Source organism: Lytechinus variegatus, chromosome 2, assembly GCF_018143015.1.
Source record: "Lytechinus variegatus isolate NC3 chromosome 2, Lvar_3.0, whole genome shotgun sequence".
Taxonomy (NCBI): Eukaryota; Metazoa; Echinodermata; class Echinoidea; order Temnopleuroida; family Toxopneustidae; genus Lytechinus; species Lytechinus variegatus.
Window position 1 is genome coordinate 33776219 of NC_054741.1, and position 122291 is coordinate 33898509.

The 122291-nt window shown below is 36.7% G+C and overlaps 5 protein-coding genes across 6 annotated transcripts; 2 read left to right on the plus strand and 3 right to left on the minus strand.

Moving 5' to 3' along the window:
* Nucleotides 1-1239: 1239 nt before the first annotated feature.
* Nucleotides 1240-20729, plus strand: LOC121407913 (paired box protein Pax-2a-like). The gene is made up of 6 exons (XM_041599156.1): nt 1240-1734; nt 6704-6869; nt 7873-8111; nt 8570-8836; nt 11714-11832; nt 18113-20729. The coding sequence occupies exons 1-6, from the start codon at nt 1722-1724 to the stop codon at nt 18611-18613; spliced, it is 1305 nt and encodes a 434-aa protein (XP_041455090.1). The 5' UTR covers nt 1240-1721; the 3' UTR covers nt 18614-20729.
* A 7402-nt stretch (nt 20730-28131) lies between these two features.
* On the plus strand, nt 28132-56749 carry LOC121407914 (probable tubulin polyglutamylase TTLL9). 2 transcript variants are annotated; one of them, XM_041599158.1, is made up of 13 exons: nt 28132-28255; nt 39116-39162; nt 39559-39642; nt 41374-41485; nt 42852-42971; nt 43855-43989; nt 44841-44981; nt 46042-46129; nt 47163-47284; nt 47679-47812; nt 49640-49753; nt 50309-50433; nt 56368-56749. In XM_041599158.1, exons 1-13 carry the CDS (start codon nt 28238-28240, stop codon nt 56436-56438), a joined length of 1311 nt encoding a protein of 436 aa, XP_041455092.1. In that variant the 5' UTR covers nt 28132-28237; the 3' UTR covers nt 56439-56749. The 2 variants fall into 2 exon arrangements, with proteins under 2 accessions (XP_041455092.1, XP_041455091.1); XM_041599157.1 differs by lacking the exon at nt 41374-41485 and adding an exon at nt 42312-42426.
* A 2834-nt stretch (nt 56750-59583) lies between these two features.
* LOC121407916 (gamma-tubulin complex component 2-like) lies at nt 59584-88156 on the minus strand. Its single transcript, XM_041599159.1, has 19 exons — nt 88108-88156; nt 85377-85468; nt 84686-84853; nt 83523-83685; nt 82458-82554; nt 79929-80098; nt 79031-79261; nt 77587-77786; nt 76899-77013; nt 75986-76160; nt 72132-72282; nt 70895-71074; nt 70089-70162; nt 69033-69139; nt 68328-68398; nt 67659-67833; nt 65299-65442; nt 61027-61149; nt 59584-60324 (listed from the first exon to the last, which is right to left on the minus strand). The coding sequence occupies exons 2-19, from the start codon at nt 85427-85429 to the stop codon at nt 60046-60048; spliced, it is 2676 nt and encodes an 891-aa protein (XP_041455093.1). The 5' UTR covers nt 85430-85468; nt 88108-88156; the 3' UTR covers nt 59584-60045.
* Nucleotides 88157-91793: 3637 nt separating this feature from the next.
* Nucleotides 91794-101349, minus strand: LOC121407917 (pre-mRNA-splicing factor SPF27-like). The gene is made up of 6 exons (XM_041599160.1): nt 101184-101349; nt 97411-97574; nt 96884-97045; nt 95311-95404; nt 93683-93720; nt 91794-92574 (listed from the first exon to the last, which is right to left on the minus strand). The coding sequence occupies exons 1-6, from the start codon at nt 101256-101258 to the stop codon at nt 92361-92363; spliced, it is 747 nt and encodes a 248-aa protein (XP_041455094.1). The 5' UTR covers nt 101259-101349; the 3' UTR covers nt 91794-92360.
* Nucleotides 101350-105816: 4467 nt separating this feature from the next.
* On the minus strand, nt 105817-120747 carry LOC121407918 (plasmanylethanolamine desaturase-like). The gene is made up of 4 exons (XM_041599162.1): nt 120572-120747; nt 109026-109145; nt 107480-107571; nt 105817-106948 (listed from the first exon to the last, which is right to left on the minus strand). The coding sequence occupies exons 1-4, from the start codon at nt 120729-120731 to the stop codon at nt 106469-106471; spliced, it is 852 nt and encodes a 283-aa protein (XP_041455096.1). The 5' UTR covers nt 120732-120747; the 3' UTR covers nt 105817-106468.
* Nucleotides 120748-122291: the final 1544 nt, after the last annotated feature.

The following is a 122291-nucleotide window of genomic DNA, read 5'->3' on the forward strand; positions in this document are numbered from 1 at the left end:
TTAATATATTATGATAGTGCTATCATGGTAGATTAACCAAATCATGTTTTCAAATACCTAGCATTTATTGTATCATTCATTATATAAATTATTTTTTTTAATCTTTTCTCAGGACAGTGACTTTTCAATATATAATTCCAAAAGTAGATAATTCCAAGAATATTCATAAAAATAGTAAAATTCTGTTATTTTCATCAAAATTTGCAATGATGGTGTAAACTTGTATCCACACCAGGTACCTAACGATTGAATGCATAATTTTACATAAAGTAGCAAAAACAATTAATTTAAAATAACCATAAAGTTGATTTAGCTCCTTCTGAAATAAAAATCAAATTTGCAATCAATTTTCATCGAGCAACTGCGATTTGGTGCATTTGATTCCCACGGCTAAGATACATAATATGAAACCATCATCTCATCCCGTAAACAGAACTGCCATACTGTCTAGAGAACATCATTGATTTCCAAATCAGATCATGACATATTTAGAGAAGACAAATTATTGGAAGGGGAAAAAAGAAAAAGAAGTGGGAGGGAGAGTAGAAGGTTCAAATATATATGACTTAATGTCAAACATAATTTTGTACGAACTTGACTAGATCCACTGATAGATCACGAATAAATACTTTGTAGGCCCTAATGCTATTTTATTATTTGAAATGTTATTTAGTCTTTTATAATATCATCTCGTTTCAAATAGTTAAGTAGTGATTTTTGTTTTACAAACTCATAATGATACTAATGAACAGTGATTGTGATATGATAATGGCGATGATAATGATGATGATGATAATGAAGGTTAAGACGAAAATTATGACAAATACGAATAGAGTAACAATGACAATAATATAAGGAAATGCTTGATAATGATGTCCGCCATGATTCTCAGTAATTCAAAATGGCGCCTTAATTCCAAGAGATAAAATATGTCACACTTCAAACGTCAAGCGAGGTTGGGAGGAGATGATAAGAAATCATCAGATGCCCTTCATTTGCTTTCGATTATAAGACTTGTTTTGTTTAGGACCTTGTTTGTTATACATTCAAAGAACAACCTCGCTTCATTTAAAACAAAATATCGACCATCGAGGGTGAGGTGCGAAGTTAGTAACAGTCGGTGAGGAGGTATAACGTCCTTAGAAAAGATGGCGCGTTGGTTGCCAGGAGAACCCTGGCTGCTGATGGTGGATCACTCCGAGGGGCGGAGTCCAGGTCTAAAAGGCCACAAACGTTTCGGGGCTCTCGTGCTGACCGCCGGATTAGACACGCTTGAACTGGTCGGCCAGCGGACCGACATCTAAGTGTTTCACGCCTCAGATGACCGTTATGACGCAGGCAGCAGCGGTGGACGAAGGACACGGGTGGACTAGGAACTCAACTGGATCGAGTCATGTCAAAAGCACGGTTCTGGAACAAAGAATCGAGTGTTGAAGGGAGAATCATTTTTGCTGCTTAGTGCAGGGTACCGGAGGACACTCCGAAGACTTCCAGAACAGATCACACACCAACATCATCCTTTTGTTGATTACAAGCATCTAGCTCGCTTGCAATATAAATAGCTAGAATACGTCAATTCAGGAAGCTGATGCTTGGAAAAGTCATTACTGAAGATTTCTGGGATACGTTTATTTTTCAAACAAAATATAATTCCTACCTGCTTCAGATCAGGAAACTCAGATTTGATTGGTTGCTCGCCTCAGTTAGATGCAAAGACCAAAATGACGCATAAAGGTAAGGTCCAATTAAAACATCATATTATTGCAATTTTGTTTATGTTATTTTCTGTATATTTGCTTACAATTTATTCTAGAATAGTTGGACAAAAAATATTTTTTTAATGCAGCAATTTGTTCAAACATTCTATTCTCTTATAATCATCTTACCAACTTGAATTATGTTTCAGTATCTGTCGGGGAAATTAGGATAGCTCCCAAATACAGGTTAAAAATTTAACTCTAATTTCAATAAATCTTTTTGCTCAAGTATTACACAATTATAAGTGCTTCTTTTAGAATAAAAATATAGGCCTCAATACCATTCACGGCAGTAACAAAAAACAGACAGACATATTCTTAACAGTAATGCACTCATGAAAATTTTGAGCAATTACAGATTGTGGGTCAGGTTCTGGATATATGTAGAAGCTCACCACGACAAGACTGCAGCTTTCATGAAAAAGAATTCGAACTTGATATTTCTTTGTTCAGGGTGATATATGTCGACTAAAATGATATTGGTAAAAACGCAAGTGAAATTCATATATGATTTATGAAATATTTTATTCATAGAATATATATCTTGATAATACCCTGTCTTTATAAAATCATTATCCACAGAACCCCGTAATGTGGGTCTCTACCACGCTGGCGCCGCAACAGAATTGCTTCTCGAATCACTCGCTGGAATTTTAGACATGTCCTCATCCCAGAATTAGCATATATTCAATAAAAGGGAGTAAAGTGGTCGAGTGAATTTTAATGGATATACACGATTATCCCTTATCGCTGACGGGGTGAATAATTAGAATTAGTATCAAAGAAACATTCCACGGTACATGGTTAGTGTTCTCCTTTGTCAAATGCCATAAACCAGTTCGTAGTTGGCTCAAGGATACAAATGATCCCTAATATTATTGTCTACAGATATGCTAAAACACGGATTAAATTTATTTGTGCAGTTATACCCTCTTCACACTTGCCACAAACACCGCTAAATTACCGTTCCGAGACTGTGGCGGTGTTGCCTTTAGTGTGAATTCTCGGACCCGCAATAAACTACCCCGGGATAACCTCGCCTCGCAATAACTTTTCAACAAACTATCGCTTGGCAAGCAGCGGCACAGCCCAGCAATTGTCGCGGTATTCCTTCCAGGTGTGAAGGCACACCGCCACAACACCGGGATAAACCACTTGTGATATGTTTACTATAATGTAGGGGCGTCGTGGTCTAGTGGTTATCAATCTCGTCTTTCAATCTGAAGGACGTGGGTTCGTTTCCCCGCAAGTATTTCCGTTATATCATAGTCGGGTCACTCATGGTGTCACAAGCCTACACGTGTTTCGTTACGGAGGTACTAAAAATCACTTGGCTGCAGTGTAAATGGGTACATGAAATTTATCCCGGAACTGTGCCGGGATAACTTTTCAAATGTGAATGCATTTACATCGGTGTTGCCGTCCCGTGACAGCACCGGGATAAAATTTTAAAACCAGTGTGAGAGGAGTATTCGATCAGGAAATCTAAAATTACCAAATTGTCAATCATGGAGAGCTTTTGATTCACTTGTGCCTCTTGGAAAGTCTGTCATGGCATGCACCATAAATGAAAACGACTGCCCTCATCATGCTCATAGGGCATTCCAATTTATGCATTCACCTACGATCACCTATAGAGATCACCTAGAGGCGAGCTATTGTCAACTTTTTTTAACAATAATGCGGCTCGAAGTATGGAAGCCCATTTGGAATGATAATGGGTGTTGCTATGCCAGCAAAAAACTCTATATCTATATATTACATGTCAGTGGGTTCTACATTCCAGTGCAAATGACGATGATCTTTATTTGCACATGCTCTGGTTGCTTCAAGGCATTAAAAAACCGTTCCGCCATTTTTTTTTAAATCTCAAATTAGTTTCAATAACAGAAATAAACGAATGAGACGGAACAAATAAACAGTGGACAATTACAGTAAATAAATCAGTCGGTCAATAAGGGAAATCACGGGTGCATTATATGTTAAGGGGATAGACCAGTTTTTTTTTTCTCAATCCAAAGTGAATTGTGTGATGTACCAGGGAGATAGTTTTTACAGCAAAGAAGTTTGCATCTCACATTTACATGGTTCTGTATAAGTCATGCCGTTGCTCTCGTGCTGCCACAAACGTTGTAGCATTTCATTTCATTCCAGTGTTCGATGTAACTTTGTTTTGATATATTCTATGCACAAAATGTTTCCTCAAATTGAATTAATCGTTGTGAATACACCAGGAAACAAAAAACGCAGTTTTGATGGGAACGCATTCATCGTGATTGATAATCGTATTAAAAATAGCAAGCAGGTTGCCATTTGCTATAGGGGTAAGCACGATACCCACCCCCTCCCAGAATTCGCGCTTCAACTATACCCCACAAGCGAAACATTATCCCTCCTTATACGTTATTCGACTAACATTGCCGCACAGGACATGCCAATATGTTTTATGATATTCAGGGGCCGAGGGGGTTTTGAACAGCCCCCCCCCCCCGTCCACTTTTTTTTCAGTAAACGTATACGAAAAAGTAGAAATTATCATCTTGTTTTGATATAACTGTCCAGTCTCTCCCCACTTTCAAAACATTCAAATCAACCCTGCTGTAAGCAAAATTCTGCTTTTGGTTTAGTTAAAAGGCAAAGAGATAGAAACGAAAATCAGTCAACTACTGTAGGTTTTCTATGCACAAGTTTAAAAGGCATCAGACGTGTTAGAAACAAACAATTGGATATGGGGATACCAAAAGAAAAAGGGTTTGGTCCTTAATTCACATGAATTCATGTTTCTATACTCGTCTATTCGTGTAGCAGTTTTGGGAATATACAATTATATACAATAATTTTTACATTTTAAGCAGTGATATTCGCATTGTAATTATTTTTATACACTTTTTTTTTTGCTTACTTAAAATTGAAGTAAGAGTGTCAAAAAATGAAAGATCTGGGGAGCGTTTCATGAGAGGACTTGTCGGACATTTTAATCCGACAGTGACCATAGTAACAGTGCCTCTTAGCCAATCAGAATCAAGGAAAGTTGTCAGATCTGACAAATTGTCGGACAAAAATGTTGATGAAACACTCCCCTGTTCACTTCTCTCAATTTTCCTGACTTCAAGTCTAATTTGTTGGGAGAAATAAGAACTCGTCTACTCAATTATGAAGCAGCTAACAAACAAAAGCGGGTTGATAAGCAAAGGGCTCTAGCTAGCTCTTGTTCCTATAATATACAAATCCTACTGAGGCGCAATTCAGAACTCATTTAAAATCAAATCAGTAATTTCATGGCAAATATTTATTTCTTGATATGATATTTTGTCCGTGACTTTTTTTCTCACAACCCTTCTTATTCATTGTCAAATCTTTAGGCAGCATATTTACCATTTAATCAGTATTGAAATTGCTAATTTTATTCGGCTTTAGCCAATGCTAATTTTAAGTGGGTTTTTGTTGTGAGGCCATCCTGTTATGATCCTTTTATGATTATGATAATCATGTTTTTCTCGTTAGTTATTTACCATCAGCGTAATTCCAAGAAGACAGGGAATATCGAACTATAAACATGATAAAGTCCTCAATTAAGTTCTGAAAATTACAAAAGCACTCAATTTTTAAAAGGATTACAATGACCAATGCGCTGTAATATTTGTTGTGCAGTTTGTTTTGCAGAGAGGGATTTCCCCCTATTAATAGTCCGAATCTACTGATGATAGGTTTACCTCATATACATGTACATGTCCAATCATGTGGCACATGATTGTTTACGTGGTGTCCAGTGTTTATCATTGAGAAAGTTCCGGGTGAAACACATGTTTAGCAAGTGTATACATACATATATATGACAAACTATTTCCTTTTTTTATTACTTGTTATCAAGAGTTGCCGTTTGTAAACATGAAAAAATATAGAAATCGAATTATTTACATTAAGCAAGAAATCATTTGGTGTTGTTAACAAAAGGTAATTCTTGACATTGAGATTATAATATAAAAGAAAAAGCGGCTGGTCATGTCGGCACACACTGGCCAAAAACGTCTACGTGTGAGTGCCCCTGTAAGCTCGCCAATAGGTCACTGATACACATGCGTTGGATTTGAGGCCGCCTTCGCGCCTGAAAATTTTGGCGCTGATACACAACCGCCGATAGTGGACTGAAGGCCTCTCTAGATAAAGCCGGCCTCACGTCGCCATTTTCCATTTTATGTGTAAGGATCTCGGTGACCAATAGGAAAGTTTTCTATCATGCTGATGGTTGCAAGATTAATAACATTAGGTAATAGTAAGAGTAATTGTTTCAATTTCATTGGGTTTTTTCTTCATATTATTTTGCACAGCCTCATCGTACAACGGGTCAGCACTAGCAGCTGTATCGCGCTTTTATAGTGAAACATTAAAACGAAAAAAAACATATTGTGGCTTAAAATTATAATATATTTTAAACACGTTTCTCAAACAGCTTACAACTATCTTCTTAAATAGTTGGAAAATATTATGTACAAGCTTGTGGTCAAGTACCTGTCATTTACATGGTAGGAATAACTTAACTAATATACTACTTGAGTGTCTTGGAAGTCTGCCAGACAACCTAAACAACAGAGGGTCGACGCCTGACCCATGTGGGACACCAATAGGCAGATCGAGAACATTTGAGACTGCCCCGAGACTGTTACCTTTCTCATCATAACGTCTTCTCCGTAGGCGATATTATGGATAGAATTTAATACATTCGAGAGCCTGGCCGTTGATCTTGAGATTATTTTGAAATGTTTTGACAAATTATGAGTGATCTATCGTCACAAAGACACTGATCACATGGAGTAGTTGGCAAGATAGTATTCTCACTATTCATGCACATCAGTAAATCATTTTTGTGTACACGCTTATGTTTTCACATCGTAGATGAATAAGAAATATTGATCATTTATCTCCAATCTGTCTGTCGATTTTTCCAGGTCAAGGTGGTATCAATCAACTTGGGGGCGTGTTTGCCAATGGTCGACCCCTCCCCATCCACATACGTCACCGCATTTTGGAACTGGCTCATCTTGGACTCCGCCCATGTGATATCTCGAGACAGCTACTCGTATCCCATGGTTGCGTCAGTAAGATACTGAGCAGGTGAGAGACTATTCGCTTGGAAGCAATAAGATAGTAATTTAAGTGTGACGCAAGGGAGAAGGTGGCGGTGTGTGGGGGGTGGAGGGGCGTATGGTCTAAAGAAGGCGTTATGTTATGTTTTCATCGAATAATAGAGGTATTTTAGTCCAACGATTTCAAACTCTAATTTTTTTCTCCCTTTTTCATGTTTTGGTTACCATTCCCCCGTTTTCTCTGATTTGTATAACTACACGTCTCTCTTTTTTAAAACTATATATACATGCACTTTTTTAAAACAAAATCACTGGGGCCACCTGCCCCTGTGGAGGGGTTCTAATCAGAACGATCAAGTCACATTTTGTTTTCTTGTATATTATTTTTACTGTATTAATTCTTATCCAGCTACGTTGAAATTGGGCCGATGAGAGCATATAACCAAGGAAATTGCAGTGCACAAGCTTTTTACGAGACAACTTGTAAGCTAATAAGAGACGACAAGCATCCAATGTAACCCCTCATTAATTTATTTTACACATGTGTGTTATTACTCTAGATCACGGAAAATTTAAGAAATTTTCATTTCTTGGATGATTTGTTACAAAAATTCGTGCGAGCTCAACAAAATGAAACTGTTCACTCCTGTCCCATCACAATTCAAATCCAATGTTTTGTTGCATAAAATGATACATGCATTAAAAAACAATTCAACCAATTTCAAAGCCACCTGTATATCCTTTAATTAAATAGAAAAAAAATATCTGCGAAAATTTTGACCCTGAAATTTCGGTATTATTACATGCTGGAGAAGTGGATTTTTTTTTTATTGTGCCTGACAATGACTTTCTTGCAAGATTGAAATTATCAGATTTTGTCTTCCATTGATGAACCATCAAGCTTGATAAGTAAGTATCACAATAGTTTTGTAAAACGAATTAATAAAACAAATACAATGTCTTCAAACATGATTATTTTCTACAAGTTTATTAAAGTTTTGTATATGTTTGTTTTGGTGTATTTTCATCAGGTTTGCTGAAACGGGATCAATCTTACCGGGAGCCATTGGCGGGAGCAAACCCCGTGTGTCCACTCCCGCTGTGGTGACACGCATCGCACAGTACAAGCAGGAGAACTCCTCCATGTTTGCCTGGGAGATCCGGGAGCGATTGCTCCTGGATGGAATCTGCAGCAAGGAGACACTGCCCAGTGTGAGCTCCATCAACAGGATCCTCCGAAACTGCTCCTCCGAACCCGAAGACAGAAAAGGTGAGAGAAGTGACGTCATCTATATCTGGTTTCTTCTCCTCTTCATTTAAAAATTTACCTGCATAATCAATCTCTAACGGTAATTTGTTCTAGTGTTTTGTCGAGTCTGTCGACATAATGACATCGTTCCTCTGCAAACCAAAATAGATAGGCCTAATTCAAATTAAGAATGGCACATAGTAATCACAACTTGTAATTAAAAAATATCATGTACTAGTGACTGAATTGAGTAGAATTTCTTGGGATGAAGCACACGGCATGCTTTTAACAATCAATAAATCACAAAAGAATGAGAAAAATATAGTTTACCCAATTCGAATTATCATCATGAATTAACATATATTCGGAAAGACGAAAGTATGTCAAGGTAGAAACTGCAATTGACACAAACCACTTGACTTAAGATGAGCCACATCAGACATTTAATATCCTAATCAACTCTTTCTTTTGCCTGGCAGAGAATTTGAACGAAGATCCATTGCTTCACACCAAAGATTCGGATTGCCTTCACCTACCAAGCAGCCTGTCCCCCACATCACCGAGACGGTTTCCCGATGACAGGAGGTCCTTGTCGACGTCACCGACCGACGTCTCGTCCATGACGCCTTCATCGCGACGATCGTCCTTTGCCGTCGACGACATTTTAGGGCTTCGAGATCCCCAGCCGACAAAGAGATCAAGAATTGAAATCGTCAGGAACGACAAGGGTAATCCTGACGAGCCAGGTGAGGAAATGGCTTCTGAGAATATTTCAGTTTATTTTATTTCCATCTATTTATTATTATTATTTGTTTATTTAGTTATTTATTTTTGGAAGGGAGGGGGGTACATGCGGTTTGCTACCGCACAATACCAGAATGCAGAGGGTCATTTCGCAAATTCTTTTGCCGAAATGTTTTCCTTTTAATTCCCACCTCATCGAACTACCCCCCACAAAAAAAACATTACCTTGATACAAACATTTCTGACAGTAAAGATTGACTATGTATCATTTCATTTCATCCAATTATTAGCACCCCATGAATCATATTGTGGCTTTCTATTTCTACCGTCCTACATATGATATTGTATGGAAGATGTAGAGTTCTTTAAAAGAAAAAATAGAGTCACTACTAACCAACCAACCAGCAAAAGGGGATTTTACTTTATCTAATCCATTTTATTTTATGCCATCGGTTGTCTTATGATTGTCTATATCATTTTCAGTTTTTGATAAATCATTTTCAGCTATTGATTTATTCTTATGATGACACGATACAAGAAGGATTAGGATATTTTCAATATCTTTGGGTGGCCTTACTCGAAAATACTTCTTTGCTTTGTCACTCTGAAAGGCTGTAAAACATTCCATCATGGGATAATGTACACTTATCAACACGATCCATAATCATATTATTAAGTCGGTAGATGAAAGTCCAAATGGGTAATTGCATTTTGATAGAACTGCACACGTATTTGCGTACATGAATCGAACATAATCGATAAAGCGTTAGCCTGCCAACAAATAAATATGGGACATTCAAAATGAGATCGCCGATTCAAAGACAACATTTTGCCCACCGCTTGGACATAATCCTCCCTGGGTCCGAACTCGGGATCCATTATGAAATCGTCACCTTTTTCCCGAGCAATGGGTGGCAATCAACAAACATTGACCGATGATGTCGATACTTCATAAAGATACCGCTAATTAAGGCCTAAATCTGCCAGAATCCAATATTTCACCAGACACTATCCCGCAGGGCAGCCGTCTGTGTAATTCGAACATACTATTTTATGATCGATACGACATGATTATAGGTCACTTTGAAACGATTAGAAGGACCAATAGCTTGTATTTATGAAAGAGGCGGATTATGACTCGACTTGTGATATAGTGATGCAGCATAGCTTGCTATGTGTAATTCCGCATTTACCTTTTACTTTTAAAGAAAAAAAAGTAAGTCCATCATTAGGACCGTATTTTGAATTATGTTTAAAAGTTCTCTAGAAATAATTTTAAAAAGCTATAGAAAACAAGAAATTTTCTGGCCCGTTGGCGACGACCACTCGCGTAAAAATGAAATGCATGAAAATGCTAACATTACAGGCCCACTTCCTATTTGTGAGTCCTGTCTTCTTTATCGTAAAACTGAATTAAAATGTTCTAAATGCATTCTTAAACAGGTTGAATATGCCATTTTGTCTAATTTTTCTGTAGTCCCCCCCCCCTCATTCAGTCCACGACAGGCAAATTTCCTTGTAACATACTTTTCAAGCAACCAGAAGCCCTCGCCCTCACGTTAAGTCTAGAACCATGCCCAAATTTATTGATAACACAAGTTCTCCAAGACCTCTTCATTGGATGCTTTTAGTCTAGCATGCATTTCATGAGGAAATGAGATTATGATTTGTATAAAATATCAAAAAGAAATAGTTGGCAAAAAGAAGCTGCTGTAAACTGCTTATCTAAAAAAAAGAGCCAATGGAGTAAATAAGAGAGTCAAAAGGGGCCTAAGCTTTCGACCCTAGCAGAATCTTCTTCGGAGGCAAAATGACCAAAAAGATTGTAAGAATGATCTCTGGCTCAGTCAGCCCGGATAATTTATAATGATGTATTATACTTCATTTAGGAGTGCCATTGTCTCTTTCAAAAGTCAACATCTATCGCATCTATCATTAAGGTATTATGATGGAGAGTATTGCTTATCCAAATGAGATGGGTTGGAATATCGATATTGAAGAAGCCTGTAAAATCATGTAATCGAAAGGGAAAACTCAATTAGGCAAAGAACGAAATCGTTATAAATAATCTTCGGAAGTCGTTACGACTTATTCAATGACTTTATACTGTAAATGGGATTGAGGTGCATTAAAAGTCCCATTAAACCCTGGGTGTAATTGTGCCCGTTGTTTATTTGCATGAATAAATGTTTCGTTGCGCCAATGCCGCGTGATATCTGGCGATCGATCGCAATCAATCGGTTAAAAGGCCTTCCATGACGGCACTCACTTTGTGTTGTATCGATTGCAGGCAAAATTAGTATCTGCGTAATATTTACCTTTTTTCGTTTGGCAAGCCGACAAAGGAAAATTAGAAAAAAAAGCTATATACATTTTCGTATTTATGAGTTGTCTATATCCCCCTTCAAATCGTGAAACCGACATATCATTCCTGTCAGGAAATGAATTCGATTTTACGAGATAAGCGTATAGAAGGCGGGGAAATGGGCTGGCGGTCTTACATTTGTTGTTGTCGATGTTGTAGTTATTAGAGGTAATTACTTCTGTGACGGCGTGCATACAAACGGTCACAGTGGACGGTCACGTATCGACCCTATGCCACAGAAAAATGAAACGCTTTTATGACGGCATTTCATACCGAAGAATGGATCTAACAAACCGATTTTCTTCGAGGTCGTTTTTTTCCTTCACTGGGCGAACATCTATAGCCTATTATCTCCTTATCATATCGGTTTGTAATCGCTGCTTTGGATAACATCATCATTGGCAGAATTCCGAACAGAAGAAGTTTTGTTTCGATGTCCTTGGAAATTAATCCAAGTCGATACGCTTTTATAATCCTTTCATTTGTTCTTTCATCGTAATTTTTTATTCCTCAGATCAAAAGAAGGCCCGACGGGAGTCGGGAGATGTTGGAGATTGCGATGTTAAGAAATCTGTAGAGCGCCCTCCATCAGACATTCCTCTTCCCCAAGCAGAAAAATGGCTCGACAATAAGGTAACTCTTCATAAAAGGGGCAGCTTTTATATAATCCCATTCGGGAACTTCTTCAGTTCTTGACATATACAAAATAAAATACATGTAGCAAATGAAATATCATCTCTTTACAAATACAAATGTAGATACTCTTAACACTATACATTTTCTGTTCTTTTTTTTGGGAAGCACTTACATAATATATCAAATATTCTCCATATTTCTTTAACTAGCTTCTTATTCTTTTTTTTTTTGCTGAATAGTTTCAGGGAAGTACCTACTTCTATACTTGACAGTCAGTTATAGTTTTCCTCCACGTAGTTCCAGCGTACTGCAGTACATCATTATTTTAATTCACCCCCAGTGCCTTATCAATTTAAGGATTAACATAAGTTTAAGGCATCACGAAATTTGTCTTCCTCTTTAAAGCACCGCATTTAAGAGCTTTTGAAAATAAACATCACTCTAATTTATCCCAAACATGAAACTTTGATATAGAAGAGATTATATCGATTTTGTTGTATTTTGTTCAGCTAAATGATAATGGTTTTAAATTATGCCCGTAAATGATTTCGTCCTCGCCGTCTCTCTCCCTCTGAAAGACCACAGGTGGTTATTCATAGATTAACTCTGTATGTGCAAAGCTTATGATTACTTTTGATCACATGAACTACCATTGCATGAATTCAAGAAAAGTCGATAGTCATATTAACGAATTGCGATGATTATCTTATTATCGCTTAGTCAAAAAAGCGTGTCTTTAAAACACCAAGGACGGCCGTAACATGGGTCAAAAGAAGAACATAATTGGGCAATATAGCCCTACTGAGAGAAAGGATAGTTTATAATCTAACACTTTTCAGGTGATTCATTGATCTCGAATTGTGTGGTCTCTTTTTTTTACCGGGCTGCAAAAATCGAACATAAGAAGTTAATAGCTTTTCAAATCATTTCATGACTTTATCATAGTGAAGAAGACTAGTGAGGACAAGGTTATCTATAATTTGTCAAGTTTAGACACTTTTAAACTTATTTAATATATTTTCTCAATCATAAAGGTATCTAGGACATATTTCAGTTATAATTAGGGATGAATAGGTAGTTCGGTTTGTACGTGAATCTTGATCTTGTTTTTATCTTGCGAAATTAAAAAAATCGATTTTTATCCTGTTTATCATGAAAGTAAATCCCTAAATGTAGTTTAGCAACTACCAGAAAAATATGAAAGTCTTTAAGAAGTCAATCGTTCAAAAAACCATGTTGTTTTGCGATGAAAAAAATCGGCCCTACATCTTTCAAACAGTTCTAAACTTTGAAAATGTTGATAAAATTATTCTTTAAAAAAATCAGGGAAATTAATTGAAGTATGTTTTGTACGTTGCAAGTGTCATTGGAGATGTTTTCTTCAGCAAGCCAACAAGGTATGATTCGGCAGTACGACCATTAAAGATATGGATTTGGGTATTAATTCGCTGAGCTGGCGATACATTTCGCGGTTTTAAGAAAGACTGTTATTATTGTCCAAGTATAGAAGAGTGGTTACACCGCAAAATGACGAATCAAATTAAGCAACGATCACGTTAGAATTTTTTTGGAATCACGAGCGAAAATGAAAAGAAGTTATTCTAAAAAATAAGTTAGAAGCTCTGTGCGGTAAATATATGATACAACTGAGAAATGAGAGTAATGTCAAGAAATGAAATGGAGGCCTATACGATCGAATTTCTTCTTTTTTCGAAAGTGTTGGATTATTGGATAACATTGCAGCTAAAACCGCTGTATGGTGTAAGAGGAATAAAAAAAGGCAAAAAGGGAGTTTTTATGGAAACGCAAAAAAAAAATGCAGTTCGTTCACAAAACAAGACAAGGTATTTTTTCATAGACGCTCCAAGACCCCCCCCCCCCCCGACACACACATTCACACACCTCAATATTGTATTTTTCAACATTTAAGCCTTTACACACACGCACGCACGGACGGACTCACAAATAATATTTCAATATATGAACTATTCCACACATGGTTGAGGTGATGTTCAAACTCATTTCACTTGCACACCTCTACACACACACTCCCTCGCTCACACACACGCCCGCACACACATCTTCACTCTCCAAACCCTTTCCAATGATATTCTGTGTGTCATTCAAAATATATAAGCAAACAAAGTGACAAATGGCGTAGTTTTAAATTTTTGCAATTGCATACACCAGCTACACACCGTCCAATACCATAACACCCACCCTATCACACACAAGACCACGCACTCACTCATTTTTTTTCCTTTCATTTAATTTATTCATTTTCCGTTTCCAACAAAATGATATACATTCATCACAAACAAATCATAAACAAATTCCAAATATATATTCAAAAATATTGTAATGAATGAAATAAATAATAAGTTTAAACAATAATGAAATTAAAAATGGGAAAGAGGGTGTTAAAAAGCTGGGCTTGTCTAGTGCATTCCAATCATACATTAGTTAAACAAGGAGATCTAGACCAGCTATTGTCTAAAATATTCCCAACAAGCTCCCATTTATGTACACCTGCAACATGTTGAGAAAATCATACGTTATACTTTGTCAAAGCGGGGAATGTGATTATGAACGCAAACAAGCCTATTAAAGGCGAAAACATTGGTAAACATCACCAATATTTACCAAAACTACATAAAGTTCAAACAATATATTTTTGCATATTTAACAAAATCAACCTATACAGTTCTTTATACCCAACTAGCTTAATTGAGTTGCTTAAAGAGTGAGCTACACATCTCCATTTTCATTTATTACTAATGTCACATTTCACAACATAATATATGACATGTCTTTCACGGTGTTTGACAATATTCAAGCAAAAAGATCATTAATGGGTTTCCAGGCTTTCCCATCTCTTTTAAAAAGAGATTTAATTGATTTTTCAAACTTTCGTATCATAAGATGAAATCAATGACTGGAGTGTTCGTGACATGGATTAAGAAACACCTCTTCGTGTTCTTGAGTTTTAAAGTGGGGTGTTATTTGATGACCACTCCATCTTTGCCTTGTCCACTTCACTAAAAAAAGGTCACGCCACTCAGGATTTGTAATGAGCAGGATAATTATACACATTTGCCACTCTCGACCCAGGTGTAGTAAATTTATACTGTCATGAAACACATAAGTACTATTTTAGTCTCTCCTAAACTAACATTGCGAATTAATCAGAGTTCATACATACACACACACATACGTACATAATGTGAATGTATTTATATTTTATTTGTTCTCTTTATCTTATGCCATTACCTTGGGTAAGTTATCGACATCCTCGCTATCAAAGCAGCCGCTAACAATTTGAGGAACAATGACTGTGTGAAACCATGCGCACCCAGCCGTTCGTCAAATCTTCTGGATAAAAGATGCCCAAATCAATAAGGAATCGTCCTACTTAAGAACTATTCTCCAACTCTATACTGATATCAAGGCTGCTTGGATAATTGAATAAACGGGTTGTCGTCATCTATTTTCAATTTGTAGAAAACAGAATAAGGTTACTTCATGAAGAAACAAGTCCAAAGGATTGACGATACTGAGATAGAACCGCGCTAGCAACGAAAATCTGCCCACGTAAACATTATTGTTTACCAGCAACCTTCTCTTGCTATTAAAAAGAGGGGTTTTCCCCTTTATTTTGACACATTGATTAAAAAGACTTACAAAAAAGACAATCGTCTTTGTTAATGGACTTTTTACTATTATAGTATTACGTTCGTAATGAGGAAAATAATTATCTTTCGAAGAACGGCAAGCAGCTTGGGGTTATATCTGTACCCAGGGACGCTATCGTTCCCTCCGAAATTGTCTTCCATGCGTCAGATAAATCCAAAACAAAGTTTGGTCAGTCAAAGACTACGCCTCATAAATATTACAGTACATAAAAACTAATTTATTTGTAACGCCTCTGGCAAATCAGCAGCTCAATCTCACGGTTGCGGATTTAATTCCCAGTATGTATTTTTTAAATAACAAATTTTCCTCCCATTTTAATTGAGGCAAGGCTTAGAAAAGAATAAAAGTACAAGACATGTATCCTACACTGTTACAAAACCCTGATCTTATAGGGGTAAAAAAGAAGATTTTGCAGAAAGCAATAACAGAATCATTCTGTAAAATCATAAAACAGGAACTTTTCTGCAATTTAACAGAAAATGTCTGTCTAAAAAGGGGAATATGGTGCTTTATTTAAAGAAATTTGTAAGGTTCCATACACCAAATACCAATTTCCTGTAATTTTACATGATATAATGTAGAATTGCGCAATCTGGTAAGATTACAGGTGTTCTCGAGACTCTGCTGCAGGAACTTCTTTTATTAATTTTAAGGATAAATTTTTCAACAGTGTAATTGAAAAAAGTTTGAAGGAAAAGGTTCGCTATCTGGATCCTTTTCCCTAAACGCGCCAACGTTTTGCACTGTTTTGAATGAGACTATGGGACATGACCACAAACAATCGTCCTCCAACGGATGATCAATACGCAACAATTACCCAATCGATACCATTGGTCCTCTCGATAGTACTTCAGTCACGCCATTCGATCGAGTTGTCATTCTTCCCATTACACCTGCACGCCTATTAGGGCGATACCAGGTGTTTACGATTGGTGTAATCGAGAACCAATAGTCTTTTCAAACAATCGTTTGTCGCATTCCCCGGCATCGCCGCACCCTATTACTTGTTGACTAAAAAAGTAATACACACTCATAAGTAGAATCAGAATTAGTAATATTTACATACAGAATGACAGCTGGATTAAGGAAAGAAGACGTGGGTACAGTTGTAAACCCACTGAATAAAATTATGTCTGTTCCTGCTGGGAAACTTGCGTTGTTTGTATTTTGACATGCACAGGCACAGATAAATCAATACATGAAACAAACGATGTGAATGATTGCGAGAGGGTTCTATGATTCAATGAGCAATTTTCCGTCGCTCAAATTCTCCTTTTGTTGGATTTGCAGATCGACGAGAACGTCTGTTTTAATGAGACAAAGTGAAAAGTGGTCTCTCTCCAAAAACTTTCGAAATTGATTTTTTTTCCCTTTACGATACGATACACAAATAAATCCCACCGTGTTAGAAGAATCCACATATTCATGTCTTTCCATGCTTTAAACTGTCACACAACGACTTTGTGACATCACTGTTTGCAGAATGATATCGAAAGTGCCAAAGATGTCCTTACCGCGCATTCTTTATCATGTTTATTGATTTTGCTTATGACTTCATCTTACGTTGCATTTTCTATCAGCCTGAAGAGACTACTGTACAATTTCTTGCTTTGTATTTCTATTTTCAACAGTACTAACAGTTCTCTCATCTGCTCATAGATACTGCAAATATTGGGAATCGATCACATTCTTTTAGAACATCACCTTTTTATCATTGTTTTTCTCTCTCTCTTGTCATTAATATTGACACATCTTGTTAATATTTCATTTTGCCATTGTTGAAACTCATCAGTATTTTATTGATTTCCAGTATCTTTGAAGTTTGATGTATAATTTGTATAATTATATGAGATATGGATTTATTGTATAATTCATAATCGTATTTTAAATAATTTGTAAAACTTGTTAATGGAATGTGTATTTGGATTTGAGAGAATACAATAAAAACATCCTTAAGACAAAAAATAAAACAAATTGCAATTGATAAGCCGAAGGGAACATCTATCAACTCCCTCTATGGTCCCTGAATAACAGTTTCGTCACTGCCCTGTCTAAGGCTCACGGGTTAGAAGTCCACTCCAGGGGAGCGTTTCATCAATATTTTCATCCGACAAGTTGTCAGATCTGACATCTTTCCATGATTTTGATTGGCTGAGAGGCACTTTTCCTATGGTAACTGTCGGATAAAACGCCCGACAAGTCCTTTCATGAAACGCCCCCAGGACCCCGTTGCATAAAAGTTTATACCAATGTAACTCTGCCATCGAATGGTAACTACCATGGTAACGATGCTCAATAGTCAGTCATAATAGAGGATTCCTTGATAGTTATCACTAGATGGCAAAGTTACCATTATGGTAACTTTTTTGCAAAAAAAATGTCCGCATTGTGCTACACTAAACAAGGTGCAGTAAACAGCAATGGGGATAGGCCTATAAGATTAAGTGCCATTGTGTCTGCTCAGCTACTAGTATATGATGTATGATATCTTCTCTTCATTCTATTTCTTTTAAATTTTATAGAATGTGTATTCTCATTCTTTACCATTAAGAAAATGCTTGCTTTTTCATTATTTCATTTACAGGCACTGAAATTATTACAGCAGCATTCTGGAGCCGACGGGTCCAAAGCAGTGGTGGAATTACCTCCTTCGACGACATTTCTTCCAACCCGACTTCCATCCATTCCCCCTCATCATCCACTGGCGAACACCAACCTCCCTCTGGCACGATGGGCGTTACCGTTCCTTACTCTCCGAGGAGGGCAACACTTCCCACAGCACCAAAGACCGGCCCTACCGTTTCACCCCGCTACCATACCCCACCACCCCCATCACCATCCCCAACCCACGATACAGCCTCCGCACATCATACCACACCAATCTTTCGTGCCTCATCCCGGCATTCCGCATCCTGCCATGGTGCACCCGAGATTCGCTCTTCCGATCATGGATCCAGACGAACACGATGTTCCCGCGGGAAAAAGGAGCGCTCTCAAACCCGCCATTATCGGGAACGACATCAAGCCCCGCATCATGCCGTTCTGCATTCCCGCCGCTGTTCCAAGTAAACTGATATCATCATAATGAAATGCATGCTTTCCAGCATATATAATGACTATTACGATAACCTATTTCGAGACTATTGTGCTTTACGATCAATCAAAGTTGTACATAATGATGACAATATGCTGATTTTTTTTTTCCAAAGCGAATTGACAATCGTATCTCAGTAATGACATTCATCTACGTTTTGTTTTCAGTCACGCTAACGAGGGAAGTCTGAAACTTCTCAAGATTCTCCCCTTCTCATAAACCTTTACAATAATGTAATATGATATATCTGATAACCACAACTATTAGGTTTCTGAAGCAATAATGGTTGAAGTTTTTTTGTCATTGAATCAATTTCATCAGCAATACTGTAAATATCATGTTCATCACACATTTTCCATATGTTGTGTTCTACAGAAGTCGAAGAATTGCAAAAGTCACAGTATTATGGCTTAAGGGAGAATGCAATTTTTTTGGATAAAGATTTCTTTACAAGATTTCTTAACACTTTTTTTCTCAAAATAGACAAGATTGGTTGTGGATTGTATTATTTTACCTCAATAGCCACAAGACAACGCATAAATTATGTTCGCCTCTGAACTGCATATGACAACCTACATGTCTGCCTTAATTGTGATTCTGTTATAGTAGTTGTCGTGACCAGTTCTAATTTTGAAATTTCATATTTGATTGAAATCCGGATTCAATGCATTACTATCAGCAGAAGATATGAACACATTTTAGTCACCGGAAATGATTATAACGTAGTAATCACTCGTATGAGGGAGGAAGCACGTATAGGCCTACCTAAATAGCCTATAGGTGAATCTGAGCTCAGCGATTCTTATCGCAATTCCCTTTTCCCCAAAAATATATTGAATTAAAAGGATTTTACATTGTTTTGTTTTCTTTAAGAACCCTATTCTTCTGATTTTTTTTTCAGAATTGATTGGGGAAATAAATCCACAGGTTAGCTGCAGGCACGATTATAGCTGCAGCATAGTTTCAGTTGTCTATGGCTAATGCGAAATTTGACACAATCACTGGGATGTGATGTAGATTCTTAACGTTGATAGATTAAGACAATGAGATTTTACACTGCAAACATGGCAAAATACTGGTGTTATTTTACACCAGCTCGGTATCCATATCGGAAAACAACAAAAGAAGTCTTGGAACAGGACTACTTCGGCTTTAGGCCAACGCCAAATAGGCTTTTAAATAATACTAATCATCGTTAGATCAACACCGGTATGAATCTTAACTGGTGTTGTTTCACCACTTCCCTGGTGTTTTCCGATATAGATACCTGACTGGTTTTAAGTTAACACCGGAGTTTTGCAGCGTATAAGGGTTTCGGTGTCTGATACAAAGAAACTAATATATTCTATTACGTTTAACCAATGATTTTAATAATGGCCACCATATCGGATGGTATCTTTACCTATATTTTTTTGTAGTACAAAATGTGTACCAAAAAAATCGGCTGCGATGCAGGACATACAATTTTAATGAAGGTATGTCCGTCCTTGTCCTACTTAGCAAATGGTCATATTATGCTAACAGTCAGCCAATAGTCTATATCTAGGAATGCACTGAAATTGTCAGTATTGCCAATTTTTATGAAACTGTGCCCGGTTAAGCTGATGTGGTACCACGCCAGTGCCTTAAAGGCTCTGTATGAGTCAAAATACGAAAAAAAGGAAACATAATTATAATTCAAACGTGTGGGAAACTGATGTGCAGTCACAACACGTAAACCCATTATGTCCGGGATTATGCTTCAGCTTCGCTTTCTGTTGCACAATCTTCAATTAACAGACTGGAGCATTATCGGTGACTTACAGTTTCATGTGAATGTTCATTCATTTAATCCGAATGTTATCGTGTAAAATAATGTTGAAGCTTAACGTGTTCAGATATACTGATGTCGAATCCTTTAAGTGCACTTATAATTTATTAGGGTTTTCCTTAATCCTCTGCAATTCCAATGAATTGCAAATGTTTGTATTTCAGTTATGAAAGAAGTTAGCCGACATGTAGGCGTTATCATGTGTGTTAGGACTATGTTATGTTCTATAATAATGCAATATTGGTATACAAAATGTTTGTACATACAAATATATAGTGTAATAAATTTGAAGATATCGCAAATCTCTGTTTTCGTGCTTAGTTCTTACATGTCTTTTGTTTTGTCGTGGTGCTTGGTTTCTATTATGGTCAAGTTTAAATTCATGTCCAATTTAAATCCTGGAACGGTACGTTGGTGTTTCTTTTCACTGCCTAATTTTACTTATTTTATATAAAGCAACAATAAACCTTTTCTTTTAGCAATGATTAGTAAGTATCATGTACATTTTTAACTAGACCACTCCAACACAGCTTGCTTGATCTTCAGTGGCTTTCCAATGAACTTTCAAGGGTCTCCGTCCTGTAGAATGGGGTTTATAACCGACGACCAGCAAGTCAACAAGACTTAGGGCCCATTGGCATGCCAGGTCCTGGAGACCACTTTTGGTATGAATTTGAAAAATCGATGATCTCTACATAATGTTATTAATGCCATTAAAATGTGCGCCATTAAGCGGGTACCGACAAATCACACCAGTTTTGCTTGGTAGGGAAACGAATTTGAATAACATGCACCGAAAAATGTGAATAAGATAATTAAGGGGGTCCATTTCTAGCAAATGGTGATGGATTTTAATAACCTGAGTGAAAATGAAATAAATGACGCTGAAAATTTCATTAGAATGTAAAATGAGAAAGGTAATTATCTTGAGATTCTCTTGAAATGAGAGAGTTGATGATGCAGTTAACTTGTGAAATCACTAATTATTTATTTTGTAATCTGGGGCCTGTTTCTCAACACCGTCATAAGTCTAACTATTTTACTAAATCGGAGATCGGATTGAATATTAATTTTTATGACACCTCCGAACCTGTTACAACTTTTTTTTTCTCAGTGACGTAGTGATATCACGTGGGTAAACTATGGCATGCAAAAGTGCCTCGAGTTCTGAAAGTTGTAATATTACGTAATCAATTGTAGAATTTGAAATAACATCGAAAAGCAAGTGTGATAGACCATTCAATGATAATTGTAATGCACAGAAACAATAAAAAAATTTAATTAAACGCCACAAAAACATTCATTTTGAAAAAAGTAAAATAACTGAATCAATAAAGATTCTACCACGTCAGGCCATCCATAACTGGAGTCGTATTTGTTGTTTTCAGACCCCTATTATCATTCGGATAATTATTTCTCTAGTTTATGCATAGAATTTGTCAAATAGGATGTTTCCGTATCTAAAGATTTGAACAATTTATGTTAAACTATATTTTGATGATGTTTGGACTCATAAGAAACCGTACGAATTATCGCCATTCTACAAGACCCCATTACGGTTTACTTTCGTAAACTATCAAAATGTGATATCCTGGGGGTACTCATCTCTACGTCCACATGTGATTTTTTAGTCATGAAACAAATTATTCATGATTTTATTTTATCAGCAATTGAATGCTCTAGCTAGTCCTCATGGTTTAAATTTGTATCATGCATAATTTACCTCTGCTATTATTTTCAAAACATGTATTTCCAAATTCATCACGATATTTGCAATTTTATCATAATTTTTCTTTTTGAATATAATTTTGTGACTAAGGATACGTCTCGTCTGCTCTTTTTACCGATAGTATCGATATCAAGGGATTCTAATTAGGAAACATTTCGTAAAACGAGTTTAGTAAGATTGGAACTAACTCCGTAGTTGGTGGATATTGAGAGACCATGGAGACGGGCCTTAGTTTGTTGTATCAACATGAGTTTCAATTTTTGCAGATTAGACAATGATGAGACTCTCCAAATCACGAAAGGTTAGTGTGTTACATCAATGAAAATTAATAAACATGTTCAGGAAGAACAAAACTTTTGTTTCACATGTCAGGTTTATCATGAGGAAAAATTGAAATATTTCATAGTTCATGATACAGGGGCGGCGATCCTGGGGGGCTGGGGGCACAGTGCCCCCCACTTTTTGAAGCACTGAAAAGGTGCGCTTTTTTACGTAGGCCTCACGAACGTATACTGTGCCCTTTCACCTGAGGAGGACCCGTTTTAGGTGTTACAAATAGCCCTTTCTCGTACGAGGAGGGACCTGAGAACGACTCGTTTTATGCCGTTTAGCAAGTTCCCCTTTGCCTTCTTATGTGCCCTTTCTCGTATCAGTCACCCTTTTTACCTTAAAAGTGTCCCTTATGAACTTGTTCTATGTTTTTTTTTGCTTGTTATTTTTTTTTTCTGGGACGAAGTCTCCTTAATTTTTTTTAAACCTTTTTTTCATCTTTTTTTTGCTTGTCAGATATTTTCTAGTGACGAATTATTTTTTGGTTGAAAACCTTTTTTTTGCTCGTCAAAATTTTCCTCGGTAAAATGCACCCCCCCCGCCCTTTAGGAAAATCCTGGATCCGCCGGCCGCCCCTGATTACATCCTACTCCGGATCCTACTGTTAAATCGTATCATTAATTGGGCCAAATCATTCAATTTTTTAGGATACCTTGTCAAATTTTTTGGGGCATTTTTTAAAGTAATGTTTTATTTCTCTCTAAATAAAAAAAAACATACAGTATAGTACAATCAACAAAACATTTACATTTTTCATATAAAAAGTAATACGTCATTGATAATTGTTTAAACATAATGAACATGCAACATAATTTAACTGAAGGTCTGAGAGAAGTTTAATCTGTCTTCAAAACACCTCCTCCCCCCGTCATCTAAAGCACCAGCACAAACAAATCATAATCGGACACACACCGCACACCACCCCAACACCCGCACCCCCCCCCCCGTTCACACACACACACACACCCTCGGAAGTACACAGCCCATTGTACTATTATCGATCCATGATATCCGTGCCTGCCTCGTCACTTTAGTGAAAATTTCCCATTTTCTGAGATGGTGCACTATTTCCCCTCTTATTGAGTCTGCTAGTTTTCCCTTTTCCGCATGTTCTTTTTCTATACGTTTTTGTTTCATTTCTTGAGGTAAGGGGGCTTATTTTTATTCCTACTAGCTATTAACAAACATCATGTTTGATTAACAATATTATATGATTAACCAGCTGTTCCTTACCTACATTAGGTATCTTTATACTAACGTGAATTCCTTCCCAATTTATATTTTTAATATCAATTAAGTTTAAAAGAACACCACAGTTTTTCCATAGATCTCTTATTTTTTCGCACTTGAAAAATAAATGTTCATAAGTTTCTTCATTTTCATCACAGAAAGTACGGCATTGCTCGTACTAAATTTAAATACATATACAAATATTTTTTAGTGTATATAAGCTCATACAACAGTTTCTTTTGAAATTCCCTCAACCTAAGTCTGTTTAACGTGGACTTCCTAGGTCTTAAGAATATTGTACGAAAATCATTTTCAGAGAAATTATAAATTCTCTGTATAAGTTCCTAAAAGCAGATGATTCTTCAAATTTTACATTTAATATGGGCGTGAATATTTTTCGAAGTAATACCAATCAATGTATACTTAATCGTTTATTAAAGGGCAAGTTAACCCCGGGAAAAAAATGATTTTAATCAATAGAGAAAAATCAAACAAGAATAACGCTGAAAATTTCATGAAAATCGGATGTAAAATAAGAAAGTTATATGACATTTTAAAGTTTCGCTTATTTTTCACAAAACAGTAATATGCACAACTCGGTGACATGCAAATGAGAGAGTTGATGATGTCATTCACCCCACTATTTCTTTTGTTTTTTATTGTTTGAATTCTACAATATTTCTATTTTCACAGATTTGACAATAACGAAGGACCCTCTTGGTGAACCACAAAATATTAAAACAATGGTAATTCCACTGCATATTCTGGGAGGAATAAAACTTTGTTTATCATGACAATGAGGAGAAAATTGAAATATTTCATATTTCATATAATAAAATACAAAAGAAAAAAATGTAGTGAGTGGGTGATGCCATCAGACAGTCCCCTCATTTGCATACCGACCAGGATGTGCATATAACTGATTTGTGAAATCAAGCGAAACTTTAAAATCTTATTTTACAGCCAATTTTAATGAAAATTCAAATCCAATTTTTATTGGGGTGGACTTGTCCTTTAAATGTAAATTAAAGTAACAAATTACTGTCTTCACACGAATTGGTTTTCTTCAAAAGACCTTTCCATATGTTAATGGAATATTATTATATGACTGGTGAAGTTTATTTAGTTTCAGTTCAATTCAATTCAATTCAATTCAAAATGGTTTATTAAAAATCCTTTCTTTGCAGCCAAAGCCGAATTGCGAAAGTTTACATTTCAAACAAAATCATCAATAACAAGGTAAAAATAACTTATAGTACTACGGACAAATTTCAATATAGACCAATTTCACAACGTGAGAGGGCAGCAGACTGGTCGCCATGCTGCGGTGTGCGAATCAACTTTTATAGTACACAAGTCAATAGGGTATTTGGTACATTCGTTCGATTTTTTTTTATTTTGGAACAATTGAGCAGATTTCTTGTAAGATTCACAATGAGCATTAATCGGAGAAGTGCCGGTCGCAGCTGTGCTGGGTTCAATTGCCACAACAATTGGAGACAGCTTCAGGATTGGAAGCAAAGTGAATGTGAAATTCACTCGCCTTGGACTCATGAAGCCTGTTTGTGTGTGAAGCCGTACTCCCTGCATAGGTTTCCAGGCCGTGATGAAGGAATGCGTCGCCAGTGGATAAAAAACATCAACAGAAAGGACTTAGATGGAAATATCAGTCCCTCTCTCTCTCACACACACACTATCCCTCTCTCTCCCTCTCTCACACACTCTCTCACTAGCCCACCCCCTCTCTCTCTCTCACTACCCCCCCCCCCCCTTTCTCACTATTCCTCTCTCCCCTCTCACTATCCCCCTCCTCTCACACATACTCTCCCCCCCCCTCCCTCCCCCCTCTCCCCTCTCTCCCTCTCCCCTCTCTCCCTCTCTCACTCTCTCTCTCTCGTTCACTCTCCCGCTACTCTAACACAATTTACTAGCAACAAGATGTGAGCTCCCTGATGAAAACCAACAGCGATTCTTGGTCATCATCAACTCACTTTTACTGACAAAACTAAGGGGAAAAAGTAGCCAAAGTGCAAAAATTCATCATACCTTCATCGGTCAGATATGGCCATTGTCTTACATCGTCTACCCAGGTGTCCATGCTTTATTTTATTGTTTTATGATGAAGTTAATGACACAATATCAGAGCTTATCTGTAATCTTTCATTGAATTTGTACACAGAGCCAATCGCGGTCAGCGCACTTGCACACCGCAGCAATGGCGTCGCCGATAGAGGGCCAAATACATAAACAGGCCGTGAAATTGGTCTATAGACATATGTGTAACAAAGTATTTCATAAAGAAATTCAAATCAATACTCACTGATAAATGAAACAAAAATGGAAAATATTCAAAATACATGTAAATATGAGTGGATACAGGAAATGAAATGGAAAGCAGAAATGAAGAGAAATAGTTGAAGAGAGAAGAGAAGCAGAGAGGGGGAGAGAGAAGAGAAGAAATTGATAGTGAAAGGGAAGTTGAGAGAAAAGGGTGAAAAAGCAATTAGGTCACATGTTTTCATACATACTTGCAATGATACATATTTTGGCAGATTTTTGTGATTTCGATTAAAATATTAAGTTCACGACTAGATATCAGTGAATAATTGCTCATATGGAAGAAAAATATTTCGATTAACAAAGTAAAATGAGATGAAATAAAACTTGAGTTCTCCAACATAAAGAGAGCTCAACATTAGAATTATTATGTACATATAATCTGCATTTTACAGAAAGCAACAATCTTTTAATGATATCCTATTTAAAGAGTCCAATGAATGTTGAATAGCTTGATATTATTATACATGTAACAATAGGGGAAGATATATAAACAAAACTACTCCTTGTAATCAATTCTTTTAGAGTTTAGGTGACGAATCAAAGAGGGCAAGGGGCTATTTCTGTATCGTGAAGTTCGACATCGCATCTCTACTATTCCAGTCGAGCTTCTGGTCTGATATTGACAAGTCCTATTTTGAGGTAGAAGATGATGCAGTTTAGACGTGGGGATTTGCATAGACTTCGCAAACGCAAGACAGAGTTTGATCCGTCTATCTTCAAGAGACATCAGTTTTGACTGGAGTAAAGCATGCTCATATGAAGAATATGCTGCTCCAAAAATGATTCTAAGGGCACGTTTCTGAATACGTTCGATGACTTGTACTTGTTGTTTTGTTAGTGCTCCTGACCATACAGGTACAGCATATTCAACAACTGGTCTCACGAAACTAGTATATACAACTATAAGGTCCTGAAATGACAGACTATGATATTTCAAAGTGCGAAGAACATACAAACGACTATTTGCACGCTTGACCATATATTCAACATGTGTAGACCATTTCAAATCCGACTGGATATAGACACCAAGTAATTTCAAAGTATTGCTACGATGAAGAGACACATCATGGAGTGAGAGCACCGTCGGGTTTGGTACATTTCTACAAAAACTTATGTCCATTGTGAAACACTTTTGTAAATTCAAACGCATTCCATTTGCGGTTGACCATTCATGTAATTCAGTAAGTGCAGACAAGAGTGTTGACGGTGCTCTCACATGACGGGTCTCAACAAAGGTAAGGTCATCCACATATTTGAAATGATCCACACATATGTCATTGGTCCTTGATAAACTGAGTTAATTTTATCCTTTCCTTTCAAAGTCTCTATTTGATCTAAATTCGCCTTCATTATCAACGATATGATGAACTTAATTTATTTTTTTTAGTAATATACTCTTATTGCCGTACATGTCCATCTATTCGAATAAACTTATTGTTAAATATAATGTTTCCTTTTTTAAATAAAAAATCTTTCATAACCATCCAAATTTCCATCGATCATATTTGAATAAGATCTTGGCAAGAACAGCTCGTTTGAAACCAGAGAAACATTACTAAAAAATAACAGTAGACATCCCATCTCTCGAGTTTGGTATTTAAAAAAATGTTTCCAGCATCTCATCTTAGAATCTCCGAGTATAAGTCTTTTCAGTCATCCACATGATTCTCCGCGTGTATTAGAAATAAATGAACGAAAATCTATCATTCCTCCATTGTCATGCAGGGGCCGTGGAACCGGGGGGGGGGGGGGGCTGGTGGGGCTTCAGGAAGTTCAGCCCCCCACTTTTTTCCAAAACCGTGTACAAAAAACGTAAAAAATTACCATATGATTGTGATTTTTAGCATGGTCAGCTCCCCCCCCCACTTTAATTGAAAACCATTCCGTTGCCCCTAGTTTAAAAACATTACATTCCGTTTAATTTTGTCTTTACCATTCCATAAAAATTAAAACGTGAGCCTATCAATTTCCTCAAAAACCCACAGTGGAAATGGAGAAAGTAAGGAATGACGGAAACATAATGGGAGAAGCGTTTTTTTTTCGAATCCTTATGTTTCCGCTTCCGGTTTATATTTCGAATCGAGTTCGGGGAGCGTGAAATGTGTCGTTAATTGAAAGTGATACATGAATGATTGTATGATTCCTCCTCCAGACTCTACATGATTATTCTGTTGAAATGAATAAGAATCCAAAGGTGAGAGATATCCTGATTCTTTTTATGAAGATTCTGACATAATTTAATAAAGAAAACAGTTAACGGCGTCATGTTGCCTGGTTACGCTCAGGCCGGTCCCACATATTGAAAATTGTGTCGATCTAGTAGTAGGCCGCAGGCGTAGACCAAAAATTGACAAAAGCTTCGGTCGTAGCCTGGCTGGAGGCTTCTGGGGAATACAAGTCATCTACTAACGTAGGCTTACTCCTCAATGAAGCCTGGGGCGGATACCCATATCTGGCCGTAGAGGCTATGAATTCCCACAGTAAAGCTAGACCTAAGGCTTAATCACCAATTTTACGTTTTGTTTTTTTCCTTTTTTAGTTTACTTTTAGTTTTAATATTAAAAGTTTTGATGCCGTTTTGATTAAGTTTAGAACTTCTATTTTTCCCCGTACATGCATTTCAGCCTTTTCAGGCCAAAACGGAATCATGGGAATAGACCCTAATAATCCTTATTTTGGTCCAGTTCTTTTTATATTTTTTGATAATATAAATATAAAGACAAAAATCGATGAGCCCTGTCAGAAGGATTTTGCGTTGTTCATGTTGTTAACCCCTATACTACAGTACCAGTCAGCAATCTTTGAGTACACTCGGTCACGCGGCGAGCCATTTCCGGCCGTCGCAGCGTATTGACACGCAAATGTCACGCTAGAGCACACTCTGCCATGTATTCGAGTGTTCTGATTTTTGACACGAGAGGTGCGTCCATTGTTTACAGAGTGACAAGTGTAGAACTGACACTCGGTCGGCGCTTGTGTGTCCGCTCGCTCAAGCCGAGTGTCAAGTGTAAAAATGACACTCCGCGCGAATGATATCATGTTATGTCGCACAGCAGATGAACCGCTCGATTCCGCTCTCGAGCATGAAGCGGATAGCACGGTCCACTCTCCGCCGCATGATACGGGCCGCGCTAGCGGTGCGCGGCGACTGGCAGCTTCGCTCCACTGATACGGTAACTGTTAACCGCCCGGTCGTAGCTGCGTGAATTATTTATGATAATCCACCCAGAATTGAATAAATCTACTTACAAACTATTCCCAATGCACCTACAGAATGTATATTGTGTAGAGTTCTGCACTGCTTTATAATTTTGTCTTCACGAGACATGACTTGTGCCTCGGCTATACCTGTACAGTATTTATGTATTGTATGTCATATCGACTGATAAATCCAAGATTTCACTTGTGTCTCTGGATCGGAGTAGTTTTTTTTGTCCTTAGCTGCGCCGGGTTCCTCGGCGATCTTACAGAGTTTGTTTCAATAAGGCATCTACATATACATGTACACATGTATGTATCTACAACTGTAGTACATCTACATGTACTGATTTACAATCCATTACATACATTTGTTGAATTGATTTTTATTACAATCTCTATATTGAAGTAAGATACATGTACCTTTAAAACTTCCAGTGTGTTTAAGTTACACCTTTTATTGAACTCTGTTCTTAAATTAATTGTATGGCCTAATAATCAAACATCAATATATTATACTTAAAAATAAAAATTTGGCCGACATGTACAATCGATTCAACCACAAGTAAAGTTGATTGCAATGCCATATCTCTGTTTTTCTGTTTATTCATTGTTATTCACGTAACCTTTAAGTTTTGTAAAACTAAAATTGATCTCATCATTTATCTTGCTGCAAATTCAAAATGTATTACATTTCATAAGCTTACGCTGTTATATATTTGATTATATTAATTGTTTATGTTATTGTGTGCATTATATTGTGTTTCTTTTGATTATTACAATGTATTTTAAATTGATGATAATTCGGAATTTCAAACTTAAATTTGAATGGAATTGATTTTTTCGTGGTACGCCTTTACATGCATTACTGATATCGCCTCTGACCTCATTCAACCAACACTCCTCACCCATCTGCCTCCCGCCCTTCTAACTAGGCTCTGATTTCATAGGTTTATGTTTTTAAACAAAACATTACATTCACATAAGCAAAGAAAATCTTCCATTTTCATTATCTTCGGGGGGGGGGTGATTAAAATGGCAGTTATATGGAATTCATCTGCAATATACATGTATATCCAGCTAAAGCAGACAAGGGCAGACAAGGGGGGACAAGGGGAGCCGAGGGAGGGGACGCGGCCGGTCTTAACAGTTTCAGCCCCCTTCGTGCACACCCTTTATTTCTACTACCTATACCTCTTTGCTTTTCCATATTCGATCTTTCTTTTTTTCTCCTGCCTCCTCTCTTTGCTTTTTCATTCTCGGCCAGTCGGCTTTACATTTTTTTTTATATCTCTGAATTACCTTCACTTAAATTTTGTTATTCATCCTCGATCTTCCATTTTCAACCCCCTCTATTTGCTTTTTCATTCTCGTGGCCTGGCTCCACTTTGCTTTTCATTCTTGGTCTTTCACACTCTTATTTTATTTCTCCTAATTTACCTCTTTGCTTTTCCATATTCAATCTTTATTTTTCTCCTACCTCTCTTCGCTTTTTAATTCTCAATTTTTTTCTGTATTTATTTTATTTCTCTTACATGTACCTTCTCTCTTTGCTTTTTTATTCTCGGTCTTTCATCCCGGGGGGCCACTTACATTGAGGAGTGGATACCATGCGCGACCAAAAAAAAACACGTAAAAAGGATGTCTTTTTCATGATAGGGCACGTTACGTACGTAACGTGATTAGGGTGTCAAAAACACAAAAGTAATGAAAAAAGGGTATCTATTTCGCTAGGATAGGGTCGAATCTGCGGGGATTATAAAACAAAATTAAAATGTTTTATAAAGGATGTCCTTTTTGCCCCAACACTTCGTGTTTAGAGTCCGATTTGCGCGAGGTGTAGAAAGTGGGTCGTACTAAACCAAATAAGGTAAAGCCGACGACCGAATGACTCGTAACAATAAAACATTCCTGTACTTGTTTAGGGGTTCATTTCAGAGAACATTTGCCAAGAGTATCATTTTGTTTCCAATACTCGTTAAGGGTAAGGTTTCAGAATATGGAAATTACGTGTTTAGGGTACTATCGAGACCCCATGGTCGCGCATGGTATCCACTCGTGAATGGAAGTGCCCCCTCCCCGGGTCTTTCATAAATCATTCCACCTTCTCTCATTGGTTTATAGTCGATCTTTCATATTTCTCTTATCCTCCTCTCCTCGGTTTTCCATTCTCTACCTTTTTTTATCTTACCTTAATCCTCTCTTTTCCTTTTCATTCTGTCTTTCATACATTATTATACATCTCCCACGTTCTCTCTCTTGTTTACATTCATATTATTTCCTACCTTCTCTCTTTGGGTTTTCATTCTCGGCCGGTCATTCATACATATTTTTTTGCCTACATATACGCACTTCCTCTTTTTTGCTTTTTCATTCTCGGTCTTTCCTTCCCCTTTTTAGCGGAAATGATTTTGTGAATTGGACCCCAAGTTCAAAGGTATTTTCATATAAAAAAAATAAAAAACATCAATTTTTCCGATGCTTCGCTTGCACTGTGCATGGTGTCGGCCAATGGGTAACGAGTTAATCGAAGTTAAACATAAATATTTATTGTAAGCATTACTTCTTCACTCTATTTTGAAGTGTCAGTGTGTCTGTGCTTGGATAATAATCAGCCTCCATGAGGATCTGAGCTGCTTCTAATTGATATTGTTCAAGATGTGTTTTATTGTATAAAGACCCCAATGCACTTGAGCATTCATTTAGGAAAGATACTAACTCTTAATATCCTTTTTATAACAGCAGAAGCTTTGAATTGAACGCACCAAGCTGTAGCGACTTGAATGGGGATAATTAATTACATCGTCTCGCACGTTTTGTGAACAATGGATGAAGGTGTGAATTACCGCTAACAGCTGACAATAGGAAGAATCTGTTGCAACCGAAGTTACGCAACGGAGTCTTTTGATGTTTTATTCAGCGATGACCCCCCCCCCCTCCCATTGTCCAATCACGAACAGTCAGCATTTGAGAAAACGGAATGATCGAGGATGAGGATAATGGTAGTGATGTGATGATGACGATAAGATTGTTTTCTTATGTTATGAACTTGATATGGTGGTGACGTCAAGAAAAAAAGTAAATTTTCTCTGTAGAAATAAGGGTTGTCTGCATATAACATACATTCTTTGGGGGATATTGTTTATTTTATTGTACTTGATTTTTTTTCTATATTTTGATCAAATATCGTGATTTAGTTGATTCAATAAATACACAAGAAATGATGTACGACATAGAGATTATGACGATGGGTTGTGATTAATGCCTGATATTCGACAAACTGGATATCAGTAATGCTTGACGATTTGGGCATGTACTGTACTTGCCAAGGCCGGGTACGTTATACAAAGCCAGGATACAACAAAAATCGAATATGCAGCATGCAATGACCCAAAGCTGAGAATTTTGCAAACTACCTTAACATATTCATACGTATGTAAGAATTATGATGAAAGAAACATGTCTGTGAGCTTAATAGCAATGTCGGTCACGTGTTGTTGATGCCAAGGAATATTATTTAAATCATAATCTTGGTCAAGCTTTCGATTTGTAAAAAGCTTTTACCAGGCTGTATAATGAAATGCAATAAATTATAATATAATACTACTTCTAATGAAAATGATAATTAGAGTAGAACAAATGCAACTCTCAAGTACTGTATAATGAAGGTTTGTATTGTATATACGTATGATAAGACCATCGATAACGACCAAATCATAAAGTTGTACTGGGGCCGCGGAACAGTTGTAAAGTGTTACGGAGGGGGACCATACAAAAAATCTGCAGCTTGTTATGACGTACCATCTAAGTTCTCAAATTATATGAAATGTTAGAGTGCCGTCTCGTTCCCATCAAATCTTAAAACAATTTTTGAAATGCCTCAATTTTGAAAGTATTTGATCATTACCTATTTCATTACAAGTGTTGATCAAGTCTCCATTTTGAAGGGGAAGTTCGACCCGAAGAAAGATTTGCTGTGAAAATAGCAGAAAAATAATAATAAAAAAGGCGAAGGTTTGAGGAAAATCAAATGAATATTAAGAAAGTCATTAGAATTCATAATTTGTGACGTCGTAAACGAGCAGCTTCCCCATTATGTTATGTACATGTTATAAAGGATGAATATTAGTAAGTGAAGTAACTTTTTAATGATGACTCCTTTTGGTTTCCTTTTTACGAACGGGTATAAAATTTATGATTTGTCTACTGATATACTGAATGCTCAGCCGGGATGCTCGGGAAAAAAGCATTTCAATTTTCTTAGAAAAAACATTTCATTTATTTTTTGCTATTCAATATTTAGGAAAGCATTCTAGCACATGTCACAAATCAAATCGAAATTCTAATGAATTTTATTCTCTGATGATTTTTTTTCCCTGATGATTTTTTTTCATCAAACCGTCGGCAACTTTTTATTTTTACTACTTCGCACTAAACTTTTGTCAGGGTAAACTTCTTTAAAATAAGAATAAACTTTTGTTCTGGTGTGCAGGCCTAACTCCTAATTTTTGTAGGTAAAACAGAAAGGGGACGCAATAAAAAAAGGTCATAAAGCAGAGGAAGAGGATAGTTAATGATCAGATAAGAGTAAGAACAAATTGCAGGACGAAGAAAGATGAACAACGGGAGGGCTCGCGGGAGAGGTGAGAAAAAAGAAAAAAAAAATCTATGAAAACGTTCAGGTAAATAAAAACAAATTCCGTTCCCAACCAATAACCCATCTTCCATCCAATGACGAGAATTAATATGAAGCCGTATATTACGCAATCATGTTCGTGAACAGATCAAATAGCTTACAAGTTAATAAAAGGATCTAGGGGTAGTTATGCCCCTTTTATTTTTTAGTACCAAATTATCATTTGCCCCAGTGGCGTAGCTCCAGCCCGAAGGGGGTGATAACATTATCTTGACCTGCTTGGATTTTTTTTTTGGGGGGGGGCGTCCCCCATTATGCAAGGAATTTATGCCATGATTGCTTTGTCGGTTCATTTAAAATAATTTTGTTTGAGTACTGGTAGTTATCATTCTACCATTCCCATTGCCCAATCTCGACTCAACTCCTTTCTAAAAGTTTCATCTTATGGCTTCATAGTTCCCTATCTTTTAAAAAAAAATCCTTTGTTTCATTTTTGCCTCTACTTTGTATTAAAAAAAATCTGAACGTCAATATAAGTCCATTTGCCTTTATCTTATGGCTCACTGTATGACTCTCCTGCATATATTTTTTATTGGAAATTTGCGAATACCATACCATAGTATCGCATTATTTGGGAGCAGGTCAACGTTAGTTAGAGAGTTCTGCAAAGAAAGGGATAACCCGTCATTTATTTAAGTTGATATTTATTACAAATCTGTGCATTGTGCATATTGCCGATTGTATTGTACTACTTTAAGACTGGCTTCAAATCGTAAATAATTTGCATGGAATTACAAATATCCGAATGAGTAATTTTATCTGCGTACCACACGATACCGGTACATGCATGGTCTTTCGACACTAGCTACATCAGCCAGGCTCTGCTTTAGTTCCCTGGCCTGGTTAGCTCTGCTTCTATAGACAATTAGAAGGCGAGGCTCGAGTACTGGTAGTGACTTAATTATGTTATCCGTTTTTTATCACCTACATTATAGTTAATTTCTCATTGTCAAAACATATTCTGTTTATTGTGATGAACATTGAATGAAAACAGGCAAACCACCTATTTTTTTTATCATGACGAATTCGAATCTATACTCTAGCCTTATACATTGTAGGCCCCCGCGTCGCCGAAGTTCATGGTCTTAAAAAAGAATATATTACCGTCATCGTCACAACCCACATCATAAAAATTCATCATCATACCCCTCATTATCATTAGAATTACCAGCATCACAGCACAGGGGCCGCGGAATGGTTTTAAAGTGGGGGGGGGGGGGCTTACCCTGCAAAAAATCACGTCACACTCACAGTGGTAATTTTTACGTTTTTGTACATGGTTTTGTAAAAACAAGGGGGGCTGAAGCCCCCAGCCCCCCCCCCATACCGCGGCCCCTGCATCATCATGACATCATTATATCACGTACCCATTATTCACAATCAAATTTTGAATTGATCCCCCTGCCCTGGAAACTCCACCCCTCCCCGTATGGCCTGGCCCATTGTTCACTCTTCTCACTTTGCAATTTCGGTATTTCATCTGAAACAAGAAAATCTTACCTGAGCGAAGACATTCATGCTCCTATGTGGTATGGTATCCAAAAGTCACAAACAACGCGAATTATCTTTGGTTGATATCAGATACGTTAATCACGATGTCCAGGGATCGAGCCTCGCACAAACTGAGGAGGGTTGCAGCTCTGTCAGCGTCATGGATGATAATTCACATGTGGAACCTCTTCAAGTCTTAGCTTTTAGTTTTTCTTGATGAGAAACACTCAAAAACCTTACCACTTTTTTAAAATTAAATCAGGCTATTTATTCCGATGATGTAATCAGAATGCATGCACACCTATCTCAACAAATCCTTTATTACCGCTGATATTATAATCATGTAAACATTTTTTTTAAATTTCTTTTTACATGCCCATTCTCCATCATCGCCATGTCATACTATCGCCACATATCATCATTATATCCATGTCTGTAATCATCGTTGTTATCAACACGGGATCAACATCATCGTCCTTATCACCACAATCATTACGGTCACACCATCCTCAGCATACAATTGTCATCGTTTATAAGATTATCATAATCACCACCATTACTATCATTTTCATCATTCAATGCCATTATCGTGATCAAATTTGTATGGTCGTACTTTATTTAAAAAATGATGATGATCAAGAGAATTCATCTGTAATAAAATATTTCATATATAGCGGGGTACATCATATTACGTTGTAAGTAAAATATTGAATGGAAACTGACAACAGACCATAATGGTGGATCAGCGGCGTACGCAGAAGGGGGGTACAGGTGTTCACCCCCCCCCCCCTCCCCTGAAGAAAAGTCGGAAAAAATTGCTTGTCAAATTTGTGTTGGGTACGAAACGTAAAATTTGTGGTGTAGACTTTTTTTTTGCTCGTCAACATTTCATTCAGCTGGGCCCCCACCCTTTCAAAAATCCTGCGTACGCCACTGTGGTGAACCTTACCACTTAAAAAAAAATTGTAGGCCTACTTATTCCGATGCTGTCATCAGTATCCATCATAACAAATCCCTTTTTTACCGATGATAGAGTATAATTGTGTAAAGATAAAAACATGTCTCTTTTACATGCCCATCCTCCATCATCGCCTTGTCATACTCATTATCGCCACATACACAGGCGGCAGAAGCCTTAATTTTTTAGTTGATAATTTGTTTTTTGCTTGTCAATTTTGTTTCCTGTGTTCCCCCCTAAAATTTTTGGTTGATATTTTTTTTTTGCTTGCTTGTCAAAAATTTTTGGTTCCCCCCCTGAATTGTTTGGCTTCCTCGCCGCCAATGGCCACATAATCATTATCATAACCATCACTCATATCATCGTTATTAATACGGCATCGACATCATCATCCTTATCCACACTCATCAGTGGCTGCGGACCGGTATTCAAAGTGGGGAGGGGGGGGGGGCTGAGCCAAAAGTTGGGAAGCTGACCATGCAAAAAAATCACAATTGTATGGTCATTTAAAAAAAGAAGGGAAGAAGACAAAACCTCAAAATAATAGAGAGAGGAACTCAGATTATTAAAACAAATGATACTAGTATATCAACAATGACAATATGAACAATAGTAATGAATAATAAATCATCATGCATAATATCTCCGAAACCGTATTATTACGGGCCTTGACACTAGAAAAAAAAATCACAAACATACACATTGTACATATGAATCTTGGATTGTTTGGGTCATTGAGGGACCGGTGAGGAACGGGAGAACAATGTGAGTAAAATCCTAGATCTTATGTTAACTTGATGTAGGCTCCTGTTAATTCCTTCATTCACATTTAAATTCTGAATTGCTTTTGCTTGACCGGAGCATGATAAAGCACGCAAAGCCAACCACAAGCTGTCGCACGCCGGAGAACCGGGCCGGTACCGGGAGCGCCGTGCCAGTGAAGTGTGCATGCAGCGCATGTGCTCTCCGTCTTCGTGCCGCATGGCGCAGCAAGAGCAGCGGCGCGGCCGGTGCCTCCCTGTCCACCTCGATCGCATAGCGTTTACTATCAAAACGCAATACATGAACATCTACTTGTACGCAAAAGCAACTCGAATTAGACCTCTTTTGTTCGGATTTGTCGAGTGTAAAAACCGCGTATGACACTGGTCACTTGACCATGACGAATGGCTCGATCACAAAAGATCGACGCCGAGTGTAACACGCTATTGACACGAGAGCAAAATGACACGCGAAGAGAAATAGTAGCACCTGCTCTCGTGTAGTCGCGCGTGTGACACACATCCGGGTTGGATGGCTCGCCGCGTGTCCGCGTATGCTCAAAGATTGCTGACTGGTACTGTATATGGCGTCTGCACGATCGCGAGCCGCCTGTGTACGACTACGAGGGGAACTAAAATAAAATGTTAAAAAAACTCAAAACAGATGGCTAGCTGCTATGCAGCTGTCTATGTAGGCCGTAGTCCTTTTAATCTTTGATGATTGATGTTTTTACTCAATATTTTCAAGGTGAAATTCCCCTTAATTCGAGCCATGGGGCATGGCATGGGTATGGCCTCGGCTGAAGAAATTTATTAAATTATCTCACTCAGCCGAGGCCAATGTTAGCCTAGCTAGTACCATGCCCCATGGCCATGGCCCGACTTAAAAGGGAAATTTCACTCCGGAAATATAATGAAGAACTTCCAGTTCCAGAACTGATAGAAGTTGGCAGACACAGTCATCGTTTGCATGTTGAATTATGACTGTGTCTGACGATGACTGTGTCTGCCAACTTCTGCAAGTTCTGGAACTGGAAGTTCTGCATTATTTTTTACAGCTGAGCTGTGCCACTAGCCTGTCACTGATGGCTGCCTGACCAAGATGGTTCTATAAATTATTTGCAATGTTGAAGGGTGTCTTTTGGCATCTGATCTCAATCCTTAGGCTTAGACATGTTAGACAGTAATTCCCTGAAATATTGCATGTTGCAATTTGGTTAAAAATCCAGTAAAACTAAATTTAGTGCAGTCAAAGTTCAACTTGCACTCTCTGTCTGTATAGTATTGGCTACCATTTTTCTAGGGAGACAGTTTGGGATACTCCCACTCCGCAAACGAAATGTCCCAAGCTGCCTGAGCAGCACAAGTTACCAATAGTTTTACTAGCCAATTTTAGTATCAAATTGTTTTTTTAAAATTTGGATCTAATCGCGATGATTCTATTCTGAAAGCATAAAGACTAGACGGCTGGCACCTTAACATATATCTAAACAGAGGCTTTGAGAATGCAGCTGAGTCAATGCCCTTTTGTGTACGATCAGTGCATGTGTGTGTATGTGTGTGCATGCATGATATTACTGTGTAGTAAATATATTGGATGTTTTGATTTGCAATACCCATCATTACTTTGCCATCCCAGAAGTGCATAATTTATGACGTTCTTACTTTAAAATGGAACTATTTCAGGAGAAAAGTTTGTCATATGAGAGGATTTGTGGATACTGTCATCTCATACAAAATGGTGCACTATTCGATTATGCATGATAGATCTAACTGTGCACATATGGTTCATGTGAAAACCACAGACACAACATATCTGGCTATGTACAAGGTATTAAATATAACCTTGTACCTCCCAAGATAACCTGCACTAACGCCACTTGTCTTGTCATTAGGCAAAACCTCCAATGTTGTAACATAAATCATGATTTCTTGATTTTTTCTCTTTAGACTAATCAGTCATACAGATATGCCACACAGCGGCCAAGGGGAATAGGGTAAGAATCATGTTTTATTTCATTCATATAAAATTGACTAGTTACATGGAAATGCCAAATTGTGAATCAGTTGAGATCAAAGCTATATATTATTTGAGTTTTAAAAGTTAATCCTTTATACTAATAATGATAGATAGATATATAGTAATTAATGATGTGCCAAATCCACTCTGCTGAGTGCTCAAGTGCTCTTTGTTTTAATGGTGTTCGCCTATTTCAAGGCATTATTTTTTTTCTTAAATTGTTCTGAATCAACAATCAATTTCGGATCAAAATACTATAGGTGATAAAAGCGAAAGGTAACTATGATTTGTAATTCTAAATTTATTCATAATGGCAGTTTCCTCCATATTTTCATTCATTAATCAAGTATTGCATCTCCATTTCAATGTGCAGAGACAGACCTATTCGCTTCAAATGTTCTCTACAAAACACCATCATCGATGTGCTGCGGTCTAAAGGATGGACAGAGGTTAGAGAGTAAGTATCAGCCCTGAAAGGAGAGGAGGGTGGGGGGGGGGGGGGGGGGGGAGGAATGGCAGATCCAGAATTTTCTAAATAAGGGTGCACATAAAGGTCTCCACAATTTCATAAACAAGCAAAAAATAAGGCTCTCACCGAAAAAAGATACAATTAGGCATATGTCCCAAAATATGACAAGCAACCAAATAAAGTATTTTTCTTTAAAAGTTCCAAGTCACCCAAAGGAGAAATAAACTCATGAAGGTTTCGACAAAAAAAATCTATAAAAGAAAGAGCTACGAATTTTTGAAGAGTTTTGTTTAAGACATCACATGCAAGCAACTGATCTTGTGGCAGGTATTACAAACTTCTTTCCTTTTTTTTTAAAAGATTTTCCCCATATATATACGAACTGGGTTTGAGGTATTGTTTCTATGATATATGGAATATACAGGTCAATTCATTTTCGATTTTCAGATTTTCTTTATAACACAAGACATGTGAGGAAGCTACTCCCATGTCACAAAATCAAGAGATTTAATAATATCCGTAACTTCTAACTTAACTTTCCAAAGTGTATAAAAATCAAAGTCCATTTTCGTTGAATTATTGTAGGTCTCGATCTAGGTGGTTTACCCTTTGGTCAATATGTAGTATATTTGCAATCGAATTGTTTTTGGTTTCGAGGACTTTAAAATAATTTGATCATCAAAGTGTGTGGGTGTTTTATGTATGCCTCTATAACCTTGCTTTCCTCGCATGCTTTTGGTGTTGTGGGCATTCCTGTACGAGTAACGAATTTCATCACCATTTCTCCATATCATTCATATCCTCCTTAAAGTCAGAACTGTTAATTCTGTTTTTTTTTTCATGCATGGTATTGGACGACTAATGCAAAAACATGCAGCAAGCAGCTCCCAATACCATTTCACCCTCTTGTTTGAGCTAAATTCCCAGAGCTTTAGCTGACTTTGCAGGCATGTGGTGCAAAGTGAGTGATGCTCTCTTGCAAACAATTAATAATGTCTCATGTTGATCACATGTTGAACATATTCCATAAAGTGAGTGTTGCTCTCTTGCAAACATTAATAATGTCTCATGTTGATCACATGTTGAACATATTCCACATCTGGGTTTCAGAACAAAGTGAGTGTTACTCTCTTGCAAACAATGTCTCATGTTGATCACACATTAAGCATATTCAACAATAAATGGTGCCAAATAAGCAAGAAAAATATCACTTCTCACCATAATCTGTTTTGCACTCTTGGGTGACTTTTGCAGTATTTCCAATTTTCAAAGTGTAAGTCTCTTGGTTGATGATATTGTAAAATTGCATTTTAGAGCACAAACTATTGTATGACGTGCAGTGTTTCATAATTCTCTTTCTTGGCTAAACTTGATTTTACTGACAACTTGAATGTGATGTTCAAATACAAAAGCATGCTAGATCCATTACTCTGGGCATTCAAGGCATTCGTCCAGAGTGCCATGTACCCATTATTCTCACCGTGGTTGAGTGCAGTACTTTTAAGATGCAAAAATAAATGACTCTTACAAAATGTGACTGAAATTCCTATAACTTGATAAAATAATATTGTTTTTTCAATTGAACCATTTGATTCGATGCGATTTTGAACCTCATTTATTTTAGCATGTTCACGTTCAAGTCAGTTGTAAAATCTTGTGTGGTTGTATGGAGAGTTTTGTGAAACATACCCCTCCTGATCCTCTCTCTATCCTTTGCAGTGAGGGTGAGGTTGATTTCAATTGGGTTGATGTGGGCTGGATGAAGGAACACTTTGATCGCAACTACTTCAAGGAGCACATCAGGATAAACCACTTTCGAAACCACTTTGAGGTTTGTCCTTCTATCAATGAAAAATTCAAGCAAAATATGGCAAAAAGGAGCATAAACACTCACTTTAAGTTGATGTCTAAATCGTTTGATTACAATTTTTTTTCAATCTGTTCAAAGAGGATTGTAAAGAGATTTTAAACATTCAGAAAAAAATCTTCTTGTACTGACAATTTAGATCAACCTACCCTCAATCTGCACCTTCTTAAGTACCATCTGCATTATCCTTCCTCTTATTTTTTTATACACCGGCCCCAACCCATTATTCATTACTAACAAAGAAATTTATTTTATTTTTATATCCTGTCTGCACAAATGAACGTTTCTGGTACTAGTAATTGGAGCACTAACAATTCCTATGCCGATATGTTACTTTGTGTGTATTTCTAGGGCTATATTATTCTTACTTTAAACACATTGCATGGTCTTTTCCTGCGTAAAACTAAATTCTAACACCTCATTCACTGACCACAAATCTGCTTGCAAATAATTTTGGAAAAATGTGTGATTTGTTTGTGAGCACTCTCAGAATTTGTTTGCTCACACATTTATTAAGTGTAATTTTTGCTCCTTTTTGCCATTATTTTACTTTTGAATGCATTTGACCACTCCTGTGCCATTGTCCAAAAAGCGTATGGTACTTAAGAAATCCAATGTTGGATAACTTCTATTTTCTAGAAATTGTCCTTTTTTCATATACATGCAATCAATCATCATCTGATGAAGAATGTTGTAAACTTCTGAATAAACAGCTTTTCATGAAAGAAAAAAAGATTAGTAAATTATGGCACAGGAGGGGTTGAATAAGTTTAAATATATGTTTGTGTAGAGAAGAGACTGACTTTGATATCTTCTGGGCGGATCGAGGTTGGATGAAGGAGTATTTTGATCAATGCTTCATGCAAGACCATGTACGCATCAATCATTTCCGTAATCATTATGAGGTAAGAAATCAACATCGTTTGGGTGATTGTCAACAACATTTTTTATTTTTTGAGTTCATGGTGTAGTAATTATGATAGATAAATGTAGATTGATTCAATTCAACATCGCAATGAAATGAATATACAGGATGAGGGGGCAACTTGCCCACACAGTGCACAAACTAGCCTCCGTAAGTCGCAAAAGGGCCCAATAAATTGAGCTCTAGATCAACCATCATAATTTAGAACGAAAAAGTTCAAGTAGATTGCCCTTGAGAAAAAACAACAAATAAATTTTTCCCCTGTATTAGAGCTGCTTGAACACAATTTCTTGAATTGAGCTCTTTCCCAATACAATTTAGAATCAACAAAACAAAGTGAATTATCCTTGTAAACACAGATAATTGATGATTTTTTGCCATCCCCTGTCATTCTAATCACCACAGCTAACAAGGAAGAACCTGATGGTTAAGAATCTGAAGAGACATCGCAAGATGCTGGAAAGAGAGGCTGGCAAGATAGAGGCATCAAAGTGCGACTTTTTCCCTATGACGTATGAGCTGCCTGTAAGTTTACATTGCAACTATATGCAGGTTTCCGGATGTGGGAATGGGGAGTATCAATGTGCCCGCCCCCCCCCCCCCCCCCGATAATATGCACTTTTCAAGTGATGTAATGATTTACAAATAACGAGCAACTCTGAGTGCGTTGAGTTAGAATTAACGCATCAGATGTAATTGCCTGATGTCATGACGAGCAGCAGGGTGGCCTTGGGCAATTCTGAAGTTATTAAATGAGCTAATTTGATAATTTGAACGAATGAATGAGAGCCACAAATTATTATTTTCATAAAATGAGATGTAACAATCCATGTTGTTTGATAAATCAAATGGAGTCTGACTAGATCTATATGTTAGATCGAAAATTCTATTCTAAAGTTGGTAGTCTACTATTACTATCAAATAACTAACAAAACGCTGGAAAATTTTAAACTTTATAAGTAAAAAACTAAAAGGCGAATTTGTCTAGTATGTATTAGATCCTCATGTTCACATTGCATCCATGAAAATTGAGAGCAATTGCCATTCTGAAATTAAAGTACAATACAGTATATTTATCTGAATTTCAAAAGTCTAAAAGGTTCGAAATATCACCCTTGAAGAGTTGCATTTTATCATATTTTACAGGCGCAATAATGATCTACATGCATTAAATGGAGCGTGAAATGAAAATGACTTATCAAGCAAGCACAGCCTAACTGAATATTATATGAAGCACACATATTCACCATGGGTACCTAATCACATTTTCTTGTGGGGTATTGCTGCTCAGGGCATGGTATGGTTCAAGTATTTTACACTTATACCATATGTAATCTTATTTACCATATAAAGGAAGTCCAGTATATAATTCCACATCCTGTGTATGAATCTTTCCATATCATTGCAGTCGGAGTATCACATGTTTGTGGATGAGTTTAAGAAGTATCCTGGCTCTATTTGGATCATGAAACCGGTGGCTAAATCTCAAGGCAAAGGCATCTTTCTCTTCAGGAAACTCAAGGACATAACAGACTGGAAGAAGGTATGATAAACTTGTATCGGTGCAAGAACGCCCTTAGCAAAATATTTTTCATGCACCACATCAGTGCAGAAATGCCATTATGCGATGCACTTGTGCTTGCTGCTATGGGTGCTTTTGCGCTTATTGGATGTGCAAATGTGTGGTGATAAGGGTGTTCTTGCACTGACATGACAAACCCTACCAAGGATAGTTATAACCCCCTCCCTGTCTCGATTGTTTCTTCTGACCTTTGTTTCATTGAAACACTAGAATGGATAAAACATTGTGCAAGAATTTTATAGGATCTGTTGGATTCTGGGGTTTCCGTCACGATAGACTCAGTCCTACTCCCTGTCAGCCTTGATGGTTAGGTCCAGAAGGCCACCCAGAACACCCCCTTCTCTTTTCCCTTATTCCTTAGATTTACAAGTGATTCCTTAGATCTAGTAGTGATTAAAACCTTCGTGACCTCCAAAAATTGTTCTGTCTATGGTGGTATTGTGACGATTAACATAATCTGGAAGCAACTGACCATACCTCGTGTGAAAGATTCTTGAAAAATATCTGAAACTTTAGGTTCTTGAAGCTTGCCTTCTAAATGAATTGTTAAATGCCAACATCTAAGAGATATGTGATGATTGATCCCCTGTATTAATAGTATTGGGATCGTTTTAATCCAGCACATATTAATTAAACTCCTCATTTTCTGTATAGTGGTTTTTTTTTCAGAGGTACAAGAATCACCCGAGATATATATAAAGAATGGAGACCCCCCCCCCCCACCTTTGTAAATTGATAAGACCGAAACTGTTTTTATATAGCAAGCGATGGACTAAATCCCCCTTTTCTGTATTTTTAAAAACATTTTTCAGAGTGACACGTACCGTCCAAGAGAGGAGAAAAATGATGACAAGGAACCAGTAGAGACATACATCGTGTCCAAGTATATTGAGAAGCCTTACCTTATAGGTGGAAGGAAGTTTGATCTCAGGGTCTATGTACTAGTAACTTCCGTAAGTCTAATATGAGCCACTCCCAGGAGTAGATCAAGCCGGGGTAGACAAAATACTATTTCACAGGTCCAATTCACAGGTCCAAAGCATTGTGTCTAATCCAGCTTTATCCACCCCTGGCCAATTCTATGGGACAAATGTGTACTATTACCGAGTCTATGATGACTTGGAGCAATTATGAATTGAAATCCATGTTGTCTACATATAGTTTGTAGCTTTGAAATTTCATCTTATTACCCCTTGGCCTATGAACTACTTCTTGTTTAATTTCTATTTTCTCTCCCATTTGGTCTGATGCTGTCTTTCAATTTGGCTGAGACAAATAGGTAATGAAACCAAGTAATGCTTAGCCAAGCTTAGTCAAAGTGGTAATTAGAAGTGACAATTAGACACTGAAATCTGGACCAGACAAGTTTCACAAAATCAAAGCTGGCCCATCTGGAAATTTTACAGGGTGGATTTAGATCAACCATGCATCACCAATTTCAACTGCCCCAAAATTGGAAAGTGGGTGAAAATTTGTGTTTTCTTCCTCTAGAATTTTCAGCAAGTAGCTTGTACCACATCACTTCATTTATTACATTGACCATGTCTTTTGCCTCCATCCACTGAATAAATGGGAAAGTGTTTGGTACTGCAAAATATTGAATATAGCATTGAAAACAGGCATGTTGAATAGTACACTGGTTCTGGGTTTTTTTTTCGAAGAGTTCACACCCTTACCCTTCTTAATAGTGACATTTTTTTTGTAGCTACATGTAAGATGAAAATAATACAGTTTCAGGAGAGAAATATAGGGCTGGCAAGGTCCAGTTCGGTGATAGTCAGTTGTATATAGTGGTTAAGTCAGGTCTGTCATTTTTCATGATTTTATTTAGGCAATTCTGATTTGAGGGAGGAGGGGGGGGGGGTCATATCCACCATTGTTGACCTTGAGTTCTGTTACATACATATAGGAAGCAACAAAGCATTCATTGTTTTTTTTTTTCAAGCATGTAATCGCTGCTTTAGAGTCAATGAAATTTGATTAATTTTTATTATTATTTTTTATTGTTGACAGTACATACCTCTGAAGGCATGGTTATACCGGAGTGGCTTTGCCAGGTTTTCCAACACTCGCTTCTCTCTTGATTCCATCGATGATGCTTGTATCCTTTCTCAACAAGAGCTGCTTCGGGAAACTTGTTACCAATGAAAGTTCCAAGCTACTTTTGTCACCTAGGAAAATTGTGCCGTTTCATTGGTTGAGAGAAAATTTGTCATAGAATTTTAGCATTTTCTTGCAGTTGAAAACAAGTTTCCTCATCCACATCCTAATATTGGCTAGTGTGTAACTTATCCGAACAGTGTTAAAGGGGAATCCACCCTTTGTCATAAAATGTGGTTTTTGGAAGGAGAAAAATAAATAAAAGTTATGGCTGCTTTAATTTGAGATTCCTAAGAATATGTAGATTTCATATATCGTCAACTGGGTAGGTAAATTATGACAAGGGGCAAGGACACCATAGGCCATGTGCTTAATTATCACGGATTTGTAGTTTTCTCCTATGTACCCATTCCACTGGGGTAGTAATCTAAATATAACTTGGGTAGTGTATTGTTATATGTCCTCATGAAAGAAAAATATAATTTGAAGTAAAACTTTTGGAAAAGATGACATTTTAACATTTCATGTATTGGAGTACATAGAAGAGTAGTCCCTGCCTTACATCACTATGACATCACATACGTGGCCAATTTGAAGTCGCCATGAGTATAGTGATTAACAATATTTGCAGCTTTTAAAAATTCATAAATTTCTTATTGTTTGTCCATTATTGTTCAAACTTTCCCCTATCAACTTGTCTGATTTTTCTTTATCCTCTAAAACCAAGTTTTTATTTGGGTTGGATTCCCCTTTAAGGCTAGAACTGTATTCAAATTTTAATACTAACTATGAGTTTGGTTCAATCAAAATGACCTTCAATTTAGGAAAATCCTGGATCTACCCCTGGCTGTACTTAACTTCCACACTCTTTTTAGATATTAAATTGAGACCTATGTAGCCATCCATTAAGACAGCTCTAGACTTTTGCATTTGAAATTATCTTGATGTACTCCTTCCAGGTACACAAAGCAAGAAACGTGACTCTGAAACATCCCAATTCACACGTTTTGCCTTAACTTTAGAACTAATTCTAGATGTTCATTTGACCAATGTAGCCATCCAGAAGACTGCTCCTGACTACGACGCAGAGAAGGGGTGTAAGTGGTCCATGCCTCAGATCAAAAGATACTTCACAGCTAAACATGGCATTGAAAATGTAGGTATCTGTAGATGGATGGATGGATAAATAGATAAGGTACAAATAGGTAGATAAACATATTGAGCTGGGTAGGTAGATAGATGTATAGATGTTTTTTGATAGAGAGGGAGATAGGTAAATCAGATCTAGCGTGTTGGGTAGGTAGATAGATATATAGATTGTTCCTTTGATAGAGATAGTAAGACAGACAGACAGATAGATACATGTAGATAGATATATAGACAGACAGATGAAATCAGGCTAGGTAGGTAGATAGAAATATAGATCAATACATAGTTGATGCATATGTCTGTTGATAGATAGATTGGTTGATAGAGAGATATTCATTCTTGGTTGGTTTGTTGAAAATTTAGAAAAAAATGACTATATAAAACATCCAATTTCCCTGTAGGTTGAACAGATGTTTCGGAATATGAACGATATCTTCATCAAGAGCCTCCAGAGTGTTCAGAAGATTATGATCAACGACAAGCACTGCTTTGAGCTCTACGGTTATGACATCCTTATAGATCAAGACCTGAAGCCGTGAGTAATTTAAACTTTTTGTTCATTCAAGAGAGGGGGGGGGTAACCAGTCAAATACAATGGATGTGATGTTGGAGTTAGGGGTGCTGCTTAGAAAATTTTGGTAAATAGAAAATTATTACTAAATAGGTTCATTATTGCGGATTGAAATAATCGCTAGAGGGTATTCATTTGTCTCGCAATCTACTATGGTCAACAAGGAAATTCGTGATCACTCTCGCAAAAAGTGTTCACTGGCTTTCTAGGAAATTCGTGATCACTCTCGCAAAAAGTGTTCACTAGCTTACAAGTTCACGAGCTTTCGAGTGCCGCTGCAACTCTTTATCAAGTGACAAGGATTGTCCGATATCGTACTGTATTTATACTAATCTCCAAGACCGTACGCACAAGCGCGAGAACAATAGGTGGGCACTGATCCGTTGTGTGATTGGTCAGGAGTTATGCAAATTATATGCAAATACGCCGTGGGTCGGCAATATGCAAATGAGACCGCCAATTTTGGTCTCATTTGCATATTGCCGACCCACGGCGTATTTGCATATAATTTGCATAACTCCTGACCAATCACACAACGGATCAGTGCCCACCTATTGTTCTCGCGCTTGTGCGTACGGTCTTGGAGATTAGTATAAATACAGTACGATATCGGACAATCCTTGTCACTTGATAAAGAGTTGCAGCGGCACTCGAAAGCTCGTGAACTTGTAAGCTAGTGAACACTTTTTGCGAGAGTGATCACGAATTTCCTAGAAAGCCAGTGAACACTTTTTGCGAGAGTGATCACGAATTTCCTTGTTGACCATAGTAGATTGCGAGACAAATGAATACCCTCTAGCGATTAGAAGATTATTATCAATTTTTCCAAATTTTGATTCGTTGTCGGAAAAAGGGTAGGGTTATAACATAAATGAACCTGGAGCATGTTTCTCATAGGAGAAAATGGCTGCTAATGGAATTTCATCCCTTGCAACCTCAGAATGATGGTGATTTGTGCAATACAAATGTGTAAAGCTGCGACTCTGTATAGAACCAGCTGGTTGGTTGTCATGACAGTTACGCCACACTTCGGTACTCTATCTTTCTTTGGTATAGTTGATGCTGGATAGAGTACTGATGCAAAAAGCAAGTGATTTCGGACCATGTGATGTGCTGTGGTCTATGTATAAAACCTTGCTCAGCTGTGCATGTACCAACTCATTTTCCAACCCTAAACCTGCCTCTCTCTCCTTCACTAAATATCCTTATCTGTTTATATGACATCTAGATAGATCCTTGTCATGTCATTGGTTGTACTTGTTTGATATCGATCATTCAGCCATTTTTCAACTTCACGATCATCATCATTCATGTAATTTTGGATCAATTAATTGTGCATATATTTTGGATATTGCACGCTCGCCCAAACCACCAGCACTATACATACTCGTGTTTGCAGCGTGTATTACTGTTTGTGGCAATCATCAGACTGCGCTCCAAGGCTGCATGCACTTTTGTATCAAAATTCATAAATGTCAATTGACCATAATAATAAATTGGTACTTATATAGCGCATAATCAATTAAAATTGCTCTCTGCACTTTATGCAAATTTTTCTCCAATATTACAATTACACTACTAAAAAAATAAGTATGTTTTCAAATGTCTTTTAAATGACCATGATCTATTTTTCATATAAAACGAATAATGAATATTGTTCAATTGTGCAATGGACAGAATACTTCATTTGATGAGAAGATGAAATGGTCCATTGCACTCATAAACATTCAATATTTGTATGATATATATCTAAATCACATCCCTTAAATTATCTCAATCTAAATCTTGCAGCTGGTTGATAGAGGTAAATGCCTCTCCATCACTAACAGCAAGCAGTGAAGAAGATTACATCCTCAAGTTTGGTCTCCTGGAAGATGTCCTTCACATCATAGATATGGAAGGAAGGTATGTTGCCTGTATAAAGTTCCTTTGAATTTATCCAAGTAATCTCATTGTCAAGTTTTACATTAAACGGGGAATATGATACCATTTAAAAAAAAATGAAATGAAAAATGAAAATCCATATTTTATTATTCGAAATAGACATTTGGTTGCTTATTCATAAACGTGTGTCTATTACCCTTGTCACATGTGATGTACTATAACTCCACACATTGCCTTATATGATTAAGTCTTTTTGCTGAAGGTATGACAATAGCAATTGCTTGCATTGCTTCAAACACAACCACAGGCATGGGCAAACCCCTATGTCATTCAACTACATTAGGCTGCATAGAATAAATGACTTTGCTCATGATTTCCCAGCTATATTTTGGTTACAAGAACTTGATATTTTGCCTAATCTGAGGTCTTGTGTGTTAGAGTCATTGTAACACCAATGAGAATGTGAAAACACATGATGGGTAGGCAATAATTTGCTTTCATGTTCACCTTCATGTGCCTTGAGCCCCCATGTTTGCTTTTGTTTCAACATCTGATTCTTGCCTCTTTCCCCTGTAGGATGATGGGTAAAGAGAAGCGGATAGGAGGATTTGATCTGATGTGGGACGATGGACCCGTCATGGCTGAAGAGGGCGGTGTGGACTGTATCAGCCCTCCTTCATACTCAACAAACACATTCCTGGGTAAGTACTGGGGACCGTTTCATATAGTCCGGCAGCCAAGGGGGGTAAGGTTGCATTGGAATGTCATAGTTTTTTTTTTAACTGATTTTGACTGGTGAGACCTTCTATTTGAAGAATCTACATGCTGGAGCTCTGTCAGCATTGAGCAATTTGAGATATACGCGAAAATCCAAAATGGCCGCCGGCAGCCATCTTGGATTTTCTGTTTACTGACTTTAGCATACCTAGAAGTTTAGAAACTTGGGAATTACAGGTTTTAGGGGGCGGAGAATCCAAATCTGAAGTTATTTTTGGGAAAAACAATGCATTGATGTCAAAATATACAGATAGCGGCCATTTTCCAAGATGGCCGCCATATAACATGTATTATATTGTTTATTTCCTGTATAGGGTACTTAGAATTTTCAAAACATGTAATATACTGGTTTTAGGGGATGGAGAGTCCAAATCTGAGGTTATTTTGGGGGATATAATCATGCTTCGATGTCGAAATATACAAACAACGTCCATTTTCCAAGATGGCCGCCATATACGTACATGCATTATATTGTTTATTTCCTGCATAGGGTTCCTATAGAATTTTGAAAACATGGAATATACTGGTTTTAGGGGATGGAGAGTCCAAATCTGAGGTTTATTTGGGGATATAACCATGCTTCGATGTCGAAATATACAAGTAGCGGCCATTTTCCAAGATGGCTGCCATATAACATGTATTATATTGTTTATTTCCTGTATAGGGTACTTAGAATTTTCAAAACATGTAATATACTGGTTTTAGGGGATGGAGAGTCCAAATCTGAGGTTTGTTTGGGGATATGACCATGCTTTGGTGTCGAAACATACAAATAGCGGCCATTTTCCAAGATGGCTGCCATAGAACATGCATTATATTGTTCACTTACTTTAGCATACGTGCAATTTTCAAGCCTTGGAATATGAAGATTTCGGGGGATGGAAAATCCAAACCTGATGGTGTTTAAGGAATGTGATCATGTTTTGCTCTCAAAATATAAATAGCGGCCATTTTCCAAGATTTCCGCCTTGGAATATGCACTATTTCGTTTACTTACGAACCTATAATTTTCAAAACATGGAATATAATGGTTTTAGGGGCCAGAGAGTAAAAATCTGTGGTTATTTTGAGGATAGGACCATGCGTTGATGTCAAAATGTACAAATATATGAACATGACGAAAATCTCGCGTTTGAGAGCTGTATACCCCATTTTTCCTTATCATCAAATCTCTTCTCCCAGTAATACAAATCCTATTGCCCTCAAGCATGAAATTTAAGTATAGAAACACCTGTTTCTTGACCTCGGTCCGAAGATAATTCACCCCAGCATCTACGGTCACAGCAGGGGGCCACACACGATGGATTGCAATGTGTTCCGGCGAGCGCATGGAGTTCCATGTATACACGCGTTGATAGAAAGTTTTTCTTCCTTTCTTTCTTTCTTTCTTTCCTTCCTTCTTTCTTTCTTTCTTTCTTTCTCTCTCTCTCTCTTCCTTCCTTCCTTTCTTTCTTTCTTTCTTCCTTCCTTTCTTTCTTTCTTTCCTTCTTTCTCTCTGTCTGGCTGTCTAATTTTTTTCTTTCTAGACTTATTTTTCTTCATCCACCCCTTTCTACACCTCTAAAGAACGTGCATTTGCCAATCATATCTGTAGTGAGGCCTATAAATGTCCTTTTCTCAAAGTTGAGGTGTAGGCCTATACATAGATAATACGTTTGCGATTAAAAAAATAGTTACAGGCATAGTTTGTATTTAAATTATGAATAAGACTTTGGGGTAAAAAAAAAATAATGATTTCATATTTTTGTGCATATCAGCAGCATGATTATTATACTTTGTATGTTGGTATGCCATTACTTCTATTTTTCGAACGTTAAGACTGTATCATTGCGCGAGTGAACCCATTTTCTTGCTGGACGGACAGAAACTATGCATGCATCGCGGTCCTTGCATGCTAAGCATACCGTAATTTTTATTCGCTTACTTTCCTTATTTCAAGGTCGATTTTCTTCGTTCGAAATTGAAAATGGACTAGTATTGGATGTCTGAATGTAATATGCCTTTGAAAACGTGATTAATATCGAATACAATAATTTCATTCCGAAGATCCTTCTACAGGCAGACAAGTCTTACGTAATAGCACAGCTGTTGTTTATCATTTCGTCCTTGGCTCAACGCTCATTTAGCTGGTCCGTGGTGGTGAAATCGAGACAAGGGGATTACCTGGCCAAGATGGGTTTATCGGGGTTGGAAAAGTTGTTTGAGATATTCCAAACACAAATCGGGGTATGAAACCGCAGTTTGCAGTCCGAAGTGAGGTCGAGAATCAAACGGGAAATTTTCGTAATGAGAAGATGGCCACCATAGAACAAGTATTACAGTAGGCCTACCGTAATTATATACAAGCAGATTCCTTATTTATCAGTCATTTTCTTTTTTCTTTTTGGACTAGGTGGAAGGATTAGGATAATAAACAATATTTAGACTTCAATTGAATGAGGCAGTAATTGAAATATCAAGATTAAGTGCAAAAAGTAGGATATCTTAGTTGTTATCGCTACATGTATGATGAGGCATATTAATCATCTGAATCATTTCGAAATTATATCTCTTGAATGACTATTTTGATGGTTGTATGGTTTTTACATATATCACTGTGATGATGCAATAATTACTCCTTAAGATAACTTAGAGTAACCTAAAGTATATGGGAAGGGGTGGGCTGTTTATCCTCTTCTGAAGTAATGGCTTGACCTTGACAAAACAATCTTAATCCTCCTGAAGTGATTAACACATTGCCAAATTTGCTGTAAAATAAATTTAGTTTCAAATGCTTGATTATTTTGCATATCACTGCAACTATACAGTTAAATATTACATATGCATTGCACAGACACTGTTGTCGAAACAGGATTAGACTTGTATGCTGAAAGAAAATGCTTGAAACAACTGTCTTCATTTGAGAATATAAAAAAGGAAAAATCATGTTTCAATATTAATCTCCATTTACGGGACCACTGAAAACATCTCTGATTTGGCCACTAGCAATGAGCCAATTGAAAGCTCTAGTTTACTCAGTTCACGTATGGCATCATCACGTCAGCAACACTGATTCCTATCGACTGCAGCCCTGAATTATTTCTTAGGACTTTCAACACCAATAATGAAAAACGCCCAAACTGTTTATCTAGTCAATTACTTGGTACCATCAGGCTGTATTGCACTATGAAGAGCATGAAGTGTTCTCCTGTAGCTCTTTTCCAGACAGTAGCCTAAACACAACGGCTTACCATATCTAGCACTCAACTGATTCCTTTATGTAGGCAAGATATCTTTACCTCTTGAAGTTCTTTGTTAATTGAGGAACTATGTAATGAGCACAGACAGAGCAAGCAATCACCACAGAGCCCTAACATGATGTCTCTCAGCCGGTGGAAAATCTGAAGTCCTGGGATATTGACCCCGCTGCTGAATGGCCAGCAAAGACAGACAACTTAAGGTGACACCTGCATCAAGATGAGACCTACAGAGTGTTATCCAGGACAAGGAAGTATGAGGTTGGCATGCCATGGAAAAGAGTGGTGCAATGTCAAAAGGCTGATGGTCAACAGATCGCAAAGTGGGGCCTCCTGACAGAACCTTAGCGCTTCTTTAGCTGAATTGGATATTAAAGGGGGAAAAGGAGAATGTTGAGCCAAGTTTCCACCAGGGCCTGCAAAGGTCGGGACCCTGCTAGTAATTTTGTGGCTGAATCATAATTACACATCGGGAGCAGTTAAGTAAAAAAAATCTCCTTGCCCAGAATGGCGATGAGGAATATTTACAAGTATGTTTCGACATCAAAGCATATATCCCCAAACAAACCTTAGATTTGGACTCTCCATCCCCTAAGATCAGTATATTCCATGTTTTGAAAATTCTAGGTACCCTATACAGGAAATAAACAATATAATGCATGTACGTATATGGCGGCCATCTTCAAAAATGGCCGCTAGCTACTTGTATATTTTGATATCGAAGCATGGTTAAATCCCCAAATAAACCTCAGATTTGGACTCTCCATCCCCTAAAACCAGTATATTCCATGTTTTCAAAATTCTATAGGAACCCTATGCAGGAAATAAACAATATAATGCATGTACGTATATGGTGGCCATCTTGGAAAATGGACCTTGTTTGTATATTTCGACATCGAAGCATGATTATATCCCCAAAATAACCTCAGATTTTGACTCTCCATCCCCTAAAACCAGTATATTCCATGTTTTGAAAATTCTAGGTACCCTATACAAGAAATAAACAATATAATTCATGTAATATGGCGGCCATCTTGGAAAATGGCCACTATTATTTGTATATTTCGACATCGAAGCATGGTTGTATCCCAAAATCAACCTCAGATATGGACTCTCCATCCCCTTTAACCAGTATATTCCATGTTTTGAAAATTCTAGGTATCCTATACAGGAAATAAACAATATAATGCATGTTATATGGCGGCCATCTTGAAAAATGGCCGCTATCTGTATATTTTGACATCAATGCATGGTTTTTTCCTCAAAATAACTTCAGATTTGAATTCTCCGCCCCCTAAAACCTTTAACTCCCAAGTTTTTAAACATCTTGGTATGCTAAAGTGAGTAAACAGAAAATCCAAGATGGCTGCCGGCGGCCATTTTGGATTTTCGCGTATATCTCAAATTGCTCAATGCTGACAGAGCTCCAGCGTGTAGATTCTTCAAATAGAAGGTCTCACCAGTCAAAATCAGTCAAAAAAAAAAACTATGACATTCCAATGCAACCTTACCCCCAATATCAGGGTTTGGCTGCCGGACTCATAAAGCTGTTCGTATCAAGTCAAAGAGTGACTTTATGAAGGACTGGTGAACCTTTCTTGTGGTCAATGTTATCACTATTAAATGTTCAGTGGTGATTATTTGGCGAGTTAGAAAGGTTCACCATTCATTCTTAAAGTTGCTCTTAACTTAAACACCCATCCGAACCAGGTATGGAAAGCCAGCAACACCCTAATTTGTCTGATAAGGTAATGCTCCACGCGTAGAATTCTCAAGACACAATACGCTTGTGCATGTGTATCATTGATCACATGTTTCTTTTTTTTTTTGACAGAGGGAAAATGTGTATTCATAGATGATAAATGATGTTGCTGGCTTTCCTTATAAGAAGTGAAATTTATTTAGAATTAAAAAATATCAGATGGGCTCAGAAAGCAGCAAAATTGAAAATATTTTGTTTGCCAGGTTTTAACCAGGAATCTACTGTCAAAGTTGTGAATAAATCAATACATAGGAAGGTACAACAGTTCAGTTATTAGATCAGTAATCAGGGGCTAGATTCAAAGCAAGTTGATATTCACTCATCCAACTTCTTGTTTATCTGTTACATATTTTCATATTATTACTAGATAAAATAGGATTCATTTACTGTGTATGGGATAAAGTCCAGTAAATATAGGGCTCAGGTTATTCCACTGCTGTGCATTTCAGGAAGGACCCCTATACATCATACTAAAAGTCCCAAGAAATCCAAGTATGGCAATAAACTATAGTTTCAGGAAAAATAATCCAGATAATTTGAACCAAGGATCATGATAAATAATTTCATTGTTCATTTTGTATTTAATGAAAACTGCAAACATATCAACCTTATTGCATGTTATGCAAACATGCATCATAGAAAAATCTATTTTTTCTACCTTTATGACAGCTAAGTTAGTAGCATCAATATCTCATGCTTGGATTTTTTGGGGGACTTTTAGGGGATCTTCCTGTGGTGAAATAAATCATGTTGCAATTAGTGGCGGGTTTCTCCCATAATTCTGACTAGTTGACTTCAAGTGAATGAAGAAAATTTCTTGCTGAATTGAAATGTATATTCATTCTTTTCTTTTGCTGTAGGCTGCCACAATGACAGGAAGAGACAACTTAGGCAACTCTTCAAACAGCTAGCTGCTCAACGCAAAACGTGACACCATCTCATTGTGAATAGACTGTCGTTTCCAAATTGCCTTATGCCTGTGTGCTATTTGTTGAAGTCAGATGAAGTTTGTGCAATGCAACTCCTAGATAATGATATCAGTAGATCTGATGCTGTTGAGTAGATAAGTGTTAACTCATCCACTTAAGATGGAAGATACCTCCTATAGTCATCATTGATCATGGGATAGAGTTAGATAAATAAGAAGTCTCTGGTCCGAATCAGGTAAAGGAATGTCTGATTCAATCTGCTGGGCCCCAAAGATGCACTTATATGGATAAACATTCACAGTATATTATCTGGTACCAGCAAAATGTAATCCACTCCCCCTGAGAGCTCAGGTTCTGATTTCTACCCAGCTCTCTCTTCATAAACGAGATGCTGTGCCATCGCAATTCGCTGGATTCACAATACAGCGCACCACCTATCGTTTGCTATGGACAGGCTGAAATTCGCAATGCCCCATGGGAAAAGGTTGACATCTCTTGCACGCATGTATGCGATATGTGCGCACCACCTATCGTTTGCTATGGACAGGCTGAAATTCGCAATGCCCCATGGGAAAAGGTTGACATCTCTTGCACGCATGTATGCGATATGTGCGCACCACCTATCGTTTGCTATGGACAGGCTGAAATTCGCAATGCCCCATGGGAAAAGGTTGACATCTGTTGCACGCATGTATGCGATATGCTGCTGCACTGGCGGACGCGGTTCAGTTGTTTTGCATGAAATTCTGCTGTTTATTAGGGTCCAGAAAGTGGGAGTAATTATAGTGGAATTTAAACCTTTTTTTTTAAACCTGATGTCTACCCCTGCAAGCGATAGATGGCGCACCGCATTGTGAATCCACCATATTGACCATATAAAGCTTGTGAGGAGTAGATTATTGCGATAACAGTGGTTAGATTCCTTATGAGACTACTTGCCAAAGGTATTGAGGCACACATTAACACAACATTCGTGCAGTTGTTTTAGCTTCATAAAGCCTTTTAATAATTACAAAAGTACTGGTCAATATACATATTGTACATTATGATAGCTTCTGTGAAAAAAAAAATGCAAAATTGAACAGAAGTTAAGCTTTATACATGTATTTACAGTGTTCATATTTTTGAAGCTAGATCTATTTCCGACTTCTCTTTACATTTTTTTATAATTGCCATATTATATTTCTCAAACTTTTAACTTTGGCCCTTTTGGCTGTCCATGTGGTATAATATGGGTTTTAACTACCCCTCTGTTTGTCAATATTTGATCATATTACAGTATTCATAAGAAAAATTCCCATCAATATATTAAAAGAAATGAAAACTTGTACGTTTCTGTACGTACTACATTGACGTACATTTAATATGGTATCAAAAGTGACAGCTATTTTTTGACTGGCCGTGAAAATTTTCATGTATTAAGAGCTGGATGTAAACATAATCTTTGCCTTAAAAGTGGTTTTTGATGGAAATCTAATTAATTGCCCAATTAGTGATGTGAAATGATTTGTATGTTGATATTCGAAAGGTACGATTAAAACCATTTTCAATATATCACTTTCTTGTAATGTGTGCATCAAATCGGTTTAAGTTTAAGTCCACCCCAGAAAATGTGGATTTGAATCAATAGAGAAAAATAAAACTAACATAATGCTGAAGATTTCATCAAAATCGGATGTAAAATATGAAAGTTATGACATTTTAAATTTTCGCTTATTTTTCACAAAACGGTTATATGCACATCTCAGTGACATACAAATGAGACAGTCGATGTCTCTCACTCATTTTTTCTTGTTTTTTACCTTGTGAATTTTACAATATTTCATTTTTTTTACCGATTTGAAAATTAGGGCCAACTTGACTGAACCATTTAGTATCAATATAATGCTAATTCCACTTGTTTAGGGAGGAATTAATCTTTGTTTCACTTGACAATGAGGAGAAAATTAGAATATTTCATATAAGAAAATACAAAAGAAATAGTGAGTGGATGATGTCATCAGTTTCCTCATTTGCAAACTGACCAGGATATGCATTAACTGTTTTGTAAAATTGTGAAACTTAAAAATGCCACAACTTTCTTATTTTACATTGAATTTTGATGAAATTTTCAGTGTTATACTTGTTGGATTTTTCTCTTTTTATTAAAATCAACTTTATGTTGGTGTAGACTTGCCCCATAACTTATAAGTAGGGAAATTATATCAGAAGACATGCATAGAAATAATCACTGAAACATGTGCAAATATGGCCTTGAAAAACTTTCACAAATATATCTGGCTCGGAATTGACAACCCCTCTGATGAAAAGTTAAAAAGCAGAAAAATGAAAATTGGTAAATGTTAGATGAAAATTGGTGAATGTCAGATGAAAGAATTTTCAAAAAGAGCAGCTCCATCAGATTTCCAAACTTGTAATTTTCAACCCCTTCAACAAGATGAAAGAATCACGTTCCATTACATGGGGGAACTGCTAACATATGTCACAATACATGACATTTGCATGATTTTGGGAGCCCTGATTTGTTCGCAAGTAGATTGCGCATCAAATAGCGTCACGTAGCACCATGTCATGAAATACCAGACCAGTGTAAGGTAATGCTTGAGGTTCAGTGCCAAAATATTAGAATTCTTAGTTTAATTTTGGAGACAATTGACGTTAACTATTCGTAAATTGTGCACAACCTTGTCGGGCCACGTTACGTGGGGCACACATATCACAAGTTAGTGAAGAGGTTACGCCTTAAAAGGCATGCACAGTTTGGCTGTAATGAACGGAAATTCACAAATCATCATGGAGTCCGACTGTATGCCCCAATTAATGACAACGAAGTGAATGACGTGACAGTGCATGAACTATTCGTAAATACTGCATGAAAATGCTGTGCCTACATGTATGCGTAAATTTGCACTCTGAGGCACTTTGTGGCCCACATTGTCACATATTAACGAGATTGTGCACATGAGGGAACCAACATCATGCAAGTGTCATAGTAGCATTAGTCAGATTTCCCTGATTTCAATTTTGAATGTATATCATCAAACAGAGAAGGCCATGACCAGGGCTCCGTAACACGAAGGTTTGCAATCAATCGCTAAATACCAATGACCAATCAAGATCATCGTTGCATGCGCGCTCTGTTTAAAATACTGACCGGGAACCAATCAGTGCGGTTCTTTCGCATTTGCAATTCATCGCAAACCTTTGTGTTACGGAGCCCTGGACTATTGTCACTGCTATGAGCAACATCATCTAAACAATTTATCCTGACAAGAATCCTTTAAAAAATGTTTGCTGTTACACAAGATAGTTGTACAAGCATTTGTTATACTGAAATAAAGCCATTTGATTGGAACATAAAGTTTGGTGATGCTAGCTTTTGTGTTCTGAAACGGGCCCATGCTCTATTTCAGATACCGAAGTATATATACCACAGGAATGCGAAAATTCAAGTTATAAATAAGCTACAACCAGTTTTCTGAGTCCCATTTCATGAAGATTTGTTATAATAACATATTTACTATCAGCCAATCAGATTAAAGGATTTCAGTAGCTTTTCACTATTATAACGGTTTTATGAAATAGGCCCCAGATCAAGAAATGGCCCGTCTATCTTGCTTCTGCCCCACCTACATCCATCAAGTCCTCGTCTCCATGGGCGGCCATGCTCCTCTCTGCAGCGAGCTTCTCCAGCCTGACCGTATAGAAACCGTTAAAGTCTAACCTATGGATGATATTCATCATGTTGTGCTCGCAGTTGGCCGTGCTGAACAGGCTCAACTTGTCGAGGAGTGAAATGAGAAGCGACGAGAAGTTGGAATCAAAGTTGTGGACGGTGTTGGCGAAGTCGTCGCTGGCGTTGATCTGTTCAATGTGCTCACTCACCACCTGTAGAGAGAGAGGAAGATAGGAAATTGGAACATATTTTTCGTTGTAAGGCAGACATAATGGCCCAAATTCACAATGGTGGTTTTTTAAAACCATCAGTTGAACCCATGGTTCATGCAGATTTCCTGTATAAATTATGCTTATTTACTGCGTATATTAAAACGTGTCCAATGCTGATGCATGCTTTTGTCACGGTGAGCCAAATTGATGCCTGTTGCCACGGTTAAGTATGCTTTTTTATTCATGAGTCCACTGTTTGAAGAGGACTCATTAATTCATCAATTGTTACAGGAAATTATTTGAACATAAAGATAGCCCTCTTCAGAAAATACCGACTGTCATTCTGAGGGATTCTGGGGGTATTCCAGAGTATAAATGTTAACTTGAATCATAATGCAAGTGCAAATGGTAAAATGCAGTACTACCAATGTCTAGTTAGTGGCCAGTGGGTGATATCAAGTCCAGTGTTGACCTTTTGGTGTTGGTGTTTGGTCAATTTTACACGATTAAAACACCAAACATAAATTGAAGATGGCCCCGAAAAGTCACTCACTAGTTGTTGAGATGTCAATAATGTGATCTGGATCAGTTTTACAAACTCTGAATAAGTTTTGGAGCTAGGGGAAGCAATCCAAATTTCAACACCAATGCCAACACAGACTTGAAATCACCCAGTACGGCACACCACACTAAACTTGTTACCTTTGAGACTGTCCTTCTTCTCTCAGAGTCCTGCTTATCCCTGTCCTTATCACTCTTTGGTGGGGTACCAGCATCGACAAGCAAGCTAACCTCTGCATCAACATTCATCGTTTGTGTAACTCTCTGTATAAAAAAGTTAAAATTCACTGTTACGGCCTGTTATAGCTAGATAATTTCACACATCATCGTACCATTGAAACAGAAATGAATGTCTGATTTATGGCTGTTGCTATATGGTCAAATAGATGAGATTTGGCAAATAAATTTATTGATTTAGCCATTACCCCATTGAGCCCATGAAAACCTGTGAACATGGCATGATTTGTGTATCATACTCAATTCTCAATGGGGCTACAGGGGGTGGGCCTGATTGCTCTCCACCCCCCCATGATTCTTCTTGTAGTAAACAAAAGGGGAAGCAAAAATCTAAAATTAAAGTAAAAAGGAAGAGGAGGAGTACCAGATAGAAATATCTAGGTCACGTGCATGAAACTCTGCCAGATATTTCCCATATATCTACATGTATTATTCAATTCGATTGCAAAAAAAATATATATCTATATATATCATCTTGAATCAAGAGCAGTTAGCTATATCTTGAGTTTTCTAGCAAAAACATTTGTTAATTCCTATGCATATGAAATCAAGCAAACGACAAGCAGAAGCAATTGCTACTTTCTATGCATCTGGTCCATTAAGTTGACATTAGCCCATGACGTGTGCATGTACAGGTTTATTAGACAAGCTGGTTGTATCTAAACAAGGATTAGACCACGTGGGATGAGACAAAACCGAATCTAGACTAATCAGCAAGTTACCCTATTCAGTGACCTTTGACCTGGTTTGAAGACACTCCATTCGATTCCTTTTCATCAAACCATGTAACAGAGAACAATTTTTTCTCAACTTTGGAATCTGTTTCCGGCAATGATATTCTCTTTTTACATTTTAACATCAGAAGTCTCAACAAAAACTTTGATCGTTTGGATTTTTTCACAAAGCAGCTAAAGTTCAATCATTCTATCTTAGGAATTAGTGAGACTTGGCTTAAAGACACGCCATCCTCTTATTTTTCTATGAATGGTTTTAACTTTGTTTCTTCTAGTCGCATTGGCAAAAGAGGTGGTGGAGTGGGAATTTATGTCCCGGTTGATTTTAACTTTGAAGTCATCGGAGAGTTGACGCAAATATCTGATGCATTAGAAACTATCTTCATTGAAATTAAATTAAAAAGCAAGGGTAATATGATAGTTGGAGTAGTATATAGACCTCCACATTCTAATTCTAGCGAATTCATTGAATCTATACACCATATATTTTCTTCCTGCTCTCTTACTAACAAATCCTGTGTAATTATGGGTGATTTTAATCTTAATCTCCTCCAGCATCATGAAAACTCAGACTGTCAAGACTTCCTTGACTTGCTTATTCATTCGTCCCAACTATTACCAAACCTACTAGAATAACTGAATCATCAGCCACTCTAATCGACAATATTTTTGTTAACAAAACGAATACCGGTAACGTAAAATCTGGGATTATAGTCAGCGACATTTCGGACCATTTTCCTGTTTATAACTTAATATCATATCCAATCTCATCCTGTCTGCCTGCATCAGCCAACAACATTAAGACTCGCAACTTTTCGGAGGATAACGTTAACAATTTTATTAGGGCACTTGCTGTTGCTGAATGGAACTCTGTATATGCCACAGACAATGCTGATTCGTCTTTCGATAACTTTATGGATATCTTCATGCATAACCTCAATTCTTCTATTCCATTCCGCAGAAGCCGTGTTTCTAACTATAAAAAAACTCCTAAGCTTCCGTGGATTACCAAATCGCTACTCAAATCTATAAATAAAAAAAATAACCTCTTTTATAAATACAAAACTACTCCAAACACCACAACCAAATCCAAGTATACTAGATATCGTAATATTCTAACAACTTCATTGCGACTAGCTAAAAGAACTATTACTCCTCACAATTCGATGCTCACAAAGGCGATTTAAAAAAGACGTGGAAAGTTATAAATGATGTCTTGAAAACTAAGGTAGTCTCAACTCCTATTTCCAGAATTCTAGTTAACGAAACCGAAGTACAGGATCCTCTTGCAATTGCTGAGGAATTCAACAACTACTTCGTCAACATTGGTCCAAATTTGGCGCGAAATGTCTCTGAACCTAATTGTAATTTCAAACAGTTCTTAAAAACGCCAAACCCTCAAACGCTGTTTCTAGATCCAATTCTTGAGCATGAAGTCTTAGACATAGTGAACAATCTGAAAATAAACAAAAGTGCTGGGTTCGATAGTATATCCAACTCTTTGCTTAAAAAAACAATTACAGAAATTTTATCTCCCCTAACATATGTTTTTAATTTATCATTGTCTAATGGAACTGTGCCGAAAAAAATGAAAACTGCAAAAGTTATACCTATTTTTAAAAAGGGTAGTAAAGAAGACCTCGGAAACTACCGCCCAATATCACTTTTAACTGCACTTTCCAAGATTTTGGAAAAATTGATTTATTCTCGCACAGTGAAATTTCTTACAAAATATGAAATCTTATCCGATACCCAATTTGGTTTTCGACAAAATCACTCTACAACTCATGCCCTTCTTCTATTTTTGGATAAAGTTAGCCGCGCAATTGATAAATCTTTTCATACCGTTGGAATTTTCCTGGACTTCTCCAAGGCCTTTGATACCATCAACCATGATATATTATTGTACAAACTGAGCAATTATGGTGTACGAGGAAAGGCCTTGGAGTGGTTCAGGAGCTACCTAACGGACCGCAACCAATCTGTGAGTATTAATGGTGAGGATTCCTACTTCAGACAAATATCCTGTGGCGTTCCACAGGGATCGCTGTTGGGGCCTTTGCTCTTTATTCTTTATATAAACGACTTTCAATATTGTTCTGAAATCATGTCATTCATCCTCTTTGCGGATGACTCCAACATATTCTACTCCCATCACAACCCTCAAACTCTCCTTGATACTGTTAATGAAGAGTTAAAAATGGTTCAAAGTTGGATAAATGCCAATAAACTATCTCTAAATGTTAATAAAACTCACTACATGCTCTTCAGTAATTCACTCTCAACACTTCCTGGCAATTTATTTATACATGATACTCCTCTTGACCTAGTTGAGTCAACAAAATTCCTTGGCATATATATAGATTCTAATTTATCGTGGAAGACTCACGTGAACTACTTATGTAAGTTGCTGTCTCGAAATGCGGGAGTTTTAAATAAACTGAAACATGAATTTCCTCACCATATTCTATTATCACTTTCCTTTACTCTCATATCATCCTACCTCAACTATGGTATTTTAGCCTGGGGCAATGGGGCAAAATTCCTGCTTGATAGGATTTTATTACTCCAGAAATGTGCAATCAGAAATATTAACTGTGTTGGTTACCTATCTCATACATTTCCATTATTTCTAAAAAACAAACTACTCCGTATTTCTGATCTTTATACCTATAACTTAGGAATTTTTATGTATCAGTTAAATGCAAATGATATACCTTCTGTTATTGCCTCCCTTTTTTCAAAAAATAGTAGTGTCCATGGATATCCTACTCGGCAAAGTAATCTGTTTCATCTTCCTCGTGTAAGAACTTCATTTGCCAAAAGGAATATCACTTTTACAGGCCCTAAATTTTGGAATGCCCTCCATGATGATCTATTACATTCACCCTCAATATATGTCTTTCGACGAAAGCTGAAACACCATCTTCTCAAGGACTATACTTAGCACGAACACAGTTGTGTACCTTTTTAATTAGTTATAGCCTCATTCCATTTGCTCTACTGGTTTATACCAAATTGATTTTTTTTTTATGTCTTATTCTTTCATTGCTCCTCTATCGTCGTTGCGCGTGGGTTGTCTTAATCCTTGGAAGATGTCCATTCATCTTATTGCTGCCTTATGCCATAAATTTTCCATTTCCCACTCTTAGCAATGTTTATTTCCATTTTCCTACAGGCTCGAATTCAATTCAATTCAATGCCTTCACCTCACATTTTCTTTCACTGTCATTATATTACAACAATTTACAAGAATGCATTTTAGTACTTTTTTTTTCTAATATATTAAGTATACTTTTCATATTTCACGACATTTATTTATGCTTACCTATAATAATTTGTATTGTATGATATTATTGTTTGTTTTGTATAATATTATTGTTGACACTGTTGAAAGTGTGGTATGCTTGATATGAATAAAAACCTTGAACCTTGAACCTACCTGTATGCAGTTGGCAAAGGTGACACATACGAGCATGAGTTTGCTGACATTCTTAATGATGTCTGGATTGGTTAGCATACAATCCTTGAGGCACTTATCCAGGAAGTCGGTGTGGTGTGACAAGACATCATCGATGTTGGACACCTAGGGGGAAAAAAACAATCAATTACAATTTATCTCTCTCTCACTCGATACAAAAAGGTTACAAAATACATGGAAAGATTAACAAAATAAAAAAATAAGACTACTTGTGGTAGTCTTGGAATAGCTGACCAGATCATTGTCACTCCCATAATATATGCATACTTCAGTAATGTCCGAAGTTGATCTGGGGCAATTTCATAAAATATGGATGTCCGACCCCATGTAAGTGAGACCTTCATGAAATTTTCTGTCTCTGATTTCTTGTTCTTTTGACAGTCTGTAATCTTCTCAAATGACCATGACTTGGTCAGTTCATGAAGTGAAGTCAAACTTGAGAAAAATGGGGGTTGCATGTACAAAAAGGTTGATTATTTCCCGGCATTGCCCTCTGTCAATTTTTTTTACCCATCACAAGAATGGACCATTAAATGTAGTCTCTGTGACCTTTGACCTCATGACCCCCAAATCTACTCACATCTTGGTCACTCCTATAATAATGCAAGGGCAAAGTTTATAGTTCATCCTCGATCAGCTTTTTAATCTAAGCAATAACTGCACATTTTCATGTAATGTCAAATGTGATCTTTGACCTCATTACCTCAAAATCTGATCAAATTAATTTTACTCATATATGCATACAGTACATAAGCCTAGTTTAAATGGTGATTCCTTCAGTAGAGCATAATTTATTTTTTTTTAGATATTTCAATTATCTCTCTAAGTTATAAACATTAAGTTTAGTATTCCTTAAACTTCTCAGGTCATCATCACCCCTAGTATATGCATACTTGGGCCAAGTTTAAAGTTGATCCCTAAAACAGTTCTTTAGTTGGTGAGAAAGAAAACAAGAGGGTTGAACTATGAATAGCCAACTGTGGCACAAATCTCATTTAGTTCCTGTTCAAATCCTCAACTCATTTGACACTTAAATTATTCATAACTGTTTGTGAATAACTGAAGAAAGTACTTTTCCTCATCATGGAAGCAAAGGAAAACAAAATTATAAAGATAGGAAATATACAATATATGAAGGGGGGCATGTCTGCCCATCTATGTAAGTTAAAGGGGAATCCAACCCAAATGAAACCTTGTTTTTATAAGAAAAAGAAAAATCAGACAAGTTGATAGGTGAAAGTTTGAACAACATTGGACAAATAACAAGAAAGTTATGAATTTTTTAAAGTTGTAAATATTGGTAATCACTATACCCATGGAGACTTCAAATTGGCCACTTATGTGATGTCATAGTGATGTAAGGCAAGGACTACTCTTCCATGTACTCCAATACATATTATGGCTAAAATGTCATTTTTCCCCCAAAGTTTTATTTCAAATTATATTTTTCTTTCATGAGGACATTAAACAATATACTACCTGGGTTATATTTAGATTACTGCCCCAGGGGAATGGGTACTTAGGAGAAAACCACAAATCCCTGATAATAAAGTACATGGCCTATGGGAAAGTTGTCCTTGCCCCTTGTCATAATTTACTTACCCAGTTGCCAATTTGAAATCTACATGGTATTAGTGATCTCAATTTTAAAGCAGCTATATTTTTCTTATTGCTTGTCCGATTTCTTTCAAACTTTCACCATTCTGTTTAATTCATTTTTCTCCTTCCCAACACAACATTCTATGGCCAAGGCTGGATTCCCCTTTAAGATGTAATATGAATATTATTTCACAAAAATTTTCAGTTGATAATGTTCTTTACATTCTTATAAGTGTGCCAAAAATCTCAAAAAATACATATGATTTTCTTGGAAGAAACCTTGGCCATTCATTTTCAGACTGAACACACAAAAAAGGAGCCCCATGTCTGCGCACCCATTCACTTTACAAACGATTCAGGGATTTTGATGAAAACGGGCTGCATTTTGGAGGCCATCAAATGAAATGGCTGAAATTCATTATTTTCCCACCATTTTGAGTTGGATACTTTATTGAATATCTTTCTATGTGTAAAGTTTGTGGTCGGTGTGCGTATCTTCTTTTTGCTAGAATCTCGAAGATACGCATATGCACAGACAAGTGGGACTGCGCAGACTTGGGGAACCTTACCATACAGAGATTTGTTAATATATTTTTGCTTCCCATTATTTCAACACAGAGTTATACTGTTATTAAACTGGACTTCAGAATGCATGCCACTGCCTCTGGCAATCATATACGATGGGTGAATGCATAATTCTTTTTCTTGACATCAAAACATACCCTCCTCAAGTTGTCTTGCAGTATATGCCAGTGGGGCTCAACCACTTCAAACATCATGTAGTACTGAAGGTTCTGAACTAAGTGCAGCATGCGCTGACGGAGGGCAAAGGCCACTGCGTACCATCGAGACGAATAGAGAGTGAACCGCTTCGCTTCCTTGTTCAACAGCCAGATACTGAGAAAGAGAGAAATTAAAAAATGAAATCTATGAAACTAAATAAGGCAGTAACCGACATAGAAAATACAATGCTCAGAATCAATCTCCATTCTTACTTGTGCCTCTAATATGAAGTATCACTTGTTAAATTACCAAATGTCATACATTCTAACAACAATAACTGCATTTACATGCGCTTTTTCCAGAGGAAACAAAGCGCTGTTAACCATGAACACATATCTGTGCATCCACTGGAGTGCCACTCTTCGAAAAAAAGTGGCACTCGCTGATTACAGTGAGTGGCATAAAATTAGTTAAGGTTTATAATCACATAGATATCTTTTTAAGATGCTTTTGAAGAGGTCAAAAGAAGAGATACTGTATCATCTCATAATACACTGAATGAAAATTTTAGGCAACTACTTTGCTATTTCCTCATGCCAAACGGCTGATATACATCATATGACAAAAACTTTTCAAATTCAAATAAAAATTTCATTGTTATTACTTACTTGCACAGTGTTCTTTCAACATGCTTACAGTAGAAGAGATGTCGAAAGAGCATCTGATACTTGGTTAAAGCCTGGGGGAAATGTTGAAAGAAAAAAAAAATTATATTGCTGAATGTAAGAGCCATATTCATTTCATATCTTTACACTGTACTTGTTTGTTGCAGTGTATATATTTTATCTTTACCTCAATCACGATGCATTAGAGCCCAAAAGTTTTTAGCAAGATTGACTACAATAGGTTCAATTTGTGAGCATATTTGTTGCTCAATTCAATCATTGCTGTCTTGGAATATTATAGCATGGGAAAGAATATAGAAACCAGAAGAAACATACAAAATTTGACATTTTCATAATTTCAGCTCTAAGTTAAACAGGGGAGCATTTCATGACAGGGTTTGTCGGACAAAACATCCGACAAATCCATTTTTATCTGACAGTTACCATAGTAATGGTGGCTCATAGCCAATCAAAATCAAGGAAAGTTGTCAGACCTGACCTGTTTTGTTTGGCTTGTTGGACAAAAATGTTGATGAAACGCTCCCCTGGACTAGCGAATACAGGCCAATGTGACTTTGTATAGATATGTAAGATAACCATAGTCCAAGTCCCCGTTTGGCTTTCTTGTCAGATCAGACACAACAGTACTCCACTGCTAAAACGACATGGTTTACATGGTCCAAACTAATTTTTTATATAATAACATACCTTTCTGCTGAGTATGAGTGATTCTGGCCACCTCACAACATAGTCAAAAGAGAATGCTTCTAAACCAGAGATGTTAAGCTCCGTTGGGTCCATTTCATGAAGCATGGCTGAAAAGAAGATATGAGGGGGAAAAAGATGGGTTACTTGAAGAACAAGTTCAAGACAAAGTATTACACGTTTGTTAAAAGAGAGATAAGTTGAAGTGATCTTTCAAAGGTGGTTCAATCATCATAGGAACAAGCTATTTTCGCGTAGTATACAATGAAATGTAGCTTTGACCTTTGACTCCCAACATCTAATTAGGGTAACGTTACATAAACATTAGCGATTCATCGTATGCTTGTTTCTCACAAATAATTGTCCATTGTAGTCAACGCAATCGATCATAAAAAAATGTTCTACGATGGTTGCTAAACTTTGTGATACGGGCGCCAGATCATATCCACTCTGTTTTATTTAAATTGTTTTGTCAAATGGCAGCTAATTCACTGTGGGACTTCACACCGATGCAAGGTACTTCATTATCCCATAATAGCTGAGGAACTGCTGACAGAAATAACTGTTGAAGTTTCAAAGTAACAATACAAATATCAGATAAAAGCAAGTTTGATGGTTGAATAATAAAAGAACGAATTGAATTGAAAGTTACCGCCAAACACACAAGCACACAGGTAAATATATAGGAGGACTCCAAGAGAATGGCCTATCCCATGCTAATTATATTGCAGTACCTGGTAGGTGTTACATAAAGCAGTTCGTAAGATATGAATGACTTTACGCACAACTGGTAACCCTTCCTCATGCCAAGTGATATCCCTATGTAATTGAGTTATGACCTAAGAACATATTCCAGATGTACCTAACTTTATGAACAGCTTTATGAAACATCCACCTGCTTAAATTCCACAATCAATGCTTCAAAAATATTTTTCATATCATTGATTACCTGCATCAGAGAGAAAAAATAACTTGCCTACTGACTATTGTGTAATCAGTGCAATTATAAATAAGCAAATTTTCACTGAAACACATGCAACTAAACCAAATAATACCTACCCTTTTCTTGTCTGGATTCAATGGACAAGATTCTAAGCAGCTGTGTGTTGAGGTCATAAGGTAGGAGATCAACTCTATAATGAACAGAAAAAATACAGACATACATGCATATTTTCCATTCATAAAATATGATTTAATAATAAAGAAGCACAGTGTCTTTCAAAATGGAGAAAAAAATGTACATTTGCAAGGCACTAAAAAACAGTCCATTAGATAAAATGAACAAAATGTATTATGTAGTAAAAGTTGCACAGCATCTCTGTTTTGCTTTTTTCTTGATATTAACTGGCAAACAAAAAGAATACATCTGTTAGCTTCACTTGCATTACACAATTTGATATATCAAAAGTGCTGATTTACATGAGATGAATGATTTTTCAAAAAAAAGAGAAAAAAATCATTTATAATATCAATGAGAACCTTGTTATTCATTTCATTTGTGATAACCCTAACCATCTCATAACAAAGTTTCATTAATGAACAAATTCTTACTAAACTAACCTTGACCCAGTAACCCTGATGTCATACTCATCTAATTTCTGAATAACAATTACAATAATGTTTAACATAATATTGATTGAGAAATCTATCTTGAAAATTAAGAAAAAAAGCTCTTTTTACCTCAGTCACATTTACTCTACAGTGGCCGTACAGCGAGTCGAGGACAGCCGTTTCAATATCTTTTTCGTACCAGCTACATCTAGGTGGTTTGAATGAAAATGAATAAAACCGCTGGCCGCCGTAGAGCAAGTGTGACTGAGGTGTTATGACCTTGACATTGACCTACTACTAGGTATTAAAGTTACCTGAGATCATCTTTGAAAGGGTCTGAGTTAGCCTGACTGGTCCTGACAGCCAGCTCTAGAAGAGATTCTAGTCTGCTCGGTATGATATCATCAACTCTCTTCTTCATCTCCTCCTCTGTAATGTCCATCAGATGAACAAAGAAGTCTCCTTGCTCCAGGAGGAAGTACCGCTTGATTGAACTGCAAATACATAAATGTATATACAACTCAAGTTTAGGTATAGTTGCAGCAACAATGATTTCATGAGAAAGTCTTACAAATCAAGGTTAATTGTCACATATGGTAGATGAAGGTCTGGTTAATTTTCATAACTCTACGACATTGCTGACATTGCTGGAAAATAACCATACTGAAGATCACTCATACAGATCAGCACAGGTATTACCATTGCTTTGAAAAAAAAGACCTGATAGCTGGCGTGAATGCTCTGTTTGTTTTGTCAATTTCTCAGACTCTACACAATTTCTATCAGAATCACTCGCACATATATTTTATTCATACATATAACTATTTGGTGGTTGGCTCACTGCATTTTGTTCGAACTGATATTTGGATTGTTACCACAACTGGTAGATATATCTAAAAAATTTTATTGTACAAATCATGACATATATATACATGTATATATTACTTGTCATTATGAGTATTCATTTCCATCTGGGGTGATATAAATTGAAAATTGGAATAAAATACTGTTATAACTTGCGCTATATGTCACAAAGTTATACCGCCACTAAAACTCATACATTTTGGTATTCTAAGAAGTGATGTAACTGTGTTTTATGTTTGGATATGACCCCACCCCCTGCAAACAGGAAGGTGATGAAAATACACCCTTTATGGCCACAGAAATTTTCACATATTTTAGAGATCCCTCTTCTCATCTTCAAACTTCAAGGGCAGCAGACCTCATATTTTAAGGGATGTCATACAAACATAAACAGTGAATTCCATCTACCCTAAATGAAGGATAAATATCCTTTATCATTTCACACCTATTTGCTCATGATAATCAGCTTCTTGGTGCATGAATAGGTAAACATTAACTATGAAAAGTAAATCTAAACTTCATGATGCAAGATGAAAAAATATCTGATTTCAGCAATCAATTGTAAATATGTAATTAATTGCAAGACTTGTAATTGACTTTGGGACCTGCGATTGATTTTCAACACATTGCAAATTTCTTGCAACACCTTATAGGCATAATGCACAATATTCAATTGGTTTCACATACCCAAGTCTCTGGACTAATTCTCTCTCTTCCATGAGTAGCTGAAGAAGGAGCTTGCTAGCATACTGGTACGCCTTGTCTATCTGATCCACATATTGTCTCTCTTTCAGTGTATACAAGATCTCTTCAGCGTTTGGACATCTTGGATCATGCCCTGTCCAGGAAAGAAACAATGTTTGGGTCCATGAAATGATATTCATCATATTACATTCATTTATTTACACAAATTGCATAATTTGAGTCTATCAAGGCATATTTTCACATCAACAGACAATTTTTTGTTTTTTTCTTGAAGTAATAAAATTTAATGAATGAATAAAATGCTTTTGTCATTTGATTATTTGCAATCCTTTAACAAATTTCACAACAACAACAAAAATAGAAAATCCATATTTTATAGTTCGAAAGGAAAATCGGAACAGAAATACTCAAAAAATTTGTTTTTCCCAATAATGGGCAAAATGGGCCATAAACCATTGTGTAGCACAAATTGGCGTAGCTCTATCCCGTGAATTGTTAAATGCCAAACAGGGTAGCAGCCACTCCCATAGGGTTTAGCTTCTTTTGGTCTGACTGACGCGACCAGTGCTCGAACTCCCGACCTCCCGGCTGTGAGAAAACCGCTCTACGGACTGAGCCAACACAGCGGTCCTAAGCTATATAAGACTTAAAATCACACTTGCATTATCTGTGAAGCGCAATATTTAACACATCAAATCATTGGTGAGATCAAGCTCGAGAGACATGAGCTACTGCACAGCCATCAATGATACAATGCAATGAATACACACATTTCTGCTGGTGCAGAGATGCCAACCTCTTGACACAAAAAATCAGACTGAATATCCTCAAAAATCATATTTTTTAGTGAAAAATCAGATTTTCACAAAAACTCAATATGACCAGTGCAAGCCTTGAATTAAGCAGCTGCAGGCCGGGGGCTTTTTAAAAAAAAAAATTGCCCCCGGCTCGCGAGCTTTTTACAGGAACCGGGGGGCAATTTTCTGGAACAACGGGCAATTAAAAAAAAAGAATATAACTGTGAACCACACTCCAAATTTGTTTATAGTAAGCGCAGCTCCTGCAATTTTCAATTAGTACAGAATTAGTAATAGGCTTATTCAAACAACTAAGAAATTTAAATGTTTAAGTGTGTTTTGACACCCTCACTCCACATCCCCTTTACATGGGCTTATATTTACTTTTCATCTTTAATGAACCACAAACAATGAACCCCCCCAAAAAAAATCTAAATAAATGAATAAAATAAACAAATAAAAAGAGAGAATTCAGATCAAATAATAAATTTACAAAAAAAAAAATTTAAGGTTTCTTTTCATGGTTAGAATCACGGGTGTGGGTGAGTGTTTGTGTATGATTGTGACTGTGAGGTGCACTTGGATTGCATATAAATTATGTTAAAGAAATGAAGAAATTAAATCAATATCTAACTCAGTCTATTCAAATTCCAGCACATAGCCACAGCCCACAGGCTACATGTAAATTTTTAAATGTACATGTATTGTAGGTTCATGTACCTTAAGTTTTTCACAAGTTATTTGAAAACGCAGATCTTCACAGAAAATGCCTTTCATTCTGGGAGAGTCTAAATTCTGTAACAAGTGAAATGCCTCTGGCCGTCTCACCTGCATCACGCGGTTCAATATAGCAGCAGTGCTGACTTTGAATACTACTCTAACTCGCACAAGATGTTCAGTGATACATGGTTACTCTTTTGTCCACTTTTTATGAACTAGACCAATAAACTTACAGAGATATGATGGTTATTCAACAATAAACCCAGACATGGCCAAAGTTCATTGACCTTACATGACCTTTGCCCTTAATCGTGTGACCTGAAACTCGCACAGGATGTTCAGTGATACTTGATTACTCTTATGTACAAGTTTCATGAATCAGATCCATAAACTTTCAAAGTTATGATGGTAATTCAACAGATACACCCAATTCGGCCAAAGTTCATTGACCTTTAACCTTGGTCATGTGACCTGAAACGCGCACAGGATGTTCAGAGATACTTGATTACTCTAATGTCCAAGTTTAATGAACTAGACCAATAAACTTTCAAAGTTATGATGGTAATTCAACAGATACCTCCGATTCGGCCAAAGTTCATTGACCCTAAATGACCTTTGACCTTAATCATGACACCTGAAACTTGCACAAAATGTTCAGTGATGCTTGATTACTATTAAAGTATTATGTCCAAGTTTCATGAATCAGATCCATAAACTTCCAAAGTTATGATGGGAATTCAACAGATATCCCCAATTCGGCCAAAGTTCATTGACCCTAAATGACCTTTGACCTTGGTCATGTGACATGAAACTCTAATAGGATGTTCAGTAATACTTGATTAACATTATGGTCAAGTTTTATTAACTAGGTCCATATACTTTCTAAGTTATGACGTCATTTCAAAAACTTAACCTCAGGTTAAGATTTGATGTTGATGCCGCCGCCGTCGGAAAAGCGGCGCCTATAGTCTCACTCTGCTTCGCATGTGAGACAAAAATGTATTCATTAATAACTTAAATATTCATCACAATGAATAAATCATGAAGTTTTTTTACAGTTTTCAAAAATTAACGTGAAATCTAAACTCAATCTGAAACAGAAAATCGCCATCACTTAGGCCGTTACTGATAGAATTCTCACCCAGAGCTCTGGCAGAGAATAGTAGCTCAAACTGGCTAGCTAACAGCATCCAAGTACCACACTCACGTGCACGGCATCCTCCTATTTTTTTTTTAGATGGAGCCTTGTTTGATGATTTATTGTCTGATATTTACCCCTCACCAAGAAAGAAATTAAAAAGCTATAATTCACAACTATTGACTTTGGATTAATAAGGCTCCGATTTGACAAGCAAAGTCGGCGACTGTGAGGATACAAGACTCGCATATCCTGTGTTGTGAACGGGGATTTATCTCCTGTGCAATTCAAATTACTATATCACAGAATTGTGATATCCTGACTGGAAATGTGTGCATTAGAAATTGCACATGGTGAAGTTGGGAAAAACTATTACCGCTATTGGAAGCACGCGCGTACATGTATTACAGGAAAAAAAAGACGGACGTAGCTCACTTTTTATGATGTTGTTTGAAGGTTTGCATGGTGGCATGTACAATTGCTGATCACTCCTGAAGACGGACAGTCAACCTGTCCGAAACGTCGAGTCTCTCTACTACTCATCATCTCTACTCGCCGACGCAAGCCAGCATCTCCTCATCAGCTCTACTACTCAAGCTGTTCTCACTCAACATTCCTTCTGGTTTACAGTCCTTTTCAGGACTATTCTCAAGAAAGAATACTCTATTCTCAAATCTCCACTTTCTCGCCTATCCACTTCCTCTCTTCTTCTATCCACTGCTTCTATAACACTCCACATGGTGTACCGTAAACCACATCAGCAATTGTCACTTTTTATGGTACTGAAAAAAACACGCACTTGGCAATTTGAAACTGTGCTTATCGTAAATTGAAAGTTACTTGATTTTGGCTTTTCAGATATTTAAATTACATGTATGATATGGCTTCACTGCTCACTCACGGGCGGGTGCATACATACACAACACATGGGACAATGACAGAAAGTCGGGAAATCGTATTTTTGATGGCCAAAATCGTACTGTCGTATTTTACTTGTTTTATCGTACTAAATACGATAAAATCGTACTGGTTGGCATCTCTGCTGGTGGCAAATTAAACAAACATGTCACAGCCATGGCTCTGCCATAAGCAGTCCTTCAGAGAGGCTTTCCCAATCCCTAACTAATAATAACTGAAGAAGACAGCTTATCTTTAAAATGTGTAATGCACTTGTTACTCACCACACTGTCTGACAACGTTGAGGTATTTGCCAGTCCTGAGGATCTTGTCAGCAATCGTCTCCAAGAAGATTGGACTCCTTTCTCTACAGATGGTATAGCGCTGTTCCCAGTAAGCATCATTGTATTCCTGCTGGAGTTTCTCTTTCTGCAGGGCTTCATTCTCTTCAATCATGAACTTTTATGAGAGAGAGAGAGAGACAGCTAGTCAGACAGTGGGGTGCAGGATAGTGTGTGTTAGAATTGGTTTTTTTAGAGATAAACAAGCCCCACTTTATAACAAACTTCCTTTGAAAAAAAATCATACCCAATTAAATTCAAATCAGATTAATTTCCACCATAAAAATATCCATACAAAGTCAATGATATGAAATAAGACTTTGAAACAAATAAATATTGAATTAGCCTTTCTTGGAAGAAGGAATTTGAACCAACTCGATCAAAATCAAGGAATCCATGGAAGTCACCATTCGATGGCAACGATTAAGGCGACCGCACACCTTACGATTGGTCTGTTTTGGAATAAACGTATATAATTTGATGCTAATTTCATATTATCTTACTGTGTAATGTTCGAGATAATCGTCAATTCAATAACCTTCAATTCTATGACTATGCTACCATCCTTCTTAGAATAAAAGCAAATTTAATATCTAGTCGTAATGACATCATAGCAGTCGTATGATTGGCTACGATTTGAAATTAATTTGACCTTTACTCCAAAATAAAGGCTTGCAATCTTTCAAAATGGTTATATTAGTATTCTTTCAATCAATTTTAACCTAAAATGAAATGATATATTCCATTCACATTTTCAGAAAATGGGCAAAACGCGATTTGTTCCAAAATCGGATCGCGAACAGTCGTAAGGTGTGCGGTAGCCTTTAGGCACTGGGCCCAGTTCTGTGATGCTTACCTCACAATATGGATCCTTGATGATTCCCTTGTAAATCCATTTCTCTAGGATCTCAAAGTAAGGCGCACAGGCTGACTGGGTCAGGAACAGGCAAAGCTCTTGAGCTCGCATATCACTGTGCATACAAAGAAAAATTCATAACAACAATATTACACTAATTTCAGACCACTAAAACAAAACTAATGTATGGAGTTGGGGCCAGGGGCAGTGAGAGGGTATTTTGATGGGGGTTGGGGCAGTTGACCTAAAGGTAGCTTCATTTTTTTTCTTGATCATACCGGTATATAACAAGGGCTATATAGAGTCATGTGACCCCAAACCTCTTTTTTTTAATATCTTTTTTCTTGTTTCGTCTCTTTCCTTCTTTTTTCTTTGTTTCTTTCCTCCTTTTTTGGGGGGGTCAATCCTTCAAAATCAAAAGAAGGCTGTTGCCCTCTTTGTAATGCTGCTTGTTCTGAGGGCACAGCTCTTACAAACTCACTTTTTAACAGGAACTGAAAGATAAGGTACATGTATAAAGGTAATTAGCCATGAACACTTCCACTGGTGGTTATTATCTAACATAAGACTAATAAAATCTTACACACCCCAAAGGATTTACATTGCTTTTCCGAGTTCAGAGTCAAGAGTTGGCAATCTATCTCCCCTTGAAGACAAACCGACTTTAACACCTTACACTACACCTTACCCTATCATGGTAACTGTCTTCTCATGCAGCAGGCTTAGCACCGACCCTCCAGCACACGCTCCCCTATCTACCGATGATGATATGGATGCTAGTATCTCCATGGTCTGCATGCATGGTTGCATGTAGAACCAAAACCTCTGTAGGGGAAGCTGGCCTTGTTTGAACTGATGCTCCAGCTGGGCAACCAAGATGTTGTATTCCTACCAAGAATAAGGGTTAGATCACTGACTAGAGGTATTTGTTTTAAATGTAAAATAAGATGAGCTCATATCTGTGTTGACCTCAGTTTTAGCATGGATCTTTTTTTTTTTAGTTTTTGCCATAGGAAATAGAGACTGGCATGAGGAAAGAAGGACATAATTTGGTGCCATTTTTAATTCACCATTTATCAGGCCTGTGAGTGGGGTTTCAAAAAAATTGCGGAAAAATCTGAAAATTTACCTTACTATTTACTATCGCCAAGCCGCTGCATTAGTCCATCACGATTCACGGTGTTATTAGACCAAAAGCTTCAGTCTCTGTATTTTGGTTGTTCCGCTGAACTGCGTTGGCTCACTCGCCAATACATAGACTGAAGAGCTTGGAGGCCCGTACGTACAGACAACGTATTTTAGCAGTAACGTTGGATTTAACAGTGGAAACCCAATTTTCCGATCGTTTTTTGTACATAAAATGTCACATTATGTAAAAGAAATCACATCCATATTTACGAGAAAATGTTTAAAATTCAGAAATATCGTACCTTAGACCGCAGTTACCGCTAATTCCTTTGAAATAATGATCGAAACATCGTCATCTTCGATCCTTTCGTTGGTCAACGTAAGTTGCCATCTTGGATGACGTCATCATCCTTACAGACGTATTTACCAGTCGCAAAATATCGCAATTTGAGCCGCTGCTTTGCGCTTGTATGCCAACAACGGCAACGGTGCACGGTGTGATCCGCAGCAGTTACATATAAAATTCGAAACTTCGCGAAGGCAAAATACAAGGCACCTTATTCACAACACACACATTCTGCTCGCATCCATTTACCTAGACTTGTTTTCCAGCCGTTTTGGATAAAAAAAGCGGAATTTTGACTTAGAAAAACGGAAATGGAACACAGGAAAAAAGCGGAAATTGAAATCGGTCTTAAAAATGAAAATAGCGGATTTCCGCTAAATAGCGGAGATTTCACAGGCCTGATTTATTAACATATCAAGTAAAATGGTTCATAATATTGATAACCTAAATTTATTCTCATACTTTTATATGTGGTAGATATTTGTTGAAAATGAAATACCATACCATACCATGAAAACATTAATACAAGTCATGAATTCACATTTGTAATCTTTATCAATTGCATACATAATTTACCAATCTTCCACAGTAGGAAATCTTGCTTATGTCTAAAAATTTCTCTCCCGTCTTTAAATCACAGCCCATCCCAATCCCTAACCTTGACTAATGTCCTCATAGCTCCACAGAGCGCATGGTTGACAACACCAAACTCAAAGGATGACTTGTCCTCAATGAAGTGCATAACGGTGGAGTAGTTGTTACAAATGGGAAGGATTCGATTGACCAGCTCTTGAAGGGATGTGTCCAGGGAACGGTCAACTTGGAATGTGTGAGGTGTGGTGGATCTGTCTTGAGATGGCCTCACAAGGATGTATTTCCCTTCTGTGCCCTAAATAGATGGTAGAAAACAATAAAAGGCAAATGATCATGTATACCAAATGAATGCTTGCTCATCAATATGTTGGAATGATGGAAATGCACTCATCAATTCGCCGGATTCACAATACGGTGCGCCATCCATTGGTTGCAGCGGACAGGCCGAAAATCGCAATGCCTCATGGGAAAAAAGATGACATATCAGCTGAGCGCGAGTGTATAAGCATGCGCTGACCAATGCAGCTCAGCCGGTTTGCATAAAATTACGCCGTTTACCAGGGTCTAGGTGGGAGAAAAATTTGCTGTAGATTTATTTTGAGAATTTAGACCGTTTTCAGTGAATTCTTCCTCCACTTATCATACAGTTTTCATTTCTTAGCCTGCATGTGATTTCGACCTAACAGCTAGAAACTGGCCTATACACTGCCACCAGATTGACGGCGCACCGTATTGTGAATCCATCAAATTCATGTGATCACAATTTAATCCCACACATTTGTAAGGTTACATATTTCATTTGCTTCATGGCTACTTCCCAAGCTTTCCTGCAACAACAAACTGATTTCATTCTTCACAAATTCATATTTTCAACACTGAACAAAATTACAAATTTACTAAATTACTCTACCCAGAGGTCTGCCCTGGCCAAAACTGGAAGGAGGAGATGATATTGAACTTACCAATAAGACAGTGAGCAGATCATGGACTATCGTTGTCTCCTGCATGCCCAGAGGGAGGGTACCCAGAGGCACACCTGGTTCTATGGTAGTCCTAGAGACCTTGATGAAATCCCCCGTGAGGAACGGTCGCTCGTAAACCCAAGGGGACAGGACGGGGAGGTTCAGAGATGCTGAAAAGTGACAAAAAGATTTACTGAAAATTTACCTTATGTCAAATCTTTCAAGTTACAAACTTTATAAGCTAGTAAAATGATATGGTTTGATTGCCAACATTCCTTATACATTTCTAGAACTGTCTTTCAATTACAGGCTCCATGAAACCAGTCTCAGAGAGAACTAAGATGCAAATGGACCCTCCACAGGCCTGAAACACAAAGTTTACAATCAATTGCAAAACAAAACAGTTCTAAAAAGGTTGATAATGAGCATGTTGAAAATTATATGGAGGCACATACAAATTATATGCAATTAAAAGTTTTGGAATTGATAGCAACTTTAATATGAAGCCCAGATCAAGAGGGCCTGCCTTACATAAATAAAAAAAAAATCAGTATCCTCATCCAATAGGAAGGTAGTGATGTGTGGCAAAGTAAGGGTGTGATGCCTACACCCAGTATGCCACACATCAGGCAGGGCCTGTAAGTGCAGACTATTATCATAACAGCTTGCCCTATCGATTTTAAAACAAAAATCTCAAACTAGAATTTTCATGAAAGGTGATTAATACACCCATCTAATGATGTAGTCATTATTGCCATGACATACTGTCACCATCGCAATGCAGTTTCCAATGCATTAAAATATATCTACCATGTCCTCACTAATAGACCAATGTGGATCCTAAGACCCATTAGCATTGGGTGAAAACCGAGGAAATAGTTGATGATCCACAATTCTAAAATGGAGCAGCCAATTCATGTACACTGATACAGTATACCCAATACAAACATTGTTTGGCAAAACAAATAGTGAACTGATTAAAATTACTAACTGGTTTAATGCAAACAAACTAATTGTCAACTATGAAAAAACAAATTTTTTATATTTCTCAAACAAAAATACTGTTCATAATCAATTGAATATTTCCTTAATTATGAATAATGTCAATCTTACAATGACCAGAAATGTTAAATTTCTTGGAGTCACCCTTGATGATAAGATTAATTTCAGTGAGCATAGATTGGAAATATGTAGGAAAGTATCAAAAAGTATAGGCATTTTATTTAAACTCCAATCAATTCTTCCTGAAAAACATCTGATAATGCTATACAATTCTCTAATCCTTCCTTATTTACAATACTGTAATATAGCATGGGGAGGGACAGGTTCAACAAAACTTGAACCCTTGCACAAACTTCAGAAAAAGGCTTTACGAATTTGTACATCTTCTCATTTCCTTGCCCATTCTCAACCAATATTCTTTAGACTTAAAACTTTGAATATATTTGATATTCATACTTACCAAACTGCTATTCTAATGTTCAAACTAAAAAAAACAATATTACCTAGCAATATCTCTTCATTTTTTCAACAAAATAAGCATATTCACTCTTACAATATCCGACAAAGTTCAAAATTACACTATTCAAAAGGAGAAAATAATCGCTCACTGAGATTAATCCGTCATCAAGGTCCTCGGATATGGAATACTCTGAATGTGAATGTTACATCATGCAGCTATTTAAACTCTTTTAAACAAAAATGCAAATCAAGCTTGCTATCCACTTATAGTCACTAAATATGTATATATGTATTTTTTTCTCTCTCTTTGTGGCTGGTCCACTTGAAACTTTTTTTTTTTTTTTTTTTTTTTTTACAAATTTTTGAGCGACTTGTTCCAGGCGCAATTGTCTAGGCACACTTACCTCCCCCCCCCCCCCATACCTGTGTGATTGACTGTGTGGTGTGGATGTGTTTTTTTTTTTTTGTTTTAGCTTAGTTACTCTGTTTAAACTTTTTTTTTATCATCTTCTTCGTGTACACAATGTACTAAATTTTTGTTCCAGGGGGGAACATTTAACCCACAAGCTTCGCTTTTTTTGTTCCCCCTTTTTCCTCTTCTACTATATTATTGTACATGAAATGCATTTTTTTTTTCTGCTCTCTTTATGTATGTAAATATTTAATGACTAGTAATGCATTTATAATGTTATGTGTTGTAAATATGAACTTGATTTTTACTGAAATGGAAATAAAGACATTGAACTTGAACTTGTAGTTTGATAGCAAAATTGGGTCTTCAGCCCCCTATAGCAGTATCTAAATTTAAGAAATCGTTACTTTGGAAATATAAAAACCTTCATAAAAGACAGAAATCCTATTACAAACTAGCTGTTTTAAATGAAGGAAAAATGTGTGTGTGCAGTCAGTTTTATGTCTGAGGAGTGTTCTAGACCCATGGTTTTTTTTGTGTGTGCTTTTTTTTGTCTAAAACATAGAATGTCCTGCCATACAATGCTATGTAAAGTGAGGGTTTGTACATCGTATCCAAATAAAACATGATTCACCATCAAGCCTGTACTGACTTACTGTTTTTCTTGGCTTGTTTCTCTCTCATCATCTTCCTGAAGACCTCTGAAGCTTGGCTTGATGCAGCGGAGGATACCGCCAGTAGCTGGTTACGCAGCTGAAACAAACAGATGCTTTACATGAGGGTAATTCAAAGACACACACAGGGTTTAGGTTATGAAGAAACAGTAATGTATGCACAGGTCCATATTCTGAAGTTTAGTTTTACCTAAACCATGGTCTACATCTCTGTGCCAAAATTATGAGAAGCCCAAAATGTCAAAAATTAATTTATTGCATTTTTATGTTTACAGTGCTCTCTCATAAATAATTACCGGTAGTGGTAAAAACAACTTAGTTTTCATTCCCAGACAGTCAAGAATGATTTGAATGATTTGAGTGTCAAATGAGCTGATAAATAGAACTTCTACTATGAGAGATGCATGTCACAATTGGCTATCCATTATTTAAACCACTAATTTAGAACAGTTTAAATTACACCTGACTTCCGAGTGTGGGCCACTGTGTTTTTCTCCTTAAATCACAAAATTTTTTCGAATAACAAGAAAATCAAGAAATTGATATAGGATAAAGTGATATTCCATGCATACAGTAGCAAAGCGAATTCCTAATCTAATAAGTTTCTTTTTTTTACAGAGCAATTTAATTAAAAACACATCAGGTGAAATAGTGAAAGTCATTATTGCAACTTTCGTATTGAAAACGAAAATCCATAATTTATTGTTCGAAATAGACATGAAATTAAACACTCCGAAAATTTGCTTTGCCCAATTGTTCTTGGGCCCGGCAGCCACCGTGCAGCGCCAGGCTCTATCCCTTCAATTGTTGAACGCCAAACAGGGTAGCAGCAACTCCCATCTTTTAACGTCTTTTGGTCTGACGCGGCCGGGTTTGAACCCCCGACCTCCCGGTTGTGAGACGGACGCTCTACCAACTGAGCCAAAACACCGGTTCAGTGTGTGAACCGTTGTGTTCACACACCGGTTCACATACTTTAAACAATACTTGTATTAGACTTTAAACAACAAAGAATGGGCAGAACAAAGCAAACCAAATTAGGCTTACCTCTGAAACTTCTTCCTCTGACATCTTGGTACCAGGGGCCGGAAGACTGATCTTATCCATTGGCATGAGAAGTTTCTCAGAATTGTCCTTGAGCGTCGATACCACATCTTTATTTTCTGACAGCTTGGAAAGCAGATAGACCAGAGCATCTAAATCTCGTACGCTGCCGGACAAAACAGGAACATAAAGTATAGTCATGACTCATGTACTAATTTGAATAAGCCAGTTCGTAATTCCACTCTGCGCATGATCAGAAGGAACTGCGCATGATCAGAGGGAGGCCATTGGTACTAGAGTGACATGGTGGTTTAAAATTTAATGAGATAAGCACCAACTTTGATGTCTTGATTATTCATATGTCCTTTTGAATTGTGTTTTTCATTTACATCCATAAAAAACAATGCGTCCACAAGCAACTAGTACTTCACAGATTGCCAAGTACATTGTACAATATGCTATAATATGCATTCAAAGTAGAAATGCAACAAATTCAGAGTGTTCATTGGTGTGCTATTCTAGTCACCTGGGGGCCGTTTCATAAAGCTGTTCGTATTAAAGTTAAGAGCGACTTTTAGAACGACAGGTGATCCTTTCTTATGCGCTAAACCATCACCCATTTATTATACCATTTACCACAAGAAAGGATTACCAGTCGCTCTTAACTTACCAACAGCTTTATGAAACACCCGCCTGGTCTATTAAATTTCTTCATCCTGCTATGTAAGGCATGCTTACGTAGTATCTTGCTTAATATGCCAATCATAATGAAAAAAATGAAAGGTCATTTGAACAAAATTGTCCTTGAAGTAACTATGAACTGTTCTTTCAAATGATATTTGGAAATTGTGACAAGCCACAAAAAACTTCAAAACGGTGTGACATTCTTATTTCTAACCAAATTTGATGAACAGGTTTTGTTTAATTTATTACTGATTAAGCATGGCCATTTGTCTTTTATATCATTACTCCATTTGTCTGTTACTATCAATCACTTGGGTTATAAAGTGATTTAGAATTTTTAAAAACTTCTATTGGGGAAAAGGGCAGTACATTAGCAATGCCCAAGTTCCTGACAAGAAAGTAATTTCAGTTCTAGAATGCTAAATTAAAAAAAATGAGTTCTGCAAATGAATTCTTCAAGGGATTTAGCCATAGAACCTTACTTCTTTGATTTGAGTTCATCATATTTGTTGAGGAATTCTGCAGGTGACCTTGAAAACTCTGCTATCTTCCTCTTGGCAGCATGAGAGGATACCTGGGTGGTTATGTAGGGAGTGACATTCTTCAACAGGAGATCTGTGTACACTTCTGGACCTTCTTGACCTTGAGTCCTAGTCAGCCAGAAAAGAAGAGAACATGAGCTCATTTTATGAAATTATTGCCTTTGATTGGCTGATGACAATATTTTCAGAGGCAAACAATGACAAACACTTCATGAAACTTGCCCCAGATATGTTTTGGCAAATTATACAGGCCGTAATGGAAGTTTCAAGAACATTTCCTGCATATGGTTTTTTCATTGATAATTAAGTGTCCTGCATAGGTTTTTAGGAAATCCCATACATTTTTTGCAAAGAATGAAAAAATGAAAGTTACAAAATCAGGAAGCTACAATGTTCCTTGGTCTAGCCCAAAGTCTCCCTGATCCCTCACATGATCATTAACAGGAAGCCTGTTTCTCGGTGGTTTATATTGATTAGCCTTGAAATAGATGAAAAAAAAAAATTAAGAAACTTGGATTTTACTTCAATTTGGATAGTGAATTACAAAAAAAATTCCTGATACTAGTTCTTTTCATTAGGCCTAGATAAAGTGTAATATTCTTCAGAATTTGTTAGTTGTACATGTACTTACCCCAAGTGTTTCATCAGCTCACTGACGAGATGATGTATCTTAAATTCACTCATTGTAAAGTGATCAAGGTCTAAATTTAATCATCTGGAAATCTGGAGAATAAAAAAACAATAAATTCAGTTTGTAGTTGTTCACAGGTTTTGCAATGCTTGCACACTTTTGAAATGATACATGTTGAAAATGGTACATTTCTCCACACAAAGAAATCTAGGAAACTAAGGACAGTCTATTCATTCTCCTGAATCAGTTTCCTAGATTTTTTGTGTGGAGAAATCTTTGAAAACTGAGACAGTCCCAAACAAACTGGGACGATTCAAATTTTCTGACCAGCGCCCGCTACTGATGCAAGTGCCCCCCGCCCCCAGGGCATTTTCAAATGCCATTTGGTGGGGAAATTTGCTCGAAGTCAGTGCAAAACTGCATTAGCACCCAGAGAAATGAAAGAATATTTTGGTCTAACAACTGAGGAACAGAGCAAGCCTGAGAAGCGAGGCACAGCCCTGATCAAGCCAGGGCGGGCAGGCTCAGCCTTAGACAGCTGGCAGTCGTTCGTTTCGAGGAGTTTTATTTTCATTTTTATTTCTCCTCATACAAAGACAGCTTGCGATCTTGCAGCCGCCATGATTAGGGGGCCAACAATGCAAAATCCCCCTGACGGGGCTTATTGAGTTTTGTCTTTATTTCATATAAATATAAAAGAACTGGACCAAAAAATACGATTATTTCCTTTTGGCCTGAAACGCACCAAAACGGGAAAAAATAAAATTAAATTGTTAAAAGGAAAAAAAACAGTGACTTACTTCGGCTGTCACACAACTCCCAGAGTCCCACTTCCCTGGTTTATCCCACTCACACATATTGCGAGGTTAGTATGCTACTGGCACACTGCTAGGCCTATACCATGTATGCGAGGAGCACTCCTGATTGGAGGAGCCCTTATATGCTCCTACGCCTGCTACGTACGTGGTGCTTTGCACAGCACGTTCACAAGCTGGTGCTGAGAGATTTCGATCCAGACACCATAGAGAGAAGACCCCGAGACGCCATCGAGTGAGGACATCCCAGAAGGTCCCCACTTGGCACCGTGGTCTGTTATTAGAAGTCTGCTTTTATATGTTCCTGTCCCTACCGTGTGGCATCGTCGGTGCTAGACAGCTGGCAGCCGTCTGTTTCGAGGAGTTTTTTAACATTTCATTTTTTTTAATTTCTCCTCGTACACAGACGGCTCGCTATCGTGCAGCCACCATTAGGGGACTTGCAATGCAAAATCCCCCCGTCGGGGCTCTTCAATTTTTGTCTTTAATGAATAAAAATTTTGAAAGTTAACACAACCAAAATGCAAATTAGTATTCCCTCTTGGCATTAATTGCCAAAAAACTGAGAAAAATCAAGTTAAAAGGAACAAAAACAGTGACTTACCTCGGCTGTCACGCAAATTCACTTCCCCGTTTTATCCGATCTTAAGTACATAAACATATGGCCATTGAGTCCCCTGTACAGATCGCGCTAGAACTTCGGTCTCTGTATTTGGTGAGTGAAGCCAACAGAGTTCAGCTGAACAACCAACATAACAGAGACCGAAGCTTTTGGTCTACGTCGGTGCAAGTGTCAGGTGAGTAATAGTATTAGCCTAGTGGTTGTCACTGTATTGTACCGTCGAAGTAACCCATTCCTGATTCGTGATTAATAAATCCTTGTCAGTGTCGTTCCTGTATTGATTATTCACTCGGTCGTCGTCCCATACATTGTGTCTGTATTGTGCCATCGCTAACACGCCCGCCATCCCATTTACTTCACTAACTACGCAATGACTGTGCACTACGAACGTGTTTACATTACAGAATGGATTTTTAGAGTTGCTGGTTAACATCGCTCCAGCTTCATATCATAATCTAGACAGGAATAACCGTCGTTTCTGGGGATTTATTCAACAATTTCTGACATTTTACTATATTCTATAATCCCCATGACTAGTAGGATGGGGGGTCGGGTGTCCGGACACTTTATCTTTTTGAAGCCTTCTTTTTTGTCTGTTGATTACACTAAAATTTTTAAAAATATGAATCCATTACATGTAATCATTATCTATTTTGTTGTTTATAATATTTCCCAGCATTTTGTACTAAAAATTGATGAAACTTCGCTTGTAAATTTTTCCAAATGACATTCTAAAATTGATCGTCCGGACACACAACCCGTCCGGATACACAACAACTGGGTATATAAGTATTGGTGAGTGAGCCAATGCAGTTCAGCGGAATAACCAAAATACAGAGACTGAAGCTTTTGGTCTAATCATAAATAATCATGATAATGCGAATAGAATAACTGTACAGATCGAGTCAGAACTTCGGTCTCCATGGTCTCTGTTATTGAATATTGGTGAGTGAAGCCAACGTATAGAGATCGATCGAAGCTTTCGCCTCAAGCACAGCCTCGGCCGGCCCGGCAGAGCCGCCCAGCTCGCGCGGGGAATAACGCCCGACAGACTGACAAGACTTCCCAGTCTACGCCTACGGTCCCATAAACCACTTTTCACGTTAGTTACTTTATTTGCTACTACGCCTATGCAATTTCGGCCGTTGTAAGTCCTATATTTCAATGCATTCGATACAAAGGTTTAAAATCCATGTTCTGAACTTCATTATGAAACTTAAAAATGGTTACATGTGAAACGAAATCCTGATTAGCCCCTAATTCAAACTTCAAAAACAAAACAAATTTGACTTACGAGATGAAAGTATTCGCGGCGAAACATCAAATAAGAAGAATATCCTCGTTCACATACATGTATTAATTGTCGGGGTTAAAAAAAATTGTTGTGGTTGATTCGTGATGCAATGCATGGCCATCATTCAAACTTGAACATCAAGAACTCATTTTTTCGCAAATTAGCATTTATTTATTTTTAAAAAGTTAGTTTCAGTATGTATTCCTTTTTTTTCTTTTATTTAGAGGGGAGGGGGGGGGGGTTCTTGGACCCGAAATGACCATTCAAATAAAGGAGAAAAAGAAAGAAAATGAAAGGGAAAAGTATTTACTTCATATTATGTCAAAATCCATCAAAATAGAATTTAAAAATGTCAAAAACATGTTTTTTTTAATTTTCCCCTGTCTCCTCAGTATTTTTGGTGATCTTTATATGCCACTGTCTGATACAAAATCTTTCCAGGATTTTGATTGGCCAAGAAGCACCAAGCATCTAACTGTTACTATAGTTAATACGGGGGGGGGGGGGGGGGATCAAGCTGCAACCCCGGGACATGCAATTAGGAATCAATTTTTGATTTGTATTTAATTTAAAGTCTGATCGTATTATCACACAAGGTCAAGCCATAAAGAACACTAATTCCTAACAAGTTAGCTAGGAACAAGTTAGGAATTTTGTAATTAATTACAGCTAGGTCCCTGTTCGATAAAAAGTTCCTGTTTGATATATTTACCATCGACTGGTCACAATCATATGATAACAGCAGTGCTCAACAGCAGCCTATCAGAATCAAAGATTCCATGGAAGTTACCATTGGGTGACGACCATGATAAAATAGGTGAGCAAATATGTAAAATAGGCAATAATCATCCAAATCCTTTCATAGGCTGAATCTTCATCCCTGTTACCGTACGTGTTCATATCGTTTTTTCCTTCTGTATAAAATTTTTTGATAAGTGAATTGCAGACCTGAAAAATGTATCAGAACTTAATGTTCACAATTGTGAATTACTTGGAATTTTCAGCCCTTCTATATCATCATAAACATAAGATGAAGACTAACTTCAAATCTTCATACTTTCCCTGGAGTAACGTGCACATATAAAGCTCATTAAAACACTAGAATTCTTGTCATGTTCCTCATTCCACACCTGAAGCAAAATATTGTATCACATCTCAATAATAAAACAGAAATATTGCAGTGCCAGTAACAGGGATAATGGGGGGGGGAGTAATCACTACGGAATTTAAAATCTACATTAAAGGGGAGGTTCAACCTGATGACAAGTTGCTTTCAATAAAAGCAGAACAAAATTGAGAAAATATAGGTGAACTTTCACTGAAATTCCATCAAAGAATAAGATATGTGTCATCACAAGCGAGCAGTTTCTCCATATGGCAATTATGTCATAAAAATTCCATACATTCCATATTTTTTAACATATGAATACAAATATTTTTCTTACAGATTTGGGTATGGAATGTGTGTGATAATTCATCCACCGTAAAAATCATTTCCAATTTTTTGAGAGAATGACATATTGGGGGACTCAGATTACTGGAGGAGCTACTTGTTTGTGATGTCACAAAATAAAACCAGTATTATTCTCTATTTTTCTTTTTGTTGTTCGGGTGAAATTCCCCTTTAAATGTAGCTCTGACTGTGATCACCATAAAAATAGTGATCAGTGAAATGAAAAAAGACAAAACAGTTAAACATTGCAATGATTCAGTTTCATACGAAATTTATTTACAGCATAAAAATGAGTCTTTTACAGCAGGACTGGATTCATTACAACTAATCCAAATGACGCTAGTTCTCAACAAACATGAACTAGCATGATTGACATATACACATACCGGTATTTCCTTTCAAAATATCTCAATATGCAATCAAACAATAAACAAAAAACATTGAACTATGTGAAGTCACATTGTGTCAGGAGGGTTGTGATTCCATAGGTTTGTATGAAGAAAATATATTTTATTTTTTTCCAGATTTAATTCAATTTGCAGAGGAAAATGGCACTAACAACTATTCTGTGCTCAAATGAATGGAAACATACAACTCTTAAGTCTTCACAAAGCGCTTTGTGATTTCTGTGATTTCTTTGATTGGCTCTTATTGGACATAATTGAAAATGCTACGTCAGGAAAAATTGTTATGTGTAATCTAATCTGAATGCATATAGAAAGCAGCGCAAAATAAGCAGGAAATAGATATGGTAAAAAAATCATCTACAACTGTAGATTTGATCAGTCCAAGTTTGCAGGTACAGATATCTCTATGTGATAGAAGTAAGGATAATAGAATGCATAATCTGAAAAGCAGAGAAATCAACCACTTTTTCTGCATACAAACCTATGGAATCACAACGCTTCTAACACTGTATGACTTCACGGTTTTGAGGCCAGTGAAAAGCATATTTTTAAAGCCTGGTAATAGACCAGTTCGTAGTTACTTCATGGACAATTTTGGTCAAATGACCTTTCATTTCTTTCATTATGATAGGCAGATTTCAAAGCAAGATATTACGTAAGCTTGCCTTACATAGCAGGATGAATAAATTTAATAGACCAGGTGACTAGAATAGCACACCAATGAACACTTTATGAAGGTATTTGGTGCATTCCTATTTTGAAAGGATATCATAGCATGTTGCACAATGTACTTGGCAAACTGTGAAATACCAGTCGTTCGTGGACGCATTGTTGTTTTTTGTGGATGTAAATGAAAACCACTATTCAAAAGAATATATGAATAATCAAGACATCAAACTTGGTGCTTATCTGATTAGATTTTAAACCACCATGTCACTTTAGTACAAATGACCTTCCTCTGATTGATCATGAATCTTTTGATCATGCGCAGAAAGGAACTACGAACTGGCTTATTATTGGAGCTATTCTGAAATAGAATACTCAGCTGGTAAATGATAAAAATGAATAAAGCTTGCATTGCTGTGTAAAGTAGTATTTGAGCTTTCGATTGGTAATGTATATGATGTATATGGTAATGTATATTTGTGAATTTCACTTTTGGGTCCAGTCTGGGTCTTTAACATTTAAGGCTACTTAGATCTTTATAGCCCAGGCTGTTTTGAAATTGCATTTGCAATAAATATGCCATGAAAACACCTCATTCTTAATAAGATGATATTGAAATGAAAGTACATGCACATAATATACAAACACATAATACATAGATTACAAAAAAAACAATGCTGCAAAAAATAGTTGCAGCAGAAATTAATTCATGAGAGTCTTTTAAAACAGATCAATTTTTTAGTACATTAACACAAACTTTCTTTGTGAAATCATCCAATCTTGGCCAAAAACAAATAATTCTGATGATCACTAACACATAAAAGCATACATGTATGTGGGACAGTGAATTAATATTCTGGGAAAAAGACTCAATGTGTTATGGAATTCCATGCTTATTTTGCTCATTTTTCATAAATACATACATGTATTTTCTTCAAGAGCTACTTGGCACAATTTTTTTTTATTTATACATTCAAACACTGGGGTGGTCATTTTATAGGATTCTGTTCCAACTCATTTCGAGATCGTCACCACAAAAGGCATTTATCTTTAACATGTCTCTTTGAAACATTTGTGTTGATCAGACCTTTTCCAACTGAGATCTGAAGCAGGGGTGGTGAGGTTGGGTCCTACTGATTCCCCAGCAAAAAAATTGTTAAAAAAAAAAAACCCATCTAGAAAAGGTTAAAGATAAACAAAAATTATTGGAAAGATGGAACACCCAGTAATCCTTGTGAGCAATCCAATTATTTTCATGATAAAGACGAATGATGTGATAATAATCAACTGTTATGGATTGCTTTTTAATTGCCTTAATATTTCAAAATATAATAGAATGATGCTGAAAGTGTCTGGCCAACAATATTGGTTTAGTCCCATACATGCTTATCTGAGTGCAGTGCAGTGAATGTGATCTTCACAAGAATTGAGTCAATACATGTATATATCGTTTTGGTGATACCATTGCCTCATAGTAAGACCCAATTCATAGGTGTATTACAAACAGCCTTTCTCAATCCCTTTGAGACAGTGTCATCCATTATTCCATTTCCAGCCAGAATTAAATTTCATCTTTAAAAGTCAAAATAAACTTTTTACATCTATCCTCATAAACACTCAGAATATCTGTTTCCAACGGAGGGAATAAATAGCTACTTCTGTCATTCTCCAAAAAGTCCAATGACACTGAAATATTTCAAAAGATTGGAAGAATCCCTTCCACAGTATCATCTCGAAGCAGCATACTCATCGTCATCGTCGTCATCATCCTCATCACTTTCCTCCATATCAACATCATCGTTTTGGCGATTAGCTTGTCCATATTGTGTGTCAGTACTGGGTTTCAAGGAATCCACCTGGTGTTTGAGTTTGTTGGTATCATATTCCAGCTCAAGACATGCCCTCTCTATCTCGTAGTTCTTGGACACCAAACCAGCCCAGCTACACAGAGAAAAAGGGAGAGATGTTACCTAGCATTATATGCACAGGAGTACTGCTTGATAGTCTTTGGGTCATAGAAAATAACATATGTGGGTATACTTGTAAAATCTGACAATAGCATTTCCAGTTATCATGTCATTCATAACCAGAGGTAACTCTGCCCCCACCCCCTCCCGAAAGGCACAGTGACAGTTGAAAAACAAAAAATACAGTTTTAGTGTAGACTTAATATTTAAAATGAAAAAAAAATCTGGTTTTTATTAAATATAAGGTTTATCCTTATAAATCATATTTGCAATCTTTTTCATCAATACCATAGCACATAACATTTATAAGGATAAACGTTATATAATATTATTTGATGAAATCCAGATTTTTTTTAATATCATCAAAGTCTACTATTAAAACAAAACATTTTCTGTTCATAGAATGGCCGTCTGCTTTGGGGGAATGCACTATGATGTTTTCTTCTCAGCAGAAAAGTTGAGAAAGATTTTCTTATAAAGATTGGCCTATGTTGGACACATTTTCTACTTAGCAAAATGGAATGGCACAGGAGTATAAGAGCAATGGATTTGCATAATTTGTTTTCCTTGTTTTGTTTCCCTGGTTTTGCACTGGACTGGCACATCTCTGACTCTGCCACCAATACATCAGAAAATATTATACATAAAATCTTTAAAATTTTCAAAGAATGAATGGTGTGATCTCTAACTTGTGACCAAAGAAACTTATCAGATAATTGTTACAACATAAAACAAGTTTGAAGTTGATCCCTCAAACGGTTAATTGGGTAGAGAAAGAAGATAGATCTCTATGTATTGATCCCTTAGACCTTGGTCACTCGATACCCCATAACTATTCTGATCAGTTACTCAAGTAATGGAAAAAAGTAAGCTGAGCTACCCAATTGTTCTTAAAAAAACAGGACTGTGGAGCTACCTGAAATATATTTCATCAATCATTTTTATGTATTTAATGATTTCACAGTGTTAAGCTATCATTTTCCAAGATTTATAATTTTAAAAAATGTCAACAGGTTTGGTTTTGCTGTTGTTTACTGATCCAACCAACTTGATCATTAAGATTTACAAAAATAAAGTATTACCTTTCTTGCAATCTTCCGAGTTCTGGTCCTGAAGCAGTCTGGATTATAAAGCAAAAATGTGAAAAAAAATCAAGTTCATTTACATTTACTAACAATGTCTGCTGAAATCAACTGGGAAATAAGCAATTGATGAGTGAGATAATCTGTCAAATATTAAGTTGCCCTACAAAACACAATTTCAACCCATTAGGTGGAGAGAAGCAAATATATTTTCATCTTACTAAAAGGTATATGCTACAATGGCTATGAACCCTAATTTCATGCTTTTACATATTTGAGAGATTAACACATGCCTTCTTTTGAGACAATGCTGGTCAGTGTCACCACCCTCTGATTAGGTGTATCTTCATGAGGACATAGAGATTACAATAGCTGCTGCTGAGGGGTGTCAGGGCACTGTCAAAGGAACAGGTTACCTAGTATCGATTTTTTTTTTTTTGGGGGGGGGGTAATTTCAATAAAAATGCTGCTAATATGCAGCAACAACAAACCTGTCCATAAATAAACATACATATACATAAACTTAGGAATGAGAAAGAAAAAAAAAGAAAATAATTGTACTACTAGAGAACTAAGAGGAAATTTTCAATATCCATCACTTTGTATACAAACATATTATTTCTTGAAATAAAACAAAAGGATTACTAATTCAAAGTCAAACCAAAATTTATTATATGCTGTCATTCTATGCATCGTGTGTTCACAATGTTACGTTAATGCACAGCTGACAATACATGTACCTCTGTAAAGGTCAAGTCCACCCTCAACAAAAAGTTGATTTGAATGAGTAGAGAAAAATTTAAAAAGCATACTAGAAATCTAATTTTAAAATTTTGCATATTTTTTCACAAACCAGCACAGTGATATGCAAATGAGAGTGGGTGGCATCACAATTTCTATTGTATTTTTATTGTTTGAATTATAAGCTTTTTCATTTTTTAGCATATTTTGGCAATAAGGAGACTCTTCATGGAATCACATTAGAATACAAAAAATGGCAATGCCAGTATTCCACAGGTTCAGGGAGCAAGCAAACTATTATTTCACATTATGAGGAAAAGGTCAAGATTGAACTGAAGATGTCATCACTTATATCACTTGCATACAAACTAGAATCTATGCAACTATTTTGTGAAATTATAAAAGCAAAACCTTAAAATGTGATAACTTTCATATTATCCAAATAATCCAATCTGATGAAACTTTCATTGTTCAGCTTGCTTGAATTTTCTCTTTTTATTCAAACCAACTTTTGGTTGGGGTGGAATTGCCCTTTATCACAATTTTACTATCCTTCAGCAACCTGCTCATCAGTAGACTATCATAAAACTATGTACAATTTTGTTTTTAATGTTACTAATTAATCCTCACATGTGAATGAATTCCTTTACTAAGTGAAAAGGCCCATGTGGATAAGAAAACACTTATTCACTGATCTAAAACATCTCTATGCAAAATTCATTTTTAAAATGGACTAAATATGACATATCTAAAAAATGTATAATCGAATTATGTTTTGTGCACTTTCTGCTAAGTACCAGCGAATGCACACCCCGTGTGACAATTGTTAATTTCACATTTTCCTACTATTCTTAGAATATGCTTTTATTTTTAAAGGTTTTGCACACCTGTTTGTTTTTTCTTTTCCAATTGACCTCCTGGATTTGTTTCTTGATGTCTTGTAGCTGATGCTGGGCACTTTCTACCATCTTCACCAGGATGCTGGTTAAAAATGTAGACAAAAAACAGACAGAAGAAAAATTATTACACATAGAAAAAAAAAGAGTACCACCATTAAAGGTCAAGTCCACCCCAGAAGAATGTTTATTTAAATATAGAGAGAAAAATCAAACTAGCATAGCACTGAAAATTTCATCAAAATCGGATGTAAAATAAGAAAGTTACGACATTTTAAAGTTTCGCTTATTTTTCACATGACAGTGATGTGCACAACTCAGTGACATGCAAATGAGACAGTCGATGATATCCCTCACTCACTATTTCTTTGTTTATTTATTGTTTGAATTATACAATAGTTCATTTTTATAGATTTGACAATAAGGACCAACTTGACTGAACCATACAATATTAAACAATGATATTTCCACATGTTCAGGGAGGAATTTATTGTTGTATTGGTTGTATCACTTGACAATAAAATACAAAAGATATAGTGAGTGGATGACATCGTCAGTCTTCTCATTTGCATACAGACCAGGATGTGCATATAACTGTTTTGTAAAATTAAGCGAAACTTTAACATGTCATAACTTTCTTGCTTTACATCCGATTTTGATGAAATTTTCAGTGTTATGCTTGTTTTGATTTTTCTTTTTATTGAAATCAACTTTTTGTCGGGGTGGGCTTGTCCTTTAAGCACTTTCAACAAGTCCCAAGACAATATATCTGGTTGTCTGATCCTGTCATTTTAGAGTCTATTGTTCTTGGTTTTAAAGTGATATAGCATGATGTAGATGTAATGAGGTAAAGGATTTTAACCATACTAAGTTTCATGCTGGCAAAAGATATGAAATATTTGATATAGGGGTGGGTGGGGGCGGTTGTAATGGCCTCAACATTTTTTTAAATCTCGCACAATTTTTAAAGCAAATTTGTGATGCCCGGTATGCAGTTACGAACTACAAAATTTTGCAAGGTTAAAGAGAAATGCCAGTAGTTGCAGTAAACACTGATTTCATGAGAAAGTCTGTAAAACCAGGCTTAATTGTCAGAATATTATCGAGGATCTAGATCTGGTACAGTTACATAAACTGAACTTTGTGAAATCTTGAAATCTACGCTGAAAAATGTTCACACTGAAGATCACCAACACAGATAGGCACACGTGGGACAGTGTATTGATATTGCTAGAATAAAGACCCGACGGAAGTGACCGAATCCGCGCTTATTTTGCTTATTTCTCAGCAATTACACAATTTCTTCCAGAATCCTTTGGCACATATTTTTTATTCATACAAACAGACACTTGGGTGGTCATTTTATTAGATTCTGTAAAAAGTCAGTTTGAGATCGTTACCAAAACTGGAATTTATCTTAAGTGTATGCATTTCAGACCCAAAATTGTTGGAAAATATGATTGCATGTACTATTAAGTCATTACAAAATTTGCTTTTTGTAAGAGTGTTTATGTTTACTTTTGACCGTGGAGGCATCAAAATCAATAAAAGTTCATGATCTTACTCATTGTGTGCTCTCCAGGCGTGGCTGCCATAATTTTGGAGAAGTTCAAGGTTGATCACTCTTTCGGCTTGGTGTTCCAACTGCGCCATGGAGTTCTCTACACACTCCGCCCAGGCTGTGATGTCATTCTGGCGTCCGATGGGAGGGGGAGGCAACTCATATCTTTAGAGGATAAGAAGCAAGTTTAGAAAATGGTTTCAAAATCCTCTTTCACACAGAAGCACTGGTAGATGTACTGGATGCAGATTAAGAAAATCTAATTACCCATATGATACATAATTTGTTGGAAATCATTTTTTTTTAATAACATGGGAAATTTTTAGAGTTTAACTGCTTTTTGTCAATTAAACTTCCACACCTAATTAAACATACACAAACTTTCAAATTCAATAACCCAGGGCTGCAAATCCCCCCACTAACAAGCTTCCTAAAACTTGATATAGACCTAAAAATTATTTTGCACCCTACTTTAAATTATGTACCCTGGTCCATGCTGGTACACATCATTACCAACACCATACTCGTACCTTTTCATGCTTAACATATCCATGGGCTGCCTCATGGCCATCCTTTCAAATTCATTCTTCAAAACTTCAGTGACAAATGGAGTGCTGTCAATAGCTGGCAGATGCTCTAGGTAGTTCTTGGTGGGACGATATCGCCTGGTCTCCTCCTCTACAAGGGCATAAGCCTGCAAAGAGAAATGACACAATTTCCAATCAAACCCAAACAAAAGTTTGTGCATCAGCAATTGCCATAGTACTGGTAGATCTAGTAGCAATCAAAGCTCCGATCTTGATACACTTGCATGCTTTATGTAAGCCTCCGATGTGCAGAGCACGATGGCATAACATGCATCCGTGTTAGTTCACAATCGACAATGATGGGCGGTCTTTAATTTTTAATTCTGCAAATACAAACTTAATACGGTACTTAAGTCTACACAAATCCTATAAGATTAAAGTGTCAATAGATCCTATTAAATATTATATATGAAAACTTACCTCTTGAAATTGAGCATTTTTAAGTAGAAATATCAATGCCCTTTCCAAACGGCAAAGTAATCAGTAAATTGTATGATAGGGGACCTAAAGCTACGCACTTTAATTTACAAACGATAAAAATTATGGCAATTTAATATATGAACGGATTGTCTAACTCTAATTTGTGGTAAATATTCTAATTTAAAAAGATCATTAATCGAGAAGAAAATATCATAAACCTCACAAGAACAAAAATCTTGCCATATTTTCCGAACACATCTTGCTTTTGCCGCCTGATGGTGAAGGGGGTCTTAAAGCTACGCCTGTGCCTCAATTTCTAAAATATGCTCATATTAATTATTATAGGAAAATATGAAATTAAAGTGAATAGAAACAGCTCCAAAATTATGAACAATTGCAATTTTTCTCTGCATTTAATGAATTTATTGCAGCCTCTGTATAACAGGAATCATGAACTCGTCACACTGCAGTCACAGTTCCACACAGTACACACAGAGTGCGCAATTTGCCATTGAAATTGCATGTGCAATGAGTGGTGCGTAGCTTGCTTTAGGACACCTTACCATAGGTCACACTGTCACAGATTCATAGTCATTTGATTTACATGTAGATTGTAGTACAAAGCCCGATCGCGCATGCACGCACACACACACACACTTAAAAGTGGACTGACTCGGCCCGGCTGCATTCTCTCAGTCTAACTTAGTCTAAAATTGGTGATTTAGAGCCAACATGAAGTTCCTCACACGTATCAATATTGGCATAACTGTACTTGATGCCCCCAGGGGACATCAACGTTTTTACCTTGTGGTACTCCTTGATTTCCCGATGATTCATCGATTCCGGAATTTTAACATTTCTTTTCTCTCATTAAAAAAAAAGAAAAGAAAGTAGTAATGCGCAAACAGGTGCATCTAGATGAGCACGCATCCTTGCCTCCTTATCTATCCTCTTATATTACTTGTACTTGATGCCCCCAAAATTGGTGAAAGCGGTGATCCGGCAGGTAATCCTAGACGTGTTGACAAAATTAACCTTGATAGCTAGAGAATAAACTAAAAAAATCCAAAATTTCAATAAGATTAATCTTGCAGCCAAAATTAACTTTGTTGGAAAAATTAACCTTGAGAGCTATAGCTCGTCTCTCTTATATAATACTTGTACTTGATGCCCCCAAATTTTCCAGTTATTCAGCAAGTTTATTCAGAAGTTTACATTCCACTAACCCCATTTTCCCCTCTTTTTCTATTTTCTAGCCGCGCAAGCCTTCATAACATTGTCGAAACAAATTAACCTTGTTGGCTAAATTAACCTTGATAGCTAGAGAATAAACTCTCTTATATTACTTATACTTGATGCCCCCCAAAATTTCAACAAAATCAACCTTGAAGCCAAAATAAACCTTGTTGGCAAAATTAACCTTGATTGCTAATGTAACCTTGAGAGCTATACTAGCTCGTCTCTCTTATATTTCTTGCACTTGATGCCCCCAATTACTTTTTATTTGTTACGCGATCAACCCAATCACGCGCGGATGGATATCAACTCGCCGATGATTAGCAAGGTCGGGTCGAGGATCCACGAATCAAGGTAAAACGTTGATGTCCCCTGGGGGCATCAAGTACAATTTCAAAACATCTCATGCGGATGCGATATGCGCGAGGTACCAGGTCCGGTCCGAGCTCGGACCCGGCCTCACGCACATGCGATGAAATCGTCAGCAAAATACTGATACGTGTGAGGAACTTCATGTTGGCTCTAAATCACCAATTTTGAGACTGATAGAAGCATAGAGAAGAAGTTAAACGTTGTGTTAAGTAAGAATATTAGTTTTAATTGTTTTTAAACTAATCGTGATGTTACATGAATTTTATTTAGATTTTCCCCCGATAAATCCCACTTGTCACTCAGAATAACAGATCGAGTTCATGGTCTCGAAGTTCAGGTAGGTCATGTAGGTGGAGCGTAGTGTTAGTGGTAGTGAAGTGGAGCCTGCACGAACTTCGCTCGAGGTACTGGCTATATAGGTCCACGTCACCGACAGACATAAACCAAAAGCTTCGGTCTCTGTTATGTTGGTTGTTCAGCTGAACTTCGTTGGCTTCACTCACCAAATACAGAGACCGAAGTTCTAGCGCGATCTGTACAGGGGACTCAATGGCCATATGTTTATGTACTTAAGATCGGATAAAACGGGGAAGTGAATTTGCGCGACAGCCGAGGTAAGTCACTGTTTTTGTTCCTTTTAACTTGATTTTTCTCAGTTTTTTGGCAATTAATGCCAAGAGGGAATATTAATTTGCATTTTGGTTGTGTTAACTTTCAAAATTTTTATTCATTAAAGACAAAAATTGAAGAGCCCCGACGGGGGGATTTTGCATTGCAAGTCCCCTAATGGTGGCTGCACGAGAGCGAGCCGTCTGTGTACGAGGAGAAATAAAAAAAAATAAAATGTTAAAAAACTCCTCGAAACAGACGGCTGCCAGCTGTCTACGACAGACACAGTCACAGAACACTAACCTCGCAATACCAGTAGAGGCGCTGGTCAGAAAATTGGGATCGTCCCAGTTTACAGGGACTGTCAACTTTATAAAGATTTCTTCACACAAGAAATCTAGGAATGTTCATTCACCTCAAGTGCCGACACCATCAATCAAGTGTGCTAGTCAATGTAAACATATCAGGTTTCATAACAAGATTATTGGAAGACAGTAAGTCATGAAAAATAGACGGTGAACTCGGGGGGAATTGAGGTCACTGAATCTACATGTATTTTTAGCACTCTCATTCTCAATTTCCGTAATTGCTGCATGCTGTCTTTGTCCCGTAGGGGGAAGTGAAAAAAAAAAACGTCCCCATAAACAAGGACAGTCTCAATTTATGGCATTATCGTGATATAGGGAACCACCGTTCACTTCATACAGTAGCGCTTTATTCAGTCGTACGCACGGTTCCCTATTTCCACCTCCATTCACTTTGTACACAAGTGCGTGTACACAAATCTACGAGTGGTTCCCAAAACCACGATTTGGCCCAATTTATCAAGACATGATTTGTCTTGGTTTATGAGGATATCCTTGTTTTCTGGGACAATCCCAATATTTGGACCAGCACCTCTATTCTAATACGACCGTGTGAGTACGAGAGTGGTCACAGAATTGTTCCTACAGACAGTTAAAAACTAAACACCAGAAGGCAGAATAAATATCTGGGACCGAAGTCACTTTCGCTCGCAGTCTAGTTTTGCGAAGGCAAAGACGACAGCAGAAAAGAAAGGGATAATTCCAAATACTAACCGCTTCTCTGACTCCTGGTTCATCGTATCCCTGGTCGACATAGGGCAAGGCATCCACTATTACTTCTCCCGCCATATTTTCTCAGTTAGAATTACGAAAAAGGCCGACGAAATCAAGGCTTTCGAGCATTCAGTTTGCACTACAAAATCGTCAAATAGCGCTACAGCTAGAGTAGAGGGCGCTACAATGAGGGATAAATTTTTAGGGGGGGGAGGCTTTCTTTGGGCAAAATTTAAAGAAAAAAAAATCATAATTCTGCGGTCTTCGCCATTTTCAGATGCATCTGAGATTAAGGAGATTTGCCTCAATTACCACAGTCTACTGATGTTCCAACTTTGTCCACGAAAATCCCTACAAGCCCTAGCTCAAAACCGTCACTCGACTCTCGTGATTCTTATGGTTTGCCCCCCCCCTAAAAAAATTGAAAACTTGCAGTTTTTACTCAAAGTTATCACAAAATCCACCAACAGTGTGCAAAAAATCCTTCAATTTCACTTTATGATGCATAAGTGCCCCAAAGACAAACTTGGTTGCTTTGCCCCTTCGCTTTGGGGCGTTTTAAAAAAGCTATGCATCTTCCCCCCCCCCCCCCCCCGGAAAAAATTCTGTGTATGACCATATTCACATGATTACCATTTTGGGACAGTATGATCTTATAATGAATTGGAATGGTGACATTCACATTTTTTTTTTTTTTTTTGGAAGGGGGCAGGGTGCTTAGACAGGCAAAAGACTAACAAAAAATAAATGAAAATCAGGTATTTGTTTGATCAGTCTTTATTTAAAAGACATCCAGTATCCCCCGGCTGAAGTGCTTTGCACAATATGAAACACAAAAAGTACATTTACAATCAATATAGATGCACCCTGTGCTTTGCTATAAATCTATCGCAATAAATAATGACACCACAGGGATACATATTATATCTCTTTCCATTAAAAAAGTGACAGTATACAAGGTAAACTAAATATGTAATTCCATGAAGATTCACAGACATAATTCTTAAACTCTAACATGTGCACCTGCAAATTTACGTGAATCAGAATGAAGTTTTAATAATAATGTCATGTAAATTTTTCTGGTATCCCTTAGTAAACCATGACAAATGACCAGAATGAAAATGATTCATAATTTCACACTCACTGCTTGCTTACAATGTACATGTACGACATATACAGTGTATACAGGAATTATTTGTACACTCTACATATAAAACGCAGTAAAAGGAGAAGATGCTGGAAGTCAAAAACTTCTAACCTGGCTGTCATAAAATACAATTAATTGATTTTATATGAAAGAGATAATAATTGCCTTTGTTTTTCACCAAGTTGAAAATTGTGACTGATCAGTCATGCATGAAGTACAATATTTCATAAAGTGTGATAATGAATATTTTCAGAACTTTCTGTCATCTACGCGTAAATCACAATGCATCAATAATCATCACACTTGTATTTATTTCATTCAATTCATTAGAATATATATCGAAGACGCGCATGTACATGTACTTTGTCAATTAATCTTGGGACGACTGCAGTTGTTAACACATAACTGGTGACCCTATCTTAGGCTAAATGATACATCACATGTACCTGACTGAGCACCTAAGAACATGTTCCAGTTATGCGTAGCTTTACACAAATGAATAGCTTTATGAAATACCACCCAGTTTGGAGTAATTCCAATCATGAAATTATAGAAACAATAACAGTTGAAGGCTTGACGCAGTCTCAAGCAGCACTTCACAACTTGCAAAACACATCATCTGCCAGTTTTGAGTTGAATTTTCTCCCAAGCCAAACAGATTTATGTGATCCCAAGAGATTCAACCTTGTACTGTGATGTCAAAATTACAAATTTCCACTTAATAGATATCTACTACCTCATGAACACATATAATCAGCTGCATATAGCATTTGATTAAAGATGCTGAATCATACTTTCATGGCCAAACCATATAACTTAATGCATATTGCACCTTTTGCATTTGTTTGTGAACCATACTTAGGGGGTGTTGCAAGAAAATATTTGCAATCAATTGCAAATATTCTGTTGCAATTTTACAAATGATTGATCACTTTTAACTATAGCAAATAAGATTACACTCATTTTTTCATGGAGCAGATTAGCAATCAATCGCAAATTAGCAATTAATTGCACAGCATATGCTTGATTTCAGGAATGAAAATAGACTTGCAATTGATCGCAAGTTTCTTGCAATGCCCCATTAGTGTGACTGTGAGCCTGTAAGCTTTTGAATCTCCACTCTTAGGAATAAGGATGATAGATCCCATAATTATGCTGAAGTAGAAGACATGTCTACAAAACAAAATTCAAAGTGGGATCCGTTACATGACATGTTGTCTGGTCTATCACTTTACAGGATTAAGATTGGCTAAAAAGGTTAGCTGTCTGTTACTATGATTACAATTGGATATAACAGATTTCACGGTATAGATGACAAATTCTGTTATGAAACACTCCACTGGGGTTTAAATGATTTTACTTTCCCCATATTAGGATACCAACATTTTTTTTGAGCAAATTTGTTAAGAACATTACAATAAGCATCCTCACAAAAATAGCAAGTTTAGAGCTTGAATATTTAAAATGACATGATCTAATTGCCAGACCTGGCAGTGGAAACACAACATTACATGTAAACTGTATACAGAGATAAATATGGAATCTTTATCTCAGCATAATGGACTTTAGGAAACACAACCTCAACCAACAAGACAATATGAAAACGAATCGAATCAGTAAAGTCAATAAATCTTTGAAATCCTAATCTTATCTTACAATGTTATAGACTTAAAGATACAAAAAAAAATAAACAGCAAGCTATCTTAAATTCAAACACAAAAACTGAATCCATATTTTTACAGAACAGATTGCTGAAAAGGTTATCGAGTTACACAAGGTGAATTTCTACAGTTTCAACTGCCATCGTTCTCAGAGAACATGTATTTATCTACAGTTTGAAGGTATCTCTGTAAAACCAATACAATGCAAGCAAGTCACTATGAGTTTAAGACAAGCTAATCCTGCATTGTGTCGATCATATCAATGACAAAAATAAACAGGGCTGCTGGGAAATTCACCAAAATATTGATTGCAAACTTCAGTTGCAAATTTACAAGTGATAGACCAACTTGAAGTAAAGCAAGTTAATATTTATTGATGCAAGATTCACGCAAGTTATCAATTGCAAATTTGCGATTGATTACAAGACTTGTGATTAGGGGTCCTAAATTTAGCTTGAATTTAATTGACAGAAATTTCTTGATTCACAATCCTCGTAGCAAGCATTAATAGACCTTTGTGATCACTATTGGGACGATTCATATTGAAATTACAATATAAACAGACATATTCTGCCTATGATCGAAATAAACATTTTACACCAAAGGGTAAGCGAAAAAAATGTTTGAAGTAATATACATTTTATATCATGTGTTGTTTTCACATGATGAACGACAAATGTAAAAAATCAATCTTTCAGAGTTGAGAAAGATGAAAATAGTTTATGTTTCTAACTAGCCTATTACAAAAACAGCAAAACAAATATAAAAAAAAAGGCTATTCAGAACTAATTTGTTTTCATTTTCACCAGCAGTAACGTTCACATATTGTATTAAATACATGTAATTGATGTACAAATTATGTCCCATCTTTCTGATGTACTATCACATAAAGATAGTACAGTTAGGAAAGGAAAAAGGTGTTAGGTAGACTGCTATGACCCTTGCCCCTGAACCCGAAAAAAGTTGGAAGTTTGCACTATCGTAAGAAGTGATATGTCGTCTAGGGCAATATCATCTACATGTCTTCTTATCAAAGCTATCATTCTCTTGTGCAGCCCTATGCCAAACTCAAAATCAATTCAAATACAAGGTAGTTGAAATATCTTGACTTTGAATATGAACACATCCATTAATATTAATAATATTAAGTTTCCACTATAGAAGTACACAGCATGTACATCACTTTTAAAATACAAAAACGAATACACTCAAAATATACATTATACTTCTCAGAATATGAAAGTAACAAAACATGTAAGGCTTTCAACTTTCAACACACTGAAGGTCCATCTCTTGCCATTGAATAAATGGATTAACAGACCAAAATAGTTTCCATTGCTGTATCAAAATACCTACCTTACACAGTTGGATAGAACCACCAGTAGCAAATAGCGGTACAATACAGCGCAAGGCTGTGTCTAGCTTCCCAGCCTGCATCCATTAACAATTAAAGCATATTGACTGATCACTAAAAAGACGTGCCACCCACATACCTTGGAGACCCAGGTAGAGCATAAGGCTTAGTCCTGCCATTCTCATGCATTTAAATCTAAAGCCAAACTCAAGATGATGGGGTATTACCTTTACAAATTTATACAATAATTTATACCAAGTTTTCTCCTCAACGTATGGAGCGTTGTGGCCCAGTGGATAAGTCTTCTGACTATGAAACAGAGGGTCGTGGGTTCGAATCCCAGCCATGGCGTAACTTCCTTCAGCAAGAAATTTATCCACATTGTGCTGCACTCGACCCAGGTGAGGTGAATGGGTACCAGGCAGGATTAATTCCTTGAATGCATGAGCGCTGAAAGGCAGCTCGAGCTTAAGCCGAGGTAATAATAACACGCCTCGGAATAGAATATTTCTAGATAGATGGCGCTATATAAATGCCTATTATCATTAACGTAGGCTCATCTGTTGAAATCTTGCTTGGGGCCCCCCGAAAATTGAAAGAAATATTGAAATACTTGCAGTGAGACGTGTACAATTTTGTCTCATTCAACAACAAACGTTTTGTTTTTCCTTAAATTGGTTACAATGTAACATGGGGATTGGAGAGCAGTTGTTAAATGTAAATAATGGTATTCCACACGTTCTAGCATATTACACATCAATTTCCACCACCTTGCAATACATGTAGCAAAAATAACATCTATTTCATTTTAAATGCAAATTTACATGTACATTATCAAATGAAAAAGTTTTCTTTCCTCACCACAATAGCTCCATACATATGATGACTACATGTATGTAGTTCATGCACATTTCCTGAAATAATAATGATCATGATCATTACAATTTTGATAATTTAAATTCCTGATGCAATCATAAATTTACAAATTTTCCCCTGTTAAAAAAAATAATACAATTCAAATACTATACGGAACACATGCTGATTCAAATAATTCCCTGACAAAGTACATTTTCCAACATTTTATTGAAAAAAAAAGGAAATAAAAAATCTGTATGTTGTATGATTAATTAGATTTCTTAGCCCAGTTCAAATCATCCGACCTAGGAGAGACACCAGTTAAGGAGGTGATTATAGATTCTAGCCCAGTCCAGAAACCTACAGCTTCCATCGGGTAGTTGAGCCAGCCGGTGGTGATGCAAAAATAAGTCTCATGGGGGGCGACGTGGTGGATCCTATGATGACGACATGGCAGGATGACATGGTAACGCTGCAAGAACTGGACCCATCCGGGAAGACCAAAGTAGGTGTGAGACCACTTGTGGAACTGGTTTGTGAGTGTGACGAAGATGGCTAACAGGAGAAAGTAGCAATGCCAGGCGTAGTGTTGGTGGATGGTCTCTGTGGAACTGGTGTAAAGGAGGTAGGTCTGGGGGATGAGGCCTATGAGAGACAGCATGCAGTTATCACCGTTGGTTTCAATGACGTCATGCCTGGTGATGGCTGTAGGGTCGATGTGGTGTTCCCTGAACGGTCTGATGAAAGCCTGTAGGGGAACATTGAATCAAAATCATCAAGCAAAATTTAATGTACCATTCCATTCATATTTGTTTGCTAGTGCTAGCTGATATTTATTTTTTTCCAACCAGTTATGGTCAGGGGCAACATCAGGGTATGTTTGATTGGTGGGGGAGGGGAGGGTTCAAGGAGACCAAAAGAAGGCACAATTTTTCTCTCAATAGAATAATAAAGGTGTTATAGAAATAAACCTATTTTTTTAACACATTTCTTTGTTTCCTTTTTTCCGTCCCCCTTTCACAATATGCACTATAGCCCAGAGATTCATGATGAATCATCAATTGTTTAGAGTACCTGTGTATGTACAAAGAAGTTAATTGCCACTTGTGGGTGTTTTCATACCAAATTTCTTTTATGTGGTGAACTATAAATAACACTGTCTTCCTATATAGTTGATTTTAGATGATCACTTTTGAGGCAAGGTGGATGTAGCTTTCTTTACAAAGGAAAGATAGCATGTACATCCAGCTCCCACAATGGTAAATTATTGCTGACTTGCCTTTCCAAAAACAGGTATTTCAACTGATCCCCACGAGTCGGCTGCCCAATGCACTAATCCAGAAAAGAAGTCTGCTGTTAATATACCACCAACTGCAAAATAAAATCAAAGAAAAGAAAACAGGACGACTAAGTTATGTGAGGGTGTTGTGGTCTAGAGGTAATGACTCTCATCTTCAATCTGAAGGTCAAAGGTTCGATTCCCAGCCAAGGACTGTTTTCTTTCAGCAAGATATTTACCCACATTGTGCTGCACTCAACCAAGGTGAGGTGAATGGGTAACCGGTAGGAAGAAATTCTTTGGACGCTTGAGCGCCTACATATATGGGCAGCAAAGCTAAAGGCAGGATAATAATAGGAGCACTTTGTGTTCTCAGGAAAAAGGCGCCTTATTATACATCCAGCTAATATTAAAGGACAAGTCCACCCCAACAAAAACTTGATTTGAATAAAAAGAGAAAAATTCAACAAGCATAACAGTGAAAATTTCATCAAAATCAGATGTAAAATAAGAAAGTTATGGCATTTTAAAGTTTCGCTTCATTTCACAAAATAGTTATATGCAAATGAGGAACTATTTCTTTTGTATTTTATTAGATAGATAGATAAATGGTTTTATTAAGACAAAATCACATATAAAATACATACAGGCATGGTAGTTTTTAAAACTAAATTGCGCCATGAATTTACAATAAGTGTACATTCCATATTACTCAAAGGAATATTGATTATCAAAAATATTATATGAAATATTTTTATTTTCTTGTCATTGTCATGTGAAATGAAGTTTCATTCCTTCCTGAACACGTGGAATTCCATTATTTTAACATTTTGTGCTTCAGGTAAGGAGGTCCTAATCGTCAAATTCGTAAAAATTGAAATATTGTATAATTCAAACAATAAAAAACAAAAAAATAGTGAGTGAGTGACATCATTGACTCTCTCATTTGGATGTAACTGGCTCGTTCATATAACTATTTTGTTCAAAATAAGCGAAACTTTGAAATGTCACAACTTTTTTATTTTACATCCGATTTTGATTAAATTTTCAGCATTGTGCTTGTCTGATTTTTCTCTATTGATTCAAATCAACATTTTTCTGAGGTGGACTTGACCTTTAACATTAAGTTCACCTCTTCTACACCCAGACAGCCTCTATAACTACATATCACCCAGGTGTTATTTTCCTTGTTGCATTGCTATAATTATTGTTCTTTTCAATTATTTGTTCATGTATCTCTAAATCTGTATTATGTTCTGAAATGCCCATAATGACAATGACAACAGTCAAACAACAATAACGATGATGATTATGATAACATGTAATGAGTACTCAATAAGTGATTACACAAGACATATTTCTAAAATATGTTCAAAATCCACTATAATGTTTAATTTGATAGGATGGGCGTATAAAAATACTTTTATAATGGAACAAATACCTAGGCTCCAAAGTGCGGCTGAATTTTGCACAAGTTTGATGTTACATACAAATGAATTGAACAATTAATGAAGTTTTGTGTCATGGACTGCTGATCAATTCTTACCTGCAGCTATGAACGGAACCATCCAATTATCCATTCTGAAGTGAAAAATAAGCTGACAAGTAGCCATAAGAGTCAAAGTCATACAGAGAATAACACATACGATCTCTTGCCTTCGCTTTCCTGGAAATACAAAATTTGAAATGAAATTTAAATGGAATGGAAATAAAATTAAAGTCCATTATAAAAATGGATGTCACTTACAAATGGAGGCAGGAACACAATTGTGAGGTAGGTAAAAACCGAGTAGAGAAGACTTAACTTACAAGGAAAAAAAATTAAACTCAGAGAACTTTTTTGAACTTCATCAGTCAAATGGTAAAGACATCATGAATTCGTTAATTGGTAATTCAATCTGGCTGCGAAATGACTATGTTTGCATTTTTTGGTCAATTTGATATGTAGGCTTAGATCGCCTCCTGCGTAAAGTTGCTTTGATACAGTAGGGGAAGGCGGGGTAAGTTGAGTGTAGGGGCAAGTTGAGCCACCAGCCCCAGGCCAATAATGAATGAGTCAGACATTGTGGTGGTGTCATGTATTGATGACCCATAGCATAACCCCTAACCCCACCACATTGTTTCCACTTTGAAACAAAAAGTAGTTTTTTTTGAGGGAAAGTATGAATTTCAGCCAAAAAAGTAAAAAAGAGTGTGAAATTGATAAGTGCTTTATACACACACACGTCTTTAAATATAGTAAAGACATGATAACAACATTGTTAGTCCAGGTATGGATCTTCATTCTTGTCATAGTCTTTTATATGATGGATGCATAATAAATGTGTGGATACAAAATTATCGCACTAAGTTCGGACTGGGGTAAGTTGAGCCAAACAGCATGGGGCAAGTTGAGCCATGGTAATTCTTATGGTAATGTATCTTAAAAAACAAACAAACCATAAAAATTGATTGAAATGCAGGCTGAAAGGAGCAAATTTACATGACTGCTCTTTTTCTTTTAAAGGATGTTAGTATTTATAGAGAATTAGCAAGTGAAAAGACTTTAAACAAAAAAATTGACATGCTGGTTCTCCCCCATACAGTTTGTACATAGTTTTTGTGGCTCAACTTACCCCAAACGGAGGCACAACTTACCCCATATATGGGGCAAGTTGAGCAATTTGACATCGTTTTTTTCAAAGGTCAAGATGACTTTCAGTGTGGGGGTAGAAAGTTATATGTAGGTGAAAAACATTTCCCAAGAATCAAATTTAAAGGCAAGGTACATATTTCTATAATAGTACTAGTCATATCAATTCTAACATGCAAAATGCAAAAAGTGTCACAACTTACCCCGCCTTCCCCTATGTAAATTCTTCTGTATAATTTGCATTGGCAGAAGAACCTCCACCTTCATGTACAATACTTCACACCATCACATTCATTCATTTGTTTTCCACAATTCAATTATTAATACAAAACATATAACTCATTTTGAAATAGCATAAATGATTACAAAAAAATTAAGTATAGGGGCAAGTCAACGAGAGCATTTTATGACCACCACCTGTTTCCAGCTGTCAAAATCGCTGTCTAACCCTTAACTTTCTCTTTACGCGGTTTTTACGACCACCGCCCGGGGCGATTGTTTACACAAGCTCCTTTCGGCCAATGATCGTCACCGAGTGATCACTGGCCCTCTTTCGACCAAAGAGGGTCATGTTTTAGCCCCGATTGCCAAAAGGGAAAGTCCTTACATTAGCTAGAATGCAATGCGCAATTCATATCCAGTTTTTCAGTACATGATTTTAGGTTGTCTATTATGTGCAATTGTCGTCTGACCATGAAAAAAAATCCCGTTAAATTTCATCAATCCTGTGGAATTTTACGCCCAAATGAAAATCAACTTCTGACCGAAGGTAAGCGCTACTATCGACATCAATACCGTCCGAAATAGATGCATTTTTAACGTTTTTCCGCACATTTCTCTGTCAAATTTCAACTGCATCTTTGCCGTAAATATACTGATCTGCAAGGTGATGTCAATGCATTTTATGTGCGGTAATTTGCGATGTACGTAAAAAATATTTTTATGCACGCCTGTTTTCTTGTTTCTGCAATCATTTTCATAGCGATAACCTTCGCTGCTGTGCGTTGCTTTTGATAAAGTGAACGAACAACATCGCAACGGGTGGGAGCAGCGCACAATTGATTTCCGCTGTCCATCAGTGATAGCGTGTTTTACGACCGGCTTGATGGGCGTCAGCTGCCAGCGCTCTGTTTATAAAAGGATTAGCGGTGACGGTCTTTGGCCCAAAGGAGGGGATTCGTTGAATGTCCATCCGTAATAGGTCCATGGTCACATTCATTTTCCAAAGTTTGCTTCGTTAAACTTTAAAGACAAAAACTGAAGAGCCCCAACGGGGGAATTTGCATTGTAAGTCCCCTAATGGTGGGTGCACGATAGCGAGCAGTCTGTGTACGAGGAGAAATTTAAAAGAAAAAATATGATGGTGGGCCCCAAGTCTGCGCACCTAACAATTTGAGTTAAGATTTAACATGAATTTCTTCTTATTTCACAAAATCTTTTGGTCAATAGTGTTCCTTATGTTATTAAGCGTAAGTGTACCAAATTTCTCATTAAAAAATGAAAGAAAAGAAAAGATTTTCTTGAAAAAACCTCGGGCAGTCATTTTCAGATTGAAAAACAAATGGTACCCCATGTCTGTGCACTCATTCACTTTGCACACGATTCGGGGATTTTGATGAGAAGTCTGCATTTGGAGGCCGTCACATGAAATGAAATTATTTTTCCACTATTTTGAGTCAGATTTTTTTTAAGAATACCTGTATTGCATATGTAAAGTTTGTGCTTGTTGCGTATCCTCTTATACTAGAATCATGCAGATACGCTGGTGCGCAGACATGGGGGAACTGACCATAATTTTACCTTTCTCCTCGAAACAGACAGCTGCCAGCTGTCTAATCAGTGGTCAAGCCAATGCAGTGTTGGCTAGTCTTGCTATAGACCAAAAGCTTCGGTCTCTGTTTTGTTGGTTGTTCAGCTGAACTTCGTTGGCTTCACTCACCAAATACAGAGACCGAAGTTCTAGCGCGATCTGTACAGGGGATTCAATGGCCATATGTTATGTACTTAAGATCGGATAAAACGGGGAAGTGAATTTGCGCGACAGCCGAGGTAAGTCAATGATTTGTTCCTTTTAACTTCATTTTTCTCAGTTTTTTGGCAATTAATGCCAAGAGGGAATATAAATAAAAGGGAGAAAAGAGTAATGAGTACTTTCTAGGATTAGAAAAGAGGAATAATGTAAAGAAGCAGTGTTACGAAATATATGTAGAAGGCCAGTTGATTACAAATTTTAAAGATATTTTATCTGCTCAAAAGCAGTATTATGAAAAGTTATACACTACAAAAGTAAGGTTTGGAGCTGGAGAACAATGTAATTCGTTTCTACAAAATATTTGTGTTCCAATATTAAATACTGAAGAAAGGGAAAAGTTGGAAAAACCCATTTCTAAAAGAGAATGTAGAGAAGTACTGAATGATTTGGCCAAAAACAAGAGCCCAGGAAATGATGGTATTCCAGTGGAATTTTATTTAAGTTTTTGGAATGAGTTAGAAGATATTTTTATGGAATCGGTATTATACAGCTTTGAAATAGGAGAATTGTCAACATCACAAAGGCAAGCTATCCTTATTCTGATTGCGAAAGAAGGCAAAGATGAAAGAGAACTCAAGAATTGGCGTCCAATTTCTTTATTGAATGTCGATGTAAAAATAATAACTAAGGTTTTTGCCAAACGCCTGTGTAAGTTTATAGATAAATTGATAAGTGTTTGTCAGACCGGTTTTATCAAAGGAAGATTTATAGGTGAATCCATCAGAGTTATTATGGATATTATGTTTTATACAAAAATGCATAATATACCAGGACTTTTTTTATTTTTAGATTATGAAAAAGCATTCGACTCATTAGAATGGGGCTTTATGATGAAAGTATTGGACAAATTCGGTTTTGGACCCAAATTCCAAAGTTACATCCAGACTTTTTACAACAATATAAGCAGTTGTGTTAATAGCAATGGACATACATCTGGATATTTTGATTTGAGCCGGGGAGTAAGGCAAGGGGACCCAATCTCCCCATATCTTTTTATTCTAGGTGTGGAAATACTTTCATGTGCTATACGTCAAAATAAAAAAATAAAGGTATAGATATAGATGGATATGTTATCAATATTGTACAATATGCAGATGACACTACGTTGGTTTTAGCAGACTTGGAATCGGCTAAAGAAGCCCTTTGTGTAATTGAAGATTTTGCGTCCTTTTCAGGTCTTAGAATTAATAAAAGCAAAACAAATGCTATGTGGTTGGGATCAAAAAGAACTTGTAAAGATAAGCCTATGGATATTAATGTGCCGTCTGAACCATTCAGAGTATTGGGAATATTATTATCTTCAAATATTGATTCTATGATATCATTAAATTTCGAAAGATGTTTAGCTGATGTAAAAGTTCTGCTTAATATATGGCGTAAAAGGAATTTGAGTTTGATAGGAAAAATACAAATAGTTAAAACTTTTGCTATATCTAAATTTGTTTATTGTGGGTCAGTTTTACCAATTCCAGGCCATATATTGAATCAATTAGAGCAAGCTATTAAAGATTTTATATGGAATGGAAAAAATAGATATATTAAAAAGTGCACTCTAATAGGTTCATATTCGCAAGGAGGTTTAAACATGATTGATATCCCTTCCTTCTTCAAGGCTTTAAAGATAAGATGGATATCAAGGTTTTTTACAGAAGACAACTCTCTTTGGTCTATTATATTTAGATATTTTATGAAGGAATTTGGAGGTGAATTTTTATTTTATTGTAATATGTCAAAAAGGAGCTGTAAAATGATGGGCAATTGCCCTGGTTTCTATCAAGAGGTATTGAGTGCTTTTTTTCAATTTCGGTCATTAGATTCAAAGCATAAAGATGTAAGGGAAACAATTATTTGGAACAATGAAAGTGTTATAGTAGGAGGTAAACCTTTGTTTGTTAAAGAACTTTTTAGAGCTGGTTTATGGTACATCTCAGACTTATATGACAGTGAAGGTAAACTTATAGATTTCAATATATGGATGAAAAGAGGAGTGGAAAAGAAATTTTATATGAAATGGTGTTCAGTTGCTTCAGCCATTCCAAAAATATTGAAGTTAAGATGCCTTCATAATCAAGGAGAGTTAACAGTTCTAAAACTTGTATGTAATTTCAAAGGCAAAGATATAGACTTTAGGAAGTTGACAACACAGATTATCAATTTAATTTTGAAAGGCATACTTTTTGAGGATCCAACATCAGAAATTTACTGGAGCAATAAATATAATATAGAAAAATATAGATGGAAAACTATCTATAAAATGCCTTTTGTGTTTTTAACGGATACTAAGAGTAGAACTTTTCAATATAAAATAAACACAAGAACACTCCTCTTAAATAAAAGATTATATAAAATGAAAATTGTAGAATCTGAATTATGCACCTTTTGTAAACAAGAGGCGGAAACAACAGAGCATCTTTTTACAGAATGTCAGCATGCATGTACCTTTTGGGAAGAGTTTTTGAAATGGTGGTATACAAAATTTGATATCAATTTACAACTAAATGATGAAGATATTATTTTTGGTATATCTGATAGAAGACCACATAAATCACTTATGAATCAATGCTTAGTTGTAGCTAAACAAATGATATATATATGCAGACACTTGAATATTTTACCGTCCTTTGATTTGTTCTTTGTAAAGCTTAAACGAATATACAAAATAGAAAAACAAATTGGCATTCAGAATAAACAATTATCAAAGTTTGAAAAGAAATGGAAAACTCTACAGCCCTCTTTCATGTAATAGTTTGGGCAGCTTGATGGAAAACGAAATCAAATGTGTCATCATAACCATTCAATCCTGAAATGTTTTCTTTTTTTCCTTTTTTTTTAATTTGTTTTGTATTTTATTTCTTTTTGTATATAATATGTACAGTATAATGTATAATGATTATGTTTGTTATATGTATAAGAAGTTATGGATAATAAAAAATCACTGAAAGAAAAAAAAAAATATAAATTTGTATTTTGGTCTCGTTAATTTTCAAAATTTTTATTAATTAAAGACAAAAATTGAAAAGCCCCGACGGGGGGATTTTGCACTGCAAGTCCCCTACTGGTGGCTGCACGATAGCGAGCCGTCTGTGTACGAGGAGAAAATAAAAACAAAATGTTAAAAAACTCCTCGAAACAGACGGCTGCCAGCTGTCTAGTCTTGCTAGTACTAGTCATAGTGGCACTCAAGGCCCTCGCTGCCATTGAGTACGCGTGGCGCTTCCGCCACGCGTAATTCAATTTTGGAGATTTAGCGCCACGCGTAAATCATTCCATCGATGAAGCGCCACGCCTAAAAAAATAGCGCCACGCCAAATTCCGCGAGCGCCACGCCTGAATTGCTCGAAGCATTTTCTACCTCCATGCTCCAGCATGGACCTATTCCCGTAATAGGTCCATGCTCGAAGCAAGCGCGTGGCTGACCGCTACCATGCATCCCAAACCCGGGGATGCCAGCGCTAGCGCGCTGCACCCCGCTCACCACGGCACTGACTGACTCCAGCACACCTCCCTGACAGTGTAGGCATGGCGGTTTTAGTGAGCGTGTTTACGTTATTTGCCTGCATGGCGAGCTGGTATAGCCAGAGAGCTACACATTTTCTAACAGAGGTACATGTACACACACAATCAGTGACTGAGAAAGAATGTATTGCTATGAATTCAGTATCGAAGTCTGTGCATGATCGAGTATTTTAAAATTAATTTTTTATGATTGTTTTGAGTGACCTGATAAAGAATTAACTCCATCAAATGTTATTTGAATGATTTTGTTTACCCTTATTTTCCGACCTACCTTTTTCATCTTTGTCAAGTTTCACAACTACAGGATGTTTGTGTTTTTTCTTAATCATATGGGCCAATAGATTGGCGCGGTTCCAAAATTTTGAGGGGGTGGTTGTGTCTCCTAAATAAGACGACCTCTCTCCACTATAAAAATAATTTTTAAAAGTGCCATCATTCAGAAAGGAATTTTGCCCCCGCCCCCTCCGAAAAATGACAAGCAAATAAAAAAAAGTCATCAATTCCAAACTTATTTTGGGTACATGCACACACCCCACCCCTGGATCCGCGCCTGTTATGATAGACCCGCTTTTATTTTCATTTTTATTTTTTTAATGACTTAAATTGATTGAGATATTGTTATGTCACTAATCTATAATTTCTCTTTCTTTGGTACCCGTGACGGTAATGAAATATCTGAGTGAAGTAATGAACACTCACAAAATAGAAAACGCCAGCTTAATTCATACATGCAGTTGGTGTTTACAAGGTAGTACACGGGTCATATAAAAAAAGTTCCTATTTTTTTTTCTAAAGTGTAATACAAAGAAAGTCAAAGTTACAATTTTTAGTGTTAGTGGTAAATGGTATTCGATGGTTGAATGTTATTTGAACTGATTTATGAATGTGTAATATTTGGGACTTGGGTTGAGGTGAGGTTTTTTTTTTTTTACCTGCACGAATTGTCAAATCAATCTTGAAACTGAAAGATATGCCTTTGTTTACAATTTTTCAGGGTGCAAAGTTTCGAGTGTTGGATAATTGTGATTTTTTTTTCAAGCAAAGATAAAAGTTATACATTTTTTTATAGGTGTTTGACAGAAATTGCAATGTATGAAATAAGTTGAGTTTTTACCAAAGTTAGGCAATCATAATAGATCATGAATGCCAATATTTTCCATGTTCGTACCATTATATTTCATGTCTCACTGTTATGCTAAAACGGACCAACATTGAATAAATCCCAAAATACATCATCATGAATGCTCCAGAAACCTCGATATCTAAGCAATATTCCTTCAAAGTCAAATAAGCTTTGTCTCGCCTTTGCGTATTTGATCTGACGGTATTTTCCACTCCCCCCCCACCTCCCATCTAGAATGAAAACCCCAGACAACACAAGTATCAGATTTCTGATGACCATGTGGTTCTCGATCAAGATTGCGCAATTTGTACTTTTCCGTAAACAAAAGGGAATGGGAGGAGGGTTCGTGAAAGGGGCTAGTCTACGTTTTCAGTCGGTTCTAAAATGTCAAACTACCAAAATGCATATTCTTCAGTAAACTATACATGTATTTAAAATAAGGAATAGTTGGATGAAACTAAAAACGTTTGCATTAAATATGACTGGAAAATGTCCATAATTGAATTTGAACCACGACTGGTACTTTTATTAATCATATCGTGCTATCATTGATTTCTTGCCAATAAGGCAAGTCTCCAATCTAAGACTAGCAAACAAACTTCTTCTTTATTAACATACATGTACTCGTCCAAAAGAATGATGAAAGCTGGAACGTAATTTTCTCAATATGGAAGAGATAAACAACTCGGGGGGGTGGGTAACTCTGAAATAAAGTATATACAAGGATATGAAATTTAAAAATATATAGCATGTGAATTGAAAACAGATTTAAAGAAATAAGATCAAAAGTGGCAAAATATGTCATGCTAAATATATTACTCAATTTGATTTATTCATATACATATGGTATCCTGTTCCAAACTCTATTAATAAAAGAAGTACAACTTGTTAGAACAGAAATAAAGAAAAATAGAGGACTAAGCATGGAAGAAAAGATGGAATGGAGGAGAGACCACTCGATCTCAGACCCTCTGATTCATGGAAAGTCAGATGAACTGATGCCAAAAGGAGGGACATATGGAGTTGGAAATCGGTACAAAATATTTTTTTCCGGGGGGGGGGGGGCTTGTTATCATCTACCAATACAGCAGATCAAGTTGACCAACTGCTCACACAATCCACACACAAATTACAGCGCAAACATGTGGTGTCACTCAATGGTCAGAAGAATTTAAAAGTTTTACGACCCTCGTAACTTACTCGCCACATCGAGCCTGGGGATCCACTTGTTAAGATCACTTGATCGACTGTAAATAAAATGTAACCTACGAAAATCCTGGGGGACAAGCTGTCCTTATCTGACCTATAGTCAAAACACTGAGGCTAATCATTTGTACGAGAGCCAAACCAGAGAAGGGAGATCATAACAAAATGTATATAAAACTAATTCTAAGCCATTAATACACGAAAACATTCTAAATCGATCGTTATTCTGAGATGTTTGTGACTTCTGTTCGAGAACGGGATTTCATAACGAAATCAAATGTATATAAAATATATTTTTACTTGTTAGCACAGGTCTCAAATCAATTTCGAAATGTTCCTGATTGTCCGTATATCTGAGATATTTACGACTTCTATTCTGTTTTATTTCCCTTTCCACCATTGTCTAAATAATATGCCATTTATATTTCTTTTTGGAGAACGGGATTCATAACGAAAGGTATAAACAATATATTTTTACTTGTTAGCATCTCAAATCAATTTAAAAATGTTCCTGATTGTCCGTTTAGTACTAGTAGTCTGAGATATATAGGACTTCTTATTTCTATTGTTTTATTTCCATTCCGCCGTTCCTTTTGGAGAACGGGATTTCATAACGAAAGGTATATAAAATATATTTTGGTAGCACCTCAAATCAATTTTAACAAATTCCTGATTGTCCATTTAGTAAGATCTGAGATATTTAGGACTTCTTCATTCTATTCTGTTTTATTTTCCTTTTCGCTGTTCCTTTTGGAGGACGGGAGGTCATAACGGAAGGTATATAAAATATATCTTTACTTCTTAGCACCTCAAAACAATTTTAAAACATTCCTGATTGTCCGTTTAGTAATCTGAGATATTTAGGACTTCTGTTTTATTTTCCTTTCCGTCGTTCCTTTTGGAGGACGGGAGTTCATAACGGAATGTATATAAAATATACTTTTACTTGTGAGCACCTAAGAACAATTTAAAACGTTCCTGGTTGTCCGTTTAGTAATCTGAGATATTTACGACTTCTGTTCTGTTTAATTTTCCTTTCCACCATCGTCTAAATAATATTATGTCATTTATATTTCTTTTTGGAGAACGGGATTTCATAACGAAAGGTATATAAAATATATTTTTACTTGTTAGCAGTTAGCACATCAAATCAATTTTAAAACGTTCCTGATTATCCGTTAAGTAATCTGAGATATTTAGGATTTCTATTCTGTTTTATTTTCCTTTCCGCCGTTCCTTTTGGAGGACGGGAGTTCATAACGGAAGGTATATAAAATTTATTTTTACTTGTTAGCACCTCAAAACAATTTTAAAACGTTCCTCGTTGTCCGTTTAGTAATCTGAGATATTTACGACCTCTATTCTGTTTTTTTTTCCTTTCCACCATCGTCTAAATAATATTATGTCATTTATATTTCTTTTTGGAGAACGGGATTTCATAACGAAAGATATTTTTACTTGTCAGCATCTCAAATCAATTTTAAAACGTTCATGATTGTCCGTTTAATAATCTGAGATATTTAGGAATCTTATTTCTATTCTGTTTTACTTTCCTTACCGCCGTTCCTTTTTGAGGACGGGAGTTCATAACGAAAGGTATATAAATATATTTTTACTTGTTAGCACCTCAAATCAATTTTAAAACGTTCCTGATTATCCGTTAAGTAATTTGAGATATTTAAGACTTGTTATTTCTATTCTGTTTTATTTTCCTTTCCGCCGTTCCTTTTGGAGGACGGCAGTTCATAACGGAAGGTATATAAAATATATTTTTACTTGTTAGCACCTCAGAACAATTTTAAAACATTCCTGGTTGTCCATTTAGTAATCTGAGATATTTAGGACTTCTTATTCTTATTCTGTTTTATTTTCCTTTCCGCCGTTCCTTTTGGATAACGAGAGTTCATAACGGAAGGTATATAAACTATATTTTTACTTGTTAGCACCTCAGAACAATTTTAAAATGTTCCTGTTGTCCGTTTATTAATCTGAGATATTTAGGACTTCTTATTTGTATTCTGTTTTATTTTCCTTTCCTCTGTTCTTTTTGGAGAACGGGAGTTCATATCGGAGGGTTTATAGAGTACATGTATTTTTTAAAATTAATTAGCGCCTCAAATCAATTTTAAAATGTTCCCGATCGTCCGTTTAAGCAGCGCGCACGCGCGCATCGTGGGCGCACGTAATGCGCACGCGCGCAACGGCGCGGCCGCGCCCAGCGCTAAATTTGGGTGTTGGAAAATATTATCAATTCTGAAAAATGCGCCACGCGTAATTCCTTACTTTGGTCTTTGCGAGAGCCCTGGTGGCACTGGCAGTGGAACGAGACGTCACGTAGTGGAACATCAATGAAATGATACAATGAAATGAAGGCAAGCTTCGGTTTACCAATACCATCATGCACAGCCAGCCCACTCTCTCGCTTCGTACTAACAACATTCATGGCATTGCCATGGCATGGGTCAGTCCGCGTCCGCCCGGCCCGGCGCAGGGGCGTCGGGTCAGTGGCTCGCTGTCTCAGTCTCTCGAAATGGGCGGAAACCTTTCACGTTAAAAAGTTTATAAAACCCAGATAATTCTTACCAGCAGTGTACAAATTCGCTAATTCTTTGGCTCCTGCGTGTCCTGGACCCCATCGTGGATTAGAATCTCTAACAGGTGGCAGAACATTGCTCTCTTCCGGCATAGAATTAGCCGGAATTTGGCTGACGATTTGGCTCTCCTCCTTTATCCCGACCGCCATGGTTGCATAAGACAAAACATGCATGAAGAATAACGTAGAGGGCGCCAACACTTATTTGCAAAGACCTTTGCTGACAGTACGTTTAATATGAAGAAGTTTCTTAAATTTGGTATGAAATAGGAAATAGATTATTTTTTAAAATCTAATTTGTTTTCAATTTTATTTTTATTATGAACATTGTGAACCTTGTGAAATTTCCGAATGTAAAATGGCTTGAAGTTTTAATTTGGTTTAGTGACAATTTTTTTTATAATGCAATATTGTTTTTTTTATCATGTGATAATTTCGGGTCAAAATATACCCACAAATATAGGATTACACTAACATGAAAGCTCAAAAACAGAATGGAACTGAAAAGGCAAATAAAATGGATAAATTGACACTACACCATATACAAAATGGCAAAATTTTTCCTTCTAGCTTTTTACACTGTTTGTTTTTCACTTTTTGGCATTATTTGAATATATTACCCAGCTATTCTTCTTTTTCTTGTGAAAAATAATGTGGAAGGGTTTTGAATTCACATACAGCAGGGGCGGATCCAGCTTTCGCCAATAGGGGGGGGGGGCCGAAAATATTTTCATCAAAATTTTTTTTTGATTAGCCGCTATAATCTGATTTTTTTTTTTCAGGGGGTAGTCCTAACTACCCAGGACCAAAATCCAGTTGAAACCAATTAGAGCAAAACCAATTGAAACCAGTTGGCCAACTGGTTTCAATAGGGAAATTGGAACAACTGGTTCCAATTGAAAACCAGTTGCCAACTGGTTCCAGTTAAAACCAATTGGGCAACTGGAACCAGTTGGCTATTAATGTTTCAATTGGTTTTCAATTGGTTCCAGTTGTTCCAATTTCCCTATTAAAACCAGTTGAAATCCAATCGGAGGCAACTGGTTTCAATTGGTTCCAGTTGAAACCAATTGGAGGCAACTGGTTTTCAACTGGAACCAGTTGAAACCAATTGGTTTCCAACTGGATCCAATTGGAACTTCCAGTTGGAATGAACTTAGTTACAAATTAATTAGCATTTGCACTAACTATTGCTCATGCCAACACATTGTCTATTAATACCAATGTAAAGGGCATTGATAAAATACAGACTTTCATATGTATATGTTCATATTGGAGTTCTTCAAATATATGTATTTTTATTTCATGTAATCTGGTAACAGTTAGTGGTGTACTAATTATCTTTGAATCTGTTTTAATTATAATCTTTAACATTTATGAACATGGTTTTCACTGCTAAGTATTCTAAAAACTTATCTGAAAAAAGTGTGGTACTTCAAATTGAAAAAAATTCAATAGATACAATGTAAATTAGGATGAATCTCATAAAACATTAATAAGTGCACACTGGCAAAAAATATGCAAATTAACTGGTTTCAATTGGATCCAGTTGGGTTACTGGAAAATTTCCAATTGGAAACCAACTGGAAAATTTCCAATTGGAAACCAATTGGAAATCATTTCCAGTTACCCAACTGGATCCAGTTAGGATTTCCAGTTACCCAACTGGTTCCAATTAGAGTTCATTTCCAGTTACCCATCTTTCCAGTT

Excerpts from the sequence above, each read along its gene's own strand:
- LOC121407913 (XM_041599156.1), top strand. Across the intron at positions 6,870-7,872 it reads GTCAGTAAGATACTGAGCAG|GTTTGCTGAAACGGGATCAA; the intron begins GTGAGAGACTAT and ends TATTTTCATCAG. Across the intron at positions 8,837-11,713 it reads GGGTAATCCTGACGAGCCAG|ATCAAAAGAAGGCCCGACGG; the intron begins GTGAGGAAATGG and ends TTTATTCCTCAG.
- LOC121407914 (XM_041599157.1), top strand. Across the intron at positions 42,972-43,854 it reads CTATGACGTATGAGCTGCCT|TCGGAGTATCACATGTTTGT; the intron begins GTAAGTTTACAT and ends ATATCATTGCAG. Across the intron at positions 49,754-50,308 it reads ATCATAGATATGGAAGGAAG|GATGATGGGTAAAGAGAAGC; the intron begins GTATGTTGCCTG and ends TTTCCCCTGTAG.
- LOC121407916 (XM_041599159.1), bottom strand. The coding sequence starts at position 85,429 with ATGAGTGAATTTAAGATACATCATCTCGTCAGTGAGCTGATGAAACAC. Across the intron at positions 72,283-75,985 it reads CAACGTTGTCAGACAGTGTG|GGCATGATCCAAGATGTCCA; the intron begins GTGAGTAACAAG and ends TTTCCTGGACAG. Across the intron at positions 70,163-70,894 it reads CCTTTCAAAGATGATCTCAG|AGTTGATCTCCTACCTTATG; the intron begins GTAACTTTAATA and ends TGTTCATTATAG.
- LOC121407917 (XM_041599160.1), bottom strand. The coding sequence starts at position 101,258 with ATGGCGGGAGAAGTAATAGTGGATGCCTTGCCCTATGTCGACCAGGGA. Across the intron at positions 93,721-95,310 it reads GGAAAAGAAAAAACAAACAG|ACTGCTTCAGGACCAGAACT; the intron begins GTGTGCAAAACC and ends TTTATAATCCAG. Across the intron at positions 92,575-93,682 it reads CTCGGAAGATTGCAAGAAAG|CTGGGCTGGTTTGGTGTCCA; the intron begins GTAATACTTTAT and ends TTCTCTGTGTAG.
- LOC121407918 (XM_041599162.1), bottom strand. The coding sequence starts at position 120,731 with ATGGCGGTCGGGATAAAGGAGGAGAGCCAAATCGTCAGCCAAATTCCG. Across the intron at positions 109,146-120,571 it reads AGCGAATTTGTACACTGCTG|GAAAGCGAAGGCAAGAGATC; the intron begins GTAAGAATTATC and ends TTGTATTTCCAG. Across the intron at positions 107,572-109,025 it reads GGTTCCGTTCATAGCTGCAG|TTGGTGGTATATTAACAGCA; the intron begins GTAAGAATTGAT and ends TTTATTTTGCAG.